The 144,179-nt window shown below is 45.1% G+C and overlaps 1 protein-coding gene across 1 annotated transcript; it reads left to right on the top strand.

The window, feature by feature from the left end:
• The first annotated feature begins 54,309 nt into the window (after positions 1-54,309).
• On the top strand, positions 54,310-116,118 carry eda2r (ectodysplasin A2 receptor). The gene is made up of 10 exons (XM_078411898.1): positions 54,310-54,327; positions 63,611-63,685; positions 77,201-77,311; positions 81,466-81,644; positions 84,282-84,367; positions 93,544-93,708; positions 94,475-94,615; positions 101,009-101,108; positions 106,989-107,446; positions 115,122-116,118. The coding sequence occupies exons 2-10, from the start codon at positions 63,647-63,649 to the stop codon at positions 115,133-115,135; spliced, it is 1,293 nt and encodes a 430-aa protein (XP_078268024.1). The 5' UTR covers positions 54,310-54,327; positions 63,611-63,646; the 3' UTR covers positions 115,136-116,118.
• Positions 116,119-144,179: the final 28,061 nt, after the last annotated feature.

The following is a 144,179-nucleotide window of genomic DNA, read 5'->3' as shown; positions in this document are numbered from 1 at the left end:
TTGCTTTTAGTGTCATTTCAAAAATAGATTTGAATGAAATTGTCGTTATCATGCAGTTATAAACAATAAAGAGCACAAGACACACAATTACATAGGTTTAACACAGACAACCATCACAGTGATTCCTCCAGGCACCCCCTCACTGTGATGGAAGGTAAAGAAAAGTCTTATCTCCTCCTCTGTTCTTCTCCCACGGTCAGGCAGTCAGACTGCTGCTTCGAGGCGATCGAGGCTCCCGACTTTTGAAGCCCCCGCCGGGTGATGGAAGGTCCCAGGCCGAGCCGAGCCGAGCAGGCCGATGAAGGTCCTAAGCCCCCACCGGGCGATGGAAGGTGCCACGGCCGAGCCACGCAGGGCGATGAAGGTCCTGCGAACGGGTCGATCGAGCCTCGCGGTTCGGGGCGGTCGAAGCTGCCGCGGCTGGAGCTCCCGAAAGCCGGTCGCAAGCCAGGGACCTGTGAGTTCCTGATGTTGCGATCTACAGGGCCCACGGCCGAAGCCTCCGAGATGGTAAGTCCAGGCCCTGCGACCGGAGCCTTCAAGGTCGATCCCAGCTGGAGACCTCCAACTCCACGGCGTTAGGCCGTAGCGCGAACGGAGATACGACATGGAAAAAGGTCGCATCTCCGTTGAGGAGGAGATTTTTAAAAAAGGTTTCCTCCACCCCCCCCCCTACCACCCCCCACATATACACGGCTCAAAATAGGTCATTACATACATCTAAACGCTAACAATAGACAAAGAAAGAAAAAAAAAAGACAGACAGATTGCCGGTGAGCCACAGCTGCAAGGCACAGCCACTTCAGAATCATGAACAGGATGCAATTCTGTAAACAGCTATTGTCTTAACAGGTCCGAAAATTCAAGACATTTCTCCCGTTGACATAATTTCATCCCCAACAAGAGCCGTAAATAATTGCCCACTCTGCAAAGGCACTTTAAATGGATTACTACTCCAGAGGTAACCTAAATCCAATGCATCTGGAACCATTTAAAATGGATCACAGATATCCCTGCTTCAAACAATGATGTTATCAGGATAAAAGAAGATAGCTTGCCAAGTAAAGTCTTTTACTGCTTGTTCCATAAGGTTCTCTGAAATTAATGGGGCATTGTGAATTATACAACCCAAGTGTCTAACTATCAACTGATAAATGATGTTCCTGGTAAGGAAAGCAATGCCCAGGAAATCTCATTTGGCTAATAATCACCACATTAAAAGCAGCTCATTCCTGTATAATTAATTCAAAAGGTGACATGACCCTACTAATTTAGTTAAAGGAAAACAACATATCTGAGAAATCTCAAATGAAAGCAGAAAATCCTGGAGATTCACAACAGGCATTTAAAAGGGAGAGATAAATTAATATGTTAAGTGTGATTTTTAATACAATACAATACAATATATCTTTATTGTTATTGTACAGGGGTACAACGAGATTGGGAATGCGCCTCCCATACGATGCAATAATTTAATTAGCTCGTCAGTATTAATTTAAACAACCCAATGAAACAAATTGTAACAGTTTTAAAACAGAATAAAGTGCAAGTAGGTCTGTGCCGGATCACTTTGCGATGTGACCATCAGGCTCAGCAGGACCGGTTCAGAGCAGCTATGGCCCTGGGGATGTATCTGTTCCTGAGTCTGGGGGTGCGGGCGTAGAAGGCCTTGTATCGTCTGCCCGATGGAAGGAGTTCGAACAGACTGTTGCAGGGGTGTGAAGAGTCTTTGTGGATGCTGGTGGCTTTTCTGAGGCATCGTGTGTTGTAGGTGCCCTCCAAGGCTGGTAGCTGTGTTCTGATTATCTGCAGACTAATCTGCTCTGATATACTCTGGTTGGAGGAATATGTTTATTCTGCAGGATGGGCAAATCAGGATATGCCCAAAATCTGAGCTCAGGTACATCCCCCAACCTCTAAATGAATTTTTTTGCAAAGTGGAGAAGCAGTGTGATGATAGAATGTGGAACCATACAGCACACCAACAGGCCCTTCGGCCCACAATGTCTGTGTCGAACATTGATGCCAAGATCAAGGCTTACCTCCCTCAACCACCACCCCTGGCAATGCGTTCCAGGCTCTCACCCTCTGTGTAAAAAAACTCATCCCGCACATCTCCTTTAAATTGTGCCCCCCTCATCTTCAAGCTAAGCCCCCTAGTGTTTGATTTATCCATCCTTGGATAAAGGTTCTGACTGTCTACCACATCTATGCCTTGCGTAGTTTTATATACTTCTGTCGGGTGTGCCCACAGACACTAGTGTTCTGGAGAAAACAATCTAAGTCTGTCCAACCTTCCCCCTAATCAAGATATTAATCGGTAGCTGTGATTTCTAGTAGTTTTCTAGTTTTTGCACTGGCTCCCTCATTATTTTGAAGATAGGCACAAAATGCTGGAGTAACTCAGCGGGACAGGCAGCATCTCTAGAGAGAAGGAATGAGTGACATTTCAGGTCGAGACCCTTCTTCAGACTAGAGTCAGGGGAAAGGGAAACAAGAGAAATAGATGGTGATGTAGAGAGATATAGAACAAATGAATGAAAGGTATGCAAAAAGTAACGATGTTAGCTGTTTACTAGGTGCGAAGGAGAAGCTGGTGCGACTTGTGTGGGTGAGGGATGGAGAGAGAGGGAATGCAGGGGTTACTTGAAGTTAGAGAAATCAATATTCATACCTGAAGAAGGGTCGCGACCCGAAACGTCACCCATTCCTTCTCCAGAACAATGTAACATCTCATGGAACTAGGAAAATTGACAGGGGAGAGCCAGTGGATGTGGTGTACCTCGACTTTCAGAAAGCCTTCAACAAGGTCCCACATAGGAGATTAGTGGGTAAAATTAGAGCACATGGTATTGGGGGTAGGGTACTGCCATCGATAGAAAATTGGTTGGCAGACAGAAAGCAAAGAGTGGGGATAAATGGGTCCCTTTCAGAATGGCAGGCAGTGACTAGTGGGATACCGCAAGGCTCGGTGCTGGGACCGCAGCTATTTACAATATACATTAATGACTTGGATGAAGGGATTAAAAGTACCATTAGCAAATTTGCAGATGATAAAAAGCGGGGTAGTAGTGTGAACTGTGAGGAAGATGCTATGAGGTTGCAGGGTGACTTGGACAGGTTGTGTGAGTGGGCGGATGCATGGCAGATGCAGTTTAATGTGGATAAGTGTGAGGTTATCCACTTTGGTGATAAGAATAGGAAAGCAGATTATTATCTGAATGGTGTCAAGTTAGGAACAGGGGACATACAATGAGATATGGGTGGCCTAGTGCATCAGTCACTGAAAGGAAGCATGCAGGTACAGCAGGCAGTGAAGAAAGCCAATCGAATGTTGGCCTTCGTAACAAGAGTTGAGTATAGGAGCAAAGAGGTCCTTCTGCAGTTGTACAGGGCCCTAGTGAGACCGCACCTGGTGTACTGTGGGCAGTTTTGGTCTCCAAATTTGAGGAAGGATATTCTTGCTATTGAGGGTGTGCAGCGTAGGTTTACTAGGTTAATTGCCGGAATGGCGGGACTGTCATATGTTGAAAGATTGGAGCGACTAGGCTTGTAAACACTGGAATTTAGAAGGATAAGAGGGGATCTTATCGAAACATATACGATTATTAAGGGGTTGGACACGTTAGAGGCAGGAAACATGTTCCCAATGTTGGGGGAGTCCAGAACCAGGGGCCACATTTTAAGAATAAGGGGTAGGCCATTTAGAACGGAGATGAGGAAAAACCTTTTCAGTCAGAGAGTTGTAAATCTGTGGCCAATTCTCTGATTGCATTCAAGAGGGAGCTAGATAGAGCTCTTAAGGATAGCGGAGTCAGGGGGTATGGGGAGAAGGCAGGAACAGGGCACTGATTGAGAATGATCAGCCATGATCGCATTGAATGGTGGTGCTGGCTCGAAGAGCCGAATGGCCTACTCCTGCACCTATTGTCTATTGTCTATTGTCCAGAGATGCTGCCAGTCCCGCTGAGTTACTCCAGCATTTTGTGTCTACCGTCAATATTCATACCACTGGGTTGTAAGCTGTCTAAGGATAATATGAAATGCTGTTCTTCCAATTTGTGTTTTGCCTCACTCTGACAATAAAGGTGGCCTAGGACAGAAAGGTCAGTGTGGGAATGGGAAGGGGAATTAAAGTGTTTGGTAACTGGGAGATCAGGTAGGTCCAGGCGGACTGAGCGAAGGTGTTCAGCTAAATGATCGCCCAGTCTATGTTTGGTCTCGCTGATGTATAAGAGACAATATCTTGCACAGTGGGTAGAGTAGATGAGGTTAGAGGAGGTGCAAGTGAACCTCTGCCTAACCTGAAAGGACAGTCGGGGTTCCTTGACATAGTCGAGGGAGGAGGTACAGTTTCGGGACAGGTATTCCTTCTCCTGCAGTTGCAGGGGAAGGTACCTGGGGAGGGGGTGGTTTGGGTGAGAAGAGATGAGTTAATCAGGAGGTTGCGGAGGGAATGGTCTCTGCGGAAGGCGGAAAGGGGTGGAGATGGGAAGATGTGACTAGTGGTGGGTTCCCGTTGAAGGTGGCAAAAATGTCAGAGGATTATGTGTTGTATGTGATGTCTGATGGACTAGGGGACTAGGGGAACTCTGTCTCTGTTGCGTCTAGGGGGAGGGGGAGCAAGGGCGGAGCTGCGGGGTACTGAGGAGAAATGAGTGAGGGCCTCATCTATGATGGAAGAGGGAAACCCCCGTTCCCAAGAGAATGAGGATATCTCAGATGTCCTGCTATGGAACATCTCATCTTGGGCGCAGATGCGGCGTAGACGGAGGAATTGGGAGATGGGGATAGAGTCTTTGCAGGAGGCAGGGTGGGAAGAAGTGTAGTTGAGATAGTTGTGGGAGTCAGAGGGTTTGTAATAGATGTCAGTCGATAGTCAACCCTCTGTGATGGAGACGAGAGCAAGAAAGGGGAGGGAGGTGGCGGAGATGGTCCAAGTGAATATGAGTGCAGGGTGGAAATTGGTGGTAAAGTTAATGGAGTCCATGAGTTCTGCATAGGTACAGGAAGTAGCGCCGATGATGTCAATGTAATGGAGATAAAGTTCGAGGATAGGGCCAGTGTACGCCTAGAATAGGGATTGTTCAACGTATCCTACAAAGAGCCGGGCATACCTGGGACCCGTGCACGTGCCCAAAGCTACGCCCTTGTTTTGGAGGAAGTTGGAGGAGTTGTGTTTGTTTTTGGCTTCTCGCACAGAAAATATTTTGTACAGTCCTAATTTGATTCAGACCTCACCTACAAATCTGGGCATTATTGCTAGTATTCCTTGTCTGATGTTTTGGGACATGTTTACTGGGGTATACGATCATAATGCTAAAATTACTAGACTGGTACCCAGGGACCCACCCATATTATTGTTCAATAGATATAAGTTCCAATCCCACAATGGCATCTGAGGAATTTCAATCGATGTACTTAATTTGATCGGGAATTGAAAAAAAAACTTTTATGGGAAACTAAATGGGAAGTAATGAAAACCACTCTGAAAAGTATGACTAGTTCACTAATGCCCTTTCGGAAAGTAATTTCTCACAAAGTCATGCAATGTAAAAGTCGCTTTTGAAATTGTAGGTGTTCTGCTGATCATCTTTCAAAGATCTATAGGTCCTGGGGTTGTTTCTGTTGAGTGCAGGCCAGCAAATGTAACCTTATTGTTATAGAAAGGAGGGAGAGCGTCATGGAGTCACACAGTGATACAGTGTGGAAGCAGGCCCTTCTGCCCAACTTGCCCATGCCAGCCAACATGTCCCAGCTACACTGGTCCCACCTGCCAGCGTTTGGTCCATATCCCTCCAAACCTGTCCCATCCATGTATCTGGAGAACTGTTTCTTAAAAGTTGGGATAGTCCCTGCCTCTACTACCTCTTCTGGCAGCTTGTTGCATACACCCACCACCCTTTGTGTGAAAATGGAGAACTCTAATAGCCTGATGCTAATGGTGACAAAAATGCTGGAATCTCAAAGAAATAATTATTGATACCTTATTGAATGCATTAGGAAAATCCAAAGATAAAAATTCACTGGTCTTGACGGCCAGTTACCTCTTCAAAAAAACAGCAGCAGATTTAGACAAAAAAAAAATCAAGTTTCCTTTCATAAATCTGTGTGGGTTCTGCTCTTGCTTGGATTTGCCACTGTTCTTTTCAACGTGTTCTGTTATAAATTCTTATCCAGACAAGTTTCAGGATAAGCCATGGGCTGTTGAGGACTAATTTGAGGAGACATTTATTTTAGGCAGAAGATGATCAAGCCTTGGAATTTTCTACCTCAGAGGTGCTGTGTTCTTTCAAAATTCAGGTTGATAGATTTATGGATGTTAAAGGAATCAAGGGATATGGGGTTAGTACTGAAAAAAGAGCAATGATTCTAGAATATCAAATATGGTTTTTAATAAATGGTGGAGCAGGATTGAGGAAAGGAATGTCCTACTCCTGATCCTATCTCTTATATTCCAGAACAATCCATATGGTTGACTTTTAACTAGCCTTTAAAGTGGCTCAGGGAACAATTAGTGCAACACACATTGTACTAATATAAAGTATCTCACTAATATATATTGGTATATAACGGACACCAATAGTATACATGTTGGCAGAGTTATTGATAGACACAAAATGCTGGAGTAACTCAGCGGGACAGGCGGCATCTCTGGAGAGAAGGAATGGGTGACGTTTCGTGCCGAGACCCTACTTCAGACCCTTCTCGACCCGAAACGTCACCCCAATCCTTCACTCCAGAGATGCTGCCCGTCCCGCTGAATTACTCCAGCATTTGCTGTTTCTTCCTACAGGGCAGGAAGAAACTGCAATGGATGTTTCTTCCTACATCCATCTCTTCGAAAGAAAGATTTCCCTCTATGTTAGCTGATGAAATTAGTATTGTGATTTCACTTTATCCAGAGGTTATAATTTGACATTAATATTGTGTGTTAACGTATTTCTAATGTCTGGCGATTATTATGCTAGATTAGATCTTTGTGAAAATTAATTTGGATTGAATTGAAAGATACAGCATGGAAACAAGCCATTTGGCCCTCCAGCTCCACATCGACCATCGATCACCCGGTGGTCATGCTAGTTCTACGTTATCCTACTTTTGTATCCTCTCCCTACACACTAGGGGCAACCTCCAGAGGCCAATTTACCCACAAACCCGCACTTCTTTGGGATAGGGGGGAAACCGGACCACCCGGAGGAAACCTATACAGTCACAAGAGAAATGTGCAAACTCCACACAGACAGCAGCCAAGGCCAGGATTGAACCTGGGATTCTGACGCTGTGTGACAGTGACCCTGCCAGCTGTGAGACAGTGACCCTGCCAGCTGTGCCCACTGTGCTGCCTCGCTGTTGGAGACAACCAAAAATAGCGAAGAAGGCCGATTTGTCTAAATCTCTTCCAAGTCTCTGGAGATAAATTCTCCTCTATTCCGGTGACTGGACAAATACAGCAAGGATAGACACAAAAGGCTGGAGTAACTCAGCGGGACAGGCAGCATCTCTGGAGAGAAGGAATGGGTGACGTTTCGGGTCGTGACTGAAGAAGGGTCTCGACCCAAGACGTCACCCGTTCCTTCTCTCCAGAGATGCTGCCTGACCCGCTGAGTTACCCCAGTATTCTGTGTCTATCTTCGGTTTAAACTAGCATCTGCAGTCCCTTATTACACATATACAGTAAAGGGAGATGCTTATGCACAGAATGAGGTTTATATGCTCCAATAAATATTGGCTGCCTTCACCTGTTTAAATCAAATTAAATGAGCACTTTAGCACATGTTAAATGAGCGCTATAATTTGATGTTGAGTTTCACTGCTTGAGTTGAGTAGAAATGCATCAGTGACCTTCCACTGAGTTTATGAGGGATCCTAATCAGAGTGCTGTGCTTTTAGAAAGCTATTTTGTTTCAAAGGAAAATATTTCTTTCCTACAGCTGGTCACAGAAGGAATGGGAAGTAAATAAGGTTACATCTTGAAATCTAAGCAGGCAAGGGAAGAGTGACCAACCAGGTATCCCAATGAGAAATAATGGGTCAGGTTCTACAATTAATATGACTGCCCAGGAAAAGGTGTTCAGAAATTACATTTTCTACTGGTTGAAGAAATATAACGTTGAATATTTGTAAGAGTTCTAGTTTTGAACTCACTTGCCATGGAGAGGTTTTAGTGGTTCCAACATGAAAACTGGAAATATCAAGTAGATGTCACTTATTTTGTCTCCCCTGCCTCGTTTAGTTCAGTTTAGAGATAAACAGGCCCTTCGGCCCGCTGAGTCTGAGTCGATCAGCGATCCCCGCACACTGGTTCTATCCTACACTCGAGGGACAAATTTATAGACGCCAATCAACCTACAAACCTGTACGTCTTTGGAGTGTGGGAGGAAACCGGAGCTCCGGGAGAAAATCCATGCAGTCACATGGAGAACGTACAAACTCCGTACAAACAGCACCCGTAGTCAGGATCGAACCCGGGTCTCTGGCGCTGTAAATATAACAACTCTACCATTGTGCCCCCATCTCCAGTTTCTCCAGCTCATCTCCAGTTTCTGTGTGGTCCAAAACTGCGGTTTTTAGTTCACCAAGTCTATAATGCTCGAGTATTCCTTGCATCGTCAAATGCACATGTTGACTGTTGCCGTAAATCCTTGCCCATCACTCATCTTTCTAATTTCCTCCACCCATTTCTCCCCCCCCTCGCCAACACCGCCCCATTCTCTTTACACCTCAAAGATCATTCTAATATTGTCTTATCTCCTGACAACAACCCTCAGCCCCTGTATACACTGACTGAAGCCCTTATCCCATCCCGCAGCACAGTTGGCCATCTAGCCCTCTGCCATCAAACACAGAGGCACGGTGGCTCAGCGGTAAAGTTGCTGCCTGACTGTGCCGGAGACTCAGGTTCGATCCTGACTACGGGCGCTGTCTATAGTTTGTACGTTCTCCCCGCGACCTGCGTGGGTTTTCTCCGAGATCTTCGGTTTCCTCCCACATTCCAAAGACGTACAGGTTTGTAGGTTAATTGGCTTGGTAAATGTTAAAAATTGTCCCTAGTAGGATAGTGTTAATGTGCGGGGATCGCTGGGCGGCGCGGACCCGGTGGGCCGAAGGGCCTGTTTCCGCGCTGTACCTCTAAACAAAAAAAAACTAAAAACCAGGTTTGACGGCCTCCGACAGCTTTCCTCTCGACCTCACTTGTTATCATCTGCGGATGGTTGTAAATGCTGCCTCTTTATGAAGTCTTCCCCCCCAACCTTCTTCTCACTGGCGTGACCTGGAAGTGGCCGTGAGGCTGTGCGGGGCCGGTGATGGCATCAGCTGCCCAGCCTGGTGGTGAATGCCGGTCCACTATAAACGAAACCTGTTATAAAGAGGGTTTAGTTTAGTTTAGAGATACAGCGCAGAAACAGGCCCTTCGGCCCACCGGGTCCACGCTGACCAGCGATCCCCGCACATTAACACTATCCTATACCCACTAGGGACAATCTTTACATTTACCAAGCCAATTAACCTACAAACCTGTTCGTCTTTGGAGTGTGGGAGGAAACCGAAGATCTCGGAGAAAACCCACGCAGGCCACGGGGAGAATGTACAAACTCCGTACAGACAGCGCCCGTAGTCGGGATCGAACCCGGGTCTCCGGCGCTGCATTCGCTGTAAGGCAGCAACTCTACTGCTGCGCCACCATGACCGACCGCGTTCTAACAAGGGTTAACTGTGTGATATATAGAAACAGCCTTCAATGTTGCATCAGTGAGAGGGCAGTGAAAGAATTAACAATAAGGGATGAGCATAAAATATCTTATTACATCCTCAGAATGATTACTTCCTCCCAAGTATTCACAAGAGAGTGAAAGCTGGTCTCTCCAAAAAATATATTAAAATAAAAATCAATTGCACTTCAAATGGCATGGAAAACACAAACAGCTGAAAGGACTCAAAATAAGATTGTCAGACATAAATGGCTTTTATTGCTATTGTTGAGAGAGCCCAGGGAGAGATGCTGTGAAAAGCTTACAATGATTATGAATGAGTGAACAGACTCTGGACAGCTACCACTAGACTGCTGGCAAGTTAAATGATAAAAGTGTCACAAAACTGAAAAAAACAAAATGATAAACCCATTAGTCTAAATTCCACTCGATATAAAAATTAATGGAATTGATTATCGGAGTAAATCTAATCATATTAACGAAGTAGTATCTTAGATAATCGTATTCGGAAGAATAACTTGTTGACAAATTCCTCCTCTCATGGACTATTGGAATCATTTCCCTGGCATGAACTTAATGGGCCGAATGGCCTCCTTCTGCTCTGATATGAGCAAATGAAACGGAATCTTGGAAGGTTATGGTGCAAGGAATCGCCATCCCCACACATTGAGGAACTAATGAGGAGATTAACATGTAGAAGCTTATACTTGGGATTTAGGAAGCTTGAATGTCTTGTTCACAAATAGTGCTTACCTAAGTGCATGAGAATAATATTTTAGGAGGGCGGTGGGAACAAGCTACCAGAAGAGATAGTTGAGGCAGTACAATAACGACACTTTAGGGACACTTCGACATAGGAAAGGTTTAGAGTGATATGGACCAAATGCAAGCAAATGGTACTAGGTTAGATGGGACATCCTGATCTTGAAAATTGGACTGAGCTTAAATGAATGAAGCAATAATTTTACCCACTAACTATTACCCATACATTTCATCCACTGGATCCCCAACACAACTGATCCATCCGCCCTTCATCTCTCCATTATCTCCTTCTCTACTTCACCTTCCAGCAGCTGTTTCCATCTCCACTCTTCTCTACCTCCCTCTGGTTCCATCTGCCCCTTTTGATCCTTGTCTGCTTCCACCTCTGTCTCCCCACGTCACACCACCCCCACTGGCTCCACCTGGCCCTCACCCTTCACCCCTCCTTGGCCCATCTATCACCTACTGGCCCCTGCCTCACCCCTCTCCTTCTCCTCGTTGCACTGGCTGTCTTCCCTGTCTTCCCGAGCGGCACGGTGGCGCAGCGGTAGAGTTGCTGCCTTACAGCGAATACAGCGCCGTAGACTCAAGTTCGATCCTGACTACGGGTGCTGTACTGTACGGAGTTTGTACGTTCTCCCCGTGACCTGCGTGGGTTTTCTCTGAGATCTTCGGTTTCCTCCCATACTCCAAAGCCGTACAGGTTTGTAGGTTAATTGGCTGGGCAAATGTTAAAAAAAATTGTCCCTAGTGGGTGTAGGATAGTGTTAATGTGCAGGGATCGCTAGGTGGGCCGAAGGGCCTGTTTCTGTGCTGTATCTCTAAATCTAAAATCTAAAATCTAAAATCCCCACTCTCATCCCTGGTGCAGGCTCTTGACCTGAAACTTCAACAATACCTTCCTCCTCCCCCTCCCACCTCCACCCCACAGACGCTGACAGACCCACTGAATTCCTCCAGCAGTTCGTTCTTTGTTCCATTTTCCAGCATTTGCAATCCTTTGCGCCTCTAGGAATTGTGTTGAACTAGCAATGTTCCAAACTGCAATGTTCCAAACTTGGAGTTTATAACTGGGAATCTACCAATTACAGTCAAATAATTAAAATGTTTCTTTGTATCAATTATGATGTTATGTATTTGTGCTGGAATGGGACTCAGAATAAAACTCGGAACACACACGTATTTAAACGTGCTGTTGTCATGTTATCGCCATCTTGAGTCTCCCCCACGCATGCCTACAATCGCGCACGTCATTCAATATGCATATCATATTCTTATACACAACACTCCTCCCCTTTTAACTTGGAGGCAGGTAACACAATGTCATCTTCACTGTATATGATCTTTTACACAAATCCATACTCTCTGACACCAAAACGTATGAGATTTCCTTTCCAAAAGTTAGCTTGTACAAGTGACTTCGTTGCCTACTAAATCAACTAACCTCAGTTTACAACTTTAAACCGGTCTTGGATATATTCTTTAGTGAGAGTATTCCTCGTCTCTTACGTATAATAAATGTAATGTAACTCACAAAACAACGTGATCTGTGATCCCAGGTGCAATGTGTAAAACCGCAATGTGTATATAATTGAACAATACACTGTTCTCCAAATAGTATAATGAAAATCGTCTTACAATTAGATTCATCATAACACCATATATCAAAACCTGTAATATTACCAATGGATTTTCTTTAAATCAACTACACACATACCCATGTCTAAAGTCACATAATATCAAACAATAGACCAGCATATCGTAACTAAAATGTGTGACAAACAAAATCCATGACACATTGCTTTGTGTATATGTAGGTTAGACAATAGACAATAGACAATAGACAATAGGTGCAGGAGTAGGCCATTCAGCCCTTCGAGCCAGCACCGCCATTCAATGCGATCATGGCTGATCACTCTCAATCAGTACCCCGTTCCTGCCTTCTCCCCATACCCCCTCACTCCGCTATCCTTAAGAGCTCTATCCAGCTCTCTCTTGAAAGCATCCAACGAACTGGCCTCCACTGCCTTCTGAGGCAGAGAATTCCACACCTTCACCACTCTCTGACTGAAAAAGTTCTTCCTCATCTCCGTTCTAAATGGCCTACCCCTTATTCTTAAACTGTGGCCCCTTGTTCTGGACTCCCCCAACATTGGGAACATGTTTCCTGCCTCTAATGTGTCCAATCCCCTAATTATCTTATATGTTTCAATAAGATCCCCCCTCATCCTTCTAAATTCCAGTGTATACAAGCCTAATTGCTCCAGCCTTTCAACATACGACAGTCCCGCCATTCCGGGAATTAACCTAGTGAACCTACGCTGCACGCCCTCAATAGCAAGAATATCCTTCCTCAAATTTGGAGACCAAAACTGCACACTGGTGCGGTCTCACCAGGGCCCGGTACAACTGTAGAAGGACCTCTTTGCTCCTATACTCAACTCCTCTTGTTACGAAGGCCAACATTCCATTGGCTTTCTTCACTGCCTGCTGTACCTGCATGCTTCCTTTCAGTGACTGATGCACTAGGACACCCAGATCTCGTTGAACATCCCCTCTTCCTAACTTGACACCATTCAGATAATAATCTGCCTTTCTATTCTTACTTCCAAAGTGAATAACCTCACACTTATCTACATTAAACTGCATCTGCCATGTATCCGCCCACTCACACAACCTGTCCAAGTCACCCTGCAGCCTTATTGCATCTTCCTCACAATTCACACTACCCCCCAGTTCACTTATAAAGAACAAAATCATCAAATCTTTTAGTGTTCTTGTAGTTCTATTAGACATGCGTCTATCTGTCTGTGTTGGATTTTTCATGTGATCTGAAATATCAGGCTCTGGTTATGATGTTGTGTTATCACTGTGGATGAAAGGTTCGTTACTCTGTGAAGTGCTTTCACGATCTACACCATCTGGGGTGCCTTCAGGATCTACACCGACGGTTGGGGCTGGCAGAACTATCAGTGGCTCCTCGCTTAGTTGAACCACTTCTCTTTGTTGGAAGTTGGTGTGTTCGTCACCTTTTGGCAAGTACGCTCGCATTTGATCGACATGACGACGAATGACTCTTCCCTCACTCAACTTTACATTGTACAGGACTTCACTGATGACTTCTGCTATCATTCCATAAAGCCAAGTGAGACCTGATGTAAAGTTCTTGACCATGAGGAGTGAAGAGGTTCTTCTGCAGTTGTATCGGGCCCTGGTAGGACCACATCTGGAGTATTGTGTACAGTTTTGGTCTCCTAATTTGAGGAAGGACATCCTTGTAATTGAGGCAAAGCAGTGTAGGTTCACGAGATTGATCCCTGGGATGGCGGGACTGACATATGAGCAAAGATTGAAAAGACTAGGCTTGTATTCACTGGAGTTTAGAAGGATGAGAGGGGATCTTATAGAAACATTTAAAGTTATAATAGGACTGGACAAGCTAGATGCAGGAAAAATGTTCTCAATGTTGGGCGAGTCCAGAGCCAGGGGCCACAGTCATAGAATAAAGGGGAGGCCATTTAAAACTGAGGTGAGGAAAAACTTTTTCACCCAGAGAGTTGTGAATTTGTGGAATTCTCTGCCACAGAGGGCAGTGGAGGCCAAATCACTGGATGGATTTAAGAGAGTTAGATAGAGCTCTAGGGGCTAGTGGAAACAAGGGGTACGGGGAGAAGGCCGGCACGGGTTACTGATTGGGGACGATCAGCCATGATCACAATGAATGGCGGTGCTGGCTCGAAGGGCCGAATGGCCTCCTCCTGCACCTATTTTCTATGTTTCTATGTTTCTATGACATGATCATTCACATCAAAGACTGGCTTCTTGCTTCCTCCACCTGCTGCCTGTTTCATTGAGGCTTGCTTCCTTCGAACAGTTTTGCTGAGATCGGGTCTCAGACTGTCAAGTTTAGTGCGGATCTTTCGTCTGAACATCAGTACACTGGGTGACTTTCCAGTCGTTCCTTGAGGCGTTTCTCGCTACGTCAGCAAGAACTTCTGGATCTTTAGTTCCAGGTCTGTTCCTTTTCCTTTCTCCACACCTGCTTTCACCGTCTGTACCCCTCTTTCTGCTAGTCCGTTGCTGGACGGGTGCTTGGGTGATGTTTGAATGTGGCAGATGTTGTTGCTGCTGAGGAACTTGGCAAATTCTTCAGACACAAACTGCGTACCGTTGTCTGTGACCACTCTTTCTGGTAAACCATGAGTTGCAAACAACTGCCTCAGGGCAATCACTGTTGTTGCTGCTGTTGCGTGTTCGACCCGAATGGCTTCAATCCATTTGCTGTGAGCATCGATCACAATCAGCACATTCCCATTGTCGATGCTGGCATAGTCACAGTGAATTCTACTCCACGGTCTCTCAGGGAACTACCATGGATGGATTGGAGCTGCAACAGGACTATGCTGACTCTGCTGACAGCTTGGACAACTTCTCACTTGTTGTTCCAACTCGTTGTTGATTCCTGGCCACCATACGTATGATCTTGCCAATGCCTTCATTTTCACAATGCCAGGGTGCGTGCTATGAAGTTCTTCAAGGATTCTAGTCCTCATCTCCAGATTATCTTGGATGACCACTCGTGGTCCCCACAGGATTATGTCATCCTCAACTGACAGCTCTTCCTTCTTGCTGGCAAAGGGCTTTACTTCTTCTGGAAGATTCCTTGCACTTGGCCGCCCTTCCATGATGTGGTTCTTCACCTTGGAGAGAACTCTGTCCATCTTGGTGGCTCTCTTCACTTCCTGTGCATCAACAGGGCGTGTGTCCAGATCGGTGAGCATGTTGATGCGTGTCTCTGGTGCTTCATCAAGCTCGGCGAGCTCCGGATGATTCCATTAAGAGTCCTCTTCGTGGATCGGCAAGCGCGACAACACATCTGCATTCTGGTGTTTCTTGCCTTCTCGATGGACTACCTGGTAACTGTGGGCAGACAGAATCATACGCCATCTTGCTACGCGAGCAGAGGCCATCGGGCTGGCCGGCCTTGTGGTCTCCAAAGAGTCCCATCAGCGGCTTGTGATCAGTCACAATGGTGTAAGACCTTCCATGTAACTGCTTGTGGAACTTCTTCAGTCCGAAGATTATGGATAAACCCTCCTTTTCATATTGTGCGTAGTTCACTTCGCTGGGTTTGAGAGTGCGTGAAGTGAAAGCTATCGGGCGTTCTTGTCCATCTGACTCAACATGGCTTATCACAGCACCTGAGCCATAGGGGCTTGCATCCGTTTGGAGCAGGATGGGTTTGGCTGGATCGTAATGTGTCAGCACACTGTCACTCTGAAGAAGACGCTTGGATCTCGGGAAAGCCTGCTCTTGTTCCTTTCCCCATTTGAACTTGAAATCAGGCTTGCTGCTTCTCCTCCCACTCTTTGAATCTGCTGATCTGTACTCTGCCTTCAGCATCTGAGTCAATGGTGCAATCTCCTGTGACAGGTTGGGTATAAACTTCCATTAATACCCCAGTAAGCCGAGGTATGCCTGGAGTTGGCTTTGGTTCCCAGGCCGCTTTGCTTCCCGCACCGCATCAACTTTGTCTTGAAGGGGACGAAGACCATTCTTGTTCAGTCGATGTCCGAGTTAGTCGACTGACTCTTGCATCAGTGTACACTTCTCCTTCTTCAAACGTAACCCATTGGTCTCTAGTCTTGACAGGAACGCTTCCAGGTTCCTGAGGTGCTCTTCGTCAGTCTTTCCGCTGATGATGATATCATCAGGGTATGGCTTGCACATGGGAATATTGGCTAGCAGACTCTCCATTGTTCTCTGGACCATGGCTGGTGCGCTGGATATCCCAAAGGGCAGTCTGGTATACTCGAAGAGACCTTTATGTGTGTTAATCGTGGTGAACTTTCGAGCTCCAGGGTCTAACTCTATCTGATGATAGGCATGGGAGAGGTCTAGTTTAGAGAGCCTTTCTCCTCCTTCTAGTTCCTGCAGTCGATCCCCAAAGTTGGAAGGGGATACTGTTCGACTTTCAGCACCTTATTTGCTGTGAGCTTGTAGTTGCCGCAGACTCTCATTCTCCCATCTGGTTTCGGAACAGCTATGATCGGGCATGCGGAATCTGCTGTCTTCACAGGCTTGATAATGCCATCCTGCACCAAGTCATCCAATGTGGCATCAATCTGCTTTCTAGCAGCGTATGAAACAGGAGCTGCCTTGTACAACTGTGCTCCACTGTTTTCGTCTTGTGGATATACCTTGGCTTGATATCCCTTCAGTCCTCCATGGCTGCTGTTATCAAACAGTTGGGCGTGTTTGTTGAGTACTGTGCCCATGGCATCTTGCAAACTGTGCATACTACTCGGTGGATTTAATCTCTGATCTGGCGTGTTCTGGCTGGCTAGATTTGACAACAATCCAGGGTACTTCCTTAACCAGTCTCTTCCCATTAGGCTTGCACCTTTCTTTACTACCACTAGGATCAGCGTTTCTGGCTTACTGTGAGGTTCGAGCTGTACCTGTACCGCTGCTTGTCCATTGATGTCAATCTTCTCTCCAGTGTAGGATTTCAGCTTGATGCTACTGGGATCTAGTCTAGGGTCTTAACCGAGTTTGCTGAAGACTTCTTCTGGTACGATCGTCCATGGACTTCCAGTGTCAACCTCTAGTTGTACCTCACTGCCGTTCACTATCAAAGTGGATGTATACAAGTCAAAGTTTGTCAACTTGTTGATCGATTCATCGTCCAAGTGGCTCATGGGTGGTGGGGGTGGCAGAGGTGGCGGGGGGGGTGGGGGAAACCTTTCTCTTTAGGTCTCTTCCTCACGGCGCGGGGTGCAGCTCGGCCGCTGGACTTTACATCGCCCGGTGCGGCTCGGCCGCTGGACTTAACAGTGCCGGTGCGGCTCGGCCGCGGGACTTTTCATCGCCCGGTGTGGCTCGGCCGCGGGACTTTACATCGCTGGTGCGGCTCGGCCGCTGGACTTAACAGTGCCCGGTGCGGCTCGGCCGCGGGGCCTAACATCGCCCGGTGTGGCTCAGCCGCGGGGCTTTACATCGCTGGTGCGGCTCGGCCGCGGGACTTTTCATCGCTGGTGTGGCTCGGCCGTGGGACTTAACATCGCCCGGTGCGGCTCGGCTGCGGGGCTTTACATCGCTGGTGCGGCTCGGCCGCTGGACTTAACATCGCCCGGTGCGGCTCGGCCATGGGACTTAGCTGCGCAAGGCTCGGTCGCGGGGCCTTCCATCGCCCGGCTCGTCCGCGAGATGTTTCAGCGCCCGGTGCGACTCGGCCGCGGGGACTTCCACCCCCTTGCGGGGACTGTGCGGGTCGGTCGGGGACGAGCTGTCTGTCCGTGGGCGTGGGGAAGAGAGTGGAAGTTTTGTTGCCTCCATCACAGTGAGGGGGTGTTTGGAGTCACTGTGATGGACGTTTGTGTTGGGGTCATGTGTCTTGTGTTCTTTTTTGTGTGACTGCTATGTAGTTTCGTTCGGTACCTTGGTACCGAATGACAAATAAAGCTCTGTTGAACTGTTGAACTGTTGAAAAACATTTAAGTGTCTTCTATTAAATTCAAACATTACATTGCATTTTTCATGTGTTACTGCTTTGGTGAGTTTACAATTAACTTAGGGTATAGATCTGTTTAAGAATTAGTTAACTGCTTTAGTGGCATGGTTGAGCTTTCGGGCTTAGTCTGACTGGATAGAATTATTAGGACACGGAATGGAAATGATGCACTTTGTTTCTGATAAGCCTCCAGCTTGACTCAAAGTGAGTTAGTTTAGTTCAGTTGAGAGATCCTCGTGCTTGAGTCCCTGTCTGTATACTGGCAGGAACGGCACTGGCACAGGATCAGAATGGGCGAAATGAAGCCAATCTATGGAGCAAAAGGCAGACTTGCTGGTGGTGTAGCAGTAGTGTGGACTATTAACACCCCATGTTGGGGTGAAGACATTTCAAGAGCCATGCACAGGAGAAGTGCAAAAGACGTATTTTCTCAATGAATTAACAGATGCCGAACAGTCCAAGAAATGACACGTAACTGAACTGGAAAGCCCCCGGCAAATGTTATGATAAAGCTTTGCCTGTGTTGGCCATGAATTTAAGTACAGCTTTGTTTCTTTTTTTATGTGTCTCAGAAAATCTGTTTGAACATATATATGAGCCTGGGGAATTGTACAAGTGTTGATCTTATGGGGTTTACATGGCAGTCAGGTTAACTCCACTTCCAGTCTTCCTGGGGCTCCAAGGAGAAAATGTGATTTTCATTTTCTCCATCCTATTAAAGGCTGGGAATGTTTTCAAGATCTGAACATGCCAAGTCCACATGGTAAACATTTTAACACAAATGGGTCAAAGTAAGTTGGAACAAATGCTGATAAACACTCAAGTAGATTCCCCATCTGTTTCTCTGCATTTTGAAAGGAAAAAACTGGCTTTTAAATTATAGTCATGGGTCACCAGATAGGACAGTTAATGGTGATGTCTTGCGTTCAGTCATGTATTATGGTCGAGGAGGTGCTGGACATCCTTAGACGCATAGATCAGCGGCACGGTGGCGCAGCGGTAGAGTTACTGCCTTACAGCGAATGCAGCGCCGGAACTCAGGTTCGATCCTGACTACGGGCGCCGTCTGTACGGAGTTTGTACGTTCTCCCCGTGACCTGCGTGGGTTTTCTCCGAGATCTTCGGTTTCCTCCCACACTCCAAAGACGTACAAGTATGTAGGTTAATTGACTTTGGTAAAAAAAAAAAATTAATTGTCCCTAGTGTGTGTGGGACAGTGTTAATGTGCGGGGATCGCTGGGCGGCGCAGACTCAGTGGGCCGAAGGGCCTGTTTCCGCGCTGTATCTCTAAATCTACATCTAAATCTAAAAAAATTGAAATCTAAATTGCCCGGGCCTGATCAGATATATCTGAGGATGCTGTGGGAAGCTTGAGAAGAAATTGTGGGGAGGCCTGACGGAGATATATGAATCATCCTTAGAAACAGATAAGGGGCAGATTACCGGAGGGTAGATAATGTTGAGTCTCTATTCAAGAAGGGTTGCAAGGAAAAGCCTGGGAATTATGGACCAGTGAGCTTAACATCTGTGGCAGGTAGTTTACTCTAGAGGATTCTGAGAGATATGATATATCTGCATTTGGATAGACAGAGGCCGATTAGGGGTAGTCTACATGGTTTTGTACGTAGGAGATCGTTTCTCACAAATTTGATTGTGTTGTTTGAAGAAGTAACCCAGAAGGTTGACCAGGGTGAGGCTGTAGAGTTGTACATATGGGCTTCAACAAGGCATTTGATAAGGTTCTGCATGACAGGTTTCTCTGGAAGATTAGATGGCATGGCATCTAGGGAGAGCTAGTTGCCTGGATGCAGAATTGGCTTCAGGGAAGGAAGCAGTGGGTGGTAGTGGAAGGTTGTTTTTTGGACTGAAGGCTTGTAACTAGTGATGAGCCTCAGGGAATAATGCTGGGCCCATTGTTGTCTGGGGTTTATATCAATTATGGGATGATTGGTAAGTTCATAGGTGGTATCATAGACAGTGAAGAGAGTTATGAAAAATTACAGCAGGATCTTGATCATCTGGGCAAATGGGCTGAAAAAATGGCTGATGGAGTTCAATGCAGTTAAGGGTGAGGTGTTGCATTTTGAGAAGTTAAACCAGGGCAGGACCTACACGGTGAATGGCAGGGCCCTGGGGCATGTTGTATAGCAGAGGAGGGTAGGAAGGTAGGAGTTGAGATGCACAGCTGCTTGAAAGTGACAAGTAGATAGGATGGCAAAGAAGGCTTTTGGTGCATTGGCCTTCATCAGTCAGGGTACTGAGTATAAACGTTATGTTACACATGCGGCACGGTGGTGCAGCAGTAGAGTTGCCGCCTTACAGCGAATGCAGCGCCGGAGACTCAGGTTCGATCCTGACTACGGGCGCCGTCTGTACGGAGTTTGTACGTTCTCCCAGTGACCTGCGTGGGTTTTCTCCGAGATCTTCGGTTTCCTCCCACACTCCAAAGACGTACAGGTATGTAGGTTAATTGACTGGGTAATATGTGAAAATTGTCCCTTGTGTGTGTAGGATAGTGTTAATGTGCGGGGATCGCTGGGCGGCGCGGACACGGTGGGCCGAAGGGTCTGTTTCCGCGCTGTATCTCTAAAATCTAAATACAGTTGTACAAGAGGTTAGTTTTGGTCACCATGCTATAGGAAGGATGTCATTAAGCTGGAAAGAGAACAAAGAAGATCTACGAGGAGTTGAGGGCCCAAGCTATAGACTCAGATTGGGCAAGCTGGGACCTTACTCCTTGGAGCGCTGGAGGCCAAAGGGTGATTACAGAGAGGTGTAGAGTATAATGAGGGAAAAGGATAGAGTGAATGCACAGTCTTTTTCCCAGGGTAGGGCGATCAAGAACCAGAGGACATGGGTTAAAAGTGAGAGTGGAAAGATTTAATAGGAACCCAAGGGGCAGATTTTTAACTCAGGATGGTGGGTATATGGAATGAGCTGCTAGAGGATGGTAGTTGAGGCAGGTTCTACAATGACATTTAAACAAAAGAACACTTGGACAGGTACATGGATAGGAAAGGTTTAGAGGGATATAGACCAAATGCAGGCAAATGGGACCAGCTTAGATGGGGCATCTTGGTAGGCATAGACATGGGCTCTCTGATTCTATGACCTAAATAAAGTACTCTCAAAGAACCAGAAAGATGGAAGACAGTGATCCAGGGGTAGCCATAAGTGCCAGGCAAACATAGGCAGAGTGTCTGAAGAAGGGTCTCGACCAAAAATGTCACCTATTCCACTTCTCCACAGATGCTGCCTGTCCCACTGAGTTGCTCCAGCTTTTTGTGTCCATCTTCAGTTTAAACCAGCATCTGCAGTTCCATCCTACACAGTCTATCTGTCACTTGAGCATGTTATTCCCTTCTGCACAGATTCTAGCTTCAAGATGCGAAGTCAAATCTTTTACCAGCAAGCATTCAGCTTCCAAGTGTCATCCTAACTCTTGTTCCATTCTGCTTCCTCGATGTCCAGTTTTGTGTGCAAAACTGTGCAAAACTGTGTGCAGTTTTGGTCTCCAAATTTGAGGAAGGTCATTCTTTCTATTGAGGGAATGCAGCGTAGGTTCACTAGGTTAATTCCCGGAATGGTGGGACTGTCGTATGTTGAAAGACTGGAGCGACTGGGCTTGTATACACAGGAATTTAGAAGGATGAGAGGGGATCTTATTGAAACATATAAGATTATTAAAGGATTGGACACGCTAGAGGCAGGAAACATGTTCCCAATGTTGGGGGAGTCCAGAAGCAGGGGCCACAGTTTAAGAATAAGGGGTAGGCCATTTAGAACGGAGATGAGGAAAAACTTTTTCACTCAGAGAGTTGTAAATCTGTGGAATTTTCTGCCTCCGAGGCCAATTCTCTGGATGCATTCAAGAGAGAGCTAGATAGAGCTCTTAATGATAGCAGAGTCAGGGGGTATGGGGAGAGGGCAGGAATGGGGTACTGATTGTGGATGATCAGCCATGATCACATTGAATGGCGGTGCTGGCTCGAAGGGCCGAATGGCCTACTCCTGCACCTATTGTCTATTGTCCGTTGTCTATTGTCCTAATCAGCATCAAATGCCTTTTGCAAAAGTCATGCGGAGGAGCAAAATCACCTTGTATTCAAGTACTGTGACATTTACAAAGTTGTACAGAGGCTAAAAATGAGGTTGAAAAGAACGGCCGCTAAGGTTTCTAACACAGAAAACCCTCATTATAACAGACCATAGGGTGGCCGCTATAACCGAGTAAGTTATTATCATTGTATGTACTAGAAACAAAAAACTGCAGGTGATGGTTAATACACTTAAAGATACTCAGTGCTAGAGTAATTCAACGGGTCGGGCAGCATCTCTGGAGAACGTGGATAAATGACGTTGGGACATTTCTTCAGACTGATTCTGTCTGCTGAGTTCCTCCACCACTTTGTGTCGTTTCACCCTAGGACTAGGCACCGATGTCACTGGTCTGCACCAGCGAGCCCTTCTTCATCAGCTGCCACATGGTCTGGTTGGCGCGGCAGTTGTTGCGGCTCACGTTGTAGCCCCTGGGGACGACGCTTTCCTCAGGCCGCTGCCAACAACAGGACGCACCCGGTCACCGTGGGCTCCCTCCCCTCTCTCCTGCCGCCGCTTCCAAGGTGGAGTATGTCGGCGCCTCAGGGCGAGAAAGAGGAGGAGGAGGTGGCAGAGGGGGTGGGGAAGCGGGAGGGAGGGGCCGATTGGACCGAGCGACGGGAGGAAGACACAGCAGTGGTCGAGCGGGGAGTGGACAAAGCAACGGCCAACAGGAAGAAGCACCAACAGGTGGGAGGGGAGGGAGCCCCGCCATGATGAACAAACGCGTCCTGTCAGTGGCAGCGGCCTGAAGAAAGCTCTGTCCCCAGGGGCTACAACGTGAGCCACAACAACTGGACCATGGGGTGAGTGCAGAAAAGCTCGCTGGTGCGCCTCATGAGTCAGGCATGGCATTGGAATCTGGGGGTCGACGTTTACAGGGGCAGGCACGCTATAACGTTTAGGTCTGTCCACTGCAAACAAAAGTTATGAAGGGGTCCAATTTAAAAAAAAGTTTACTGTGCAATCAAAATATTAATTTTAATTCCACAAAGAAAGAAGGCAGTTCGAGCGGTGAATTTGTAGGAACCAGAGTATGGTCTGTAGTCAGCGACTATTTCCATCCACTGCCTGCACCAGCTGAGATACTTGGGTTAAACAATGAGGCAGAGGAGCAGAAGGTGCAGCAACCAATGTAGGTCATCAATGGTGGACACCAATGCCCGGGTACATGCCAGGAAACAACACAGCGGAGGCACTTTGGACCAAGTCAGAGAGGAGTGCTTCTGAGAACCCAACAGTTGGCTTCACGCAAGCAAGTATTGGAAGGAAGATTTGCCAAAAAAATTGAGACCCTATCAAAAAATAAACTACATTGCCCAATGTGGCACAGCAGCAGGGCAGATTCTGAGTGTTGGCATTTTAAATCACTTGTGTTGACCCCTTTGCTGCTAGGCAAAGCCATACAGCACAGAAACGGGTCCTTTGGCCCACCACGTACATGCCAACCAACAAGTACAGGTACGCCACTGTCTTTAGATTTTAGATTTAGATTTAGAGATACTGCGCAGAAACAGGCCCTTCGACCCACCGAGTCCGCGCCGCCCAGCGATCCCCGCACATTAACACTATCCTACACACACTAGGGACAATTTTTACAATTACCCAGTCAATTAACCTACATACCTGTACGTCTTTGGAGTGTGGGAGGAAACCGAAGATCTCGGAGAAAACCCGCGCAAGTCACGGGGAGAACGTACAAACTCCGTACAGACGGCGCCCATAGTCAGGATGGAACCTGAGTCTCCGGCGCTGCATTCGCTGTAAGGCAGCAACTCTACCGCTGCGCCACCGTGCCGCCCTTCCAGTACCCTTGGTTCCAGAGCCCTGCCCGATTATCTGTTTTGCCAAACCAACATAGTTCACATAAAAATGATACAACAATATACCTTTGACACACGAATTACACCCTTCCCATGTCTCTAAAGCACTATGAACTGCTAGAAACATAAATAAAACAAATATTATATATAAATTAAATGCAAATTAAATGATTGATGAAATACATTAGTACAGGTATAAATGATACAGGTTTATTCGTACAGTATAAATGAAAAGGATTTACTGTACTTAGTTTATAGTTGACTGTTTCATCAAGGATTTGTAATTCAGCAGTAGGTAGTTACATGGATTGCATGAAGAGGCTCATCTCAGTAAAACTATCCATAAAAGTATTGAATTGTCATAAACATGTGACCTATACTTCAGCGATGTAATTTGTTGCAAGCAGCCTGTTTAGCCTGGGCTACATGTGACTCCAGAAACATGTTTGCAATTAACCGCCTTTTGAATCCCGAGGCAAGCTGGGATGACAACAAATGCTGGCAGTGCCTGGCTGGTCCTCTACCCCAGAACAGATAAATAGTCTAAAATGCTGGATCTCAGAGATTGTTTCAGAATTACTTGACTGCACCCATTCTGTAATGGGGTGACCAGGACTGCCCACATAATGCGGCTTAACCAGAGTCATATAAAACTGTAATATGACTTCATGACTCTTACACTCAACTGATGAAGGCAAGCATGCCATATGCTTTCTTCACCACTGTATCCACTTGCGTTGCCATTTTCAGGGAGTTATGGACTTGATCCTCAAGATCTCTCTGTACATCAATGCTGACCAGGGTCTTGCCATTAAGTGTATATTTCCCCCTTACATTTGCCCTGCCAAAGTACTTCGTCGGCACTTGAGTATTAATCTAGAAGATGTTTTGGCACATTTAAAGTATGGTTCACTTGTGATGAAATAGCAGGTCATCAGATTGAATCCTTGAATCTTTTTCCTGGTCTGTTATGTGCCAGCCTTCAATTGCCAGAAATGGAGCTCACGAGAAGCCAACATTGGTTGAGAGCTTGTAAACAAAGGAGAACGTGACCTCCACTGCACCAGATGCTGGGAGGAGAAAACAATGGGTGGATGGGGCCAAAAATCAAAAGTGCTGGAGTAACTCTGCAGGGCAGGCAGCATCTGTGGAGGGTGGACTCAAAATGCTGGAGTAACTCAGCGGGACAGGCAGCATCTCTGGAGAGAAGGAATGGGTGACTTCCCATTCGACTTCGAGATGTCTGAAGATGGGTCTCGACCCGAAATGTCACCCATTCCTTCTCTCCAGAGACGCTGCCTGTCCTGCTGAGTTACTCCAGCATTTTGTGTCTATCTTTTTGGTTTAACCCAGCATCTGCAGTCCCTTCCTACACACAGCATCTGTGGAGGGAATGGAGAGATGACATTTTTGGGTTGGGACCGTTCTTCAGACCGATGGTGATAAGTGTGGTGAGACCTGGAATAGAGGTGTGGGAAAGACAAGGCTTGGCAAGTGATGGGTGGATACAGGTGATGGTGGATAGATTGGTAGATGGGACCACTATGCTGATTCAATGTTAAGAGACAAAATATAACGTTATCCCCATGGCTCCTAATTAAGTCTGCACATTTTGTACTGTTTTTGGAGCCTAGCTGTGGCTTGATCAATATTAAATGGTAAAGAGCAGTTAGATTTCAGGATTAATTACAATTTCCATCAGCAACTGTTGCATACTATATTTCAAATAAGACTGACAACAAGGAGATAGATGTTTACTTGGAATAGAAACAGAAAATACTGGAAATACTTGGAAGCTTGGGCTGCATCTGTGAGAAGGGAAACAGAATTAATATTTCAGGTCAAAGACCCTTCATCAAAGTTTTATCTGCTTTTATTTTAGATTTCATACATCTGCAATGTGTTTTAATTTTTACCTCACTGTTTACTTGGAAAGTTATTCCCAGTCAGCAAAGCTAAATGTTTTATAAAGTACGGCTGTACTCTGGAATGAATTTCAGAATCTAAGTGCAATGAAATGAAGCTGCCTAATGTGTTTAGTTTTATTGTCCTGGGATAAACTTTGAGGCAAACGTCTTTCTAATGCGCTGAAAAAAAAAGGCAAGCAATAATGTCCAGACCAGTATCATTTAGAGCCACTTGCCAAACCACTCCTGCAACTCTGCAACACCAGACTTGTACATGTGTTTATTTCACTGTCTAAACAACATGTCAAATGAAAGAAATTTGAAACATTATCCCATGAAAGTACTGAGAAGATCATAATATTTATTCCGAAAGCAAATACTTAAGTGAGCTGACATAATCACGAAATTAGCCTATTAGGAATTTTGGGGAGAGTGCTTTAAATATTTGTGTGTTTATTTTTGCACAAGGCTTGTTGATATCCAAGTCTGTCCTGATCAGCCCCCAAAGAAAGTTAAAGGTTATATTTTTGTAGGTGTTCCCCCATTAACTTCAACATTTGAGCTAAGGAAACCTCAAAGACCTGCTGCAAAAGGCAATGCTGCCATTTGCTGGTGTTTCCCCTCTCCTTGTCTAAAGATCTGGTGAACAAGTTTGGTGGCATGGTGACACAGCAGTAGAGTTGCTGCCTTGGAGCGCATGAGCGCCGGGTTCGATCCGGACTAAGGGTGCAGTGTGTACAAGAGTTTGTTCTCCCCGTGACCTGCACGGGTTTTCTCCGGGATATCCGGTTTTCACCCACACTCCAAAGACATACAGGTTTGTAGGGTAAGTGGCTTGTTAAAATTGTAAATTGTCCCTAGTGTGTGTGTGCAGGATAGTGTTAGTGTGTGGGGATCACTTTTCGCGTGGACTCGGTGGGCCTGTTTCCGCGCTGTATCTCTAAACTAAACTAACGTTGGAGCTCCTTCACAGAAATTCACCCTTTCACTCTCCATTCACTTCCCAGTCATTATTCTCCTTTATGTTGAAAGCGTGGCTAAGAATGTGGCTTTACATCTACCCTTTCTACAACTCTATTTCCAATGATAGTCTTGCCTTTAGATGTGTAGGAGTAAGTGAATTGGTGTGGGCTGATACAGTGTGCCAAAAAGACCATACAATCAGTACAAATCAGTTAAGGCTGCAATGTTGCTGACATGAAGTTTGAGACTGGACCGGCTGATCAATATTTTCAGATCCTTCCTGCCTCTTCAACCTTATTGCAGGTTGGTTCTGTGGGTCCTGACAAACTTACCTGGGTTTGTCCATTTTTTTTATGATCAATAGTTTATGGCACAGACGTGTAAGAAAGAAAACTGCAGATGCTGGTTTAAATTGAAGGTAGACACAAGATTCTGGAGTAACTCAGCGGGTCAGGCAGCATCTCTGGAGAGAAGGAATGGGTGACGTTTCGGGTCGAGGCCCTTCTTCAGTCTGAAGAAGGGCCTCGACCCGATACATCACCCATTCCTTCTCTTCAGAGATGTTGCCTGACCCGCTGAGTTACTCCAGCATCTTGTGTCTACCTTTATGGCACAGACACAGGATGTTTAGCCGATCAAGTCTAATACATTTGGCCCATTGACAGCAATTCAATCCCATTAGCCCAGCAAATTATTTCATTTTTTAAAGTCAGGACTGACTGTTTCCATAGTCTTTGCAAGCAATGAGTTCCAGAGAGGAGTAGGGAAAAAAACTGCAGATGCTTATTAAAATCAAAGGTGGACACAAAATGCTAGAGTAACTCAGCAGGTCAGGCAGCATCTCTTGAGAGAAGGAATGGGTGACAATGTGGGTCGAGACCCTTCTCCAGACTGAAGAAGGATCTCGACCCGAGACGTCACCCAATTCCAGAGAGGACTCAAGAGTATATGGACAGGCTAACGGAAGGAAGAGAACATGGTTGATGAAAATAATATAGAAAAATATGAGGTCAACCACATTGGTGGAAAAACGTAGACAAAATTAAGTATTTTTTAAATGGAGAGCAATTGAAACATCTTAGTGTTCAGGGAAAGCTGGTTCATTGTACACAGATCACTGAAAGATAATGGGAAGGTGTAGGAATTAGGAAGGCGAACAAAGTGCTCACCATTAATGCAAGAGGTTATTCGTTTTATAGTTTATTATTGTCATGTGTACAAAGATACAACGAAACACGTTGTTTTGCTTGCTATCCACAACTACCACAGGTAGTGCAAAGAGAAAAATCACCAGTACAGAATATAGTGCTATAGTGTTACAGTCTTACAGCTACAGAGAAAGTGCAGGTAAAAATAAGTGAAAGGGCTGCAATGAGGTAGGTTGGGAGATAAACACACTCAGTTTCTAAAATTCAGTAGTCTGCTAACACTGGGGAAGAAGCTGAATCTGGTGGTACGTGCTTTCAAGCTTTTTTATCTTCTGCCCGACAGGAGAGAGGATAAGAGAGAATGACTAGGGTGTGAATCATCCTTGAATATATTGGCTGCTTTTCTGATCCAGTCTCGATGGTTTGTGTACTGGACTGGGCTGCATCCACAGCTCTCTGCAACTTCTTGGGGTCTCAGCAAGGTACCGCATTAAATTGTTGCAAGTATTAATTGCCGAGATCAATAGTTGTTGAGATAGCAAGGGATTCGATAGATCTGCGATTTGTGCAGGAAAGTGGCGCTGAGCTGGAAGATCAGGGCTGATTTTATTCAATGAGGAAGCAGGAGCTTTGCCTGAAACTGCTTCTTTATCTTAGGTTCTGAGATGTGCACTGGTCCATCAATGACCTGTCAATGGGAATTCTTCCCTCCAATTTCCCTCTCTAAAACTATGAAGATCTCACCCATCTCTACCATACCCGCTCTCCACTTCCATTGCTCCAAGAAGAACTGCCTCAGCTTCTACGTTTAACCCAGCAGCTGAAGTCCCTCACATAGACCCCATACTCAGCAGTCAACATTGCTCGAAGCTGGAGACACAAGGAACTGCAGATGGTGTTTCACAAAATAAAAAGTGCTGGAGTAACTCAGAGGGCGGCATAGTTGGGCAGGGTTGGGTTGGTTCTTTACAGCGTCAGAGACCCGGGTTCGATCCTGACTACAGGTGCTGTCTGTACAGAGTTTGTATGCTCTCCCCGTGACTGCGTGGGCTTTCTGCAGGTGCTCTGGTTTCCTCCCACACTCCAAAGACGTACAAGGTTGTAACTTAATTGGCTTCAGCAAAAAAAAAAGGTAAATTGTCCCTTGTGGGCTGAATGGCCTGTTTCCGAGCTGTACCTCTAAAGTCCAAAGGGTCAGGCAGCATCTCTGGAGAACATGAATAGGTGACGTTTCGGTTTGGGACCCTCGGGTTTGACGAAGGGTCCCGACCTGAAACGTCTCATCACCTATTCACTGTTATAAGCTACGATGGTTTAATGATTATTCTTTCATGCTGAGCGTTTTCAAATGCTATACAATGTTGTCAAATATTACCCTGATTTCAATGGCATGAAAACTGAGCAGATTGCCTATCATAGGCATTCTGCCCTTTTAGTGCTACTCATTTTAATTCATTCCTTTGATGCATTAACAACGGAACACATGCCTCTGCAGTCTAAAGAGCTTCAATCTGAAGCTCAGCATCATTATGATTCAGCTCATTCTGTTCACCAACCTTTACTGCCCAATCTGACATCACCAACAATAAAGTAAAATGTCCCTGGGCACCACTTTGCTCTTACCAGACAAAACCTACCTTCCAGCCACGTAGAATAAATGACGGCAGGTGATCATAAGCTAAATAAAAGAGTCATAGTGTCATACAGCATGTAAACAGGCCCCACGGCCCAATATCCATGCCAACTAAGATGCCCCATCTAAACTAGCTCCACTTGTGTACTTTTGGCTCATATCACTCTAAATCCTTCTGATTTTTAGATTTTTTAGAGATACAGCGCGGAAACAGGCCCTTCGGCCCACCGACTCCACGCAGCCCAGCGATCCCCGCACACTAACACTATCCTACACCCTAGGGACAATTTTTACATTTACCCAGTCAATTAACCTACATACCTGTACGTCTTTGGAGTGTGGGAGGAAACCGAAGATCTCGGAGACAACCCACGCAGGTCACGGGGAGAACGTACAAACTCCGTACAGACGGCGCCCGTAGTCAGGATCGAACCTGAGTCTCCGGCGCTGCATTCGCTGTAAGGCAGCAACTCTACCGCTGCGCCACCATCTACGAACCTGTCCAAGCGTCTTTTAAATGCTGCTATAATCCCTGCTTCAACTACCTCCTCCGGTAGCTCATTCCATATATTCTTCTCCCCCTGAGTGAAAAAGTTGCCCCTCAGTTTTGTGTTAAATCTTGCCCCTCTCAACTGAAACATATCTCCTCCTGTTTTTTTCTCTCACTCCCTGGGTCAAAGACTCCGTGCATTCACCCTGTCAGTTCCCATCGTGATGTTATACACCTCTATAAGATCACTACTCCCTCAGCCTCCTGCACTCCAAGGAATAACGTTCTAGCCTGCGCATGCTCACCCACCTCAAATTTTGGTAACATCCCCATAAATCTTCTCTGTATTCTTCACAATTTAATGATATCCTTCCTATAATAGTGTCCAAAACTGAACACAATACCCCAAATAAGGCCTCATCAACATCTTCTATAACTGTAACATTTGTCCCAAGCTCTATACTCAATACCCTGACTGATGAAAGGCATTGAACCAAAAGTCTTCTTTACTACCCTCCCATCCTGTGACTCGACTTTCAAAGAGACTCTGCTCCACAACGCTCCCCAGAGCCCTGACATTAACTGGGAAGGTCCTGCCCTGGTTTGACTTGCACAAATGTAACACCTTGCACTTACTTACCTGCATAAGACAGGTAATTCATTTCATCTGCATTTCATCGAGTGATACAGCATGGAAACCGGCCCTTTGGCCACTGAGTCCAAACTAACCATCAACCACCGGTAGAGTTGCTGCCTTACAGCGAATGCAGCGCCGGAGACTCAGGTTCGATCCTGACTACGGGCGCCGTCTGTACGGAGTTTGTACGTTCTCCCCGTGACCTGCGTGGGTTTTCTCCGAGATTTTCGGTTTCCTCCCACACTCCAAAGACGTACAGGTATGTAGGTTAATTGGCTGGGCAAATGTAAAAATTGTCCCTAGTGGGGTGTAGGATAGTGTTAGTGTGCGGGGATCGCTGGGCGGCGCGGACTCAGTGGGCCGAAGGGCCTGTTTCTGCGCTGTATCTCTAAATCTAAATCTAAATCTAAATCTAAATCACCCAATTTACACTAATCCGACATTTTTATTCTCCCCACATTCTCATGAAATCGCTGCAAGATTCTTCCACTCACCTACATATGAGGGGTAACACACACACTGGTAAGAATCATTAAGAATCATCATTCGTAGGGCGTCACAGTGGCACAATTGTAAGCTGCTGCCTCAATGCGCCAGAGACCCGGGTTCGATCCTGACCTCGGGTGCTGTCTGTGTGGGGTTTTGCACATACGCTCTGTGGCAGGGCAGGATCCCTCCAGGTGCTTCCGTTTCCTCCCACATCCCAAAGACGTGCAGGTTTGTAGGTTAATTAAATAAAAAGAATTGCTCCTAGTATATAGGAAACGAGATAAATTGAACTCGTGTGAATGGGTGATCGATGGTTGGCATGGACTAGGTGGGCTGAAGGGCATGTTTCCATGCTGTATCCCTAAACTAATCCAAACTAGACACTAGACCTTGTTCCATAATCTCAAGATCACTTCTTGGCGAAGGTAGATATCTATCTATCTATCTATATCTATATAATACTAAAACTCTGCGTTCGTATGTAGGGATGTATGTGTGTATGTACGGAAGTTAACTTACAAACCCTACTCCTCCAAGACGGTACACCAAAGCGCTACGATTTTTGTAACCTGGGCAACTATTGTAAGTACTTTCGTTCAAATTGAAGCTACCTTTTTAAAGCTAGAGAGATATTAAAGTTTAAATTTTCATTTCTAACCCTTTTCTTCAAGGGGCTACATTTGTTTCAAAAAGTTTACAGAAAATCATTTAGTTTTCAGCAAGGATTTAGTTTTCAGCTTGTGACGGCTACATTGTTTCGAAAAGCTTCCAAGAAGTCTTTTTTGTTATTGCAAGTCAAGTCAAGTCAAGTCAAGTCAATTTTATTTGTATAGCACATTTAAAAACAACCCACGTTGACCAAAGTACTGCACATCTGATTAGGAAAAAAAAACAAAACATCTGATTAGGAAAAAAAAAAAAACGGGCACACTTGGAGAGTAAGAGTGGGGCTGGGGAAGGAGAGAATGGGGGGTGTGGGGACGGGCCCAACGGGCCCTCCCCAACGGGCACACTTGGAGAGTAAGAGTGGGGCTGGGGGAGGAGAGAATGGGGGGTGTGGGGACGGGCCCAACGGGCCCTCTTTTCTAGTTTATTATAAAATTCACCCCTGCTTTTAATGCATCAGTTGAGAAACAGGGTCCTTGGAGATCACGACTTCAGACCTGGCGCTAAAACTTATGGTCTGCCTCTCTGTCCTCCTGTAAGCTTCTGAGACCTTGGCTACCTAAGGCATACCAATTACTAGGCACTTATCCGATAGGTCTTTAAATTACCACAGTCCATTTGCTGTGCTAAATATAAGCTGATCTTAAACTTATGAAAAATATTATCAGCCATCAACATACTAGAGAAGATGCATTACTTTGTTTTGGAAGAACAACAAATCATACCAATAATTGTTCCAAAGAAGTGTACACCGTCTTTCCTCATAACTCTAATTCTCCAAGCCTGGTAGAGCCTTGATAAATTGTGCCCTCTCCTGTGCTGCATGGCCCCGTGGTGCAACATAGTGACCACCACGCTTCACAGTGCACTGGTTGAGGCCGGACTAATGCCTGACAAACATCGGAGATCTGTGTTCCATCATGCTGGTTATCATCAGTACACAATGGCTGCCTTTATTCTAAGAGGCTGTATGATTGCAGCTTCTACTCCTATCAGATGTTTGGTGTAAGCACGTGAGCACAAGATGACCATTGATCTTGCTTTAACTCCCTGGTCCACTCGTCCCTTCCTACCCAAACCAGCCCATCCCCGGGCACTTTCCCCTGCAACCGCAGGAGAAGCAACACCTGTCCCTTTACCTCCCCCCTCAACTCCATCCAAGGACCCAAACAGTCTTTCTAGGTGAGACAGAGGTTCACCTGCACCACCTCCAACCTCAACTATTGCATCCGCTGCTCTAGATGTCAACTTATTTACATCGGCAAAACCAAACGCAGGCTCGGCAATCGTTTCGCTCAACACCTTCGCTCAGTCCGCCTTAACCAACCTGATCTCCCGGTGGCTGAGCACTTCTACTCCCTCTCCCATTCCCAGTCTGACCTTTCTGTCATGGGCCTCCTCCAGTGCCATAGTGAGGCCCACCGGAAATTGGAGGAACAGCACCTCATATATCGCTTGGGCAGCTTGCAGCCCAGCGGTATGAACATTGACTTCTCCAACTTTAGATAGTTCCTCTGTCCCTCTCTTCCCCTCCCCTTCCCAGATCTCCCTCTATCTTCCTGTCTCCACCTATATCCTTCCTTTGTCCCGCCCCCCTGACATCAGTCTGAAGAAGGGTCTCGACCCGAAACATCACCCATTCCTTCTCTCCTGAGATGCTGCCTGACCTGCTGAGTTACTCCAGCATTTTGTGAATAAATACCTTCGATTTGTACCAGCATCTGCAGTTATTTTCTTACATTGATCTTGCTTTGAGCCGTTTCCTACTGTGAAGGCCATTTGGTTTTTGACGGAGTAAGTAGTGGTAGACTCTGAGGTTGGGTGAGGGGGGGGGGGGGGGGGGGGGGGTGGGGAGACAAATTGATGGGAATGTGGAGAGGATAAAACAGGTGTAGTGTGAATGGGTGCTTGATGCTCAGCATGGACTTTACAGGAGGATATGTTCAGGCTAGCTGAGAGGGGGGTGAAAGACCGATTCCCCCTTTATGGACAGAATACCACCTGACGTAATAGTTTAGACTTTAGACATACAGCGCGGAAACAGCTGTGTCTACCTTCGATTTACTCATCCATCTCTCAAGCTATTCACCAACAACATGGCTACAATGTTGAAAAAAAAATCACCGACCCAACTGGTACTCTTTAACAGATAGTGTTCACTTAGCTGTATCAATTACATTGAAGAGGTGAAAGGATGAACGAGGCATAGTTAGGGTGAATGTACACAATTATTTCCCAGGGCTGGACGTTCAAGGTGATGCGGTGATACATTTTGATGGCCAAAGGGGATGTTGCTGTGCTGAATGACCCCATGAATCTATAACTCTATATGGCTGTGTAGCGAAGCCTCATTCTGCATCATTACTCTGTTACAGATGGCTTTACAGTACTTAACGGGCATTATGAAGAGCTTTACTCCACGTCTAATATGCATGAGAGTGTCTGATGATGACAGCAGCCTAGAAATTACAATCCATTTGTTAACTGAATGTTGCTTAAGCATCAAGCTCATTAATCAATCATTTTGTCATTTATAGAAGTGCAGTAAAACTTGTGCTTTTAATGTCACTCAGCAAACATCCAGTGAAAAAGCTCATTTAATGGGCTGGATTTTTACTTGCGCTCTGCCGTGTAAATAAGAGGTAGCTGCCTGGACCTTAATTCATGTGTGTTTGGTTGGCCATTAAAACTGGCAGGACGTCTGACCATTGTTCCTAGACTGGCTGGGCACACCCAAAGACACATTACAACCCAGAGGTTAAGCTTATCCATTTAGATTTAATGTAAATTAAATCCCATTCCTTCTCTCCCGAGATGCTGCCTGGCCTGCTGAGTTACTCCAGCATTTTGTGAATAAATAGATTTAATGTAAAGTATAGCATTCGTTGTAATCTGCCTAATTTAATGCTTTTATTGTTGGACTGTGGGTGACTGAATTTCGTCCAAAAAAATCGTTTTTTTGGATGACAAATAAAGCTATCTTGAATCTCTTGAATCTTAACAGGTTTTTCACTTAGTTGTAGAGATGCTGCATGGAAACAGGGCCTTTGGCTCATCGAGTCAGCGCCGACCAGCGATCACCCATTCATACCAAGTCAGAGGAAGGTGTGATGTATATGTAATGTAAATGCCAGTGCCCCCTTGAGGCCAAGAGCAGAAGCTGGCCAATGGGCTTGTGCCTTGTGACTGAGGTCAGATGACCTTCTACGGCCAATGGGCTTGTGCCTTGTGACTGAGGTCAGGTGACCTTCTAGAAGTTTCCTGGTGAAGGATCAGTAATAAAATCTTCTTACAAGATGTCGGGCATATATTCATTGTGCTAGCCACAACAGGGTCTTACAAAAGACATTACAGAAGGGTCCCGACCCGAAACGTCATGTGTCCATTTTCTCCAGAGATGCTGCCTGACCTGCTGAGTTACTTCAGCATTTTGTGTCTGTCACATTAATTGCGGAAACCGGCCCTTCACCCCACCGAGTTCGCTGTACACTAGCACTATCTTACACACTTGGGACAATTTACAATCTTTACTGAAGCCAATTAACCTACAAACCTGTACGTCCTTGGAGTGTGGGAGGAATCCAGAGGCACCCGGAGAAAACCCACACTGTCGCGGGGAGAACGTACAAACTCCAAACAGACAGCATCCGTAGTCAGGATCGAACCAGGGTCTCTGGCGCTGTAAGGCAGCATCTCTACTGCTGCACCACCATGCCTCCCTGTCCTGCAATTACTGCTCTGAAGTGCATTTTCTTGCCTCGTACCCATACCGACTATTGCAACCTTGACTCGTCCACAGTTTGTTATCTTTATTGTAGAAAAAGTCCAAAGTATCTGATGTTCCTTTCACATTTTTAGAAGGGTATACCATGAAAGTGTGGCGGTGAGTTGCAGAGAGCTAGTGACACCCCAGCCCCTAACTGAGGCACATGTGTATCCCACGCCACAATGTCTTAAATAGAGCTTCCATACACATCTCGAGGACTTCCAAATGCAAGAAAACCTACTGACTTTGTTTCATGGGTTGTTCAATTGATAAAAAGGAAAGCATAAATTCAAGATAAATTGCAAGATGCATTAGGAATGATTTGAAGACATTTTGTTTTGGTGCAGAATGGGATCCAGACAAAGAATCATACAGTAGTTATGGTTAGGAAAGAGGTCATTCTGCCCATAGATAATAGACAATAGACAATAGGTGCAGGAGTAGGCCATTCAGCCCTTCGAGCCAGCACCGCCATTCAATGCAATCATGGCTGATCACTCTCAATCAGTACCCCGTTCCTGCCTTCTCCCCATACCCCCTCACTCCGCTATCCTTAAGAGCTCTATCCAGCTCTCTCTTGAAAGCATCCAGCGAACTGGCCTCCACTGCCTTCTGAGGCAGAGAATTCCACACCTTCACCACTCTCTGACTGAAAAAGTTCTTCCTCATCTCCGTTCTAAATGGCCTACCCCTTATTCTTAAACTGTGGCCCCTTGTTCTGGACTCCCCCAACATTGGGAACATGTTTCCTGCCTCTAATGTGTCCAATCCCCTAATTATCTTATATGTTTCAATAAGATCCCCCCTCATCCTTCTAAATTCCAGTGTATACAAGCCCAATCGCTCCAGCCTTTCAACATACGACAGTCTCGCCATTCCGGGAATTAACCTAGTGAACCTACGCTGCACGCCCTCCATAGCAAGAATATCCTTCCTCAAATTTGGAGACCAAAACTGCACACAGTACTCCAGGTGCGGTCTCACCAGGGCCCGGTACAACTGTAGAAGGACCTCTTTGCTCCTATACTCAACTCCTCTTGTTATGAAGGCCAACATTCCATTGGCTTTCTTCACTGCCTGCTGTACCTGCATGCTTCCTTTCATTGACTGATGCACTAGGACACCCAGATCTCGTTGAACTCCCCCTCCTCCTAACTTGACACCATTCAGATAATAATCTGCCTTTCTATTCTTACTTCCAAAGTGAATAACCTCACACTTATCTACATTAAACTGCATCTGCCATGTATCCACCCACTCACACAACCTGTCCAAGTCACCCTGCAGCCTTATTGCATCTTCCTCACAATTCACACTACCCCCCAGCTTAGTATCATCTGCAAATTTGCTAATGGTACTTTTAATCCCTTCGTCTAAGTCCCTCGACTCTTTCCCTGCATTGTTTCCCCTCAAGCTGTGCACTTTCTCAATTCTTGGTTGACTGTATTTTTACCAGCGGAACAAGCAGTGAAATTTAGGTGACAACTATTCTCAGTGTAAAACAGTGTAAGTTTTCTTCACAGCAGTCAGTCCCCAACTTCATCTCTTTTGCTCCTTACTTAACATCTATGCCCCATTTCTCTTCAACCTATCTGCCGGTGGGAATAGAGTGTCTCTACCAACCCCTTTCTAAACGGCTTTCGGGTGCTGTCTGTATGGAGTTTATGTGTTCTCCCCATGACCACGTGGGGTTTCTCCAGGTGTTCCGGTTTCCTCCCACACTCCAAAGATGTACAGGTTTGTAGGTCAATTGGCTTCGGTAAAAATTGTAAAATGTCCCTATTGTGCGTTGAATAGTGTTAGCATGCGGGGATCGCTGGTCGGCAAGGTCTAGGTGGGCCGAAGGGCCTGTTTCCGCGATGTATCTCTAAACTAAACTGTAAATGCTCTCTTAGGTACAGCCGGTGAAAACTTGTGGGTTCCTTATTATGTTATCTGCCATTCTCTTAACCATCTCTTTCTTTGCATGACTTATTTTCTTCAAATTTATTCTCATCCTCCAGATTCAGTTTGATCCCCATTTGATTGTGTTGGGTGTTCATTTGTTGGGATCTGACTGGTGGAGAAGGCCACCATTTAGTGCCTTTCCATTCCTAATTTCCGTCTGAGGAGGGCACGGTGAACCATCTGCTCGATCCACTGCAGTCCCACGGGGATGGGAGTTCCAGGAGTTAGATCCAGCAACAATGAACCTCTGGTGATTTGTTTGCAGGTCACGATGCTTCATGGCCTGGAGGAGATCCTGTAGGTGCTGGTGTTCCCATCCACCTGAAGCCCTGGTCCTTCCTGTTGGCAGTAGTCATGGGTAGCCTCGACTTAGGGTGCAAGTTAAATCAGGAGATAAAATTGGCGTGTCAAAAATGTAATGCTACGGTGGTTATGGGAGATTTCAACATGCAGGTAGACTGGGAAAATCAGGTTGGAAATGGACCCCAGGAAAGAGAGTTTGTAGAGTGCCTTCGAGATGGATTCTTAGAACAGCTTGTACTGGAGCCTACCAGGGAGAAGGCAATTCTGGATTTAGTGTTGTGTAATGATCCTGATCTGATAAGGGGACTAGAGGTAAAAGAGCCATTAGGAGGCAGTGATCACAACATGATAAGTTTTACTCTGCAAATGGAAAGGCAGAAGGGAAAATCGGAAGTGTCGGTATTACAGTATAGCAAAGGGGATTACAGAGGCATGAGGCGGGAGCTGGCCAAAATTGATTGGAAGGAGGCCCTAGCAGGGAAGACGGTAGAACAGCAATGGCAGGTATTCCTGGGAATAATGCAGAGGTTGCAGGATCAATTTATTCCAAAGAGGTGGAAAGACTCTAAGGGGAGTAAGAGACACCTGTGGCTGACAAGGGAAGTCAGGGACAGCATAAAAATTAAGGAGAGGAAGTATAACATAGCAAAGAAGAGTGGGAAGACAGAGGATTGGGACTCTTTTAAAGAGCAACAAAAGTTAACTAAAAAGGCAATACGAGGAGAAAAGATGAGGTACGAGGGTAAACTAGCCAATAATATAAAGGAGGATAGCAAAAGTTTTTTTAGGTACGTGAAGAGGAAAAAAATAGTCAAGGCAAATGTGGGTCCCTTGAAGACAGAAGCAGGGGAATTTATTATGGGGAACAAAGAAATGGCAGACGAGTTAAACCGTTACTTTGGATCTGTCTTCACTGAGGAAGATACACACAATCTCCCAAATGTTCTAGGGGCTGGAGAACCTAGGGTGATGGAGGAACTGAAGGAAATCCACGTTAGGCAGGAAATGGTTTTGGGTAGACTGATGGGACTGAAGGCTGATAAATCCCCAGGGCCTGATGGTCTGCATCCCAGAGTACTTAAGGAGGTGGCTCTAGAAATAGTGGAAGCATTGGAGATCATTTTTCAATGTTCTATAGATTCAGGATCAGTTCCTGTGGATTGGAGAATAGCAAATGTTATCCCACTTTTTAAGAAAGGAGGGAGAGAGAAAACGGGTAATTATAGACCAGTTAGTCTGACATCAGTGGTGGGGAAAATGCTGGAGTCAATTATAAAAGACGAAATTGCTGAGCATTTGGATAGCAGTAACGGGATCGTTCCGAGTCAGCATGGATTTACGAAGGGGAAATCATGCTTGACAAATCTACTGGAATTTTTTGAGGATGTAACTAGGAAAATTGACAAGGGAGAGTCAGTGGATGTGGTGTACCTCGACTTTCAGAAAGCCTTCGACAAGGTCCCACATAGGAGATTAGTGGGCAAAATTAGGGCACATGGTATTGGGGGTAGGGTACTGACATGGATAGAAAATTGGTTAACAGACAGAAAGCAAAGAGTGGGGATAAATGGGTCCCTTTCGGAATGGCAGGCAGTGACCAGTGGGGTACCGCAAGGTTCGGTGCTGGGACCCCAGCTATTTACGATATACATTAATGACTTAGACGAAGGGATTAAAAGTACCATTAGCAAATTTGCAGATGATACTAAGTTGGGGGGTAGTGTGAATTGTGAGGAAGATGCAATAAGGCTGCAGGGTGACCTGGACAGGTTGTGTGAGTGGGCGGATACATGGCAGATGCAGTTTAATGTAGATAAGTGTGAGGTTATTCACTTTGGAAGTAAGAATAGAAAGGCAGATTATTATCTGAATGGTGTCAAGTTAGGAGGAGGGGGAGTTCAACGAGATCTGGGTGTCCTAGTGCATCAGTCAATGAAAGGAAGCATGCAGGTTCAGCAGGCAGTGAAGAAAGCCAATGGAATGTTGGCCTTCGTAACAAGAGGAGTTGAGTATAGGAGCAAAGAGGTACTTCTACAGTTGTACCGGGCCCTGGTGAGACCGCACCTGGAGTACTGTGTGCAGTTTTGGTCTCCAAATTTGAGGAAGGATATTCTTGCTATGGAGGGCGTGCAGCGTAGGTTCACTAGATTAATTCCCGGAATGGCGGGACTGTCGTATGTTGAAAGGCTGGAGCGATTGGGCTTGTATACACTGGAATTTAGAAGGATGAGGGGGGATCTTATTGAAACATATAAGATAATTATGGGATTGGACACATTAGAGGCAGATAACATGTTCCCAATGTTGGGGGAGTCCAGAACAAGGGGCCACAGTTTGAGAATAAGGGGTAGGCCATTTAGAACGGAGATGAGGAAGAACTTTTTCAGTCAGAGGGTGGTGAAGGTGTGGAATTCTCTGCCTCAGAAGGCAGTGGAGGCCAGTTCGTTGGATGCTTTCAAGAGAGAGCTGGATAGAGCTCTTAAGGATAGCGGAGTGAGGGGGTATGGGGAGAAGGCAGGAATGGGGTACTGATTGATAGTGATCAGCCATGATCGCATTGAATGGCGGTGCTGGCTCGAAGGGCTGAATGGCCTACTCCTGCACCTATTGTCTATTGTCTATTGTCTATTGTCTATTGTCTATTGTTTGGCCAGCCTACCTAGGTGAGTAACTGTGGTGCATTTTGCCGATGATGAAACTTGTAGCTACTGTGCATTGGTACAAGTGGTGTTCTTGTATCTCAGTTTGCATAAGCATACCACGTTAGTCATTGCCTTGGCCTCTGGGATCTCCTCTCTATCTCACCCAGGTTGAAAGATTGCAAGGATTGTGGTAGTCCAACTGTACCATTAATCAGTGGGAGGAGACTTGAGCAGTCGCCATCGGATTATAACCTTTAGATCAATAAAGGACAGGAACGAGGAAAAATCTGAAATCGAACTTCATTAATGGATGAGTTGAGACGGGATAAATTGGAACCACAAATTGGTAAAACTGTAATTGGACTATGGGTGACCTTTAAAGAGGTGATGTTTTAAGTCTAGCTTAATATACATCCCTGAAAGAGGCAAAGGTAAGAAACCGAAGGCAGGGCTTTAGGAAGGATATAATGGGGTTCTAGATAAGGCGCACAAAAGATACAGGCTTTCAGTGACAGGAAACTGGGCTGGTTGTCCTTGGAGCAATGAAGGCTGAGAGTGGTTCTGATCGATGTGCGCAGGATGTGCACATCCTTATTGCTTTGATGTGGTTATGCTTTATTCTTAATTGTTAACTGTATGTTTGTGTTGTCATTTGTGAGCGGAGCTCCAAGGCACATTCCTTGTATATGCACATACTTGGCCAATAAACTTATTTATTCATTCATTCATTCATTCATTCATTCATTCATTCAAGATCATGCTCGGTTTAATTTAGTTTAGTTTGGGGATACAGTGCGGAAATAGGCCCTTCAGCCACTGAGTCCACCGCAATCATTGATCAACGAGGCCTATCCTGCACACTGGGGCTCCCGGAGAAAACCCACGCAGGTCATGGGGAGAACGTACAAAATCCGTACAGACAGCATCCCGTAGTCAAGATTGAATCCCGGTGCGACAACTCCACCACTGTGCCACCGGTGTAGGCCGCATGGTGTAGGAAGTAGTACAGTAAGAGGAAGAGGCGTGGTCAATTGGAGAACAAGAAGTTGGTTATATGACATGACTTAAATATGAAATGAATATTCTCTCCGGGTCTTTACTCAGAACAGCAAACTGTTAAAATCTTAATAGGGGAAATAATAGAGAACATGGCTGGATTGAAAATTAGAAAGGAATAAGATCTGAAAATACTGGTTATGTTCAATATTAACGAGACACTTCATCGAGAAGGGATGCACCTCAGGTCACTGACAAACTGGGGGTTGAGAAGGCAGGAAAACTGACTATAATCTTTCGGTGACTCCGGACTTTGAGGAAGGTGCCAGAGCCTACAGAATGAGTACTTTTATACCTTTGCTCAAAAGGAGGTATAAGGACATACATACCTGACATCCTGCAGTTAGACCTTTATCTTCAGCGCTGCTGAAGCTCTGAGAAAGAAAAATCATGGAAAGAAGAAGCACTTTAGTTTGGAGATACAGCGTGGAAACAGGCCCTTTCAGCCCACCAGGTCCACGCTGACCAGCGATCCACGCACATTAACACTATCCTATACCCACTAGGGACAATTTTACATTTACCAAGCCAATTAACCTACAAACCTGTACGTCTTTGGAGTGTGGGAGGAAACCGAAGATCTCGGAAAAAACCCACGCAGGTCACGGGGAGAACGTGCAAACTCGTACAGACAGCACCCATAGTTGGGATCGAACCCGGGTCTCCGGCGCTGCATTCGCTGTAAAGGTAGCAACTCTACCGCTGCGCCACCGGGCCACCCTAGAGGTGAAGTTTAATAAAGGAGAGCTTCTAAGGAAATGAGGGATACAATAATCAGAATGCACCCGTGCTACTGTACAAAGTCAGCAACATATTCAACCTGTTGGGTTTATGTTCCACCTGATCTTCCACACTTTTAGCTTTGATGGGGATGTAGGTGACCAAGGGACCCTGTCTGGTTTGTGCTGTAACCCAATAGACAATAGACAATAGGTGCAGGAGTAGGCCATTCGGCCCTTCGAGCCAGCACCGCCATTCAATGTGATCATGGCTGATCATTCTCAATCAGTACCCCGTTCCTGCCTTCACCCCATACCCCCTGACTCCGCTATCCTTAAGAGCTCTATCTAGCTCTCTCTTGAATGCATTCAGAGAATTGGCCTCCACTGCCTTCTGAGGCAGAGAATTCCACAGATTTACAACTCTCTGACTGAAAACGTTTTTCCTCATCTCAGTTCTAAATGGCCTACCCCTTATTCTTAAACTGTGGCCCCTGGTTCTGGACTTCCCACAACATTGGGAACATGTTTCCTGCCTCTAACTTGTCCAACCCCTTAATAATCTTATATGTTTCGATAAGATCCCCTCTCATCCTTCCAAATTCCAGTGTATACAAGCCCAGTCGCTCCAGTCTTTCAACATACGACAGTCCCGCCATTCCGCCACTCATGGTGAATTATGACCCCTCAGTGAAACGGAACCAGTAAAAGCTATTTTTAAAAGAGATTTTGAAAAGAATGACAGTAACAAATTTCTTAAAGAAAAGATTAATTGGGATCTGTGAGGGAATTTTTTCTCCACACAGAATGCTTGGAATCTGGAATGTGCTGGGCAAGGAAATGGAGGAAGCAGACTTTTAAGAAGCATCTAAACAAGTACTTGAATTGCAAAGGCATAGAAACCTAAAGGACAAATGCTGGTAAATGGGACAAGTACAATACTATCTGCTGTTGGGTCAGGTTGTGGAGGGACAGGGACAGACAATGTTTCGGGTCGAGACCCTTCTTCATTCTGTCTATTTCCCTCCACCGAAGCTGCCTGACCCGCTGAGTTCCTCCAACGATTTGCTTTTTACTCAAGATTTCAGCATCTGTAGTCTCTTGGTTTTCACCAGATAAGTACATCGTTCAGTCTGAACATGGTGGGCCATTTCTACAGTGCATGGACCACCAGAGAAAACTGAATGCAGAGCACATTTTCATTTAAATCTGTTGAAAAGTGTTTTCAACCACTTGGGTCTAATTTGTAGCAGTGTTGAGCAATCTACACACCTGTTTGGAAGATGCAGAGCAAACTTCGCCCTGAATATAATCTGTGCGACCTGGGTATATCTGAACTAAGAGTAATTATTATGTCTTTTATTTCAGTTGGAGTAAAATAAGTCTTGGGGGCAGAGACTGAACCTTATACATTACTACCAGGACCCTTGCATCTCGCTGCCAGACTTTCATCCCATGAAGTCTGCAGTCTGGTCCCAGTGGTTTCAATGTTCCCTGAAACCAGATTAAAAAGCACTGCTGTAGAGCTTCACAAGTCTGTGCCAGCCTGTTACTGAATAAAACAAATAGGCTGATGGGGAAAGATGCACGACTCAAAGAAAGGAAATTTACCCCCTTATTTAAGCAGCACATCTTGCAAGTGCTGTCGAAGGAGCGATATGGTAAAAATCATTCAACGTGTAAACACTGAGCACCAAAGAGACCGATGTTAGATCACTGGATCAAAGCCAAGAGGACAAAGTGAGGGGGACGTTGCACATTACAATGTGCTCAGACGCCATATGAATGTCAAATAGTTTGGATATACCTGTATGTCTTGTGTGTGCATAAACTTTCCTTTAGAAACTACCCGGGAACCATAGACCGGTGAGCTGAACATCTGTAATTGGAAAGTTACTGGAGAGTATTCTGAGGGGTAAGTTATACAGGTATTTGGGTGGGCAAGGGCTGATTAGTGATAGTCAGCATGGTCTGTTCGTGGGAGGTCGTGCCTCACAAATCTGATTGATATTTTTGAAGACGTGACTAAAAAGGTGATGAGGGCAGAGCTGTAGATGTTGTGAGCATGGATTTCAGTAAGGCATTCGACAAGGTTCCGCATGGTGGACTGCTCAGGAAGGTTGATTGCAAGGGATCCAAGGAGAGATAGCTGAATGGATAGCAAATTGGCTTCATGGAAGAAACCAGAGGATGATGTTGGAAGGTTGCTTCTCGGACTAGTAGTGTGCCTCAGAGTTCAGTGCTGGGCCCGCGATTGTTTGTCATCTACATCAATGATTTGGATGAGATGATACAGGGCAAGATTAACAAGTTTGCTGATGATACAAAAGTGGGTGGTTTTGCAGATAGTGAAGATGGTTGTGAAAGATTGCAGCAGGATCTTGATTGATTGGCCAGGTTGGCTGAGAAATGGTTGGTGGAATTTAATAGGGAGAAATATAAGGTGTTGCATTTTGGGACGTCTAACAAAGGCAGGACCTACGTAGTGAATGGTAGGCCTCTGGGGAGTGTCGTAGAGCAGAGGGATCTAGGACATGCAGGTGCATGGTTCCTTGAAGGTCGAGTCGCAGGTAGATAAGGTGGTCAAAAAGTATTTTGGCACATTGGCCTTCATCAGTCAGAGTATTGAGTATAGAAGGTGGGAGGTCATGTTGCAGTTGTATAAGACGTTGGTGAGACTGCATTTAGAGTGTTGTGTTTAGTTCTATGCACCATGTTATAGGAAAGATATTGTCAAGCTTGAAAGGGTTCAGAGAAGATTTACGAGGATGTTGCCAGGACTGGAGGGTGTGAGCTATAGGGAGAGGTTGAGTAGGCTGGGTCTCTATTCCTTGGAGTGCAGGAGGATGAGGGGTGATCTTATAGAGGTGTATAAAATCATGAGAGGAATAGATCGGGTCGCTGCACAGAATCTCTTGCCTGGAGTAGGGGAATCGAGGACCACAGGACATAGGTTCAAGGTGAAGGGAAAAAGATTTAATAGGAATCTGAGGAGTACCTTTTCCACACAAAGGTTGGAGGGTGTGTGGAACAAGTTGCCAGAGGAGGTAGTTGAGGCTGGGACTATCCCATCGTTTAAGAAACAGTTAGACAGATACATGGATAGGTCAGGTTTGGAGGGATATGGATCAAGCGCAGGCAGGTGGGACTAGTGTAGCTGGGACATGTTGGTCGGTGTGGGCAAGTTGGGCCGAAGGGCCTGTTTTCACACTATATCACTCTATAACTCTACTCTACTCACAAATTTGGGACTTATTGGGACCTGACCCTATAAGAACTCATCCTTAGTTATTTCATATTTTTATTTCACAAAATGCTGGAGTAACTCAGCAGGTCAGGCAGCATCTCAGGAGAGATGCTTCTCTCCTGAGATGGTGCCTGACCTGCTGAGTTACTCCAGCATTTTGTGAAATAAATACCTTCGATTTGTACCAGCATCTGCAGTTATTTTCTTACACTTGGTTATTTCATGTCTGCTTGCCTGCCTGCATAAACAGGTAGCATTGATCTGTAAAATTATATTTTGCTATATAATAAAAATGGATTTCACACACTTAAAATGAACAGTGCTCTAATGCAGATTTCATGGCAGTTTCAGAAGTGCACATCTCCCACAATAAGCACATCTTCTGTTAAGTTTAGTTTAGGGATGCAGCATGGAAGTTGGCCCGCCAAGTCCACGCCAACCATGGACCACCTGTTCACAATAGTCCTAGTAAACCCATTTCACATCCACTCATCTATATACGAGGGGCAATTTACAGAGACCATTTAACTTACAAAGCCACATGTATTTGGGACGTTGGAGGGAAAAGGAGCACATGGAGGAAAGATCCACGCGGTTACAGGGAGAAAGTACAAGCTCCACATGGACAGCACCAGAGGTCAGGATTGAACTTGGGTCTCTGGTGCTGTGAGGCAAATGACAAGCTGCTAAATGATGAGCCATCTTATCATTGCAGTGCGACATTGAAGTCCCACTCTCTGTTTATTCACCATTAGGTAAGGTAAAGGTGCATCCTCAACATTCTATCATGAACTCAAATACTCCCCAAAACAGTGAGACATGCTGAAAAACAAAAGGCAGAAAGAAAGGAATGAGAGACAGAGGGAAGTTTGGAGGGCATATGCGCTGGAACCTTGAAAATTATTACACGCGATATTACAATTGGTATAAATGATCCTCTCCATTTTAATGATTGATGTGTGTTAAAACATTCAATGAAAAAAATAGAATATTAACCCAGAATTTTCCAGACAAGCAAGATTGTAACAAAGCTAAAGCAAAAAAAAAAGATAAAGTCCAAAGTAAATGAAAATCCAGAATAACCTATAGTTGCTGGAAATCTGAACCAAATATGGAAAATATATTTAGGCAGCATCTTTCAAGGTCTTCAAAGTGATTTGTAACCTTTTGATTCTCTTTCCATGGATGCTGCCTGATCTGCTAAATGTTTCCAGCAACGATACCTTCATTACAAGGCTCGAATAAATGAAAGTAAGGCAGAAATGAGATGGAGATGGAGATATATTCTGTGCAAGCACCTGACAAGAGATGAGAGTCACGGGGGAGAAGAAAATCTTCAGGCATATTTTCATGCACTGTGTTTGTTGCTGTCCTCATCAGTGACACAGTTTCCAAATGTTTATTTGATCCCTGAGTATAAATGCATAAGATTTGCAAGAGGCCTTGATATAAAAAAATAATTAGAAGGTTGATGCATGATCTTGACTTGAAATATCGACAATTCCTTTCCCCCCACAGATGCGTTCGAGCTGCTGAGCACCTCCAGCAGTTTGTTCCTCGTGTTCATGTTCCAGGAGCAGAATAAGGCCATTCGGCCCTTCAAGTCTATGCCGCCATTCAACCCTGATTTTACCCCATCAAAGAGATTACCATCCTCACCTTCCTGCAGGTGCTTATTTTGGTGCTTTCCCAGTTCTCACAAAGCATCTTCAACCTGAAAAGTTAACCCTGTCCTTCTTCCCATGGCTGCAGACTGAACTGCTGAATATTTCCAGTATTTTCTGTTTTTATTTTAGAATTAGATGTCCAGCATCTGCAGTTTTTGTTGATTTTTAAAAGTGGGCTCGTGTAGCCTAGGCCCCTCTCATTTAGTTGTAAACTTACAAAATTCTTAAGGGGTTGGACAGGCTAGATGCAGGAAGATTTTTCTCGGTGTTAGGGAAGTCCAGAACAAGGGGTCACAGTTTAAGGATAAGGGGGAAGTCTTTTAGGACCGAGATGAGAAAGTTTTTTTTCACACAGAGTGTGGTGAATCTGTGGAATTCTCTGCCACAGAGGGTAGTTGAGGCCAGTTCATTGGCTATATTTAAGAGGGAGTTAGATGTGGCCCTTGTGGCTAAAGGGGTCAGGGGGTATGGAGAGAAGGCAGGTACAGGATACTGAGTTGGATGATCAGCCATGATCATATTGAATGGCGGTGCAGGCTCGAAGGGCCGAATGGCCTACTCCTGCACCTATTTTCTATGTTTCTATGTTTCTATATTCATTCTCCCTTCTTCCCCTTCAAAGGAAATTAAACAACAAATCTTTGATTTAAACCTGCCATATTTTATGCAGAAACAAGAAATTGCAGATGCTGGTTTACAAAAAAGACCCGAAGCGCTGGAGTAACTCAGTGAGCCAGTGCCTTTGGAGAACATGGATTGGTGACGTTTCCGGTTGGAACTCCTCTTCAGATTGATTGTAGGTGGGCATAACCCGAACATTTGTGTTCAGTCCACCAAGACCTACTGGATCTCACAGCTGGTCATCATTTTAACTCCTCTTCCCTTTCTGAGCATGCTGGCCTGGGCTTCCTCCATTGCCAAAGTGAGGCCACACTCAAACTAGAGGAACAACACCTCGTATTCCACTCGGGTAGTTTACAACCCAAAGGTTTAGTTTAGTTTAGGGACACAGTGCAGAAACATGCCCTTCAGCCCACCGAGTTTGAACTGACCAGCGATCACCCCGTACACCAACACTATCCTACACACACTAGGGACAGTTTTCAATTTTACCAATCCAATTAGCCTACAAACCTGTACATCTTTGGAGTGTGTGAGGAAACCGGAGCACCCAGAGAAAACTCACACAGGTCACGGGGAGAACGTACAAACTCCGTGCGGACAGCACCGTGCCAGGATCAAACCCGGGTCTCTGGCGCTGTAAGGTAGCAACTCTACCGATGTGCCACCGTGCCGTTGGTATGAGCATTGTATTTTCCAATGTTAGGTAACAAAAACCCCTCACTTTCTTCCCCCTCTCCTCTCCACCCTCTCTTTCCTCTTCCCCATCAGGACTTTTAGATTTAGATTTAGAGATACAGCGCGGAAACAGGCCCTTCGGCCCACCGAGTCCGCGCCGCCCAGCGATCCCCGCACGTTAACACTATCCTACACACTAGGGAAAATTTTTACATTTACCCAGTCAATTCACCTACATACCTGTACGTCTTTGGAGTGTGGGAGGAAACCGAAGATCTCGGAGAAAACCCACGCAGGTCACGGGGAGAACGTACAAACTCCGTACAGACGGCGCCCGTAGTCAGGATGGAACCTGAGTCTCCGGCGCTGCATTCACTGTATGGCAGCAACTCTACCGCTGCGCCACCATGCCAACTTGCAACTATTTCACCCCCACCTCCTCCCCTTCCACCTACATTCCTTCCTCTAACTTCACAATTTGCAATTTTTCAATCTTTTTGTCACAACTCCTGCCTTTTCATCTCTAGCCTTTGTTCAACCATCTGCCTGTCAAAAACCCTCTTCACACATGCATCTACCCATTACCTGCCAGGCTTTGGCCTACCCTTTCTCTCTTCCAGCTTTCTCCCCCCATCCCCTACAATCAATCTGAAGAAGTGTCCCGACCCGAAGCATCATCTATTCACATTCTCCAGAGACGCTGCCTGACCACTGAGTTAATCCAGCACTTTGGTTTTTTCTGCCATATTTTCTATCAATTCCTGGAAATGCATGCTTCACTAGCAAGACCAACAGTTAAATGGAAAATGCTGATAACATTATTGCAGAATATTCCTCTTGAGTCATTCCTTCTTCTCCTCTCTTCCTTACCCACCCACCATGTTGGTGGGTCTGAAGTCATAGATAGCTCAGGTCATGTAAGAACAGAGATATGCTCCCTTGAAGGACCTCAGTGAAGGAGATAGGTTTTTGCAACAAGCCACTGTTACTGAGACTAGTTTTATTTGGTTTCTTCATGTTTTGTCCCAGTTACTTCAACTTAAATCTCAAGCACGTCAATGAGAGTTGGACTTAGGTCTTTGAATCAATGGCCCAGGACTGTGCTTGCTTGTCTAACAGCTGAAGGAGGGGACATAGGTTCAACACCAGAGGTGAATTTCCACCTGTGGACCACCAGATTAGACAAGAAGGGAGACAGCGAGTTTTGGAGGCCAGATCTAGGTGTCCCTTCCCATAACATTGTAAAGCAGCTGGTGAAAGGGGCTGGAAATGATTACAAGTCCCATCTCTGGAGGCTCCAGTGGAGTGTTGGCCATGGAAACAGTGTTGTTCGGAAGAGAAAAGGAAAGCATTATTCACTTCACCACTCAGACATGCGATTTCTCTCAATTTGGCAAATTCTGAGAAGACCTGGTTTACTTCAACACCATTAAAAATGTCTCCATGAAAGAAACAGGAAACCAGTGAAGCATTTATTGGAAACATGCTGAACACTTTGAAATGAACGGGGGAAAATCAGTACACAACTCGGAGTTTGAGTCCATGAGGCTCTGTGAGTGATACATATTTACAGCAGTCTGTGATATAATATGTGCCAGGGCTTTTTGTAAATAGTGTGAAAGAGTGTTGTATCATCAGTATCTTGGTAAACAACTCCACAAATATTTATTCCTCTGTTACTGTACAGTAAAGATCGGCGGGTGGCAAAAATAACTCAGACGTTTTCTCGTTCATGTCCATAAACCTTAAGCCAAGGTAAAAATATGCTGAACTGAACTCGAAGGAAAAAACTATTTTCCTTCCAGCTTTGCTCTAACGTCCCACGCACGCTGAATACAAGGGAAAGCTTGCCCTTATACAAGGAGCTGAGACATCCCAAGTTCGTTAGCCACCAATGAAGTACTCTGCAAGTGTGGTCATCATTAAAATGCAGTCGCCATGGCGCACAACTGTCCCACAAACAGCCACGTGATTAAAATGTGGATTAAACCTTATCGGGATGTGAGTTACGGGAGACAGATGTCAGGGGTTATGGGGAGAAGGCAGGCGAATGGAGTTAGGAGGGAGAGATAGATCAGCCATGATTGAATGGCAGAGTAGAATTGATGGGCTGAATGGCCTAATTCTACTCCTATTCCTTCTGATAAATATGTGTCAAAACACCCAGGATTAAACCTCAATCCATCTGAAGAAGGGTCTCGACCCGAAACATCACTCATTCCTTCTCTCCAGATATGCTGCCAGTCCAGCTGAGTTATTCCAGCATTTTGTGTCTATCCATTATATACCAATATATATTAGTGAGATACTTTATATTAGTACAATGTGTATTGTACTCATCCTTCCCTGATTTAAACCAGCATTTGCAGTTCCTTCCTACACATTCCTTTCCACACACAGGAAGGATATTCTTGCTATTGAGGGCGTGCAGCGTAGGTTTACTTGGGTTAATTCCCGGAATGACGGGGCTGTCATATGTTGAAAGACTGGAGCGACTAGGCTTGTATACACTGGAATTTAGAAGGATGAGAGGGGATCTTATCGAAACGTATAAGATTATTAAGGGGTTGGTCACGTTAGAGGCAGGAAACATGTTCCCAATGTTGGGGGAGTCCAGAACAAGGGGCCACAGTTTACGAATAAGGGGTAGGCCATTTAGAACTGAGATGAGGAAAAACTTTTTCAGTCAGAGAGTTGTAAATCTATGGAATTCTCTGCCTTAGAAGGCAGTGGAGGCCAATTCTCTGAGTGCTTTCAAGAGAGAGCTCGATAGGGCTCATAAAAATAGCGGAGTCAGGGGGTATGGGGAGAGGGTAGGAACGGGGTACTGATTGAGAATGATCAGCCATGATCACATTGACTAGTGGTGCTGGCTCAAAGGGCCGAATGGCCTACTCCTGCACCTATTGTCTATTGTCTATTGTCCACCTGTCCTGACTCACTTTCGTTTCACAAAAAGCCTCACAGTACTTGATATGAATTAAGAGTGGAGATACGAACCAGCTTATCTCCAGCAATTCACATATTCATTTCTAGGCATAATTCCGGTCAGCTAATTCAGCAAAGAGCAGACACTGCATTTTGCCCGCATGACTCAGTTGCGCACTGAGAAGTGTGTTTAGCAATTGAACAATCAAGAAAGAGCTATTAGCATCTAGTTTGGCAACAGATGGTTATTTTTATATTGAACCATTCTGAACAACCTGTCTGCAAAAGGCCTTCAGAAGTTAATGGACAGCAACTAATTCACTTCACCACCCTGACCTTTTACTTGTTATCTGCTAAAGTTTATTGTAAAAGCAATTCGTGGTTCCTGCGCTTGTTTTCACTGAGAAGACACTGACAGGGAATTGGAAAGTAATTTATAAGAAGTACATTGAATAGGATGGCACAGATTGTGGAGAAAATGATATGATGCTGATTATGAATCTGGAAGACCTTTCCAGACCAGGAAGAATCTGCAAGGATTATGATGTTATCACTGCTGCAATCTGCGCTGGGTTGACGTGCCAACATTTTTACAGTTTTATTAACCGAACAGTGTACAATTTTTGTGATAAAGTGCTCAACACATGTTGTATTTTTTTGCAAGCACACAATGTATTGACACAAATCACATCAAAGTGAACAATAGACAATAGACAGCAGGCCATTCGGCCCTTCGAGCCAGCACCACCATTCAATGTGATCATGGCTGATCATTCTCAATCAGTACCCCGTTCCTGCCTTCTCCCCATACCCCCTGACTCTGTTATCCTTAAGAGCTCTATCTAGCTCTCTCTTGAATGCATTCAGAGAATTAGCCTCCACTGCCTTCTGAGGGAGAGAATTCCACAGATTTACAACTCTCTGACTGAAAAAGTTTTTCCTCATCTCCATTCTAAATGGCCGTTTTTCCTCACCTCCATTCTAAATTCTTAACGTTTGGCCTCCCCCTACATTGGGAACATGTTTCCTGCCTCTAACGTGTCCAACCCCTTAATAATCTTATATCAGCATCATGTCGCATGTATTTAACCAGTGCTAGTCTCCCAGCCCCCTTCCATATCACTGCTAATACTGTAAATAGGTAATGCATCAATCCTAATGCCCCAATCACCCTATTCCTTTCCCATTTCTCTTTGCTCCACTCCTCCTGTTCCTTTCTACCCTCATTGCTTTACATTTCATTCCTCCCCTTCTCTCCTTATCTGATATTCTTTTGTTTCCTTTTCACCTCTGTCACTTACTCCACCCATCCACTAATCATCCCCCCAGCTGCACTCAATGTATCCACCTATTGCTTGCCAGGCTTTGTCCTGTAGTATCTTGAGCTGGCATGGTAGTGCAGCTGGTGGAGTTTGCACGTTCTCCCTGTGACCGGTGGGTTTCCTCCCACATCTGAAAGATGTGTTGTTTGTAGGTGTATTGGCTTCTGTAAAATTGTCCCTGGTGTGGAGGGAGTGGATGAAAAATTGGGATAACATATAACTAGTGTGAATAAATCATTGATGGGTGGGGTGGACTGCATGGGTCACAGGGCCTGTTTCCATGTGTTGTCTCTAAACTAGACTAAATTTCTGATGAAAAGTGTTGAGGACCTGAAATATTAACATTTTCTTTTACCACTGATCTCCTGAGTGTTTCCAGCATTTTCTGTTTTTGTTTCAGATTTTCTTCAGCTTTTTTTAAATGATTTTCATTTTTAATCTGCAACGTCATATCTACCTGTTGTTTCTCCTGGTCTCATAATCCAGTTTGGGTCTCCTAATCTGAGGAAAGACATTCTAGCCTTAGAGGGAGTACAGAGAAGGTTCACCAGATTGATCCCTGGGATGGCAGGACTTTCATATGAAGAAAGACTGGATAGACTCGGCTTGTACTCGCTGGAATTTAGAAGGCTGAGGGGGGATCTTATTGAAACATATAAAATTCTTAAGGGGTTGGAGAGGCTAGATGCGGGAAGATTGTTCCCGATGTTGGGGAAGTCCAGAACCAGGGGTCACAGCTTAAGGATAAGGGGGAAGTCTTTTAGGACCGAGATGAGAAAACATTTCTTCACACAGAGAGTGGTGAGTCTGTGGAATTCTCTGCCACAGAAGGTAGTTGAGGCTAGTTCATTGGCTATATTTAAGAGGGAGTTAGATGTGGCCCTTGTGGCTAAAGGGATCAGGGGGTATGGAGAGAAGGCAGGTACAGGTTACTGAGCTGGATGATCAGCCATGATCATATTGAATGGCGGTGCAGGCTCGAAGGGCCGAATGGCCTACTCCTGCACCTATTTTCTATGTCTCTATTCTAAGTCCTTTAGAACTAATTTTATGATGATCACGCCTCATCTTTCCAGATCCTGAAACCTCTGGCAAAAATTGCTTTTATTTACTCTGGCAAATTTAATCATTTTACACATCAGAAATAACTCACGTTCTACCTTATAAAATAGCACCTGCTTTCAACGTTGTACTTACTGCCAGAGTCCTGACAATAGTTACCCAACATGGGAAAATGCGTGGTGCTGAATCTGTTTAAGTCTGTGCGGTCATCAAAGAGTTAAAGGGGGGGTTTCGCACTGGTCAGGCAGGAGAAGGGGCGGGGAGAATTACATGCAAGCAGGAATAACAGAAATCCGGGCTCCTGGAGTGAATGACTACACTATTCTGCAAACTGCAAGGTAAATGAAAACTAGGAGCTGATGCACACCTCACTGCCGAATGAAAGGAACAAGTGATTCAGTGCAAATATTATATATGGTTAAATATTTCACTTGTTACCTGGCAGGGAGGTTGAACAAGCAAACACGCAACAACAACAACAAAAAACCAACTAAGAAAGACCCTCTTTTGATCAAAGTTTAGCACAGGTATATAAATATTATTTCTTAAGGTTACGAATTTTTATTTTTGTGAAGTAATTTCGAGGTACCGGCCTGGATGGACAAGCCCAGGCATGTTGGCTGTGGTGAAAGTTAACTTCAATTATCCCTGATGATGCACTTTAGCAAATGTCCAGCAGCATAGTCTGCAGTGTCTATATAACAAAAAATATGTAACTTACCATTAATCTCTCGCTGTTTTATATATATATATATATATATATATATATATCCGTGTGGTTTGTTAAATTACATAGGAGGTGTGGGTTTAATTCCTCCCCCTTTCACTTTTCGACGAGTGGAGTTCAGTGCGGTGAACAAGTCGGGACATGTACCAAGACAGAGAGGGCAAAGCTCGTCGCTCATCCCACTGCTGGCGTCAGGCGCTGAGGTGCAATTGATGTGTCGCGTTGTGGCTGGGTGGTTTCAATATTACTGAAAACTTGGGTCCAGCCACTGAATGCATGGAGAAGAGTGGAGGAGGAGATTCTCCTTGACACATAGCTCCTTCCAGTAAAGTGTGCATGTAGCCCCTTTCATTGAGCCACACAGCATCCTTGCACAACATTTGGCAAGTGGTGTTTTTTTTGCCCAGTTTGGTCTTTAAGATGATGTGGCTTTCCCCTCTGCTCAAGTGTTGCAAATCTGTTTTTCATTTGTATAACAGCTCGCAATTATGTGGCATCTGTAACCTGGTGAAAGGTTTGGAGGCTCTTAACAGCAGCTTTGGCAGGCAAAGTTTGGTGCCAAAATGCATTGAGGTTCGCGAAACATAGAAACATAGAAAGTAGGTGCAGGAGTAGGCCATTCAGCCACTCGAGCCTGCACCGCCATTCCATATGATCATGGCTGATCATCCAACTCAGTATCCTGTACCTGCCTTCTCTCCATACCCCCTGATTCCTTTAGCCACAAGGGCCACATCTAACTCCCTCTTAAATATAGCCGATGAACTGGCCTCAACTACCTTCTGTGGCAGAGAATTCCACAGATTCACCACTCTCTGTGTGCAAAAAAACGTTCTCATCTCGGTCCTAAAATACATCCCCCTTATCCTTAAACTGTGACCCCTTGTTCTGGACTTCCCCAACATCGGGAACAATCTTCCTGCATCTAGCCTGTCCAACCCTTTAAGAATTTTGTAAGTTTCTATAAGATCCTGAGGCGTACTGAGGTGATCAAGAGTCTGGCTAGAGAGGTGCATATTAAAGGAAGAACCAGGTGCCAAGATGGGGGGGGGGGGAGAGAGGGGGGGGGGGGAGAGAGGGGGGGGGGGGGGTGGGAGAGAGGGGGGGGAGAGAGGGGGGGGCTAGGGTTAGAGGGGACATTTCACAGATTTTCAGGCTGATGTGAATCAGGTAAATAATTCCTCCATTTCACATCACAACAGTAACTCCATCCCTGGAGACACAAGGAATTGCAGATGCTGGACAGGGTGAAGTTTCAGGTTGGGACTGATTGTGGTGGGGTGGGGTGGGGTGGGTGGGGGGGGGGGGGAAGAAAGTTGGAAGAGAGGTCGGGCAGGACAAAGCCTGGTGAGTGATGGGTGGAAACAGGTGAAGTATGTTTTTGAGAGATGGTTGAATGACAGCCAAAGATGGAAAGGGCCAAAAGACAGTAGTGGAGGCAAGTGCTGAGGAAGCACACGTGGTAGTGAGTGGGTCAGAACATGGGCGTTGACCAGGAGAGTAGCAGGTATCACCGGGGGGGTCTCAGAATGCCCACCAGAGTGGAGAACTTTGACGAGAACTCTTTTTGTCAACCAGCACCTGCAGTTCCTTGCGTCTGCTTTTCACTGCTTCTGCAATTCCTTGCATCTATGCTTTGCTGCTCCACTGCAAAATCTCCTCCGGCTACGCCTACTTTGGAGTTGGCGTACCTTGAGCAGATTTTGCAGTGGAGCAGACAAGCATAGATGCAAGGAATTGTAGATGCTGTTTGACAAAAGAAAAAAGACCCAAAATACTGGAGTAACTCAGCGGGTCTGTCAGGACCTCTGGAGAACATGGATGGGGTTTTGTCTGCCTTTCAACCCCCTCCCTTCCTCCGTCACCTGTAGTTACTCCCAACGCTTTGTGACTTGTTTTCCATCTGTGGAGATCCTGTCTCCCAGTCAAACCTGACAAGGAGGTGCAGTGGGTGAGTGGGAGCAGTATTTCGGGATGCAGGAGCCTGCAGCCGTGATCCCAAGGGAACTGTTGCTGGGATTCTCAAGTACTGACGTACTAACTGGTGATTAGCAGGAAACTTTGCTGTGATGTCCTGTGGGATCCGGGGGAGTAACATTACTGCTCATAACTTGGGAGGAACCCCGGAAAAAAAATAAAAATATTTTCTTGGCTTTCTTGATTGTTATCTGACTGTCAACTAGTCAGAGGTTGACACGGAATGCTGGAGTAACTCAGCGGGTCAGGCAGCATCTATGGAGAGAAGGAATGGGTGACGAAGGGTCTGAAGAAGGGTCTCGACCTGAAACGTCACCCATTCCTTCTCTCCAGAGATACTGCCTGTCCCGCTGAGTTACTCCAGCATTTTGTGTCTACCTTTGATTTAAACCAGCATCTGCAGTTTTCTTTCCTATCCACTAGTCAGACATTGTTGTGATTGTGAGTTAAAATAGCATGTGGGCTCTAGACCATGATTTAGGAGTATTTGAAGGAACCAAGCCAGGCTGTGATTAGCCTCCACAAAAGGTGGGGTTAAGATGAAGGGAGGCAGGCACGGGTCAAATCACATCAGGCAGTATATAGCTACGATTTTAGTTTGGAGATGGAAGGAACTGCAGATGCTGGAATCTTACGTAAGGCACAAAGTGCTGGAGTAAATCAGTTGATCTGCAGAAGGGTCCTGACCCCAAACCTTGCCTAAGCATGTCCCCCAGAGATGCTGCCTGATGATGTGCTCTGAGTTACTCCAGCGCTTTGTGTCCCATGATTTTGATTTCTTGCTCTGTCACATCAGGCAGGAAGGGTTACAATTGACCAGTCTGACAGAGGAAAGGAACATTGGTTGGAATGCAACGATGCTTGTTATTAAATTGCATTGAAGACCATAATCCGTGAAATAGCTAAGCCAAGAAAACACAACCGGTTTCTGTAGAAAATGTGCAACAAAACAAATTCAAATGATGCAATGGTTTGAAACCTCTTTTTAGACTTTATTTATTTTGGCTTCATTTCTAAGTGTATGTAGTGCTAGTTAACTGAAGCAAGTTCTCATATTTAATACAATGGTGTAGCGACCATAGAGAATGGTCCGGGTCGTCGAACCCTCAGATTGGCCAGCGAGGTCACGTGTGAACGCGACCATGGGGATTGGTCCAGAGAGCGACATCGCTGATTGGCCAGCGTGGTCATGTGCGCTTTTGGCGCCCGAAATGTTCAGTTCGGCGAAGTCTTCGAAGAAGACAGTAAGTTTTTGATGGTTGTCCTTTACCTTGTTGTTTAACTCTGTATTCGAATATTGCGGCTGCAATAAACTTCTTCTACAACCAACAAGTTTTCGGACTCGCCATAATGGGATTGTTTCCACTGGAGCAGTCGAGAGTGTAATGAGCATTAACATTCTTTTTGGGTACATCCAAGTCTTGATATGTTTTGTTTTGCATTTTCAATTACTCCAGGTGTGTGTTTTAATATTTGGAAAATTATTTCAAACATTTCGTTCAAATTGCACCAATTTTCAATCTCATGAAAGCTCGACTAGATCAAAATAGGTAATAACAATGATTGCAGGCTTAAATGTGATGTGGTGCTTAAATGGCTGGATCTGTAAATGAAAAATTTGCATTTGCAGTACAGAGTCGAGTTGAAATCCCATCAGAGCAGATGTGGAATTTAAATTGGGTTTATAATCTGGAATCGAAAAACAAAAGTAGTTAATAGTAATGACAATCAGAAAACGACAAAAGGTTCGAAAGAACCCCCTTTCAAGAATGGAAATTGGCCATCATTCCTTAGCCCTTCTTAAATGGAGGCACAACTTTAGTCATCCGCCACATCACCGTTATTGACAATATGGAAAAAAAATTATGAGCAAAACAATTTTCTAGGTTGGCCTTTGGGTGAAATGATTCAGCTTTTATTGGTTTAGAGCAAACATTTCAGGCCCTTGGTGTTTGTGGAGGTAAATGATATATTTTTTAGACTGATTAGGTGATGACAGATTATCAATTCAATATTTTCATTGAGTGCAAGGGAATGTTTTAGGAGGAATTTCCTTAAACAGCAGGTTGTTGAGGCGAGGGATTACTTTGCTACACAGTGTGGTTAAGCCTGTGTGAACCGCTTCTTAAGGGAAAATTAGATAAATATTGAAAACGGGATCAAACAGCAATGGAAAAGAGTCCAAGGTGCAAGTAAGTTTTGGAATGCTCTGGTTCTGTGTGAGAACTGACCAATGGATTAAAGGGCTTTTCCTTAGGAAATTCTTTACAACCTCAATGTTTGTAAAACTAAAACCACGCTATGGGCTAAATATAAATGATCTGAGGAAATGTACAGTTAGGGGGAATCAGTGACAAATAATGTTTTTAAAGAATGGAATGGGAAGAGATCATTTTAGTTAAGTTGGAAGTACTTTTTGTTTGCTAACCATGGTTGGCACAGTGGCTCAGTTGGTAGAGCTGTTGTCACACAGCACAAGAGACCCGGTTTCAAACCAGATCTTGGGTGGTGCTGTCTGTGTGGAGTTTGCATGTTCCCTCCCGCATCGCTAGGAGGTGCGGGTTTGTAGGTTAATTGGCCACCGTAACTTGCCCCCAGGGGGTGGTTAAAAAAAGTGCTATAATGCGGAACAATAGTGGGAACAATATGAGTGGGAGATCAATGGTCAGCATGGATTTAGTGAGCCATTTCGAAGGGCCTGTTTCCATGCAGTATCTCCAAACTGCACCATATTGTATGTACTGCATTTAATTCAATCGGCAGCCATGTTCACCTGTAACAAACCTGCACAGAAAATGTGCTTGAGTTTTCCTTTTGTCATGGGATTGAGTACTGTGGGTTAAATTCTTCAAGTGATGAATCTCTTTAGACAGACCCAAAGCAATGAAGTTTGCTTTCAGAACGTGTGATTTGCAAAAGTGTTGTGTTTCCTTGTAGCCCTTCAATCTATGCCATCATCCATCGTCCACCCTATCGCAAATGTTGTGTTCTCCACCCTCTCCCCTGCTCTGCAAATTTAACCACGCTTCTTTTCCAGTTCTGAAGAATGGTCTTTGAGCCGGAACGTTAACTCTAGATGCTGCCTGGCGCACAGATTGATTGTTTCCAGCATTTTCATTTCTTTTTATCAGCTGCGGTTCTTATTGTTTTTTTGATTGTATTATCTGTTCTTGTCAGAGTGGCTCGGGTGGTCCTGAGTTCACCTCTGAATCAGTAAGTGAAGTATCTGTTCCCTATTGCAGAGGCTTGTGCACAAAAATCCCAACAAAAACTCATGTGGAGTTCTGAAGGAATGTTGCCCCCCCCCCCCCCGGTCAGAGGTGATGAAAACCTCCATTCTCTGTCCTCTCTTTATCTTTCAGCCATGTTGAGTTCTTGACTAACAACCAGAATAGAAATCTGTCTAGGAATCAAGAACTGCAGGACATTGGTTTAAAGTTAGAGGGGAAAGGTTTAATGGGAACCCGAAGGGCAATGTATTTTACACAAAGGATTGGGGCTATATGGAACGAGCTGCCGATGTAGTTGAGGTAGGTACTATCATCTATATACTAAAACTCTCGTTTGTTATCTTGTTTGTGACTGAACTTCAGCCAAAACGGTACACGATAGCGCAACAATTTTAGGCCCACCTTACTCACCATTGTCACTTTAGTGATAATGCAAGTAGTTTTATTGAAATCGGTGTTATATTTTTTAAGTTATTCACATTTTAAAGTTTAAAAGGAAGGGGGAGTGGGGGAGAAGGGAGAGGGGAGGTTGAGGAGAGAGGGGAGGGGAGGGGAGGGGAGGGGGGGGAAGGACAGGGTGCTGCACCAATGCAGGAGAGGTTTGGGCCCAACGGGTCCACTTTGTCTAGTAACATTTAAAAAGCATTTGGATAGGATAGATTTAGAGGGATATGGGCCAAATGCAGGCAGGTGGAACTAGCATAGATGGGGCATGTTGATCAGCATAGGCAAGTTGGGCCGAAGGGCCTGTTTCCATGGTGTATGACTCTAAGCTAAACTTTCTTTTCTTGTGATCTTTTTATTCAACTCATTCCGAGGGCACCAAATTTTCTCTGTGGGAACGAGCCTCAAATAACCTCCATGATGGATTCCCGATGCTTACACATTAATTTGTGCTGGAGCAGGTGTTCCCAGTCTACCCAGCCAGGCAAGGGTTTCCTTGCAACAATTTGGAAGCTTTAGCTATTTCATCTGTCCTTTTCCAAAATTAACCTCAACTGTGCGATACTAACTGAATTATAATCACGACCAGAAAGGTATTCTCCCACTGATATTCCTTTTAGTAGCCCTGATTCATTTGAAGATACTGAATGCAGAATTCCCCACTCACTTTCTTGATCCACCCATCTGTGGAATTCATTGCCTCAGAGGGCAGTGGAGGCCAACTCTCTGAATGCATTCAAGAGAGAGCTAGATAGAGCTCTTAAGGATAGCGGAGTCAGGGGGTATGGGGAGAAGGCAGGAACGGGGTACTGATTGAGAATGATCAGCTATGATCACATTGAATGGCGGTGCTGGCTCGAAGGGCCGAATGGCCTATTCCTGCACCTATTGTCTATTGTCATTTAACTGCATAGAATATAAAGTGCAGGATGGATTCAGTGAGTGAAGTAGCAGCTGTGGGGGGGAATGGAAGTTTTGGGATGTCGGGTCCCTTCTTCGTACCCTGTTGGAATTCTCTGCCATCTATGTACTTTACATCGGTTAATATGAATGTAATTGAAACATCCCCACTCAGATAGACACCTGGATACGCAGGGAAAGGAGGGATATGGATCATATGCAGGCAGAGGTGATTAGTCTAACTTGCCATCATTTTTGACATGGTCTAGTGGGCCAAAGGGCCTGTTCTGTTTTATGCACTGTTTTATGTTCTATATTGCACTGTTGTGTATAGGGGATTTATCCAGAGTTTTGCTCTTTTTTTCTCCTGTTCAGAGGCTTGCAGTAAAGTCGCTTCAGTGTCACAGACCGTCTTTTTTTTCTTCTATTCAATCCATAAAGCGTCGCACTTCACTGAATGACCCTTCTGACTACCATTTCGTGCAGCAGCTCTAATACTTTTTAGCCAATACTTTGCCTTTTAGTCCCCTTTTGCCTGAAAACGCTGTAATCAGGCTTGTTGTGTTGCTCGTCCTTCCCCACTTGAAATCATTATTCCATGAAGATTATGAAATCTCCTTGTAACTTGTCTGACAGTGCCTTCAGCACATCTTCCTAATACACTATCCACTTTGCACAGGCTCTAGTTTTCAACGTTTGTTTGATTTGTTTCACAAAATCGTAGGGCAGCAAAGGTTTTTTCCATTGAATCTCTTTCCCAAATCCCTAAAGTTTGCCTGAAGATCCTCATCCATTTTTCACTCTGCATCCTGGGTACTGATATGGACTATGACCTCTGGCTGTTGACTCTTTCATGTAGATTATAACGAAATAAGGGCGGGGGGGGTGTAACTCATGGGATTGATCCGAGAGCTGGCATAGACGTGATAGGCTGAATATCATGATAACCTCACAATAAAGTTCTATACCATGAGAAAATGGGAGAATAATATGAGAAGAATATTCTGCAACTGCTCAGTGATAAGTTCATAAGACAGGAGTAGGATTTGGCCATTCAGCCCATCAAGTCTACTCCACCATTCAATCATGCCTGGTCTATCTTTCCCTCTCAACCTCATTCTCCTGCCTTCTCCACAAAACCTTTGAAATCTTCATTATTCAAGAACCTGCCAATTTCCGCTTTAAAAATACCCAATGACTTGGGCAAATAAGAAGTACTGGAGGAGCTCAGAAGGTCAGGTAGCATCTATGGAGGGATTGGACAGGTGACCCAAATACCTAACGATCTCCTTGACTCTGGCACTATGGAGGCAGCAAGCCATCCTAGAATCACGCCAGCTGCTGCGGAAATGCCCGTCGTTTGCCCAATCGTTGTCTTGCCCTTGATCTTTCTTTTCCTGTCCTTCACAGCTGAGTTATCCTTGGTCCTTGAGTCTTGGCTTTGACTTTGGCCTCTTTTCGTACTTTAGGATCAGCAACCAAGAACCACTGGAGGAGTGGGCTCCCCTGAGAGCCTGCCTCCAACACCTGCCTTTCCTCTTTCTATCAAGATTTCACAAGTGAATTGAATAGGTACATGAGAGAATGTAACTGAATGGATAACTCTGCAATGAAAATAATAGGACTCAATGCACTGGACACCCTTTTGTGCTGTGATGATTACAATGCTATTTGTAGGCACTGTATGTGCACGCAATTGGCTTCCATATTTCCTAAATTACAGCAAAACTCCTAAAGTACCTTATTGGCCATAAAGCAGTGTGGGAGATTCTTAAGTTGAAAATGTTGCAATATAAATGCAAATCCCTCTTTCCCAATTGCCTTCAGGAATTCAACGAAAGAATCTTCTCTTACCTTTTAAGATAAAACTTTTCATGATGAACCTGCTCTATGTTCAATAATGACAAAAATTGTTTTTGAAGATTATAGAGTGGAGTCATGGTTTACACAGTACAGGTATTCAGACTTAACGTAACCATTCTGATCACTGATACTTGTGTGTGCCCAAGATGCCCTTGGTAGATTAATGCTTAGCTATTACTGTGTGTGTGTGTGTGTGTGTGTGTGTGTGTGTGTGTGTGTGTGTGTGTGTGTGTGTGTGTGTGTGTGTGTGTGTGTGTCTCTGTGTGTGTGTGTGTGTCGTGTGTGTGTCGTTGTGTGTGTCGTGTGTGTGTCTGCGCGTGTGTGTCTGCGCGTGTGTGTCTGCGCGTGTGTGTCTGTGCGTGTGTGTCTGCGTGTGTGTCTGCGTGTGTGTCTGTGCGTGTGTGTCTGTGCGTGTGTGTCTGCGCGTGTGTCTGTGCGTGTGTGTCTGTGCGTGTGTGTGTGTACACGTATGTACAAAAAAGTTCAATAACTCAGTGAGGGAGGGAAATAATGTAATCAAGCTCAAAATAATTGCACCAAGGCGTCAAAGTTCTCCAATCATACATGAATGAAAAAATACCTGCTTAATACCAGGGTGCATTAGAATGCTTTGGTCTATTTGCTTTATTTCCAATTCCAGATAAAACAAAAATTGTGCTTGATTTGCAGGTTGAAAGTCATAGATATCAGGACGGAGAGTTGGAAATGGGCCTGCTGTTCGAACTCCTTGTTTTCCTCAGTCTGGTACGTATTTGTAGTGTGCATAAATCTAGAGCAACCTTCACTAACATTGGGTACCAGATAAATGTTTGTGATGGAAGATGGTGAATCACATGGGTGCAGATCGCTGGTTAATGAGTTGCAACAATCATGGACAGTTCTGAGTGATGAAAGAATGGGTCGACTGGGCTTGTATTCACTGGAAGTTAGAAGGATGAGAGGGGATCTTATAGAGACATATACAATTCTTAAGGGATTAGACAGGTTAGATGCAGGAAAAATGGACCTGTTGTTGGGAGAGTCCAGAACCAGGGAGTCACAGTTAAAGAATAAGGGGTAGACTATTTAGGACTGAGATGAGGAAAAACTTTTTCACCCAGAGAGTTGAGAATCTGTGGAATTCTCTGCCACAGAAGGCAGTGGAGGCCAATTCACTGGAAGTTTTCAAGAGAGAGCTAGATTTATCTCTTCGGGCTCACGGAATCAAGGGATATGGGAGAAAAAGCAGGAACGGGGTACTGATTTCAGATGCTCAGCCATGATCATATTGAATGGCGGTGCTGGCTCGAAAGGCCGACTCCTGCACCTATTTTCTATGTTTCTATGATTCCATTGGTAAATTGCGAAATCATGCAAGTTGATGTGCACATTCCTGGTGTAGTCTCCTGCAATGCATTAGACGACCGATACAGATGCCACTGCCATTGTCCTTCAATATGCTCCCTGCTGGAGAAACCCCGTAGACTGGGCAGTGCCCAGACCCTGTCAGTCTCAGTGTCAAGGGTTCGGCCAAGGAGTGGCCTAGCTCCCAGGCATCGCCACGACAGTGGCTAATCATCTGCACAGTCTTCTGGCACGGAGCAAGCTCCCCTTCTCCACCTTATATGGTATGGAGTTTGCATTTGGCTGGGAGTTTGCTGTCACATTGTCAGGTGGACCCGGATTGCTCCAAGTTGCAGATGGAGCTTGAAGAGCTGTGCAAATTGGAATGGAAAGGGATCTTGGTCATGCTCCAAAATGATTGACCAAATCCATTGGTTATGGTCCCAGAAACATACAGTCCAAGAGAGAGAGAAGTGTGATTAAATAGGGAGAACGATTAGCTCGAAGAAAAAGCTGACAGCATTATCAGTTGCCCAAATTAGATTTACTTGCAGACTTGGCAAATAAATTTGACAGTTCAGCAAACTATCTGTGATTAATTCCCACGCACTGAGACTCAGGACTACCAGACTATGAATACGTACATGGCATTGTATGCTCTACACCAAGTCAGAAAGTCAGCCCTGGAGATGGGCTGGCACTTTGAGCGGTAGAGTTGCTGCCTCAAAACGCCATAGACCCAGGTTTGATCCTGACAATGGGGGCTGTCTGTGTGGAGTTTGTGCGTTTCCTCCTGTGACCGTGTGGGTTTTCTCAGAGTTCTCGGGTACCCTACATTCCAAACACTTGCTGGTTTCTAGGTAAATTAGCTCTGGTGCGTAGGATAGAATTAGTGGATGTTGGTCGGTGTGCACTCGGATAGCCAGTCTCCACATTGTATCTCTTAACTAAACTAAAAGATCTTTACGTCCTTATCGAGAAAATTACTTTTGAGTAAAGGTGTCTCCACACTCAAGCTGATGCCTTTTTCAACAAAGAGACCATACAGGAATATATTGGGAGATCACTCAGTAGGTTACAGAGCACAATACATAGCTGAAATGGAAAGTCCGTACATTTATGCAGCTCATTGTTGTCTATCTGGGATTCATATCTAGTCAAAGACTTCTCTATTACAGGGAAAGGTCTACTAATATCTAACCTATCGATGCGCCTCATCCTTTTGTACACCCCTATAATTTTCCCCTCGACTCTCTCTGCTCCATAGAAATGCTCTGCTCCACGGTGGCGCAACGGTAGAGTTGCTGCCTTACAGCGAATGCAGCGCCGGAGACTCAGGTTCAATCCTGACTACGGGCGCCGTCTGTACGGAGTTTGTACGTTCTCCACGTGACCTGCATGGGTTTTCTCCGAGATCTTTGGTTTCCTCCCACACTCCAAAGACGTACAGGTTTGTAGGTTAATTGGCTGAGCAAATGTAAAAATTGTCCCTAGTGGGTGTAGGATAGTGTTGGTGTGCGGGGATCGCTGGGCGGCACGGACCCGGTGGGCCGAAGGGCCTGTTTCTGCGCTGTATCTCTAAATCTAAAAATCAAACCCAGTCTATTCTGTATCTGCTCGTAGCCAAACACTCCACCTCAGCAACTGGTGAATCCCCTCTGCACCTTCTCCAGAACTTTTGAGCATGATGATCATAATTGGGCACTGTTTTCCAGATGCGGCTTCACCAATGATTTATAAAATTGCACCGTAACTATACAGCTCATATTCGTAGGGAAGAACTGCAGATGCTGGTTTAAATCGAAGGTAGGCAGAGGTAGACACAAAATGCTGGAGTAACTCAGCGGGTCAGGCAGCATCTGTGGAGAGAAAGAATGGGTGACGTTTCAGGTCGAGACCCTTCTTCAGACTGATCAATCTGAAGAAGGGTCTCAACCCAAAAAGTCATCCATTCCTTCTCTCCACAGATGCTGCCTGACCCGCTGAGTTACTTCAGCATTTTGTGTCTACCTGCTCGTTGTATTCAATGCCTCGTCTAATGAAAGTCATTATCCCATATGACTACCACTGGTTCTGCCACCTTTGGGCGTCTTAAGGCATGACCAGCTTGTCTACTGAAGGATGTATATGGTGGAGATTGTTTAAAAGAGATATGGTTCGGAGGGTGTCCATTGATCAGTCAAGATGTTTTGATATGTGGTGGAGTCCTCATTGGTGAGCCAGTGCTCCTGGCCCGGGCTGCCCATGGTTGGAGGTGACCAGCTCGTCCGTCTACCTGGTGAGTGTTACCTTCTGTTGGGAATAGACCTCTTTCCCCTGCGGATTGATAGCCATTCGGCGTAATAGGAGAGGGTTAAGAGGGGAAGAGGCACAGGTGGTAGAGCTGCTGCCTCACAGCACCAGAGAAGCGAGCTCCATCCTGACCTCGGGTACTGTCTGTGTGGAGTTTGCATATTCTCTCTGTGGTCAGATGGGTTTCCTCCGGATGCTCTGGTTTCCTGCCACATCCCAAAGATGTGCTGGTCTGTAGGTTAATTGGCTGTGGACAAATTGCACCCAGTGTATAGGGGGTGGATGAGAAAGGGGGATAGTACAAAACTAGTGTAAACAGGTGGTCGGTGGTTGACGTGGCCTTGGTGTGCTGCAAGGCCTATCTCCATGCTGTATCTCTAAAATTGGGCAAGTCCTAAATGGGACTTGTACGGGAGTTGGTAACCCCGCCCCCACCATGTCTCCACTGTCTTGTGTGCATGCCACATGTACAGTCGGCAAGTCGTTGGTTCCAGCGGCTTTAGGGCTTGTCCACCGAGCATGTGGCAGCACGGTGGCGCAGCGGTAGAGTTGCTGCCTTACAGCAAATGCAGCGCCGGAGACTCAGGTTCGATCCTGACTACGGGCGCCGTCTGTACGGAGTTTGTACGTTCTCCCCGTGACCTGCGTGAGTTTTCTCCGAGATCTTCGGTTTCCTCCCACACTCCAAAGACGTGCAGATATGTAGGTTAATTGACTGGGTAACATTTAAAAATTGTCCCTAGTGTGTGTAGGATAGTGTTAGTGTGCGGGGATCGCTGGGCGGCGCGGACTCGGTGGGCCGAAGGGCCTGTTTCCGTGCTGTATCTCTAAATCAAAAAAAAATCTAAGTGAAGCCTGGGTTCGGCGGATTGCGCGGAGGAAACCTCCAGAAGGTTAAATGGGCAGAAAGACGATCCCAGCAAAGCGCCGTGGAGTGCAAACAGGGCAGAGTGAGATACGTCGGACACTTCTGACCATCCACTGCATCCTGACCTGTCCCCAGCCGTCTCGACTACGTCTTGCTGCTGGAACCTGATAGGCCAGGACGAGAGAGTGAGGCCGACGATCTGTGCAACTCCCCCTCACTTAAATCCAAGTCAAGCGCAAGTCATGACTTCAACCTTGGCCAGCATACATACCGCGGCTGGCGGCGATCCCAATCAGCAGTCGAAAAGTGAAGTCATGGTCATCTTCGAACCCGAATGATGAACATCATCTCTAAAATTTATAACTAAGGTGTTGTCATTTGGGTCAAGCAGCCATACTGAGTGGATAGAACACAGAATAGCACAGGTAGACACAAAACGCTGGAGTAACTCAGCGGGACAGGCAGCATCTCTGGAGAGAAGGTGACGTTTCAAGTCGAGACTCTTCATCAGACTGAATAGCACAACACAGGAGCAGGCCCTCCAGCCCACAACGTCCAGGCTGAATTAGATGCTAACTTAAACTAATCTCTGTCTGCATGTGATTCACATCTCTCCAGTTGCTGCATATCCATGTGCCTATCTAAAAAGCTCAAGCCATTATCGTATCTACCACCATCTGCCCCGTGCCTTCTAAGTAGCCACCTTGTGTTTAAGAAACAAACGTACCCGCAGATCTCATGGAGTCATAGAGTCTTACAGCGTGGAAACAGGCCCTTCAGCCCAACTTGCCCACACCAGCCAACATGTCCCACCTACCCAAGTCCCACCTGCCTGCATTTGGCCCATTTCTCTCTAAGCCTGTCCTATCCATGTATCGGTCTAAATGTTTTTTAAACTTTGCGATGGTACCTGTCTCAACAGCCTCCTCCGGCAGCTCGTTCTGCACACGTGCCACCTACGTGGAAAAATTACCCCTCTGGTTCCTATCAAATCTTTCCCCCCTCACAAACCTATGGTTTTCGATTTCCACTACTCTGGGCAAGAGACTCTGTGCATCTACCCGATCTGTTCCTCTCATGATTTTGTGCATCTCTACAAGATCACCCCTCATCCTCCTGCACTCCAAGGAATAGAGTCCTAGACTTCCCAACCTCTCCCTATAGCTTAGGCCCTCGAGTCCTGGCAACATCGTTGTAAATCTTCTCTGCACCCTTTCCACCTTGACAACATTTTCCCCATAATATGGTGCCCAGAACTGAACACATTACTCTAAATATGGCCTCACCAACGTCTCACACAACTGCAACATGACCTCCCAACTTCTACAGTCAAAGCCTTTTTGACCACCTATCAACCTGTGATGCTTCTTTCAATGAACTGTGGACCTGTGCTCCTAGATCCCTGTGCTCTACAACACTCCTCAGTGCCCTACCATTCACTGTGTAGATTCTGCCCATGTTAGACTTCCCAAACTGCAACACTGCCACATTTCTGTGTATTAGATCCCATCAACTCTTCCTCAGCTCACCTGTCCAACCGATCAAGATCCTGCTGCAATTTTTGACAGCCATCTTCATTATCTACAATACTGCCCAACATACCACTCCTTTAAACTTTGCCCCTCTCACCTTAAAGTTATATCCTCTAGTCCGGGACACTTTCTCCATGGGGAAATGGTTCTGACTGTATACCCTATCTATGCCTCTCATAATTTTAGATACTTCCATCCCATCTCCCCTCCGCCTCTTACATTCCATAGGAAAAATATATATATTTGTCCAACCAGTGCATGTAGATAACAGCCCCTAATCCAGGCAGCACCACTTCCTCGCCAAAGCGTCCATATCCTTCCTGTAATGGGGCAACCAGAACTGCACGCTATGGATTATAAATGCTGTGTGGTCAGCTTCCTCAACCCTTGAGTAAGTGATTCTCGAGTGCTCCTCAACTCAGGAGACACAGTTTGTCATATTCCTGTATTCCAACACTTTTACACCCCACACACTATCGAGTGTCTCATGGGAAGGTTGAATGATTGGTCCATGTGGTGAAATGGCAATCTCTGGCTCTGGTAACTGGTGCTCTACAATGCTGCACTGTATTCTGCATTCTGTATCTCCCCCTTTGCTTAATCCTTTGTACTTGAGTTTGACTTGTTTGTATTTATGTTTAATATCGGATCGGATAGCTTGCAAAGCAAAGCTTTTCACTGTACCTTGGCACACATGACTAAAATAAACCTAAACCTAAATATAACACCAGTACCACTTGATTTGGGCTGAGAATACAAAGTGCTACAGTGACTCAGTGGGTCAAGCAGCATCTCTAGAGGACATGGATTGGCAACTTTTTGGATATCCGTGTTCTCCAGAGATGCTGCCTGAGCCGCTGAGTTATATTAGCACTTTGTGTTCCCCAGATTCCAGCATCTTCAGTTTCTTGTATCTCTTGGTAGGGGATGGCAATCCAAGTATTCCCCAGCCATGTTACACCCAGGCCTCATTTTATTTATACCTGTACTATATCGTACTACTGACAAGGTTTAGCAATGGAACACAATCCACAACGTTTAAATATAGACAAGGACTGGCCCCAGCATCTGTGACAAGTGCGCTGGATGACCCCAAAGATCCAGGATTTAAAATGGGGAGAACAGATGGGTTGTAAGCTCACAATCCCCAGGAGTAAAATCAGACTGTAAGCACTAAAAGAGAAGACGTTCCATCAAGCATAAAACTGCGAAGAGCGCAAAAGATGGGATACTGAGTGCCAATTCTTCTTAGTAAATCATCAGTAAAGTTCGCTCAAAATTTTACAGTGGCGTGAAGCAAAAATAACTTTGAACAACTGCCCCGGTAACAGCTGGAGCCAATCTTTGTCTACATCTAAACTTTGGGGATTGTATTCCATTGCTAAGCCATAGAACTGGTAGGATATAGTGCAGGTAAGACAAATGTGACCTGGGTGTAAATTGGCTGGGGAATACCTGAAAACACACACCTCCAGATTCAGGGACAGTTTCTTCCCAGCTGTTATCAGGTATCTGATCCACCCTCCCAACAATGAGACGGTAGTCCTGAACTACTATCTACCTCATTGAGGATCCTCAGAGTATTTTCGATCGGACTTTACTGGACTTTATCTTGCACCAAACATCATTTAAGTTATTCCCACTCTCATGTATCTGCACACTTTGGGTAGCTTGATTGTAATCATGTATTGTCTTTCCGCTGACCGGTTAGCACGCAACAAAGACTTTTCACTGTGCCTCGGTACACGTGACAATAAACTAAAGTAAAACTAAAAGCTAACATTAGTATTTGCAGAGACGGCGCCTGTCAGTGTATGAGCTGAATGATCACCCTTCCAGCCCACTACAATACAGTCAATAGCATGAACTAGTCTTTGTAGAACGATCCTGCAGTGTCTGTAAGCCTATTCATGTTGTTGCTTGCAAAGACAAATAACAAACGGAGAGCTAGCAATGGAACATTCTTCATTGATGGTAGTAACTCTCAACCAAGCAGCGGTGTCTAATACAACAATGCATCGTGCCAAAGGTAAACACAAAAAGCTGGAGTAACTCGGTGGATCAGGCAGCATCTCTGGAGTAAAGGAACAGGTGATGTTTTGGGCCAAGACCCTTCTTCAGACTTAGAGTCAGGGGAGTGGGAACCGAGAGATATGAAAAGGTACATAAAACAAATTAATGACATGCGAAAAGATGGATAAAAGCCAGCAACAATGATCAAGGAGAGGTGGAGCCCACAGTGGTCTATTGTTGGCTGTGGGGAAAGGTGATAGCGAGTAACACAAACAGTGAAACTCAGCAGGATGACAGTGAAACTAGTCTGACGACCAGGGTGGGCAAGGGTTACTTGAAGCTAGAGAATTTAATATTCATACCGCTGGGCTGGAAGCTGCCCAAGCTAAATATGAGGTGCTGTTCCTCCAATTTGTATTTGGCCTCACTCTTGACAGTGGAGAAGGCCCAGGACAGAAAGGTCAATGTGGGAACGTGAGGGGGAGTTAAAGTGTTTGGCGACTGGGAGATCGCGTAGGCCGTGGTACATGGTAGACATGGCTCTTCAAAGTACCCATATATCCTTCAATGCTTCCATTTTAGAAAAAAACAAACCCACTCAAAGCATAAATAATTTCAACCAGTACAAATATTTAACATATTGTATAACATCTCCTGTATACACAGTTGAAATTGTTTTCTTCTAAGATTTACTCAACCACAATGGTGGACGATTTATCCCCCGCATTCACTCCGGAAGCTTTCAATTCTGGGACATCACCTCCTCTTGTAGGCTGTGATCTACTCAGTGAGGGTTCCCAACCAGCTCAGTGGCTCCCACCCAGCAACAACTGTATATCAGGACCAATGGTACAAAGTAAATAGACACAAAAAGCTGGAGTAACTCAGTGGATCAGGCAGCATCTCTGGAGTAAAGGAACAGGTGATGTTTTGGGTCAAGACCCTTCTTCAGACTGAGAGTCAGGGGAGTGGGAACCTAGAGATATGGAACAAATTAATGACATGCAAAAAGATGGATAAAAGCCAGCAACAATGATCAAGGAGAGGTGGAGCCCACAGTGGTCTATTGTTGGCTGTGGGGAAAGGTGATAGCGAGTAACACAAACTCAGCAGGTCAGGCAGAATCTTTGGAGAAAAGGAATAGATGACGTTTCGGGTCGAGACCCTTCTTCAGCAAATTCTGTTCTTCCAGAACATGTTCTTGATTACCATCTTCTTGAGAATCATGTACACCAGTTGAGAGGTCATGTTGCAGTTGTACAAGACATTGGTGAGGCCACATTTAGAGTATTGTTCAATCTTAGTCACCCTGTTATAGGAAAGATGTTGTTAAGCTGGAAGGGGTGCAGAGAAGATTTACGAGGATGTTGCCAGGACTCGAGGGCCTGAGCTGTACTGAGAGGTTGAGCAGGCTAGGACTTTATTCCTTGGAGTGCAGGAGGATGATGGGTGACCTTCTAGCGTTGTGTAAGATCACAAGAGGAATAGATTGGGTAAATGGACAATCTTTTTCCCAGAGTAGGGAAATCAAGAACCAGAGGATATATGTTTAAGGTGAGGAGGAGGAAGATTTAATAGGAACCCGAGGGGCAACCTTTCTACACAAAGGGGGATAGGTATATGGAACAAGCTGCCAGAGGAGTTGTTGAGGCAAGTACCACTAGTGTCGATGGGGCATGCTGGTCAATGCGGGAAGTTGGGCCAAAGGGCCTGTTTCTGTGCGGTATGACTGACTCTTGAGTTAAATGGTCCACATAAACCTTTTTGCTTCTGTTGCCCCAACTCATAATGTAGTTCCCAGCGCCCAGTTCTTCTACAATAGCTCCACGCTGCCATGCTGATGGTGCTGCATACTGAGGTGATGAGAGCACCACTCACAGTGTCTCCCCATCATCACCATCTTTCCCAGCCCGGTGACCTGAGCCACCTCTTCTGACTTCTTTTCATAGAAACATAGAAAATAGGTGCAGGAGTAGGCCATTCGGCCCTTCGAGCCTGCACCGCCATTCAATATGATCATGGCTGATCATCCAGCTCAGTAACCTGTACCTGCCTTCTCTCCATACCCCCTGATCCCTTTAGCCACAAGGGCCACATCTAACTCCCTCTTAAATATAGCCAATGAACTGGCCTCAACTACCTTCTGTGGCAGAGAATTCCACAGATTGACCACTCTCTGTGTGAAGAAATGTTTTCTCATCTCGGTCCTAAAAGACTTCCCCCTTATCCTTAAGCTGTGACCCCCTGGTTCTGGACTTCCCCAACATCGGGAACAATCTTCCCGCATCTAGCCTGTCCAACCCCTTAAGAATTTTATATGTTTCAATAAGATCCCCCCTCAGTCTTCTAAATTCCAGCGAGTATGGATTCCTTCTGCAATCCTTCTATATTGGACCAAACCAAGCATTGCCTACTCACAGGCATCAACCCAGCTGCCATACTGTAGGGGCAAATTCTGCAGTGAAGTTTGATCTCGTGCATTAGCAATGCCACAGACAATTTGGACCCCTTTAGGTTTATTATTGCCATGTGTACCGAGGCACAATGAAAGGCCTTGCTTTGCCGGCTATCCAAACGGATCAGCTGTGCCACCGTTGCTGCCAGTAAACCTGGTCCTGGGCCCAATCTACGGAAAGAAATGCCTCCTGTTACTTTAGTGCCCCACACAATCGTTAGGTTTAGGTTTTTTACTTGTATGCGTCCAGTCTTGGGTAGAGCAGTTCCCAAACCAAGCTGTGATGCAACAATAGACAATAGGTGCAGGAGGAGGCCATTCGGCCCTTCGAGCCAGCACCGCCATTCAATGTGATCATGGCTGATCATTCACAATCAGTACCCCGTTCCTGCCTTCTCCCCATACCCCCTGACTCCGCTATCCTTAAGAGCTCTATCTAGCTCTCTCTTGAATGTATTCAGAGAATTGGCGCCCACTGCCCTCTGAGGCAGAGAATTCCACAGACCTGTCAGTATGCCGACTGTGGTCCATTTGTGCAGAGGTTTGCAAGCGGTGGTGGAGGCATGCCGATGGTCCTCAGTCTCCCAAGGAAGTAGAGGTGTCGGTCTGCCTTCCCGGCTGTTGCATCATCGCGGTTTGTCCACGACAGATTGTTAATATTGATGCCGAGGAACTTGAAACTTTCAACCATCTCCACTCCAGCACCATTGATGCAGCCTGGGGCATGTACTCCATCATGCTTGAAATCAGTAACTAGCTCCTTCATCTTGCTGATACTGATGGAGTAGTTATTGTCCTGACACTGTCATACTAGTTTTCTTTCTCTCTCTCTCTCTTTTTCTCTCTCTCTCTCTCTCTCTCTCTCTCTCTCTCTCTCTCTCTCTCTCTCTCTCTTTTTTTTTTCTCTTTCTCTCTTTCTCTTTTTCTGTTTCTCTTTTTCTCTTTCCCTTTTTCTCTTTTTCTGTTTCTCTTTCTGTCTCTCTCTCTCTCTCTCTCTCTCTCTCTCTCTCTCTCTCTCTCTCTCTCTCTCTCTCTCTCTCTCTCTCTCTCTATCTATCTCTCTTTCTCTCTCTTTCTCTCTCTCTCTCTCTCTCTTTCTCTCTCTTTCTCTCTCTCTCTATCTCTTTCCCTCTTTCTCTCTCTCTTTCTCTCTCTCTTTCTCTCTCTCTTTATCTCTCTCTTTATCTCTCTCATTCTCCTTGTCATTCTTCGTGATCTGGTCCACCACAGTGTTGTCGTTTGCAAACTTGTAGATGGACTCAGAGCCAAATTGGGCCGTGTGGTTGTGAATGTAAAAGGAAAATAGTAGGGGACTGAGAACACAGCCTTGTGGGGCATTGGCATTGGGGATTATTGTGGAGGAGGTTTTATCACCTAGCCTCACTGCCTGTGTTCTGTGGGTCAGAAAGTTGAGGATCCATTGGCTGAGGGACGTGCTGGGTCCCATGTCCAGGAGTTTAGGGATGGGTTTGGATGCGATTGTGCAAGATAACGCTGGAGCATGATGACTCTCTGTATGGTCTTCCCAAAGAAGGATCTGCTAAAATGTTATCTCCAGCATATTGCTCATTTCTTTCTCATGCCCATGATAGGGATTATTGCAACCTAGCTGGAATTGAGTTGGGAGTAATGGGCAGTAGATCCCTAAATGTATATGGTTAAGTGTGGGACACGATCATTCTAAATCTATAATGTGTTGGCTGTGCGTTGAACCGGTGAATCACAAAATCAATGCCTGAAACAACTTCTCCCATGTGTTGAGGTCAGTTATTACCTTCAGAGGAAACTGTATCTGCTGAATTAAAGTGCAAAAAAATCTCTGACCCATAACTCTCCAAATGTAAACTGACATTTACAAAGGAAGGAACAAGCACAATGTTATTGATTCCTTTGATGACTTATGGGAGAGGACTTCAAAGTATTGTCCATCTCTCGGCCCCTCTGAGCTGAGGAGGCTGATTAAGAGTTACGCATATCGGTGGGACTGGATCACAGGTCTGGCTTGGGAAGGAAAGCAGATTTCCTTTCCTGAAGGACAAGATGGATTTTAGTGCCAACCCAGTGCGTCCATGCTTTGCAATACATGCACTCCCCACCTTACGTAATAGGTGACTTGTGCAAACGTGCACTTGTGTAGGGCAATTAGTTTAGTTTAGAGATACAGCGCGGAAACAGGCCCTTCGGCCCACTGAGTCCGCACTGACCGGCGATCGCCGCACTGTCCACACGCACACGGGGGACAATTTACATTTACACCAAACCAATTGACCTACAAACCTGCACATCTTTGGAGTGTGGGAGGAAACCGCAGACCTTGGAGAAAACCCACGCGGTCACGGGGAGAACGTACAGACGACCGTAGTCAGGATGGAACGCAGTTCTCCGGTGCTGGAGTTGCACATCCCAGCAGTCTCGATAACCGTCTCGTACGCAGCCGTTTCCGCAGGCCAGACCGCTGTCCGTGTGCGAGCTCCCACGTGGTTTCCGCATCAGAGGTCCCATGTGGTCTGCAAACTTCACTACTTGAATTGAATTCCCTCCGGTGCCATTGGAGGGACACGCAGTCCTTTATCTGGATCAATGGTCTGGAACTTGGCTGTCAGTCCATTAACTGCCCCTCTGTGTTATAAATGGAGCTGTCATCGCTGGTCTTGACTTGTGATTGAACGTGGCAGGGTTGGGGCAGGGGGTTGTTGTTTCGTGATGACAGAGACACATCGACATCTGGTTGTCATTTTGATCTTCCTGGTGCATAGAGTTCCTGTTAAGCACATAAATTTAAAATTGGATCATAAGTTTCATTTGAATTCTCAACCTTGCCAAAATATCCTATTGGAGCTGGAAATGTATGCATCACGATAGGCCCAGGCCTGAATTGTTATATTTCCCTAAATTGATCGATAGGACAGCTATATTTGAGTCCGTCCCCTCTCCTAATTTGAGGAAGGACATCCTTGTAATTGAGGCAGTGCAACGTAGGTTCACGAGATTGATCCCTGGGATGGCGGGACTGTCATATGAGGAAAGATTGAAAAGACCAGGCTTGTATTCAATGGAGTTTAGAAGATGAGAGGGGATCTCATAGAAACATATAAAATCATAAAAGGACTGGACAAGCTAGAGGCAGGAAAAATGTTCCCAATGTTGGGCAAGTCCAGAACCAGGGGCCACAGACTTAGAATAAAGGGGAGGCCATTTAAAACTGAGGTGAGAAGGAACATTTTCACCCAGAGAGTTGTGAATTTGTGGAATTCTCTGCGACAGAGGGCAGTGGAGGCCAAATCACTGGATGGATTTAAGGGGGAGTTAGATAGAGCTCTAGGGGCTAGTGGAATCAAGGAATATGGGGAGAAGGCAGGCACGGGTTACTGATTGGGGACGATCAGCCATGATCACAATGAATGGTGGTGCTGGCTCGAAGGGCCGAATGGCCTCCTCCTGCACCTATTTTCTCTGTTTCTATTTAGTTAGACTTTTAGTTAACGAGCCTTATTCCGTTGAGGTCTTGTCAATATTGCTTATATTTTCCACACAGTATCAAAGCTGCCAGTATTTCTCCATATTTTTCTAATTGGAGCTGTCGTCTGCTCAAAGAATTTTTCCAATTTTATTTAATATACAGTTCCGGTGTAAAGTGTTAAAACAACATTGTTTCTTTGGGTTTAAAAAAAAATCAGACTCTTGCCTCAGGAGTTCTGGCTGTGTGCCAAGGAAGTACCTATATAACTGTGGAAAGTCATGCATCCACAATTGATCTTTTCTGACTTCTCCTCCAGCGACCCAATGTCTTTGCCAGCGCGGGCAATTGTCGGGAGAATGAGTTTCTGGACGTCGATGGAAACTGCAAACTCTGCAAAGAGTGCGGACCTGGACTGGAACTGACAAAGGTATGCAACTGTGTGGAGGGAGCCAGCAGTCAGTCAGTCCACTCTGCACGGGACGCAAACAAACACTGCAGAAACTGGAAGTCTAAAACAAAGAATAGAAAATGCCCGCAATGCTCACAGGGTCAGACTGCAAGTGGAGAGAGAGAGATAAGCAGTGAAAAAAATTCAGGTCAATCATTTCAAATGTTTGCTGTTATCAATTCTGGTAAAAGGTCATTGGCTTGAACTGCTAACTCTATTTCTGTCTCTGAAGCCTGAACGATGGATACTGAGAGAATCCCCTGGAGTAAATCATCTGTCTTTTAGTGCTTTGAGCTGAAGGATTCGAAAGCTTTTCTAAGAGCCTATAATATAATTTGGTGACACAAGGAACTTCAGATGCTGGTTTAGGAAAAAAAAGGCACAAAGTGATGGTGTAACTCAGTGGGTCAGATGGCATCATGTCCTCTGACCCAATATAAACAGGTGCCATGGCAGAATATCCTTGAAGTGGCTGGAGGTTTGCCTACGTTATGGAGGTGCTGCAATAAGAACTTCCTTGATGTATTTTGGTGCCTGGCCATATTATAGAGATGCCGGGTGAACATTTCCTTGAGGACTTGGAGGGCCGAAAAGGCCTGTTTCCGGCTGTATATATATGATATGATGATATGAAATGAAGCACAGACTTGACCTGTGAGATCATGCATGTAGCCCAGACCATCACGCAAACCAACCCCCCTTGCATTGACTCCATCTACGCCTCACGCTGCCTCTGCAAGGTCCCCAGCACAATCAAGGGCCAGTCTCACCCCAGTCACTCCTTCTATTAATTTAGTTTAGTGATACAGCGCGGAAACAGGCCCTTCGGCCCACCGGGTCGGCGCCGACCAGCGATCCCCACACATTAACACTATCCTACACCCACTAGGGACAATTTTTACATTTATACCAAGACAATTAACCTACAAACCTGTAAGTCTTTGGAGTGTGGGAGGAAACCGAAGATCTCGGAGAAAACCCGCGCAGGCCATGGGGAGAACGTACAAACTCCGTACGAACAGCAACAATAGTCGGGATCGAACCCGGGTCTCCGGCGCTGCATTCGCTGTAAGGCAGCAACTCTACCGCTGCGCCACCATGACCACCCTATGCATGTTCTCCCCTCTCCCAACATGCAAGATCTACAAAAGTTTGAAAAAGCAAACCTCCAAGTTCAGGGATGGTTTCTTCTCAGCGGCCAGGTGCTTGCTGTGTTACGGAGGTGCTGCAATGAGAATTTTCTTGAAGTATTTTGGTGTGTGGCCATGTTGCACAGATGCTGGCTCCTCCGTGGATTGTCACCTTGTCGTGGTGGAGAAGCTTGTGTGGTCCTGAGAGCGATGCCGTCTGGAGCTACGCTCCTGGTAGGGTCACCCATGGCGGTAAGGTCGAGGGGGAGGTCCCTGACAAAGAGCAATCCAACCAAGACCTCAACGGTGGAACAGGCGGAGGATGACGGCTGACTCCAGTGGAGCGTCACAACGGCTGGGAAGGTAGATGGATGAAGGCTGCAGCAGAAAAGGGTCCCCGGTCGTCTTGGTCTCCATGCCACTGGATCCTGACTCAGATCTGTCAAGGACCGTGTGGTGGCTGTCTGTGCACCCGTCTCCCCACGTTAAACAAAGTCACGCACGGGCGTCCTCCCAAGAGGACAGTCATAGTCGCTTCGAGTGATCGCCGATGATGAGGGATGCTGGATGAACATCTCCTTGAGGAGAGGAAGCACTGACTTGACCAGTGAGATCATGTGAAGCAGGGGCCACCTGATTGTAGATCCTCACAGAGAGTTGTTGCTGACTTTGCAGCTGTTGAATCTGTGCACTGTGTGGACGTTTTGGTGCATTGCATGTATTGAGCACTTGCTTCTGTTTTACAACAGTGCAAATGGCCTGATGGTGTTTCCAGCACATTTGGAAGGACTATGGCTTGAGCACCAAAGGATTGCTTCTGTGTTTCAGTTGGTGTTTCAATTGGGATGGCGCTTATTGAGAGCCTGGGCCCAGGAAGAAAGGGCCTTCCGTTCTCTCTATGTTGATGTGCAGTGAATACAAAATACGTACAATCATCCTAGAAGGATGGACTCCACCCAGAAGTCTGCTTCTAATCAACACTTCTTCAATTGCTGCCTTCTCTGTGAGAGTGTGGATTCCCTCAAGTTCCAGATCTTCTGATTTGCTTACCAAGTTTACTTTAGGAAAAACCTTTTCTTTAGGGCGTCACAGTGGCACAGCGGTAGAGTTGCTGCCTTACAGCGCCAAAGACCTGGCTTTGATCCTGACCTCGGGTGCTGTCTGTGTGGAGTTTGTACGTTCTCTCTGTGACCGTGTGGGTTTTCTTCAGGTGCTCTGTTTCCTCCCACACTACAAAGATGTGTAGGTTTGTAGGGTTAATTGACTTTGGTAAATATAGTATTTGTCCCTAGTGTGTCCGGCGCGGCCTGGAACGTGGCAACTTCAACAGCCTGACCGCGGGAGAAGACGGCAGGGGAAGAGAAAAGACATTCTGGCCTTCCATCACAGTGAGGAGGTGACTGGAGGAGACTCACTGTGATGGATGTTTCTTTTTTTTTTTTGTGTGTGTTGGTTTGTGGTTGTGTGTGTAACTGCTTATTTTATTGCTCTTACTGTTGGACTTTGGGTGACGAAATCTCGTCCAAAAGACTTGTTTTTTTTGGATGCCAATAAAGGTTATTCTGATTCTGATTGTGCTAGTGTACAAGGTGATCGATGATCGATGTGGACTCGGTGGATCAAAAGGCCTATTTCTACTCTGTATATCTAAACTAAATGCTCAGAGGCCTCAGAGAAGGTGCAGAAAAGATTTATTAGAATTATTCCAGGGTGGAAGGACTTATTCATGTAGTTAGATTGGAAAAAGTTGGGTTTTTCTCCTTGGAACAGAGGAGGTAGGAAGGAGATCCAACCAAGGTATTTAAAGTTATGAAGAGTCAAGGGAGAGCGGATTAGGAGAAAACAGAAGGATCAAAAACCAGAGGACACAGAATGAATGCAATCGGCAAAGGAACCATAAAAGATATGAGATTAAACGTTTTTGATGCAATCAGCAGTTAGATATGGAAGGAAGTAACTCAGCGGGTCAAGCAGCATCCCCAGAGAACATGGGATTGGTGACATTTTGTGTCAGGACCCCTCGTCAGGCTAGTCTGAATAAGATTCTTAAACTGAAACATCACCTATCCATGCTCTCCAGGGATGCTGCCTGACCTGCTGAGTTAACTCCAGTATTTAGTGTCTTTCAAGCATCTGCAGTTCCATGTTTCCTAGGATATGGAAGACACTGGGAGGGGGTGTAGGGGAGCTGATGCATTTCTGGATTTCAAAAATGGACAATTCTTGCTATTGATGGCGTGCAGCGTAGATTTACTAGGTTAATTCCCGGAATGGCGGGACTGTCGTATGTTGAAAGACGGGAGCGACTAGGCTTGTATACACTGGAATTTAGAAGGATGAGAGGAGATCTTATCGAAACGTATAAGATTATTAAGGGGTTGGACACGTTAGAGGCAGGAAACATGTTCCCAATGTTGGGGGAGTCCAGAACAAGGGGCCACAGTTTGAGAATAAGGAGTAGGCCATTTAGAACTGAGGAAAAACTTTTTCAGTCAGAGAGTTGTAAATCTGTGGAATTCTCTGCCTCAGAAGGCAGTGGAGGCCAATTCTCTGAATGCATTCAAGAGAGAGCTAGATAGAGCTCTTAAGGATAGCGGAGTCAGGGGGTATGGGGAGAAGGCAGGAACGGGGTACTGATTGAGAATGATCAGCCACATTGAATGGCGGTGCTGGCTCGAAGGCCTGAATGGCCTCCTCCTGCACCTATTGTCTATTGTCTATTGACAAGATTTGAAAAGAGAAAAAAAAATTGCAGAGTTGCGAGGCGAGTGTGGGGGGTTGGACAAGCGCAGATCCTCCACGGGTCAATGGGCTGAATGACCATAAGACCATCGGTTAGGAAAGGTTTTGAGGGATATGGGGCAAACACGGATAGATGGGGCTAGCTTAAGTTGGGCATCTTGGTCTGCATGAGTCAACAAGTTGAGGGATGGCCCTGTTAACGTGCTCGATGACCTTAACCCATGTTATTACCGTTCCACGACTGTCGACCTATTGTTGCAGGACTGCGGCTTTGGAGTTGGGGCTGATGCTGAGTGCGTGCCCTGCAGACCCAACAGGTACAAGGATGCTTGGGGGCCACAGAAATGCAAGCGGTGTCTCGCTTGCCCCCTGGTGAACCGGTTTCTGGAAATGAATTGCACCGTGTCTCGCAATGCCGTGTGCGGGAAATGCTTGCCAGGGTAAGTGTGGGCACAGAGGCCATCTAGCACACCATTCCTTGAACTTCATGTTGCCTGGGTCACTAACGTTGGCCAAAACAGTTGTCAAAAGTAGATGGTAAGAGTTCAAGACCAGCATGTTCCAGTAAGGGTTTCTCATGCTTGGGGCTTCATCAATTCTTATGCAAACCAACACTGACCTGCTCCAGATTATTCATCTGGCCAACCTGAACTCACCATCTACCATGTGCTTCTCCGTGATGAATAGAGATAAGGAAGTATCCATTTTGGACCTTGTCCACACTAACTCCACACATAGATTATTCATTTGGTGTCTAAGGAGACCTAGTCATTTCCCTGGTTACCCTCTTGTTCCTGATTTTCCTTAATCTTACCTACTAAGGACATTTTGAGTCTCCTCTTTGCCCTTAAATTCTTTAAGTTCTCTATTACACTCTGCTTTCCGCAAAAGATTCCCAGAATCCTCGTTGGCTTTGTGTGCCGTGCAATTATATTTTCTTCCTGAGAACCTTCAACATCCATTATCGTTCAAGGTTTTCTGACCCTACCAGCTTTGCCTTCCACCCTTACTCAAACATGTATGATGGTAGATGTGGAGATGTTTCCATGAACAACGGGTCATTGCTACGAACTAAGCAGCCGGTCATTTAAAACTGAGGTGCAGGGAAGTTTTCTCTCCCTGAAATATTCTGTCCTGGAGAGTGGCAGAGGCTGGATCATTAGATATATTTGAGGTGGAAATAGATAGACATTTAAAGGATTGAGGAATTGTGAAAATGTAACTGAAGATGAGTTGAGGCCAGCATAGATTGAGGCCTTAGAGATGCAGCGTGGAAACAGGCCTTTCGGCCCACTGAACCCGTGCTGACCCTATGCGCTAGCGCTATCCTACACACGAGGGACAATTTACAACGTTACCAAAGCCAGTTAACCTACAAACCTGTATGCCTTTGGATTGTGGGAGGTAACCGGAACACCTGGAGAAAACTCACGTGGTCACAGGGAGAACGTTCAAACTCCGTACAGACAGCACCCATAGTCAGGATTGAACCTGGGTCTCTGGCGCTGTAAGACAGCAAATCTAGAGGTGTGCCGCCATATTAAAGGGCAGGACGGGCTTGAAGGGCAAGAGTGGCCCAGTCCTGCTCCTATATACTGATGCCCTTGTGTTTTCCCTGAAGTGTAGGAGGCTGAGGGCTGACCTGGCAGAGGTAAACAACATCATAATAGTCATAGAGTGGGTAGATAATCAGAATTTTTTCTCATGCTTGTGATATCAAAAACAAGAGGGGGTAGGTGTAATGTAAGAGAAACAAGTTTTAAAGGGGATGCGAGGAGATTAATTTCAACATAGATGAATTGATAACTGGATCTTACTACAGGAAGGGGCAGTGGGGTCAGATACAATCACTACATTTAAGAGGTGTTTACATACCATCTGAGTGGGCAATGTATAGAAGGATAAGGACAAAAGGGATTACTGAAGATTAGAGCACATGGTATTGGGAGTAGGATATTGACATTGATAGAAAACTAGTTGACAGACAGGAAGCAAAGAGGAGGAATTAATGGGTCCTTTTCAGAATGGCAGGCAGTGATCAGTGGGGTGCCGCAAGGCTCGGTGCTGGGACCCCAGGTATTTACAATATATATTAACGATTTAGACAAGGGAATTAAATGTGACATCTCCAAGTTTGTGGATGACACAAAGCTGGGTGGCAGTGTGAGCTGCGAGGAGGATGCTATGAGGCTGCAGGGTGATTTGGATAGGTTGGGTGAGTGGGCAGATGCACGGCAGATGCAGTATAATGTGGATAAATGTGAGGTTGTCCACTTTGGTGGCTAGAACAGGAAGACAGATTATTATCTGAATGGTGTCAGATTAGGAAAAGGGGAGGTGCGACGAAACCTGGGTGTGCTTATACATCAGTCACTGAAAGTAAGCATGCAGGTACAGCAGGCAGTGAAGAAAGCTAATGGCATGTTGGCCTTCATTGTGAGAGGATTGGCGTTTAGCAGCAAGCAGATCTACTGCAGTTGTACAGGGCCCTGGTGAGACCGCACCTGGAGTATTGTGTGCAATTTTGGTCTCCTAATTTGAGGAAGGATATTATTGCTATTGTGGAAGTACAGTGTAGGTTCACCAGGTTAATTCCCGGGATGGCGGGACTGACATATGATGAAAGAATGGGTTGACTGGGCTTGTATTCACTGGAAATTAGGAGGAGAGAAGATCTTATAGAAACACATAAAATTCTTAAAGAATTGGACAGGCTAGATGCAGGAAAAATGTTCCCGATATTGGGGGAGTCCAGAACCAGGGGTCACGGTTTAAGAATAAGGGGTAGGCCATTTAGGACTGAGATGAGGAAAAACCTTTTCACCCAGAGAGTTGTGAATCTGTGGAATTCTCTGCTGCAGAAGGCAGCGGAGGCCAATTCACTGGATGTTTTCAAGAGGGAGTTAGATTTAGCTCTTACGGCTAAAGGAATCAAGGGATATGGGGATAAAGCGAGAACGGGGTACTGATTTTGGAAGATCATCCATGATCATATTGAATGGTGGTGCTGGCTCGAAGGGGCCAACTGCCTACTCCTGCGCCAATTTTTCTATGTTTCTATGTCTTTTTTCTTGCAGATTCTACAGGAAGACCCGACTTGGAGGAATACTGGACATGGAGTGTATTCCCTGCAGTGATCCAGTGGGTCCCAATCAACCCCAGTGTAAGTGCCCACTCCTCCCCACATTCTATACAGAGTTGAGAATGTGCACAGTCCTTAGTGTTAAGTTTAGTTTTGTTTTGTGATATAGCATGGAAACAGGCCCTGGGTCCATGTCACCAAAGTTTTGTTTAGTTCAGTTTAGTTTAGAGATGCAGCGCGGAAGCAGGCCCTTATCATATATATACAGCCGGAAACAGGCCTTTTCGGCCCTCCAAGTCCGTGCCGCCCAGTGATCCCCGTACATTAACACTATCCTACACCCACTAGGGACAATTTTTACATTTACCCAGCCAATTAACCTACATACCTGTACGTCTTTGGAGTGTGGGAGGAAACCGAAGATCTCGGAGAAAACCCACGCAGGTCACGGGGAGAACGTACAAACTCCTTACAGTGCAGCACCCGCAGTCAGGATCGAACCTGAGTCTCCGGCGCTGCATTCGCTGTAAAGCAGCAACTCTACCGCTGCTCTACCCACCAAGCTCAAACCGACCAACGATCCCCGCACACTAGGGACAATTTTGCATTTATTCCAAGCCAATTTACCTACAAACCTGTACGCACTTGGAGTGTGGGAGAAACCGAAGATCTCGGAGAAATTCCAGGCAGGTCACGGGGAGAACGTACGAACTCCGCACAGACGTAGTCAGGATTGAACCCAGGTCTCTGTCTCTGTCAGGCAGTAGCTCTACCACTGCACCACCACGCTGCCCTGGATCACCGGTTCATATTAGTTCTATGTTATTCTGCTTTCACATCCTCTCCTTTCACACTACAGACAATTTACAGTGGCCAATTAACCTACAAACCTGCACGTCTTTGGGATGTGGAGGAAACCAGAGCACCTGGGAGAAACCCATACAGTCACAAGGAGAACATGCAAACTCCACACACACAGTGCTGACAAAATCAGGCAACTCTTTGTGTGCTGGTGCCAGAAATGAATCTGCCATCAGTCACTATAATTGCTCCACCCTTTTCAACCTGTATTTCCCTTTATCCTATGTCTGAACATGGTGGACGGCTTGACTTTAAAGTATTTTTGCTGACTGGGTAGCACGCTACAAAAAAGCTTTTCACTGTGCCTTGACAATAATAAACTAGGCTAGACAGCACCCGAAGTCAGGATCGAACCAGGGTCTCTGATGTATGAAGCAGCAGCACTGCCAGCTGCGCTACTGGGCCGCACTTATAAAGGATTAAGCAAGTGGTTGGCACCTGGTATTTCCAGGAAATCTCCCATCCAGGTAATGAGCAAACCTGAGCCTGCTTAACTTCTGTTATTATGTTATGAAGCAATGCATTGTCCTTGATAGAGGCCAGAGGAGTAATTGGTTGGCAGCCCTAACAGTAGATATATCTGTGCTTTCAATTCACCTGCACATTTTGTCATCATTGCTCATTCAACAATCCCATACTAAATGAGTTGTTATCTGATCTCCAATATTTTCGTACCTTATGAGTGGCTGGTGGACCTGCTGCCTCACAGTGCCAGAGACTCGGGTTCGAGCGTGACTCGGGTGCTGTCTGTGTGGAGTTTGCACGTTCTCCCTGTTTCCACATCCGTTTCCTTCCACAACCCAAAGACGTGCGGAGTTGTAGATTAACAGACCTCTGTAAGCTGCCCCTCACATGTCGGGAGTGGATGAGAAAGTGGGATAACATAGAACTAGTGAGAGCAGGTGGTTGGCGTGGGCTCAGTGGTCTGAAGGGCTTATTTCCATGGTGTATCTTTATGCTAAACTCTTGTTTTGGAATTGGTATTTGTGTATTATTGTTAGGTGTGCTGCGATACAGTGAAAAACCTTGTGTGCTGTTCAGGCAGATATGCTGTACATGAGTCTGACCAAGTCATATACACGTAGAACTGGTAGCGCAGAGAGTGCAATATCAGACTGCAGAATTAGAGTCAAGAGTCAAGAATGTTTTATTGTCATAGGTCCCAGGTAAAACAATGAAATTCTTATTGCAGCAGCACAACAGAATATGTAATCATAGAACACTATAAGCAATATAATAATGAGAGAGAAAAAAAGTTCAGTGTGTGTATATATATACACATACTCACAAATGCATATATATAACTTTTTTTGTGTATGTGTATGTATATATATATATATATATATATATGTGTGTGTGTGTGTGTGTGTGTGTGAGTATATAATATATATACACACACACATACATACACATACGTACACACAAAAAAACATTTTTTTCTATAAAGTGCTGATAAGAAAAGGTGCAAAGTCCACAATGAGGTAGGTTGGAATATCGGGACTGCATAAATTGTCAAAGAAAGTGGAGGAAAGGAAATAAAAGGAATGAATGAGCCCCTGTGTGGCTGGCCGTGATATCATGGCGAATTCATCTTGGAACACTTGGAGACTTCAGCCGAGACTTGGCAGCCATGCCCAGTGGCATCATGTGCTGGGAGACATAGTCTGGGTCGTAGAACAGTGGAACATGGGATCTGGGTCTACAGTTGCCCCCTGCCCATCTGCCTTCTGATCTCAGTACTTATTTTCGGGGAGTGTGAAGCACAGGTCAGGTCGTAACCCTTCGGGCTGGAGCTGAAAAACCACTGTCATATGTTTCACCAATGACTATTAATAGAAAGGTATTGGCAGCAGCCTGGGAACAGGTTGTACAGTCACTCTCCCAGCCAGAGATAATATGTGACAGTGGAAGAGAAAATATATATATATATGTAAAGCAGATAATACCCAGACAGACAGCAAATATTTAAGGCTGTTATCATTGAGGATCATTTTTACCAAAATTGACGCTTGGGATCATGTTGATTCTGAACCATGTTCTCTCGGTGCAGAAATTCCAGTGCACTGTCAGGGTTGGAGTGGAAGGGCTTGACGTGATGGGATAATGACCAGTTGTGTCATGGAGAGAGGACAGTTTTGCTTGGGAAGGTGTGCAGTTTTGATTCTCCCCGCCCAGTCGTACGTTGTGTTGAGAGGGTGAGGCTGGCGTAGCACCGACTATAGATGATAAGATCAGGGGGTGGAGCAGTGGGATCGGAGGCTGCGCCTGTTGGTGGGAGGAACAAGGCCGATCTGGGGAGGCACGGTGGCGCAGAGGTAGAGTTGCTGCCCTCACCGCGCCAGAGACCCGTGCTCAATCCCGACTCCACGTGTTGTCTGTACGGCGTTTGTACGTTCTCCCCGTGACCCGCGTGGGTTTTCTCCGAGATCTTTGGTTTCCTCCCACACTCCAACGACGTACAGGTTTGTAGGTTAATTGGCTTGGTACAAATGTAAATTGTCCCTGGTGTGTGTAGGATAGTGTTAATGTGCAGGGATCACTGGTCAGTGCGGACTCGTTGGGCCGAAGGGAGATGGGAGATGCCTGGCCATGAGGCATGAGGGTACGGAGTGGGCATTGGGCAGTGGTTACCCGCCTTTCAATGGCTCTTTATTATTACATGTACAGATAGATCTACAGTGATTTTTTTTTTTTTTGCGTACAGTATTGCCATTCCTAAGCACATCCCCGATTAATACAAAGTGTACACAAACACACTTTTGTACTAATGCAAGCGTTAGGGGCTTAGGAGCCATTTTCAAAGTCTAGTCCGCATGCTCGGCCTTCTGGAGCGGGGCCCGATCCAGGCGAGCCCCAGGATGCTGCAGGGCCTCCACCTACGTCCAGATTATCCAGTGAATGGCCGTCCCTCTCCTCGCCCAGCCACCTTCACACCGTATCCCTGGGGCGCCGTTCGCAGCCGACATTGAGGGCGTGGAAAGTAAGCCCCCGATCACTCTTGCTAGCCCTTGATCTTGCGCCTGCTGTTGCTGGCTCCCTCCATCCTCCTCTCCGGTTCTCTGGTCCTTGGGGACGAGCAGGGGCTGGTCATTCCCTTCCACCAGCGCAGTCCACCGGTCCTTCTGTCCGAGCCTATCAATCCAGCATGGTCCAAGTGAACCCGGAGTGTGACATGGAGAATGGATGGTGGCCTGGACCTCGCTGGCCGTGAACTGTCCAGTTTACACTCGTCTCACCTCTCCCAGATGCCTCGGCAAACCATCCTCCTGCACTATTTCATTTTCCCCATTCCTTCTGCCTCTGTTCCCTCTACAACGTGATGCTGAGACTAGCCCAGAGATGTCTACCTATTGAGGTTCTTATCTCCTAACTGCTGATGGTTCAGCTTGCAGGATTGCATCCCACCTTTCTCCTGCATGGTTGGTACCACCATGTATCATGACCATGGGCATTTAACCTTCCCTTCCACAATGTCCAGCAACTGCAACATGCCGTTCTTTCCTCAGTGCCAGAAAGTGAACACGCTGTCCCAGAGGCAGGGCTGGAGCTGGAGAAGCACTTAAATGGTTCCCTTTAGGCTGGAGTCTCCTTTCACTGTGACACTCCCACTCCTCTTCATCCCCACCCGTGGTGCTACAGACTTGGCTCCTGGTCCACTCTCCTCAGAGGCCATCTCCCTCAATAAGGCCGAGAACAGAATATCTATTTGAGAGGGGGAATGTGCTATGGTCCTTTATTTGTCACTTGTACTGAGGTAGAGTGAAATTCATTTTTGCACACAGTTCAGTACAAGAAACAATATACCTATAAGCACTCAGATACATTTTCGATAAGCATCCCAACTACAGTACATGTGTGTGGCAGTAGTACACTGAGACAGTGTACAGAGTCACTAGTTTGGCGCCATTTTCAAGTCCCAGTTGTTGTAACTGCAGGGTTCTTGGTGTGACCATGAAGGCCCGTAGTCCTGTCTGTGCGTAGTCGTTGGTGTCCTCCGCTACTCCATGGGATGTCCTACACTCTCTGCTGATGTCTGCTCTGCCCTGCGGTCTCCTGTTCCAGGTCATGAGTGATGGGAGTAGAATTAGGCCATTCGGCCCATCAAGTCTACTCCGCCAATCTATCTTGTCTGATCTATCTCTCCCATCTAACCCCATTCTCCTGCCTTCTCCCCATTACCTCTGACACCCGTACTGATCAAGGAGCAGGTGGGAGAGGCTCCCTTTCTCCCTGGACAGTCTCAACTACCTCTCCAGAGGTGACATCCTTGAAGACCTCCGCAGCACCGATGCCTTTGATCATTGACTCCAGCTCTAGAGCACAGACTCTGTAACTGCAGCCGAAAGCTTCCTGCATTCATGTTGACCCTGGACATTAGTAGCATCCCAGGCTTACTGTGTTGCACAGAGAGAATTCAGGACTGTGCCTTTCACAGTAACTTCCCTTTCACCTCTTCCTTTTCTCTAAATTAAAGTGTACTCTTTACACTCTGGCAGTACTTCCATCAATCAAATAGTATAAGAAAATAACTGCAGATGCTGGTACGAATCGAAGGTATTTATTCACAAAATGCTGGAGTAACTCAGCAGGTCAGGCAGCATCTCGGGAGAGAAGGATTGGGTGATGTTTCATGTCGAGACCCTTCTTCAGATCAATCAAACATCTTTTAACTATCAAGCCTTTGTAATGTTAGAGATACTTATCTGATGCTGTTTACCAACCAAGCTGCCTGCCTTTCTACTTATAATTATTTGCAGCCTGGCACCCTCCCTGGATCTCCACTTGCAGACACGGGCAAGGTTTTAGTTGAATTTAAAGATAGACAATAGACAATAAGTGCAGGAGGAGGCCATTCGGTCCTTCGAGCCAGCACCACCATTCACCGTGATCATGGCTGATTATCCACAAATCAGTACCTCGTTCCTGCCTTCTCCCCATACCCCCTGACTCCGCTATCATTAAGAGCTCTATCTAACTCTCTCTTGAATGCATCCAGGGAATTTGCCTCCACTGCCTTCTGAGGCAGAGAATTCCACAGCTTCACAACTCTCTGAGTGAAAAAGTTTTTCCTCATCTCCGTTCTAAATGGCCGACCCCTTATTCTTAAACTGTGGCTCCTGGTTCTGGACTCCCCCAACATCGGGAATGTGTTTCCTGCCTCTAGCGTGTCCAATCCATTAATAATCTTATGTTTCAATAAGATCCCCTTTCATCCTTCTAAATTCCAGTGTATACAAGCCCAGTCGCTCCAGTCTTTCAACATACGACAGTCCCGCCATCCCGGGAATTAACCTCGTGAACCTGCGCTGCACTCCCTCAATGGACACAACATGGAAACAGGCCCTTCAGCCCACCGAGTCCACACCGCCCATTGGTCACCCATTCACACCAGCTCTATTAGTCCAATTTCTCATCCACTCCCTGCACACCAGAAGCAATTTACAGAAGCAAATTAACCTACAAACCCGCCTGTCCTTGGGATGTGAGGGGGAAACCGGAGCACCCGGACGAAAACCACATGGTCACAGGGAGCAGGTGTAAACTCCTCACAGACAGCACCCGAGGTCAGGATCGAACCTGGATCTCTGTCGCTGTGAGACAGTGGCTCTGGCAGCTGTGCCATCTGTGTTGCTCGTCTGATGTGCAGATTCTTTGAACACTCCCTGTGCTTTATCATCCCACCACCATCTTCCTCACTTCCCATCTCCCACACTCGGTGCAAAGTTACAGCGAGCTGCTGTCTCCACTGTTTTTAAATGCTTGTAAATGTAAATTGGTTATTATTGTCCGGTTGACCAACTTCCCTCACTAGACTCCCGTCTCCAGCGGACCCTCACTAGAACTTTTCATCTCCAACTGCCGGCGTGACATTAACCGCCTCAAATTCTCCACTCCCCTGATTCACTCTAACCTCTCCCCTCCTGAACATGCAGCCCTCCACTCACTCTGCAACAACCCTGACTTAGTCATCAAACCCGCTGACAAGGGAGGTGCTGTGGTAGTCTGGCGTGCTGACATCTCCACCTATATCCTTCCTTTGTCCCGCCCCCCTGACATCAGTCTGAAGAAGGGTCTCGACCCGAAACGTCGCCCATTCCTTCTCTCCCGAGATGCTGCCTGACCCGCTGAGTTACTCCAGCATTTTGTGAATAAATACCTTCGATTTGTACCAGCATCTGCAGTTATTTTCTTACAATACAATGTAAAACATTTAGGGCCTCTGGTCTGAATTTTCCATGTAGCACGATAGGAAAATGTCAGCGCACGGAAAATGGGAAATTTGTTGTTTTCAATCACTCGACCACAAGAAAAAAAAATGCATTGTGCGAACGAATTCTTAACCAATAGCAATTCATGCCTTGGCATATCATATCATATCATATCATATATATACAGCCGGAAACAGGCCTTTTCGGCCCTCCAAGTCCGCGCCGCCCAGTGATCCCCGCACATTAACACTATCCTACACCCACTAGGGACAATTTTTTACATTTACCCAGCCAATTAACCTACATTCCTGTACGTCTTTGGAGTGTGGGAGGAAACCGAAGATCTCGGAGAAAACCCACGCAGGTCACGGGGAGAACGTACAAACTCCTTACAGTGCAGCACCCGTAGTCAGGATCGAACCTGAGTCTCCGGCGCTGCATTCGCTGTAAAGCAGCAACTCTACCGCTGCGCTACCGTGCGCATTGGCCAGTGAGCCTCTGTAACCATGAAAGACTAAAATAATCCGCTTCCCTGCGTTTATGATACGAAGCCCATCAAGTGGTACTTGCAGGTGTATCTTAACTGCGAAGAGAGACTCTGCCTCCAAGTCCCCATTAATCCTTGAACAAAAATGTGTTCTTTCTAATCCTTTAAGGAGAAAGAATGGTGTCAAAACTTGAGTGAGATTATAGAAAGCACAATGCATTAGATTCACTATTAGCAGGTCTGTCGAGGATGATTTGTGGTGTGTTGTGCTGGCCCCACCTGTAAATGATGATCAAATCATAATAAAGGTTAGTTCACTGCATAATCATGCACTGTGTTCTACCTTGCTGCTGTTTACTGAAGCATACCAGTTCCTAACGAAAACAGAAAACACTTCGGACTTGTAGCTTCTGTGGGTTTGGTTTTTTCTTTTTGCTTTTCGCTCCAGAACTTGGTTGTGTGACTCAGACTGTCAGGAAGAATATTCATGTGACCTCGCGTATGTTTACATGATGTTTCCAGGATGAAAATGTGTGCATAGTGAGAGCTCTGCTGTTCTTGGACTATAGTATCAATTACAGTTCTTTTTACATGTTGCCAGCTGTAGTTCATTTGCTCTCGCATTCGCTCAAGGTTCTGGCTTTGAGATTTGAGCATAAAGATTCCAGGTTCACACTCGGGGAATGCTGCATAAGATCATAAGTGATAGGAGCGGAATTAGGCCATTCGGCCCGTCAAGTCTACTCCGCCATTCAATCACGGCTGATCTGTCTCCCCCCCTCCTAACCCCATTCTCCTGCCTTCTCCCCATAACCTCTGACATCCGCACTAATCAAGAACCTATCGATCTCTGCCTTAAATATATCCACTGCCTTGGCCTCCACAGCCTTCTGTGGCAAAGAATTCCACAAGTAAGGTAGGACATCTTTATGGTGGGTGGGGGAGGTTAGCTGATAAACTGATTCCTTGTCAGTTCTCTCTGGTAAAAGTAAAGTAGCCTAGTGTTATTTCTAAGAACGAATGTTGTTGTCTAAGTGTTGAGGCCAATATTTAACTCCTCAATCGGGAGTTAAGGGCCGCCCAGTGGCGCAGTGGTAGTGATGCTACCTACAGCGCCAGAGACCTGGTTTCAACCCTGATTACGGGTGCTGTCAGTCAGCATGGAGTTTGTATGTTCTCCTGGTGTATACATAGGTTTTCTTTGGGTTCTCTGATTTCCTCCCACACTCCAGAGATGTGGAGGTTTCACAGGTTAATTGGCCTCGAAAATCACCCCTCGTGTGTAGGAAGCGGAAGTGGGATAACATAGAACTTGTGCGAGGGTGATCGATGGTTAGCGTGTAAATTGGCCGTAGTGTAGGGTCGAGCTAGTGTATGGGGATCGTTGGTCGGCGCAGACTCGCAGGGGGAAATGGTTCCTGTTTCTCTGAACTAATCTAATAAAACTAAACTAAACACTGTCATTTCTGTGCCTCATAATTCAGTTGCAAAAGCTCCAGTCTTGTGAACTTCACCCATGTACCACTCGACATCCTAAAACGGTCCAGTTTGTTAGGAGTACACCCATGAGCAAGGTAGTGACGAGCTGGTGAACTGCTCGCTAGCTGTGCTGAGATGGATCTCCACCCAGGAATAAAATGCCTGCAGTGGATATTCCTTTCTCCGTCTTACAATTTCCTCTTATTCTGTTTGCTTCACAGGTATCTCCAGAAGTAATATGGTGCATGTTTTGAGCTCTGACACTCCTGCAGTCGGCACTGCACTTGTAGCCGTGATGTGCAGTGCCTTGACAACAATCCTATTGGCCGTCTTTCTTCTCTGCTTCATCTACTGCAGACGGCTGATTGCGGAAAAGCAGAGCAATGGTAACGCAGGATAGTTTGCTTGTGCTGCTAGTTATCTGATCTGGCATTAGCTGCTTGCATCTTGCTGCTGCATCCATCTCGGGAACAGTAGTGTATGCCACCAGCCTGCCCCACCACTCAATATCATCACGGCCGATCTACGCTGACCTCCACTCCTCTTCCCTGCCTGTCCTAGCCGCCCTCAATTCCTCAATCTTTTATCTATCTCCGCCACGTATATGTCTGCTCTCCACCCCCACAAGTCACAAAAAATTCCAGAGGTTTACCTCCCGCTGAGAGAACAAATTTCTCCGCGTCCCAGTTTCACATCTGATGGGTTCCCTCATTGCAGAGTGGGCTCTCTGCTGATGTCCATTTATAATGTACGCCTCCCTCAGACAGAGAAGCAGCCAATCCTTCTTCCCACCATCTACAATGTAGAGTCTGTTCAAAGCCAGCCCCACACTACTCATTGTTTGTACATTTAATCTTGCTTTCGGCGACCTCGAATGTTATATGGGCAGGGCAGCCTCTACATTTCAAAGATGTCTTATTACAAGTAAAGCAATAGGACTGTCAGGTGTGGCGTAGGCATTTTATATATGGGGTTGTCTTTTCTCCTTTAAAAAACATTGAACCTCTTCACTTAAGCTTCTTAAAGTCACTGCAAAAGTAATAAAATAAAAAACTTTCCCTTTCAGTTTGTGCATATTAGAGTTTCCATTGGATGCATCTTAGCAATGTCCCTCCTGAAACAGATTTCATTCATTCTGACTTCTCCTTCTAGGACTCCAGGGGCCTCCAGTGAACGAGAGAGTCAGAGTGGACTCTTCATCTTCAGAGGGGCAGATGGGTGACACAAGCACAGAAGCTTTGATGAAGTGCAGCCGGAATATCAACGTTGTGAATAATTCAGCACAGCCTTCAGGTAAGAGGGACTTGAATGGAAAAACATGACTGCAATGGTACAAGAAAGTGACCTACACCACCTTAAGGGGGTGGGAAAGAGAGGAACAATAAATGCGGGTTTTTCCAACATTGCTCAAATCCACCTTGACCTGCGCCAAAATGTGAATTTTAAAATATTTTTTTAAAGCTACAAAAAGTTTAAAAGTTATGACTTTTCCAGCCTGAAATCATGGATGATGACCGTGTCCAATTTTCTGCCCCTTTCCCAGATCTCTTTATCCACAAGGTTAATCTCTGCTTTGAATAAACTCAATGACAGAGAATGAGAATTGTATTGTGGAGAATTCTAAAGCTTCACCACGACATAGGTGTAGAAATGTTTCTTCAAGCCCTGGTCATGTAACGCTGCGCCAAGGTTTTTGCCTTTCCAGCAAAGAAACAACTTCTTGGCATTTACAGTGTCAAGCCTTTTTAGAATCTTGTACGATGAAATCATTTATTGATATAAATGTATTTTTGCACAAGATGAATGGGGATTTATTCTCAATGAGGCACAATAGCATTCTGTATGGTTATTATGCTTGAGCTATCACTGGAGATGTACATATATTTCAAATAACATGCAAACAGAAGAAATAATTGAGCATTTATCCAAACTAGGTTGCATACATTTCTCAACTGCTGGCCTGCACGCAAACAGATACTGCGGTTAAACTGTGGGCGTGGTTGTCCTAATTAATAGAAAATTAGACGAATGGTCAGTTAACTCCTCTTTACTTGCTTTGCTTTAGTGTGAAAACAGGCCCATTGGCCTACCAAGTCCGCACCGACCAGTCATCTAGCACTATCCTACACACGAGGGACAATTTACAATTTTGCAGAAGCCAATTAACCTACAAACCTGCACGTCTTTGGAATGTGGGATGAAACCGGAGCACCCGGTGAAAACCCACTCGGTCACGGGGAGAACGTACAATCTCCGTACAGTCTGCGCCCATAGTCAGGATCGAACCCCGGTCGGTCTCTGGCGCTGTACGGCAGCAACACGACTGCTGCGTCACTGTGCTGCCCTTAATCTGTTCTTGAAGGAAGGAGGATTTGATTAGTACTTGAGAAATTCCCACTGTCGTCAAGTAACATCATGGGGTCTCAATATTGCTTGGAAGCTTAATTGAACGTTTCATTCTATGGCTGGCACCTCCAAACTTCCCTCAAAGCAACAGCATGGTATTAGATAGGAAAATGATGCTGGTGAGTTACCCCAGCACTTTGTGATTGGCTCAGGATTCCAGCATCTGCAATTCCACGGGTCCTTAGTAAATGGATGCTGGCCTTTATTGTAAGGACCTGGAGAATGAAACTTGAGATCTTTTGCTGTGACCGTCTTGGGCTGAGGTGAAAACAAACCCAGAGTGCTGTGTGTTGCTTTGGGTTTGTTATTCAAGGGAGGTTGCAGGTGACTTGGAGGCTCAGCAGAAGAGACTCACTGCATGATTTCTTTGAAAAGGCCAACTTTGAGGGTACGAGAGAAGGTCTCACTCATGCTGACTGGAGCAGGTTATTAGAGGGGAAAGGAACATCGGCCAATTGGGATGTTTTTAAAAGTGTACCGAAGAAAGCTCAGGATATGTACGTCCCCGTTAGAGTGAAGGGCAAAGCAGGCAAATGTAAGGAAGCTTGGCTGATGAGGGAAATTGAGGCATTGGTCAAAAACAAGAAGGATGCATGGGACAGGTATAGGCAGCTGGGATCAAGTGCATCCCTGGAGGAGTTTCGGAAAATAAGGAGTAAACTAAAAAAGGAGATCAGAAGGGCGAAAAGGGGCCAGGCGATAGCTCTGGCGGGTAGCATTAAGGACAATCCCAAAAGATTCTATAAGGACATAAGGGGGGAAAGGGTAACTAGAGAGAGAGTGGGACCTCTCAGGAATCAAAGCGGTCACCTCTGTGTGGAGCCACAGGAGATGGGCAAGGTCCCAAATGAGTATTTCTCCTCTGTATTTACCGAGGAGAAAGACAGTAGGACGGAGGAAATTGGAGCAGTCACTGGACGTTTTGAGAGCAGTCAGTGTTACTGTCAAAGAAGTATTGAAGGCACTGTCGTGTTTTAAGATAGACAAATCTCCAGGGCCTGATCAGATATATCCGAGGACATTGTGGGAAACTAGAGAGGAGATTGTGGGAGCCCTGGTTGAAATTTACGAGTCGTCCTTAAATACAGGAGAGGTGCCGGAATACTGGAGGGTTGCAAATGTTGTGCCTCTTTTCAAGAAGGGCTGCAGGGAAAATGCTGGGAACTATAGGCCGGTGAGCTTAACATCTGTAGTTGGTAAGTTACTGGAGAGTATTCTGAGGGATGGATATACAGGCATTTGGATGGGTAACGGCTGATTAGGGATAGTCAGCATGGCTTTGTACGTGGGAGGTCGTGTCTCACAAATCTGATTTTTTTGAAGACGTGACCAAAAAGGTTGATGAGGGCAGAGCTGTAGATGCTGTTTACAAGGACTTCAGTAAGGCAATCGACAAGGTTCCGCATGGTAGGTTGCTCTGGAAGGTTAGATCGCATGGGATCCAAAGAGAGATAGCTGGATGGAAGGAAGCAAAGGGTAATGGTGGAAGGTTGCTTCTCAGACTGGATACCGATGACTAGTGGTGTGCCTCAGGGTTCAGTGCTGGGCCCGTTACTGTTTGTCATCTACATCAATTTGGATGAGAATATACAGGGCAAGATTAGCAAGTTTGCTGATGATGCAAAAGTGGGTGGTTTTACAGATAGTGAAGATGGTTGTGAACGATTGCAGCAGGATCTGGATCGATTGGCCAGGTGGGCGGAGGAATAGTTGATGGAATTTAAAACAGAGAAGTGTGAGGTGGTGCATTTTGGGACATCGAACAAGGGCAGGACAGACACAGTGAATGGTAGGCCTCTGGGTAGTGTTGTAGGGCAGAGGGATCTAGGTTTACAGGTGCATGGTTCCTTGAAGGTTGAGTTGCAGGTAGATAAGGCGGTCAAAAAGGTTTTTGGCACTTTGACCTTCATCAGTCGGGATATTGAATATGGAAGTTGGGAAGCCATGTTGCAGTTGTAAAAGATGTTCTTGAGACCGCATTTAGAATATTGTCTTCAGTTCTGGGCACCATGTGGTAGGAAAGATATTGTCAAATGTGAATGGGTTCAGAAAAGATTTACGAGGATTTTGGCAGGACTAGAGGATGTGAGCTACAGGGAGAGGTTGAGTAGGCTGGGTCTCTATTCCATGGAGCGCAGGAGGATGAAGGGAGATCTTATAGAGGTGTACAAAATCACGAGAGGAATAGATCAGGTAGATGCACAGAGTCTTTTGCTCAGAATAGGGGAATCGAGGACCAAATGACATAGGTTCAAGGTGAAGGGGAAAAGATTTAATAGGAATCTGAGAGGTAACTTTTTCACATAGAGCGTGGTTGGTGTATGGAATAAGCTGCCAGAGGAGGTAGTTGAGGCTAGGACTATCCCATCTTTCAAGAAACAGTTAGACAGGTACATGGAAAGGACAGGTTTGGAGAAATATGGACCAAGCGCAGGCGTGGGACTAGGGTAGCTGGGACATTGTTGGCCGGTGTGGGGTGAGTTGGGCCTAAGGGCCTGTTTCCACACTGTATCACTCCATGACTCTCAGGGTTGTCGTCTGAGGAAAGACTAAGGAAATTAATCTAAACATAGCACAAAAAGTAAGGAAATTTGTGTTTGGTAGATTATTTCTTTGTTGTAACAATGCTTCTTGGCAATAAATCTTATACCGTTGGAAAGCCTGTTTATTTCCCTTTTAAATGGTGCCACATTTGTAAGGAACATGCATTTGTGGGATGAGCAGCAGAGCTGAGTATATGGGTTGCGCCCATGAAAAATTTGCCAAATCTTCTCTGCCAATGCCAAACAGCTTATTCTGCCATTGACTCTTGTTCGGTGTTGTTTGGTGGATTGGATGATTGAAGTCTGAAGAAACAAGACATATTGGCAATTTAACAATTTATTCATTTAATAAACAGGAGCCACAGTAGCGTGTGGAAGAACCATACACAGCCATAACAGCCTGGCACCTCCTCCTCATGCTGGTCACCAGCCTGGTCACACACTGTTGTGGGATGGCATCCCATTCTTGTCAGCACCTGGGGGTACCAGAAGCTCAAAACAAGAGTCAATAGCAACAGCAGAATAAGCTGTTTGGCATTGGCAGAGAAGATTTGGCAAATTTTTCATGGGCGCAACCCATATACTCAGCTCTGCTGCTCATCCCACAAATGCATGTTCCTTACAAATGTGGCACCATTTAAAAGGGAAATAAACAGGCTTTCCAACGGTATAAGATTTATTGCCAAGAAGCATTGTTACAACAAAGAAATAATCTACCAAACACAAATTTCCTTACTTTTTGTGCTATGTTTTATGATCTCTCAAATTTAGAAGAATGAAAGGTGACCTCATTAAAATAAGATTTTGGCAATGTCAGAGCAGGATGGAATCTGTGTGGAAGTTTCCACTTCATGTAGGAGTGTCCATCATGGGGACATTTCTGGATAAATGAACAGTTGTTTAAGACTGAGATGAAGTGGAAATTTTTTGTGGTTGTAAATCTTTGAAATTCTCTTGCCTGGAGAGCTTAGGATACCGAGCGATTGAGGTATATCAATGTTGATTATAGATTTTAGTCTTCAGGGGAGTTCACAAGTTATAGGAGTAGAATTAAGCCATTCGGCCCATCGGGTCTCACTCTGCCTTCCAATCATGGTTGATTTCTGCCTCCTAATCCCATTTTCCTGCCTTCTCCCCATAACCTTTGACACCCGTTCTAATCAAGAATTTGTCTCTCTCTGCCTGACTTGGCCTCCACAACCCTCTGTAGCAATGAGTTCAACAGATTAACTACCCTCTGACTAAAGAAGTTCCTCCTCATCTCCTTTCCAAAAGAGCGCCCTTTAATTCTGAGGCTGTGACCTCTGGTCTTACACTTTCCCACCTGTGCAAACATCCTTTCCACATCCACTCTATCTAAGCCTTTCATTATTCTGTAAGTTTCAATGGGGTCCCCCCTCAACCTTCTAAACTCCAGCGAGTACAGGCCCAGTGCTGTCAAGTTGGGGTGAACAGGAAAGTAGAACTGACACCAAACATGAGACTGGGCGGCATGGTGGTGCAGTGGTGGAGCTGCTGTCTTGCAGCGCCAGAGACCCAGATTCCATCCTGATGACTGGTTCTATCTGTACGGAGTGTGTACGTTCTCCCCGTGACCTGCGTGGGTTTTCTCCAAGATCTTCGGTTTCCTCCCACACTCCAAAGACATACAAGCATGTAGGGTTAATTGGCTGGGGATAAATGTAAGTGTCTCTAGTGTGTGTAGGGTTGTGTTGGTGTGCGGTGATCGCTGGTCGCTGGTCAGTGCAGACTCAGTGGGCCGAAGGGCCTCTTTCTGCGCTGTATCTCTAAACAAAACAAAAAATCTTAATTGATTACAGAATGGGATTGAGGGGCAAGAGAGGCTGCTTCTATTCCTTATGTTCTGTGGTAGAAATGTTCTTGCATGTAAATTCATGCTTTGGACCAGTGCTGTCCTCAACAAGTTTCTTGCAAAGCTCTGGGCAAAATGATATTTTAATGCATATAATGCATGATGCGTTATGAATACTAAAATTATGAGTTGGGACCTTCTGTGTGAAACCGTGCTTGCAGAACATTTGCAGCATCTTGTCTCGCTGTGGTGCGAGATCGTAAAGTGCACTGTAGCAGTTTCCTTTGAAATCAACACTTAAAATGAGTGGTGCTTCTTTGGTACAGATTTGGCTCCATGTGGTAGATTGGAATGGAAAAGGGCAGCAGGCTAGTGGGGTGTTGGTTATCAGGAGAAGCTGAATCACCTCTTTGTACCAGGAGTTGGAATGTCCAACCAGGAGTTGAAGTAGTGCAGGAAAAGCCCTTAGTCATCTAGATGACGTATCCTTGCGTAGTCATGGGCCACGCCAGTCTTTAAGTGCTTTTATGCGGTATCATTTCACAATAGCAATGCAATGCAGGACACACTGATCAATATTGTTCAAATAAACTTGGTGGCCACCACATATTACTGGATTGTACCTACAGGGAGCAGTTGTCATCTTTTCCAAAGCACTTTTTGCCAAATGGAGTTTCCAATCGCACTCAGTAAACCGTTTCCAGATTAAAGTCCATTGTGACATGATTGAAAATATAGCACTATACTATAAAAATTCTAATTGGGATAATGTTAGAGTAGGAAATTTTCAGGGGGGAATGAAAAAAGGTTACTTTCTTCTGAAAATAAACAAAAATAAATTGTGTCAATGGTTACCAGAAGCAGATAATACCACAGACGGTCATTTCACCTTCACGAGCCCTTGTGTTCTGTTCTTGCATTTAGGTTCAACAGATGTGGTTCAGCCTAAAGAAGCACTATTTACATTAAGATCTTGTTTTGCAACCTATCTGTGTCCCTCAGGATCTGATGACCAGGACAGAAGGTAAGCTTGGGAAAGTTCCTTTGCCTTTTAATAGGTATCAGAGTGGTCACATTATATGTGTGGGGATCGGGAATCAGGGATCAGTGGCAGTGTTGTGAACCAAAGTGGCTGGTGGAATATCATCTTATTCCATTCAAGAAGCTAGGCGGTGAGAAATGACATTTCAAAAGCCTTGTTTGCCCAGCCAGACAAGTGGCATGATTAAATTTCTAAAAAAAAAATGTTCAGGTTATTGCAATGCTAATCTTCCAGTGTTGCTCTTATTATAAGTCATTCTATCAATAAATAGCTGGTTTAGTGATAATTACTTTGTGACGCATCTCATTGCATGCATGCTGGCACGTGATGTACTCTGACTGTGTGGTTTGGTATCGCTATGGTATAGTTGTCTTCTACCAGAAACTCTGGTGAGCTACTGATGGAGAACGGGAGGAAACCTCTTTACAACAGACCATCCCCCCCCCCCCCCCACCTCTCTTTCAGGATTTCACTAATGTGCCTTGTAAGTGACAGAGTCATGTATCTTCAGGTTGTGTATGTTCAAGGGGAAAGCTGGTTCGGCAGCTCCCAGTGACTGGCACTCCCACCTCAGCACTTCATGGCATGTTCGCGGAAGATAGACACAAAGTGCTGGAGTAACTCAACGTGTCAGTCTTCTTCAGGCTGGGGAAGCGTACCGACCCGAAACGTCAGCCGTCCTCTTTGTCGAGAGAGAGATGCCCCCTGACCCACTGAGTTACTCTAGCATTCTGTGTCTATCTTTGGTGTAAAGCAACGTCTGCAGTTCCTTCCTACACATGTTCATGGAGGCTGTTGTGTGTAGAGAAGGGAGATACATACCAGCCTCGCAGTGCAACTTCTGGATGAAGCCATTTCTGTTGTAGAACTGCAGATGAGGATGAGGATTCAGAAGGGATACCCTCTTCTGAGGGCAGATGGAGGTTGAGGTTTACACTACAAGGTCACAATCACATTGATCACACCAGCCATGATCACATTGAATGGCGGTGCTGGTTTGAAGGGCCGAATGGCCTACTTCTGCACCTATTGTCTATTGTCACTGTGTGTGTATTGTCCCACCGATTGTAATCTGGTGTTTTCACACTGACCACTGATTACGCTGAGTGTAACACTGGAAGGTAACCATGTGAGCCGTCTCCGTTATTGTTAAGATCAGGTTCTGAAGAGGTCTGCCTCCCATATTTTAGGTCAATGTTCATCACCAAGTTCTGTTTCTTTCTGAAGGCACTAACTCACTTTGGGATCAGGGTTCTATTGATCAGTCATCCTCCAGCATTAGAGGTGAACTTGAATATCAAAACGCGAGTGAGCTTGGCTTAGATTATTGATTGTCATCAACAGTGGAATTCCCTATAGCCTTCCCCCTCGACTGGGTCCGTGGACCCCGACAGTATTTTCAGGTGAGGCAGAGGTTCACTTGCACCTCATCCAACCTCATGTACTGTATCCACTGTTCCAGGTGTGGACTATATATCGGCGAGACCAAACGCAGGCTCGGTGATCGTTTCGCTGAACACCTTCGCTCAATCCGCCTAATCCTACCTGATCTCCCGGTTGCTAAATACTTTAACTCCCCCTCCCATTCCCACACTGACCATTTTGTCCTGGCCTCCTCCATTGTCAGAGTGAAGCCCAGCGCAAATTGGAGGAACAATACCTCGTATGTCGCTTGGACTGCTTCCACCCCAGCAGTATGAATATTGACTTCTCTAGCTTCAAATAACCCTTGCCTTCCCTCTCTCTCCATCCCTCCCCCCTTCTCAGTTCTCCGACTAGTTTGACTGTCCCCATTTTATCTCTGTTTGCTTTGTTGTTACCTTCTCCCAGCTAACAAAGATCTCTTCTACATTTTCCTTGATCTCCACCCCCTTTGTCTCGTTTTCACACCTTACACTTCCTTATCTCCCTCTCTCCCGACAGTCTGAAGAAGGGTCTTGACCCGAAACATTCAAGAGAGAACTAGATAGAGCTCTTAAGGATAGCGGAGTCAGGGGGTATGGGGAGAAGGCAGGAGCGGGGTACTGATTGAGAATGATCAGCCATGATCACATTGAATGGTGGTGCTGGCTCGAATGGCCTACTCCTGCATCTATTGTCTATTGAAACGTCACCCATTCCTGCTATCCAGAGATGCTGCCTGTCCCGCTGAGTTACTCCAGCATTTTGCGTCTTATCTTCAGTGAAATTCTTGATCTGCATGCTACCCGGTGAAAATATTGTACCCAAAACGGTTGCAATAGATCCTCTTCGGAAGCACATGCAGACAGCCACCATATTCAGGCGCCATCTTGCAACTTCAGAGTCTCTAAAATGTCCAGTCTCGGCGCAAAGAAATATGCGATTTCTTTCATTCATACTTCTAGATCCGGTGTCCTGTTGACATTGGAGCGATGAAAGTAGGGGGCATCATAGCTGAATACAATGGCTTCTCAGCTGCTGACCCACGTCACAGAGTCCATCAGGAACAAGTTACACAGTCCTTTCACATGGTCATTGTAACCATTTTCCCACTTAGCCAGCCCCCCCCCCCCCATTATTTTAACCTCTTAGAATAGAAAGAATGGATTGACTGGGCTTGTATTTTACTGGAATTTAGAATGAGAGGGGATCTTATAGAAACATATAAAATTCTTAAGGGATTGGACAGGCTAGATGCAGGAATAATGTTCCCAATGTTGGGGGAGTCCAGAACCAGGGGGTCACAGTTTAAGAATAAGGGGTAGGCCATTTAGGACTGAAGAAAAACTTTTTGTGAATTGTGGAATTCTCTGCCACAGAAGGCAGTGGAGGCCAATTCACTGGATGTTATCAAGAGAACGTTAGATGTAGCTCTTAGAGTGAATGGAATCAAAGGATATGGGGAAAAAGCAGGAACAGGGTACTGATTCTGGATGATCAGCCATATTCATATTGAATGGCAGTGTTGGCTCAAAGGGCCGAATGGCCAATTCCTGCACCTACTTTCTATGTTTCTGTTTCTAAAGCTGGGAAGAGTTCCTTCAGCAATCATAGGGTTTGTGGAACTCCCGGTGTAGGTATAGGTCATCAGGGCAAACCAGGAAGAAGAGATTTTTCTATTAAAGAGGCATAAGTGGAGTCGCACAGCATTGTAACAGGCCCTTCTGCCCACCTTTTCATGCTAACCATCAAGTGCCCATATACTAACCCCATTTATCAACACTAAGTCCCTAGTCCTCTGTGTCTTGGTGACTCTTCATTAGAAACAAGAATAAAGTTGACTTCTGGACTTGTTTTCAGGTATGTCACAAAAGCCACGAAGAACTAACAGGTGGAATTTACCTTTTGATTAACTTCAATCAAACAGACACTGGCAATAAATATTCAGGTTGCTTCATCAGACGGAATGAAACTATTGTTGACCTTTGGTTGCCCTGGTTTAAATGTTATTCAACAACAGATTAACTGGTCTGAGCATGTGGTTAATAGAATGTTGCTTTTGTGCGTAACCTGGTGATACTTAATACAGATACGATGTGAACCTTTTGGAATGTCCAGCCCCTTGGGTTCTGGCCATCTTCTTAGAAGCTGTTCTCATCTAAAATAATATTTTCGTAGCAGTCTGTCTAATGCTGTACTGCAATACAGAAAGCAAATGCTTAGTGTCAGCTCTAATGAGCAATCTATGACGCCACCATTGTTTTTGATGGTATTACAGTATCATAACTCCGCAACTATATATTTCCGAGCTTAAGGTTCATTGTCTTAAATACTCCTTGCGTCACTTTAGTGGGACCAAGATTGTTTTTCCAGCTCTCCTTTGGAATCTTAAAATGGCGGGTCTCCATTTGTGTTCCAGGCAGCGTGCATACCATTTGGAGGCCAATTCACTGGATGAATTTAAAATAGAGGTAGATAGAGCTCTCGGGGCTAGTGGAATCAAGGGATATGGGGAGAAGGCAGGCACGGGTTACTGATTGTGGATGATCAGCCATGATCACAATGAATGGCGGTGCTGGCTCGAAGGGCCAAATGGCCTCCTCCTGCACCTATTTTCTGTGATTCTATGTTTCTATAGTTTTGAAAGAATAGAGGTGTTTTTAACCAACTGATTTTATGGCCCAACCCATTCCCCACCTCCCCAGTGTCCCAACATTTTCTTTCAAATGTAGGATCAACGGAAGGGAAACTTAACCTGGGTAACCCCCACATTGTGAGGATGATCAGATATTCCATTTTCTGGACGTTGGTTGAAGGATCAACATTGGCCAGGATAAATCTGCTGTTGCTCTTTAAAACACATCTGTCAGTCTTGGAGATGAAGCCTTCTCCATGATGCCTTTAGTTTAGAGATACAGCATGGAAATGGGTCCTTCGGCTCAATGGGTCCATGCTGACCATTGATCGCCCATGCACTAGTTCTGTGTTATCTCACTTACGCAACCTACACACGAGGGACAACTTGCAGAAGCCAATTAGCCTTCAAACCGGAACGTTTTTGGAATGAGGGAGGAAACTGGAGCCCCAGGAGGAAACCCATGTGTCACAGAGAGAACGTACAAACTCCACACAGGCAGCATCCGTAGTCAGGATTGAACCCAGGTCTCTGTCACTGTGAGGCGGCACCTCTACCACTGTGCCATCACCAGATGGAACTTCCCATTTGAAAGATGTTACCTCAGATTTCCTCAGTCCTGTACTTAATCTCTTGCAAAGGTTCTTCACTCTACAGCCTCCTGTTTCAGGGGCAAATGCACTGCCACTAAGCCACACCTGATACCTGCACATGGTCAAGTTGGGAAGGATTCATTGATTTATGCCACTATCTTCATTTTTTATCAACGTTGATGCATTTTGCAGTCTTGGCAGTTCCCTGTAGATATCTGGTCACTGAACTTCCAACTGAAGATCAGATTCAATGCCAAACACGAGTATGTCAACGTAGAGTCAAATTTCCATTGCTTGATTGTGACAGGTAACTCGGTTAAACTTCGGAATGGTTTTAGTAGAAGATTTTAGGTAGGTTCATTGATTAGTAAGGGTGTCAGGGTTAATGGGGAGAAGGCAGGAGAATGGGGTTGGGAGGGAAAGATAGATCAGCCTTGATTGAATGGCGGAGTAGACTTGATGGGCCGAATGGCCCAATTCTGCTCCAGAAACTTACGAATTTACAAACAAGTGATTTTTTTTCCTTGCTCCTGTGCAGTATTTTTCCCATCAGGTAGAAGAAAATCTCAATTGGAGTGCAGCAGTAAATTGATCTTCAATTGCTTAATTAGTAAATTGCTTAACGTTGACATAAATATGATCTAAAAATAACATACTGTATTACAAATTATGTTCATCATTTTCCAAAGAAAAATCACCTAAGATTAGACATGGGTGTCTGAACTTCTAGCTTCTGAAGTATGAAATATTTTAGGTTGGAGAGGTTGGGCAGACTTGAATTTTCTTCTCTGGAATGCCGGAGGATGAGGGAAGAACTGACCGAAATACATAAAATTATAAGAGGCACAGATAAGTTGGACAGTCAAACTCTTATATACCGGGATAGAAATATCAAATAGTGGAGGGCATAGCCTGAAGGTGAGAGGGGCTTAGTTTAAAGGAGAGGTGAGGGACAAGTTTTTTGGAGAGGGTTGCGTTGCCAGGTGTGGTGATGGAGGTAGATGCAATAGTAGCAGTTAAGAACCTGTTGGATAGCACAGTGATTTGGAGGGATGTGGATTATGTGCGGGCAGATGATAGTTGGTCTTGGTATCTTGTTGGGCACAGACATTGTGGGCTGAAGGGCTCGTTCCTGTGCTGCAATGTGCTATGTTTTATGAAGTGGTGCTTGATCTACAATTTTGGAAGTAATTATTTACTAATTGTAATAAATTCTGTTTGTTTTTTTCCCAGCATTGCCCGTCCTGCATTCTCCAGCTCCCTTCCACGCGGCTCCACTGAATGCCAGCCACTGGTTCAAGCAATTGGCTGCAGTGATTGGCCAACTCCGAGTTCTTCGGAGGGTGGAATGGGGGGCAAGCTCCTCGGAGGTTGTGGCCAACGTGCCCGTGCCCTGCCAGGGGGAGATCCCTGCAAGACCGCCACGGCGCACTGCGCCTCGGGGTGCCAGTGCAGACCGCAGCACGCTCCTATTGAATGCACCGAGCTGGATCTGGAAGGGTATCTGTCGGACGTGCCTTCTGACTGCGTGGTCATGGCCCAGGAGACGGCCGCACACTACCAACCCTCAAGACCACAAGAAAGGCCACCTCTAACGGCCGGTAGCGTTGGACCTGATCCTTGTGCAAAGCAGCCATGGATGAGGGAGCGTGTCGGGGGCAGATCACAGGAATGCCAGTGCATTAGATGTGGTAACGCTCAACTTTACAATCGACCCACTGTGAATCAGCGGGCAAACAATTGCTTCCATTAAAATGAAAATGATGTGCTGTTTGATGTCTCAAGCACATTTGGAAATAATTGGAAACTTGTTTCTTTTGGTTCTTTTATCTTCCCTTTTAACAGGCATCATTCTACGAAGAGAAATTGGTACATTGTATTTAGTTCTCATAGCCATGGGGGTGGGAGTTCAGACAAAAAGACCTCACTGGTGCCATTAAGTTCCCCTCCGATGTGGCCAGTACAAATAAAAACAAATATGCCATGTTCAAAAAGCATTAATATGCATTAATAGCACATTAAAACATTCTAAAAAACCTCAAAGGAAAAAGGGGCACTTGTTGATTAGCATTTTGGCATTCTTAACAGCAAATTACCACTATAAAATACAAAATTTGATTAGCTGGAGACAAGACAATATGTTGTGGATGTTGATATAAGACGGCATGGGATGTACATGTAGGAATAAATCTGCATGCATTCCCGCAGTTGTATTTATAATGGAATGGCTAAATGCTTCAGAAAACTATCTGAGATGGAGTATGAGTCCAACTCTTCCAAGTGCTTGGATCAACAGATAACGAAGTGGCAGCAACAAAAACCGAGTGTAATTGCCATCTATGTTTGGAAAGTTTCATTTACTGTGAGTTCCTCTTTTCTCCAATGAAGCATCTTCCTCGCCCCCTCGCGCACCCCTCCCCCGTTACTATGACCAGAGTGAGTCTGCTCTTCATTGACCAGGTTTCCACACTCGTGTTTCTGCACTTGCTCAGGCATGTGGAGGACCTGGCACATTGATCTCAGACAAATTTATCATGCAATGGAATATTAATTTGTTGGCTTAGCAATCCTACCACACCGTTCCACCCGTGGCCCTTATCTTCACCAGAGGAGGATCTCTTCCTATGGAAAGATCTTTACTCAAAGTCAAGCTGATGGTGGAGCAATCAACTCCTTTAATAAGGAGTTACTCCAGTACTTGATGTCTTCTTTTGTCAACCAGCCTCTGCAGTTCCTTGTGACTCCAGTTATTTATAACTAAGGCCATTGGTTGATGGTTAATTCAAAGAAACTTTTAAGTTTATAGAAAGTGGCACCTATTAGGACGATTTAATATGGAGAGGCTATTTTTAAGGGGACAAAGAAGATCCACTCCTTGGGAAATAACTTTTCCCGATTCCAGTTATTTATAATAAGACACAAAGTGCTGGAGTAAATCAGTGGGTCAAGCAGCATCTCCAGAGAACGTGGATAGGTGACTTTTCAGATCCTGACTTGAAACGTTGCCTATCCATGTTCTCCAGTGATGCTATTTCGCCCGCTGAGTTACTCCTGTACTATGTGTCTTTTGTAAACCAGCATCTGCAGTTCCTTGTGTCTTCAGTTATTTATAACTAAGGACTTTGGTTAATGGTTAATTCGAAGATTTAACACGAAGAAACTTTTGAGTTTATAGTAATTCTTGTTTTGAAGAATACTTGCTGTGACTCTGTAATTTTTGTTCCCTCTGGAAGGGCTGTATCTCAATTGGCTTTGAGAATATCAATTAAGTATAGAGCTCAGTTTATTCCTATTTTATTTGGAACATTAAAGCAACATTTGAAGTGTTCAATGGAACAGAATCAAGTAGTGTTACTTAAAGACCCTTGAGTATAATGCTCTATTGCTTAAGATTAATTCTGAGTTTTCTTTTCTTGGCTTGGTTACCTGAAGTGAGATAGCCAATGACAACCCACAACTCTTGGAAAGAATGGTTCAATTGAAAGACAATTTCTTTGTTTTTTTTAAATACTTTGTTCTTGGATATTGCACCCAGTATATGATGTTTCCTTTCGCATAGCCCTTTGTCCTTGCCGTGCTCTGAGTCATGCTACCATGAAACTTGGTTGTCAGCCCAAACTTGTTACATTAGGAAACTGTTGATCGGGAGATTTATGTTCAGTTGGGGCGGTACCCATTCCAAGTATATGGAGCTTCTAAGTATATGGAGCTGCATTTGTTGTTGGCAGTGAGTGACCTGAGCAAAAATAAGACAAACTGGCTTTGTGTGTGATATATGGGGGATCTGCAAAAGTCATGCCCTTATAGGCGTCAGGTTGACTAGACATCGCCAAACATCATCGAGTGGGAAAACATACAAGCAAAAACCTGTTAATTGAGAGTTCTCTCACCTCTGACTAGCAATTTTTTTTTCTTTCATTATTTCCTTTTTATTTTCACTATGTTTTATTTATCTGACTGTGCTACGCTCATTGGTGCTCTGATTTTAGTTTGTGTTTCTCATAGCTTTGCTACTGGAGGGCCGGGACATTTTGAGCCTTCTGATTGTTACTTCTAGTCAATAGACAGACAACAGACAATAGGTGCAGGAGGAGGCCATTCGGCCCTTCGAGCCAGCACCGCCATTCAATGTGATCATGGCTGATCATTCTCAATCAGTACCCCGTTCCTGCCTTCTCCCCATACCCCCTGACTCTGCTATCCTTAAGAGCTCTATCTAACTCTCTCTTGAATGCATTCAGAGAATTGGCCTCCACTGCCTTCTGAGGCAGAGAATTCCACAGATTCACAACTCTCTGACTGAAAATGTTTTTCCTCATCTCAGTTCTATATGGGCTACCCCTTATTCTTAAACTGTGCCCCCTTGTTCTAGACTCCCCCAACATTGGGAACGTGTTTCCTGCCTCTAACGTGTCCAACCCCTTAATAATCTTATACGTTTCGATAAGATCTCCTCTAGTCCACAGTAGTTGTGGCACGGTTTTCTCTTATGTTCCTTAATGTGGACTCTACACCTCGGCAAGGCCACCAGCATAATCGACGAGTCTCACCCCAGTCATTCCCACTTCTCTCCTCTCCTACAAGTGAGAAAACCACACCTCCAGATTCAGGGACAGATTCATCGCAGCAATTATCAGGCAACTGAGCCATCCTACCACCAACTACAGAGCAGTCCTGAGCGACAGTGTACTTCATTGAGGACCCTTGGGCTATCTTTGATCAGACTTTACAGAACTTTATCTTGCACTAAACATTATTCACATGATTCCCTTTTTGTATCTGTACAATGTAAATGGCTCAATTGTAATCATGTATTGTCATTCCGCTGATTGGTTTGCACACTACAAAGGTTTTATCACTGTACCTCGGTACACGTGACAATAAACTAAACTAAACTGGGCTAAAATGTGGCTCAGACAGGCCCTATCCAGGAATATCCCACCATCCCCAAGCTCACCATTCTGACAGGCAGCCTTTCCATTCCAACAGCTGATGAGAATTATTGCAGATGTCCAGCTTGGTAACCATTGACTTCATCAATTTATGCTCCCACCGAGTCAGTGAGGTTTTTTTTCCATAAACACCGCCTGATTGTTAATTATTTCTTTGCGGCATTGTTTTCGCTATTTGTTTCAACATCAGTGCAGTAACAAACTTGTTTTATTTTTCCCAATTAGTCACTTCCGCAGAATTTCAAAGTCTTTGCACGAGAATCTGTCACTTTATCTTCTGGAGTATATCATTTTGTATTGCTTTTGCTTCTAGTTTCTCGGGTCTCCTGTTTTCAGCCACTAGTTGTTGATGTTGAAAGAGATTGTTGTTCTTTTGACACCGGGGGATGCTAAAGTGCTTTTTAAGCATCTCTGAAGTGTAGACACTCTGGGAGCAAGGTAGCTAAATGTTCACAGCAAGGCTCCACAAATAAAAAGGTGTTAATCACCAGGCGGGCTGTTATTTAAGGTTATTTCAACATTAACTATCAGCCTGGATGCTGAACAGAATGTCCCTATTAGTAATAAAGTGTGAATATATTGCTCCCAATGGATCTACTGACTTTAATGGAACCAAATGTTTGGAGCTGGATGAACCTACAAACAAAATCTGGGCAAGCGTTCAGTGCTGGAAACCAGAAAGGATTTTTATTTCTCAACAGTGAAGCTCACAGATAGAATTGCAAATCTTCCTGAACTCTTATATTCTGCACTCTGTATCTTCCCCTTTCTTCTACTCATTGTACTCTAATTTGACTTAATTTGTATTTATGTATAGTATTACCTGATATGATTAGCATGCAAAAACAAAGCTTTTCACTGTACTTCAGTGCATACGACAATAATAAACCTAAACCAAATGATTGAGTTAGGCACTTGAGGATATTAATTCATCTGCTTTCTGTTAAACCACAAGGTAACATTTATTTTCTTAGATTAGGCCCAGAACCAAGGCGATGCACAAAGATCTCGGGTATACCAGCCTCATCTTCTGCTGTTTCCCGGGCATTACCAGCTAGTTTGGAGCTCAGATTAATGTGTTGCTTTAGGAATCCATTCTTCTGCTCAGCCACCACCTTGGCTGAAGGGAGAATCACCTTGTGCTGCCCACTTGCGGCTCCAGAATCTTTCAGGATGTCGGGGCAGAGCAGCGGTGCAGCGGTAGAGTCGCTGTCTTACAGTGGCAGAGACCCGGGTTCGATTCTAACTGCGGGTGCTGTCTGTACAGAGTTTGCACGTGACCGCGTGGGTGCTCCAGCTTCCTCCCACGCTCAAAAGACGTACAGGTTTGTCAGTTAATTGGCTTTGGCGAAATTGCAAATTGTCTCAAGTGTGCAGGATAGTATTGGTGTGCGGGATGAGCGCTGGGCGGTGAGGACCAAGGTGGGCCGAAGGGCCTGTTTCTGCTCAGCATCTCTAAATTTCGATTGTGCATGTGCATCCTTTTGTCAGCAATTGCCATCTGATTAGTGCATGGAGCTGGATGAACCTACATTCTAAGCTAATTTACATCTTTCTGTATCAGATTCCTGAGTTGAAAAAACCTGGTCACAGAAGCCTGTGAATCAACTCGAGGTTAGTGTCTTCTCCATCCCCATTCCCCCACCACCACTTTTGACCTCTTTCCTTCTCTTGGGCGGATTCCTTTCTAAACCGATAGTTTTGTAAGTCGACAGAGGGAACTATTTTCTTAGAGACTGCTGCCTGCATTAAAAACAACTGTGCATTGGCCTTTTACTACCGATGAACTATGTTAAGCCCCTGGTATGGTCGATGCTGTCGCATTTAATTGAGGTCAGATGTTTAATCTCCTCTTCGTGGCCCTTCATTTCTCCCGCGCCCATGAAAATAATGACCACCATTTCACTGGCAGGAAGAGCAGACGTGAGCCACAAGCCACTGTGAGGCAGCCGTTTGCTGTGCTGCTACTGAAGGTCGATATTGCTTTACCTGAATTATCATCCCCTCTACCTAATTACTGGAAGCACGCCACTTCATCCCCCATCACAACATTCTTGCCCTCGCACAAAAATCTCGTCCGCCTCTTTGTCCCGAGTTTTCAGACTGAACCGGAATCTTCGCGATCGACTTTCTGACCTTTTATCCGAGCTGGGTTGACCTTTGCTCACTTTCACCAACCTAACAATGCCTCGCTATGCCCATAACTCGGCCTGTCTAGACCTGAAAACTTTAATCCAGACTTTTTGTTTGTTCTAGAAGTAAATGACGTCAACAATCTCCTGGCCAGGCACCCATCCATCCTCAGTCCAAAGTAAACTTCACTCCATTTAAAATGCTACTGGTTGTGTCTTGCATCACACAATCCCCACATCCATCATTCCTGTCATTACTCGTCCACATTGATCTCTGTCACCAATATCTCCAGAATACTTTTCTTTATGTTTAAAATTCCTCACAGATACTGTTTAACCTCCATCTTATTCTGGATGTAGTTTTCAACTCTCTGACAACATAATCTATACTCCCTTCTCCAGACTGCTTTGTGTTTCCACTTGCCTTTGTTCCATTGCGACATTTCTTAAAACCACCACATCTCCTAACTTTTGATCTATTGTCTTTCATCCTTAAATGAAAGCTACTTTTATTAAATCAAGAGGCATGCAATGTGTGCAGTATTCATGCAGAACTCCTCCTTATGTGAGCAATGAGAGTTTTCAGTAAGATTTATTGTTGCTTGGTGATATATATATATATCACACAAAACCTAATAGGGTATTTCCAATTGCTCCTGACTTTTGTGTTGAAACACCGTATCATTTAAATGTCTGATGAGTAGCCAAGAGATAATTCATCAGTTGATTTGTGTGTAGATTTAGGGAGAATTATTGGTTTAGAATCAAATAATTTCATATTAATTTCTACATGAACCAGTGAAACAGGATTGTTTTAAGAAAATAACTGGAGATGCTGGTACAAATCGAAGGTATTTATTTCACAAAATGCTGGAGTAACTCAGCAGGTCAGGCAGCATCTCAGGAGAGAAGGAATGGGTGACGTTTCGGGTCGAGACCCTTCTTCAGGATTGTTTCAAAGTATTTTCTGCAAAACTGAACTTCCCAGTTCTGTGTTGGAATGTCAATCTAATTTGAGTTCAAATCCTGAAAGGGATATCAATTTCATATTTAGAATTGTGGTAACGTTTTGGTGAGCTGTGCCCTAGAACTGACAGCACACCCAGGAAATATGTCAAGGCATATTGGCTGGAATCTCCCAAACCACTTTGGCTGGAGATTCGGGCCAGTTTAATGAGGCCTCCAAGAGATATACTCCATTGCAGATGAAGTACATGGTACCATGCACCAAATGTAGGCTTTGCACTACCTATCACACATGATACCTTGCATTTCATTTAATTTAGTTCAGTTTAGTTTATTGTCACGTGTACCGAGGTACAGTGAAAAGTCTTCGTATGAAATGCATGTTCCACTTGACTCATGCCATCAAACTTCATTACCTGTGCTCAACAACCTCCCTGTATGTTGTATGAAAGAAAATAACTGCAGATGCTGGTACAAATCAAAGGTATTTATTCATAAAATGCTGGAGTAACTCAGCAGGTCAGGCAGCATCTCAGGATAGAAGGAATGGGTGAAGTTTCGGGTCGAGACCCTTCTTCAGTCTGAAGAAGGGTCTCGACCCGAAACGTCACCCATTCCTTCTCTCCTGAGATGCTGCCTGACCTGCTAAGTTACTCCAGCATTTTGTGAATGTATGTTGTATGAATATATTTTAAAAACATTCCATTGATTAGCACACTGATTCATTGCCCAATGGCAAACGTCTGCTCCTAGCAGAGTCAAATTGATCTACTTGTAAAATATTTCTAAATCTAGCTCCACTGACACCCACATCGTGATCTTTTCCAGAAGCAGCTCTGGGTCAGTCGATCGTACATGAGTGATAATGGGCAAGTGGTTTGACACGAAAAGATCCCTGGGGGGCTTTCACAATGGTAGTTATTAGAGCTGGTGCAGGAGATGGAAGGATGGGAACAGTGGTAGGCAGAGGCAGAATGTATGTGGTTGAAGGCCACCTCTGTTAATGTGGGAGTGACCAAATGAGAAGTCGTCAATGAAACAAAAATAAAGTAATACGAAGGAACTGCAGATGCTGGTTTACACCAAAGATGGATGCAAAGCGCTGGAGTAACTCAGCTGGTCAGGCAGCATCTCTGGAGAACATGGTCATGGTTTCGGGTCAGGAAGGATGGTTGCCACATTCCAGTTTCAGGACAACAAGATCAGATTGCATCAGATGATATTGCTTTATGTTCCTCTGTTTATTATTGTTTTTTATTTTTGAATCTCCATCCCTAGTCGTGCTGCAAAATTATCACCATTTTCTGTTGTTGCAGGTGTGCACATTTAGCTCCTGCAGACCCGGTGGGAAACTTGGAAAACAGATTTGGATTTCTCCACATTGAACATGCAGGGAAAGAGGCAATTAGAAAATGTTGTAGGAAAATAACTGCAGATGCTGGTATAAATCGAAGGTATCACAAAATGCTGGAGTAACTCAGCGGGTCAGGCAGCATCTCTGGAGAGATGGAATGCATGACGTTTCGGGTCCAGACCCTTCTTCAGACAATTAGAAAATGGGAGTTGCGCATTAAGATGGAGGATGACAGAAACATTTGAAACTACCTTGGCCTATGTACCTTAACATTGGTGCAAACAATCTTGGAGACCCTTCAGCCAGTGTGGTGATTTGATGTCTTGAGTCATCTTGGAATTTCCATCATACTAAATCTAGTCGAATTAATGCGTGATGGACATTGATACAAACAATTAATCTATAACATTCAGGGCTTGAGTTAAACTATTCTCTGGTATGTTCGGGTAATGGGTTTTGGGGCCAATTGATGCTAAGGGATTGAAAAACTTGTCGCTGTCTTAAATTACAAGGGTCATGCTGACCATTTAAGTAATCTGATTTTGTTACTGAGGAACATATTTTGTCTGTTCTATTCCTGTGATACTTTTCAGTAATGAGTTTCCCCTCTGGATGATGCGGAACTTCAGTTCTCTGCATAATGCTGATACCCATTATCAATAGCTCAGTAGTATTACATGATGTGTGTCTGTTATAGCAGGAGCCAAGCAAGGGCTCAAGAAACAATCAAAATGCCACCAGAATACTATTATTCCCACTAGCCTGAAGGTGACAATGCAAAATGAGATATCTTCTGGGGAAAATTGTGAAGAACATTATCCATTAATGCAGATATCTGAAATATCTGGCAGTGCATTCAGGCAGAAGTGAGCTTAATACTGTGATTTTAAACCTGTGGAATTTTATATTCTGTCATTTTCTGCCACAAATTTCTTGAGTTCAATTGTGCTTTACTCTGTTTTTGGGATAGATTTGTTAGCATTGAATGTTTGTAAATTATTTTTGTAACTTTATGCTAACATTTAAGATTTTAAAAATCTCATTTGGTTGTTTAATTCAGCATTTTAAATAAAACTATAGTTGGTGATGACTCCAAGAGTAAGATATTTTATGTTTTTTTAATTTTCTTGTAAGCGAAGAAAAGGGAGGCTGAAAAATCAGCCACCAGGAAGAACCAACTGCTTATTAAATTATTCTGCACATAATATCATGGTTCTGAAAAGTGTGAAAAGTCTAAAGAGATTTGGCACATCAAGGAATACTCAAACAAATTTCCTGTAGAAAGTAGACACAAGGAACTGCAGATGCTGATTTACAAAAGAAAAACTGCTGGAATAACTCAGCAGGTCAGGCAACATCTCTGGAGAACATGTATAGGCGACGTTACGGGCTGGGATCTAAAACATCACCTATCCATGTTCTCAAGCGATGCTGCCTGACCTGCTGAGTTACTCCATTAACTGAGTTACTCCAGTTACTGAGTTACTGTGTGTCTTTGTTCACTGTAGTAAGTATCCTGGCTGCTCACATCATGGCTAAGACCTGGATCATTGGAACCAGTAAACATTTTTGAATTGCAGTGTAATGACTGGAATATTAAAATCTAAGTGAATCTGATTTTTAAAAAAATAAAGATCACGGTCATTGAATGGCAACTGTGAAATGAAACAAAGTGAAAGGCCTGGATAGAGTGAATGTGGAGAGGATGTTCCCATTAGTGGGAGAGTCTAGGACCCAGAGGCCTTACCCTCAGAATAAAAGGATGTACCTTTAGAAAGGAGATGAGGAATTTATTTAGTCAGAGGGTGGTGAATCTGTGGAATTCATTGCTTTGGAGGCCTTCAATGGATATTTTTTAATGCGGAGATTGAAAAATTCTTGATTATTATGGGTGTCGGGGCTTATGGGGAGAAGGCAGGAGAACAGGGTTGAGAGGGAAATTTAGATCAGCAAAGATTGAATGGTGGAGTAGACTTGATGGGCTGAATGGCCTAATTCTGCTCCTAGAACCTATGAACATGACCAGAAAATAAATGACTCCAGTGCTGCCATTGACAAGTCAAGTCAAGTTTATTTGTCACATGCACATACACGATGTGCAGTGAAATGAAAGTGGCAATGCCTGCGGATTGTGCACAAAAAAGAATTACAGTTACAGCATATAAATAAAGTTAATAATATTAATATAGAGAAGACAAAATTTAGTCCCTGGAGTTATAAAAGTTAACAGTCCTGATGGCCTGTGGGAAGAAACTCCGTCTCATCCTCTCCGTTTTCACAGCGTGACAGCGGAGGCGTTTGCCTGACCGTAGCATCTGGAACAGTCCGTTGCTGAGGTGGCAGTGGTCTCTCATATATATATATTTTTCATATATTTTGTTTTCTTCATATTTCAGATACAGCGCGGAAACAGGCCTTTTTTCGGCCCACCAAGTCCGCACCTCCCAGTGATCCCCGCACATTAACACTATCCTACACACACTAGGGACAATTTTTACATATACCCAGTCAATTAACCTACATACCTGTACGTCATGATCTTGCTTGCTCTGGATCTGCACCTCCTGATGTATAGGTCCTGCAGGGGGGCGAGTGTAGTTCCCATGGTACGTTCTGCCGAACGCACTACTCTCTGCAGGGCCTTCCTGTCCTGGGCAGAGCTGTTCCCAAACCAGACTAATGTTGCCAGACAGGATGCTCTCTACAGCCCCGGAGTAGAAGCAATGAAGGATCCTCAGAGACACTCTGTAGCCTGATTGGAGTCTCTGCAGTCATTTATTTACACCAATTTCACAGTTTCCATTCACTGATGTGACCTTTATTTTGAAAATAAAAATCAGAATCAGATTTCAGGAATGGGCTACGGATGTTGGTATTGACAGCATTACCCACATCCCTTTAATAAGTACATTAAAAAAAATATCATTCAAAAGGAAAATAGCTGTTTCTCATCAGTAAGCTTGGATGGCGTGAGAGGAGAGATATTAGTTCAGTAATTAAACATCCGTCGAAATGAACCCAATCCTCTTCTCGACTAATATCCGCACAGATGTAGTTCCATATGCTGCACAGTTTCAAGAGGGTATCCTGCTTAATGTTTCCACTTCTGGTACTTAGCCCAATAAATGCTCAGCCAAACCCGAGATCAAATCCGAACACTGGCGTGCTGCTGAACAAAATGGTCTAATTTTCCATTGTGACATTTGTAGGCATATGTGAAGACCAAAGTGGTTTCCTGCAATTGGTGGATATTTAAAAAAAATTGTCAACCCTAACCCTGATGTAAATTATGGGCACCTTGAAATTGGCAGATAAATAGATAGGATTTCCTAGATAGGATCAAACTAAAATTTTAACTGTTATTTCTCTTGTAATCGCTTCTCAATTTTGTTCGTGTAAGAAAATAACTGCAGATGCTGGTACAAATCGAAGGTATTTATTCACAAAATGCTGGAGTAACTCAGCAGGTCAGGCAGCATCTCAGGAGAGATGGAATGGGCGACGTTTCGAGTCGAGACCCGAAACGTCGCCCATTCCTTCTCCTCTCAATTTTGTTCACTTTGTAAGCCTTTATAATCCAATATGGTCCTGAAAATATTAATAACACTCCGAACATTTGACAGCACCATAAAACGTTATGAATTCATTGTACACTCTTGACACTTGATTACACATTTTAGTAAGTCAACTGCTTGGTCTCCTGCTCACAAACAAATAAATAAATAAATAAGCATCCTCGGGATGTTTTATAGTTGTAAGATTTTGCAAATTCTTTAGGCGTGCTTTCAAAGGACGATGGGATCCTGAACTCACAAGTTCACAAGTTATTGGAGTAGAATCAGGCCATTCGGCCCATCGAGTGCACTACGCCGTTCAATCACGGCTGATCTCTGCCTCCTCATCCCATTTTCCTGCCTTCTCCCCATAACCCTTGGCACCCGTTCTAATTGAGAATTGGCAACAAACTTTTATTTCCAGAGGTTATTCTCCGAAGGCAATTGTCTGCAGTCGTCTCGGTCTGTAAGAAGGAGTGGCCTGGTTGAATTTTGCCATGTGGACCATGCCTCGGGTACAAACCAAGAGTTTGGAGGATAAAGTAAGTTGGTTGATAATGGAAAGCATCTTAGATCAGCCAGAATTCGCCCCCGCCTGGCTGATTCTATTTCATTCCTTGAGTGATGAAACGTATTATTGCACATCAATTGTCTCTGGAACTGATAACTGTTAATCCAGGTCCTCACTGAAATAGCTTAAGGCACAACAGTTGTTTGATCTTCACAACGAGTTCTGCAGCAGATTTTCACCATCTCCCATTCCTGAGTTTTCACTTAATTACCTTCTGATGAGGACTTAATTCTATCTGATCAGCATTCTAAGTTGTTTTGCAGTTAAACCAATTTCTCCTTGGAATTAAAGCTCCTGAAACTCACAGCTGTCTTAAAACCATTGGACTAATGCTATTCTGTGAAACTTTGCTTGACCAATTTATAAAACAAAACTCTGGAAATGCTTAGCAGGTCAGGAGGAAGCTGTGAAGGATTAGTGTTTCAGCACTAAATGTTACCTTAGTTAGTCTCTCCACAGATGCTGTCTGGCCTTTTGAGAATTTCCAGCAAACCACAGATTACTAGCGTTTCTAAGTATTGCTTCTGCTGCCTATTTGCTCCATCAAAGGTCTGGTTGCATTGGGTATAATGAATCCATGCTCAAATTAAACGAGTGTCAGGATGTACCTGGATGATTGGATTACCGTTTTTCTCTACAGATCGGTTAGATTAACATGTGTCATGAGGAAAAAGCCAGAAATTGTTAATCAAGACTTTGTAATGTATCACTTAGGAAAAGTCAAGCTATACGGGCAAAGTCAACATGGTTTAGGGAAAATGGTGTCAATAGACAATAGACAAATAGGTGCAGGAGTAGGCCATTCGGCCCTTCGAGCCAGCAACACCATTCAATGTGATCATGGCTGATCATTCTCAATCAGTACCCCGTTCCTGCCCTCTCCCCATACCATACCGTATCATTTTAAAATAATTTATTGGCAATCTTTGAAGCAATACCGTGCTTGTAGATAAATAGTGTAAGAAAATAACTGCAGATGCTGGTACAAATCGAAGGTATTTATTTCACAAAATGCTGGAGTAACTCAGCAGGTCAGGCAGCATCTCAGGAGAGAAGGAATGGGTGACATTTCGGGTCGAGGCCCTTCTTCAGACTGATGTCAGGGGGGCGGGACGAAGGAAGGATATAGGTGGAGACAGGAAGATGGAGGGAGAACTGGGAAGGGGGAGGGGAAGAGAAGGACAGAGGAACTATCTAAAGTTGGAGAAGTCAATGTTCATACCGCTGGGCTGCAAGCTGCCCAAGCGAAATATGAGGTGCTGTTCCTCCAATTTCCAGTGGGCCTCACTATGGCACTGGAGGAGGCCCATGACAGAAAGGTCAGACTGGGAGTGGGAGGGGGAGTTGAAGTGCTCAGCCACCGGGAGATCAGGTTGGTTAAGGCGGACTGAGCGAAACGATCGCCGAGCCTGCGTTTGGTTTCGCCGATGTAAAGAAGTTGACATCTGGAGCAGCGGATACAATAGATGAGGTAGATAAAGGTGAACTGGTGTGTACACTACATTTAGATAACCAGAAAGTCTTTGAAAGGTGTTACATCAAAGCTTGCTGTAGAAAACAAAAGGGTGTGATACAAGGGGTGACACATGTTGGTGTGCATAGATGATTATTTGTCCGACAGGAATCGGAGAGCGGGCATAATTGGTTCATTTTAGGGTTGTTGCAATGTTAGCAGAGGTGAGATGTAGGAATGAATGTTTGCACCTCCACATTTTAAAAAGTGTCTACATAATTACCTATATGAAGCACTGAAGATATGATTGCTAAATTAGTTGGTGATGATATGTTAGAAAGCATGCCATGAAGAGATTACAAGGAGGCAACAAGGGAAGATGGTTAGGCTACGTGTTAATGGGACTAAAGTGATGGGTGTCATGGTCGGCATGGATAAGTGAGATCAACGGATCTATATAACTCTATGTTAAAGTTAGTGGACAAAGATGTGTGAAATTGAGTCAAATGTGGAAACAATTTAAGTGGTTTGGAAGGGGAAAAATGGGAAAAAATCAAATGATCTAAATAATGAGACAATGTAGAGTTTTGAGATACAGGAGGCTCTAAGTATCATAGTCTGTGATTTTCAAAAGGTTAGTACACAGGAAGGGGAAGTGAATAAGAAAAGGGAGGGGTTGGGAGAGTGAACCGTGTCAGTCTCTGTTGGCATGGAGCTCCGTTCATGAGCTGGAAGCGGTTTAGAGAAGGTTTACCAGCTCGGTATCAGGAATGTTATATGACGATAGACAATATGAAAATAGATTTGTCTCAGCCGGTGTCTAGAGGAATGAGAGTGGATTTGATTGCGTATAGACTGAGAGATGTCAGAGTACACGCGCTTGATTCCCTTAAAGTGACAGATTAGTGAAGAAGATGTTTGGCACCCTTGTCTTCGTTGGCAACTATATTGAGTACATAAGTTGGGACATCATAACAATACAAGTCATTGATGAGAACACATTTGGAGTACTGTGTGCAATTCTGATCACCCAACTTGACCTGAGACTTTACTTTAGAGTTTAGAGACACAGCGCGGAAACGGTACGTCTTTGGAGCCCCCGGGGAAAACCCACGCGGTCACAGAGAGAACGAGACATTGGCCAAGAAAGCACAACATTGCCTCCATTTCCTGAGAAGGCTTAGGAAGTTCGATATGCCCCCAACAACCGTCATCAATTTCTGCAAACGTGCCTTAGAAAGCATTTTAATCAGGATGATTCATGGCATGGTTTGGGAACAGCTCCATCCAAGACCGCAAGAAATTGCAGAGAATTGTGGACACAGCCCAGACCATCGCACAAACTATCCTCCCTCCCATTGACTCCATTTACACCACGCTGCCTCAGCAAGGCCACCAGCATAATCAGGGATGAGTCTTACCCCGGTCACTCACTCTTCTCCCCTCTCCCGTAAGGCAAGAGGGACAGTGTGTGAAAACGCACACCTGCAGATTCAGGGACAGATGTTTTCCCAGCTGTTATCAGGCAACTGAACCATCCCATTAAGAGAGCAGTCCTGAGCTCATTTCTACCTCACTGGAGACCCTTACACCATATTTAATCAGACTTCACTGGACTTTCTCTTGCTCTAAACGTTATTCCCTTTATCATGTGTCTGTACACTGTGGACGGCTTTGATTGCAATCATGTATAGTTTTTCCGCTGACTGATTAGCAGCAACAAAAGCTTTTCACTGTACCTCGGGACACGTGACACTAAACTAAACTAAATATACTAACTCTGTAGTGACAACACTCATAGTCAGGATCGAACCCAGGTCTCTGGCGCTGTAAGGCAACAACTCTACCGCTGTGGCACAGTGCCACTATGGGAAAGATGTCATTAAATTGGGAAGGGTTGAGAAGAGATCACCTTGCTGTTTTCTGGGTTGCGTTGTAGGGAGGCACTGGATACGCTGCACTTTTTTCTTTGGAGAGTTAGAGGCCGATGGTTGATCTTTGGATGTGCACAAAATCATGAGGCGCTTGGATAAAGTCAACACTCAGTCTTTTCCCCAGAATGGAGGATTCTTAAACTCGAAGCCATGGGCTTAAAGTGAAAGGGGTGAGATTTAAGTGGGACCTCAGGGGCAACTTTTCACTCAGAGGGTAGTCTGTATCTGGAACAGGCTAACAGAGGAATCCTGAGAAGCGGATACAATTACAACTTTCGAAAGTAATTTGGACAGATACATGGATAGGAAGGGATTAGAGGGAAATGGGCCAAATGCAAGCAAATGGGACTAGCCCACAATGCTAACTTGGTCAGCATAGGCAAGTTGGACCGAAGGGCCTATTTCTATGTTGTATGGCTTTAACTATAATAATAATAATAATAAGCATTTATTTTATATAGCGCTTTACCAGGTGCTCAAAGCGCTTTACAAAAACAGTCATAACATAAAAACAAACAGACAAACTATCCTGACGGAGAAGCGGCGAACAAATAGCGCCAGCGTCCTCTCACGTCAGGGTCCGGCAGTAGACAACAATAAAGCACAGGACACACAGATACAATTTTAACACAAACAGCCATCACTATGACTGTATAACGTGTGACATTGTTTTCTCCCAGCGGGGTTGTTGGCTTTTGGTACATTCCACCTCAAAGAATGGCAAAAATAGGATCTTTGGACATTATTACGAGAGGTAGACAGATTCTTGAAATGCAAGTGGTGAAAGTTTACCACAGTTTGCAAGGAATTGAACTTTGGTTTTGATCAGAGCAGACATGATTTGATTAAACGGTGAATTAGACCCGAGGGGCACGTGGCTTATTGCTGCTTCTAATTCCGATGCGTGTGTGCTCGAGTATTGCTTATGCTAACAAAAAACATGGATTGTGGCAAAAGCCTTTCCACCTGTCAGTCCCATCCATGATCCCAGGAGCCAAGAGTCATTACATTCTACTTAACATTTGATATCTACACTTGTTCTTGTAAACCTCAGTCCAGCCCCAACCAGATATTCACCCTGGTCTATTTTTAAAGGTGCTAATTGACATAGATGTAACTAATTCAATGACTGTGGACAAAATCTGTTGCTTGAAACTTTAGAGTCCACTAATTCTGATCCTACCGACCAATCTGAGGTGAACAAATCAGTTTGTGCATATCTTTTAATTTTTTTTCCCAGTTAAAAAAAAATCAGGAAGAGGTTTTTTTTTCCCCCCATTAAAAATATGTTCAATTCTACAATTCTGTATTGTGATTATCAGTTTTAAGATATATGATTGTTTGCTCTGGGACCTTTTTCAGCACTTATAGTTTTTTTCTAGGAAAGCAGAGAAATACTGATGACTCTGGCTGGTAAAGTATGCGAGAGCTGGCTTGGTTTGCATTAATGAACTAATGTGTGCAGTAAAAAAAATGGGCACCAAATCGATTCTGACAATCTAACTTGTACTGTGGATAAATATGCATTAATTTAGGAAAGCAGTGAGTTTGTAGATAGGGTTTTCTTTTGTCCACAACGGTGCTGCCTATGTCTATCAGCCTTGAGGATAACATAGATGTCTTCAGATTCACTCTGAGAGACGCCAAACCGGAGAACAGGTTAGTATTTCTTTCATACGATACAATACGATATGATACAACTTTATTTATCCCAGAGAGAATTTGGTATGCCACCAGTCAAAAGATACAGTTACAAGGCATTGAAAGTGTCATGTGCATTATAATAATAATGACATTTAAGTGACCAGTTATTGCACAGCACATATGTAATATTGCACAGATATGAAGTTAAATTATTGAGTGGAAAAGACCAAGATGGGTGATGTACAAAGATGGGGGGGGGGACGGGGACGGAAGTCAGTATCCCATACGTCAGAGTGGGAGCAGTTGTACAGTTTGATAGCCACAGGGAAGAAGGATCTCCTGTGGCGTTCTGTACTCCATCTTGGTGGGACCAGTCTGTTGCTGAAGGTGCTCCCCAGGTTGTCCAGTGTGTCATGGAGGCGGTGAGCTGTATTGTCCAGGATGCTCCGCAGTTTGAGGAGCATCCTCCCCTCCAAGACCATATCCAATGAAGCTTTCATAGAGGCAAATTGCAGCACAAAAAGAGGACATTCAGCCCATTAGGTTTACGAGCAACCCTGAGTCCCATTTCCCTGGAGCTTCACCATTGCCCTGTAATTGTCTGTTAATTAAATCCTTCCTTCCATTTTGTTCAGTTTTCTAGTTAAGCTTATTGGCAAATGAGGTACAATGAAAATCGTGCAGCAGCATCACAGGCACATACACTCAGACAACACACAGAATACTGTACAATTCCTTCTGCAGTTGTACAGGGCCCTAGCGAGACCACACCTGGAGTGCAGTGTCCAGTTTTGGTCTCCAGGTTTGAGGAAGGGTATTCTTGCTATTGAGGGAGTGCAGCATAGGTTGATTCCTGGAATGGCTGGACTGTCGTATGTTGAAAGACTGGAGCGACTGGACTTGTATACTCTGGAATTTAGAAGGATGAGAGGGGGTCTTACTGAAACATATAAGATTATTAAGGGATTGGACACGCTAGAGGCAGGATATATGTTCCCAATGTTGGGGGAGTCCCGAACCAGGGGCCACAGTTTAAGAATAAGGGGTAGGCCATTTAGAACGGAGATGAGGAAAACCTTTTTTCACTCAGAGAGTTGTACCCCTGTACAATGACAATAAAGATATATTGTATTGTATTGTAAACTGTGGAACTCTCTGCCTCAGAAGGCAGTGGATGTCAATTCCCTGGATGCTTTCAAGAGAGAGTTAGATAGAGCTCTTAATGATAGCGGAGTGAAGGGATATGGGGAGAAGGCAGGAACAGAGTACTGATTGTGGATGACCAGCAATGATCGCATTGAATGGCGGTGCTGGCTCGAAGGGCCGAATGGCCTACTCCTGCACCTATTGTCTATAATTTATACATAAATTCTACAAGACTGTGCAAAAAGAAAGAGCACAAAAATACACAATTAGAAAACATATCCATGGTCGCGCAAGATGTGGTCTTCAGTGTTCCATTGCAGAGGTACGAGTAGGATTGTGCAGGTCAGGTCATCAATTTGATGGTTATAGGAAAATAACTGTTCCTGAACCTGGTAGTGTGGGACCTCAGGCATCTGTGACCCCTGTCGATGGTAGCAGTGAGAAGAAACATAGAAACATAGAAAATAGGTGCAGGAGGAGGCCATTCGGCCCTTCGAGCCAGCATCGCCATTCATTGTCATCATGGCTGATCATCCACAATCAGTAACCTGTAAGAGGGTACTGGCTGAGCGGTTCAATGGTGCTTTTGTACAGATGCACAGTGAAATTATTTTCTTACATACAGTCCAATACAGTATTCCCAAGCCTAAGCGCATCCTTGATTAGCAAGTGTTCAGGTATAGTGCACTGACCCTGAAGGCACGAGACGCCATGCTTTGGTGCCATTTTGGGGATGGTGGGGATCTTTGGTGTTTGATGCCATCTTCTTAAGGCAGAATCTCATGTAGATACCTGTGATGGTAGGGAGGACGATGCCAGCGATGGACCAAGGCTGAGTCCACCACTTTCTGCAGCCCCTAGCATTGGAATTGCCATACCAGGCCACGATGCAACCGATCATGATAATTTCTTCAGTGTAGATTTTTAGGTTTAGATTTAGATTTAGAGATACAACGCGGAAACAGGCCCTTCGGCCCACCGAGTCCGCGCCGCCCAGCGATCCCCGCGCATTAACACTATCCTACACACACTAGGGACAATTTTTACATTTACCCAGTCAATTAACCTACAAACCTGTACGTCTTTGGAGTGTGGGAGGAAACCGAAGATCTCGGAGAAAACCCACGCAGGTCACGGGGAGAACGTACAAACTCCGTACAGACGGCGCCCGTAGGCAGGATCGAACCTGAGTCTCTGACGGCGCTGCATTCGCTGTAAGGCAGCAACTCTACCGCTGCGCCACCGTGCCGCCCTATATCTGTGGAAGTTTGCTAGAGTATTCGGTGACATGCCAAATCTCTTTAAATCTTCTGAGAAAGTAAATGAAGTGTACCGCTGATTTGATCACTAATAATGGTTCCCAGCCAAGGGCGCAGCAGAGGGACACACAGTACACACAACAGATCTGCAAGTTGGATAGCAGCAAACTACAAGTGCCCATCCTGCAACTCTGCTGCCTGGAAGGACCAAGATAACAGGTCCACAGAGCCACCACCATATACCGCGCCGGGCAGAGCACTGCTCTCTGACTTGGCATTGCTTCTACATTGAACTGCAGACGCTGAACATCTGAAATGACAGCAGAGAGTGTCTGAAACACTCGACAGCTTGGGCAGGGGTATGACTCAAAAGCAAAGAAGGTGCCAGGTGAGAGGAGGTAAGGAGCATCTTAGATAGACACAAAATGCTGGAGTAACTCAGTAGGTCAGGCAGCATGTCTAGGGAAAATGGATAGGGGTCGGCACGGTGGCGCAGCGGTAGAGTTGTTTCCTTACAGTGAATGCAGCGCCGGAGACTCGGGTTCGATCCTGACTACGGGCGCCATCTGTACGGAGTTTGTACGTTCTCCCCGTGACCTGCGTGGGTTTTCTCCGAGATCATCAGTTTCCTCCCACACTCCAAAGACGTACAGGTCTGTAGGTTAATTGACTGGGTAAATGTAAAAATTGTCCCTAGTGGGTTTAGGATAGTGTTAGTGTGCGGGGATCGCTGGGCGGCACGGACCCGGTGGGCCGAAGGGCCTGTTTCCGCGCTGTATCTCTAAATCGAAAATCGAAAAAAATCTATAAATCTTCTTCAGACAGAAGAATGGTCCTAACCTGAAACATCACCTATCCACTTTGGTATAAACCAGCATCTGCAGTTTCTTGCTGTTATGTAAGGAGAAACGTATCTCCTCTCACCCAGAGCAGTGGTAAGGCTCCTCTTAACCTCACCTTCCACCAAACCAGCCTCCACATTCATTTTGCAATTTTCTTCAGCTTCAGTGAGAAGCCACGATCAGGTGTATCTTGCCCATCCAAATGGACCATTCCTTGTGTGACCGTCTCGTATACTCTTCATGTTGCCAGCATCCCACTGTAAGCCTGCAACTGTAGGAGATACAATGCCTACCTGTCCAGGAGCTCTCCCATTCCCACCACCCAGTGACCTAAGCGATCCTGCCACATGAAGGAATAATTTACCTGTTTGGTGTACTGCCCAACAATCCAAACAATCTGGTCTCCTCCACAATGGAGATAATAAAGTTTGATTGGGTGGGCTGTTTACTGTCTCCCTCTGTTCAACATGCAAGGGTGAACATGGACTTCCTGGGGCCCATCACCTACATTCTCCATCCCACACTCTGATCTCTCTGCCCTTGAGGTCTTACACTCTTCCAATGAAGAACAATGGAAGTCTGAGAAATGCGTCTTATCTTCCCCTCTGCTCTTTTGCTTTCATTCATCTCATTATGTTTACATCATAGAACATCGATATTTGACAATAGACAATAGACAATAGACAATAGGTGCAGGAGTAGGCCATTCAGCCCATCGAGCCAGCACCGCCATTCAATGCGATCATGGCTGATCACTCTCAATCAGTACCCCGTTCCTGCCTTCTCCCCATACCCCCTCACTCCGCTATCCTTAAGAGCTCTATCCAGCTCTCTCTTGAAAGCATCCAACGAACTGGCCTCCACTGCCTTCTGAGGCAGAGAATTCCACACCTTCACCACTCTCTGACTGAAAAGGTTCTTCCTCATCTCCGTTCTAAATGGCCTACCCCTTATTCTTAAACTGTGGCCCCTTGTTCTGGACTCCCCCAACATTGGGAACATGTTTCCTGCCTCTAATGTGTCCAATCCCCTAATTATCTTATATGTTTCAATAAGATCCCCCCTCATCCTTCTAAATTCCAGTGTATACAAGCCCAATCGCTCCAGCCTTTCAACATACGACAGTCCCGCCATTCCGGGAATTAACCTAGTGAACCTACGCTGCACGCCCTCCATAGTAAGAATATCCTTCCTCAAATTTGGAGACCAAAACTGCACACAGTACTCCAGGTGCGGTCTCACCAGGGCCCGGTACAACTGTAGAAGGACCTCTTTGCTCCTATACTCAACTCCTCTTGTTATGAAGGCCAACATTCCATTGGCTTTCTTCACTGCCTGCTGTACCTGCATGCTTCCTTTCATTGACTAATGCACTAGGACACCCAGATCTCGTTGAACTCCCCCTCCTCCTAACTTGACACCATTCAGATAATAATCTGCCTTTCTATTCTTACTTCCAAAGTGAATAACCTCACACTTATCTACATTAAACTGCATCTGCCATGTATCCGCCCACTCACACAACCTGTCCAAGTCACCCTGCAGCCTTATTGCATCTTCCTCACAATTCACACTACCCCCCAGCTTAGTATCATCTGCAAATTTGCTAATGGTACTTTTAATCCCTTCGTCTAAGTCATTAATGTATATCGTAAATAACTGGGGTCCCGGCACCGAACCTTGCGGTACCCCACTGGTCACTGCCTGCCATTCCGAAAGGGACCCATTTATCCCCACTCTTTGCTTTCTGTCTGTCAACCAATTTTCTATCCATGTCAGTACCCTACCCCAATACCATGTGCCCTAATTTTGCCCACTAATCTCCTATGTGGGACCTTGTCGAAGGCTTTCTGAAAGTCGAGGTACACCACATCCACTGACTCTCCCCTGTCAATTTTCCTAGTTACATCCTCAAAAAATTCCAGTAGATTTGTCAAGCATGATTTCCCCTTCGTAAATCCATGCTGACTCGGAATGATCCCGTTACTGCTATCCAAATGTTCAGCAATTTCGTCTTTTATAATTGACTCCAGCATCTTCCCCACCACTGATGTCAGACTAACTGGTCTATAATTACCCGTTTTCTCTCTCCCTCCTTTCTTAAAAAGTGGGATAACATTTGCTATCCTCCAATCCACAGGAACTGATCCTGAATCTATAGAACATTGAAAAATGATCTCCAATGCTTCCACTATTACTAGAGCCACCTCCTTAAGTACCCTGGGATGCAGACCATCAGGCCCTGGGGATTTATCAGCCTTCAGTCCCATCAGTCTACCCAAAACCATTTCCTGCCTAATGTGGATTTCCTTCAGTTCCTCCATCACCCTAGGTTCTCCGGCCCCTAGAACATTTGGGAGATTGTGTGTATCTTCCTCAGTGAAGACAGATCCAAAGTAACGGTTTAACTCGTCTGCCATTTCTTTGTTCCCCATAATAAATTCCCCTGCTTCTGTCTTCAAGGGACCCACATTTGCCTTGACTATTTTTTTCCTCTTCACGTACCTAAAAAAACTTTTGCTATCCTCCTTTATATTATTGGCTAGTTTACCCTCGTACCTCATCTTTTCTCCCCGTATTGCCTTTTTAGTTAACTTTTGTTGCTCTTTAAAAGAGTCCCAATCCTCTGTCTTCCCACTCTTCTTTGCTATGTTATACTTCCTCTCCTTAATTTTTATGCTGTCCCTGACTTCCCTTGTCAGCCACAGGTGTCTCTTACTCCCCTTAGAGTCTTTCCGCCTCTTTGGAATAAATTGATCCTGCAACCTCTGCATTATTCCCAGGAATACCTGCCATTGCTGTTCTACCGTCTTCCCTGCTAGGGCCTCCTTCCAGTCAATTTTGGCCAGCTCCTGCCTCATGCCTCTGTAATCCCCTTTGCTCTACTGTAATACCGACACTTCCGATTTTCCCTTCTGCCTTTCCATTTGCAGAGTAAAACTTATCATGTTGTGATCACTGCCTCCTAATGGCTCTTTTACCTCTAGTCCCCTTATCAGATGCAGGAGTTGGCCAATCAGCCCTTCAAACCTGTTCTGTCATTTGACAAGATTGCACCTGTCCTGACTGGAATTTTAACCCCACATTCTCATGCTATGTGGTTAAATTCCTTTGCAATAAATGCCGATGTTCTGTTAGCTTCCCCACTGATTTGCAGCACTGCATACTAACCTTGTGAGCCATGTGCTGGGTTCCCCCACAGCCTCTCAATCCTCAAACTCTGATCATTGACATAATATTCTGTTTTTTATGTTTCTCCCCAAAATAGATGATTTCACATTTGCCCACATTGTGCATTCCCTTGCTCCAGGTCTTTGCCCACTTGCCTACCTATCCGTGTCCCTCCATGCATCAGATGGGTCTGCGTGATGAACAAACCTTCAGTCCCCTTCCAGAGCTGACGCCAGACTCCACCAGCTCTTGTCTGGTTAAAATCTGCAGTCATCACCAGCCCATCACAGTTAATCCCTTTGTTCTCTCCAACCCAACCCACATCTGCAATTTAAAGTAACATTGATTTCTACCTTTTCTCAATCACGATTAAAGGTCTTCGGCACGGAACATCAATGCTATTTCCCAATTCACAGACGTTCTATGACCAGCTGAGTATTTGCAGTATTTTCTACTTTCATTTTAGTTTCCGTATATTTGCTGATCTCCCAATGCATCAACACTGCAGGTGTACCTTCACCACAAAGACAGGCTCGATGGACATCTGCCTCTTTGCTGACTCTGCCAGCCCACTAATGAATAAGTTAAACCAGTGTGGTTCCACGGGCAGTTGCCTGACCTGCTGAGTTACTCCAGCATTTTGTGAATAAATACCTTCGATTTGTACCAGCATCTGCAGTTATCTTCTTATACTTCCTGTCTCCAACTATATCCTTCCTTTGTCCCGCCCCCCTGACATCAGTCTGAAGAAGGGTCTCAACCCGAAACATCACCCATTCCTTCTCTCCCGAGATGCTGCCTGACCTGCTGAGTTACTCCAGCATTTTGTGAATAATTGCTCATATGAGTGCTGGAATGGTTAATCTTTCCTTAGTTAAAAGTTTGAAAATGCTGTGGAAGCCACTGTCTTAACCTTTGGTTTGCGTTTCAGCTTGTTCCAACTGTTGCCCCATTACACCCAGAGACTGCACACTGGTGTTGAATGAAGAAGTGCATATGCCAGCAGGCTTTCCAATAGTGAGCTGAAGTGATTGCCCTTTGTGTTTGCAAGTTTGCAAAGTGAGTGAAATGAAGTCACTTCACTGTGAATGCATTGCTGTGGACCCTGCAGTTGCTGTTTCTGACATCCTTATGCATTCCCGATAGCATTCAGATGTTGGGACTTACTCAAATGTAGACCTAATAAATTTAGTTGGTACCATCTTTCAGTTGGCATTAGTTAATCTAATCTAATCATGGACTTTTAGCAATCTCTACATGTGTGTGAGAACTGTATTAGCTAACTCATTGTTGAAGTTGATCATTTAACACTTTTTCAGGTTTTCTTTTTGTTAGCTGGGTCCACATTGGATGAGAGTGTAATTTTGCAAATGTACATTCTTTGCGGCACCTCATTATAAAGGAACTGAAGTGGCAACACTTAACAGGTCTTCCATCTGCCAGAAAGCGCTGGAACTAAGCTAACATAGGTCTGTTGCCAAGTACAATCCAGATGGAATTTCCATTGTAGAAGGTTACGATGTACAAACACTCTAATTTCATCCAATTTGATTATTAAATATTTTATTATTTCTCTTGAAAAAAAAATCACTCGGTAGGAAGGAGAATTTCACTTTCTCTCTGAAATATCCTGAGGACATTACTTCTTAGAGTGAAACAATGAAGCGATCGTTCGAAGAGGACTACTTGCAGTTGGATAATGGGTATTGTGTACATCAGAGCGTCGGCTAACGTACAATATAATTGCTGCTGTTCCTTGAGGGCTCAATGCTAAGTCTACTTGGCTACACTTGATGGACATCTCCAGACCAGATTTTTTTTGTCAGGTAATGGTTGGTGTTGTGAGGGTTTAGGGGTAAGTGAGGTTTTCTATCCCTAGGTCTTTTAGGGATGAGTTGTATTTTTTAAACTCTACTGGGTGGATAGTTGTTTAACCAACAAACTTGCTTCTAATTTCTTGGCTTCCACTGATTCCTATTATAACCTGGTGAGGTAAAGATGTCCTCTGGACCCTTCCTAACTTTGCTGGTCAGAGGCTCTTTGAAGGACCTGATTACAATTCTAACTTTGGACTGAGCAGACAAGAGAACCAAAAGGTTGCAGAGGTTGCTTAATGGGTTTATTACAGGGAGTGGAGGACTGCTTCTTCTGCACCAAAATAGAATGCTGACTATTCTTAAGATGGTCTACCTTTACCTTTCTACAAGACACTCCCAAGCCCCCTTCAAATGATCTTTTTGAAGGTTAATTTTCATGTGTCGGCCGGTTGGTGATCTCCCTCTGCCTAAATCACTCTCATCCACCAAGCATATACCTCTGCCCCTCCCTATTTATGCAGGAACTTAAGTGCCAGTAAGCAGATACTGTTAAAGAGTTAAATCTCCAGGTAAACCTTCACTCTTCTGTCTCCCACAATCAAATGTGATTGCTCCTTGATTTATTCCCTTGTCCATTTGAAAGACATTCCAACCCACAAGTCCATCCATTGGTTTTGTTTTCCTGGCAGAGAATTCTTACACATAACAAGCTAAATGCTAGCTTTGGTTCAATCTCAGTGCAATCAATATAAAAACTGGGAACGAGCGCTGCTGACTGAGTGATTGCATGCTTGTGGATGGACAAGATATATCATCCTTTAAAAAAAATTGCAGTCTCCATGTGGTAAGTGGCAAATTTAAATGTACTTCTCTGGCTCAAGAGTTGATTAACAAATCACAAGAATGCTCAAAGTGGCAAGTAAATACCAGCCTATGTTTCTCTAAAGAGGGAAAATGAAAGGTGACATGTCTAAAAGAAATGTCTTTTTCTGCTGGACATGATTTCCCGAAACACTGTGTAAATAAGGAGTGCAATGATGGGTGCAATGGCTGTACAACATATTTTATTGTGTTGACTTCATGCTACCTTCTATGATCCCTGAGGTACAGTGTTTTCTGTGTTTGAAGTGAATTTGATAAAAACCTACAGCTTTCTGATATCTGAGATAACATTAGAAATTTAATGTTTAGTGAATTTAGTAACTGGGAACTTTCAAAAGGGCGGCATGGTGGCGCAGCGGTAGAGTTGTTGCCTTACAGCGCTAAGGCTGCTGTCGGTACAGAGTTTGTACGTTCTCCCCGTGACCACGTGGGTTTTCCCTGGGTGCTCTGGTTTCCTCCCACACTCCAAAGACGTACATGTTTGTAGGTTAATTGGCTTCGGTAAAATTGTAAATTGTCCCTAGTGTGTGTAGGATGGTAGTAGCGTGTGGGGATCGCTGGGCGGCGCAGACTCGGTGGGCCGAAGGGCCTGTTTCTGCGCTGTATCTCTAAACTAAACTAAACTAAATTAAAATAAAATCTATACACGGTTTATATATATTTATTCTATGAGAATCTAAAGGATCAAATTTAGTATTATGAAAGCAGGTGGTTTCTTATTTGAGATCCTTCCAAGTAGTGTCTATAGGGTGGCACGGTGGCGCAGTGGTAGGGCCACTACCTCATAGCGCCAGAGACCCGGGTTCCATCCTGACTACGGGCGCCGTCTGTACGGAGTTTGTACCTTCTCCCCGTGACCTGCGTGGGTTTTCTCCGAGATCTTCGGTTTCCTCCCACACTCCAAAGACGTACAGGTAGGTAGGTTAATTGACTGGGTAAATGTAAAAATTGTCCCTAGTGTGTGTAGGATAGTGTTAGTGTGCGGGGATCGCTGGGCGGCGTGGACTCGGTGGGCCGAAGGGCCTGTTTCCAGAACAAGGGGCCACAGTTTAAGAATAAGGGGTAGGCCATTTAGAACTGAGATGAGGAAAAACTTTTTCAGTCAGAGAGTTGTGAATCTGTGGAATTCTCTGCCTCAGAAGGCAGTGGAGGCCAATTCTCTGAATGCATTCAAGAGAGAGCTGGATAGAGCTCTTAAGGATAGTGGAGTCAGGGGGTATGGGGAGAAGGCAGGAACGGGGTACTGATTGAGAATGATCAGCCATGATCACATTGAATGGCGGTGCTGGCTCGAAGGGCCGAATGGCCTCCTCCTGCACCTATTGTCTATTGTTTCCGCGCTGTATCTCTAAAATCTAAAAATCTAAAGTTAATTGGCTTGATATAAATGTAAAAAAGACTTGTCCCTTGTGTGAGTAGGGTAGTGTTAATGTGCGGGGATCGCTGGGCGGCGCGGACTCGGTGGGCCGAAGGTCCTGTTTCTGTGCTGTACCTCTAAACTAAACTAAACTAAACCAACGACCTTGAGATGTCTATGCATGAATGGTGTCCCTCAGTCCATTTATCAAGGATATTCCAATGTTCTCAGTGATATCTCAGTTTCTTCCTCACGTGAGTGCTCTGCACCCCCAGAAGGGTCTCAGTCAATAAAACATCTGTAGCCTGTGTGAAGTTTCTCAGTCAAATTGTCAGACCTTCCCCCTCCTATCTGCTGAGGTACAGTATGGTCTGTGAGAATTAGTTAATGGCTTCTTAAAGATAACATGACTCTTTCACTCAAAATTATTCCTGTATTTTCAATGTCACGATGATTGCCCCATCAGTCTAAAATGATCATTTGGAATGGAGGTGTCCCCATTCCTTTAGAAAATGCCATTCTTGCTAACTCGTTGAAATTGTTTCTTAATTAAATTTACTCATGCGAAAATTTAAATGTTCCGGCTACCTGTGGATAGGTTTTGTGGTGTATGTGTTTATGAGACAATTATTTCTGAGAATGGAAATGGGTGTTTTCGGAAGTCTTTGCGACATTCCACCTACCTTTTAAGATGAGGGAAGGAGAATAATTTAGCCTGGGGAAAACATTTTTGTGGCTCATTCCCTGGTAGTAAGAGGAACAGAGCTACATGTGGTGCTGAGGCAGAAGACTTTAGTTTAGGTTAGATTGGAGATACAGCGTGGAAACAGGCCCATCGGCCTCTGAGTCCATGCCGACCATCGACTAGCACTATCCTACCCACTAGGAACAATTTACAATTTTACCAAAGCCAAATAGCCTACAAGCTTGTACCTCTTTGGAGTGTGGGAAGAAACCGGACCACCCGTGCAGGTCATGGGGCGAGCGTACAAACTCAATACAGACAGCACCTAGGGTCAGGATAAACTGTGCCGCCCAATCATTTTCTATTCTCTATAACTTTCTATAATCTCGATGAATGACAGGGCAGGCTGGAAGGGCTGAATGGCCTATTATCGCTCCTATTTGTTGTGCGGGTTTTCAGGTATGTCCACTGTCTCTCTCGCTGGCACAGTGATGAGGACTGGACTCTTCTGTGGTGAAGAGGTAACGACTTGCCTGTAGTTCAAACTGACTGTTATGAGATGGTACATACTTCATGGTGCTACGCCAAGTTGTATGGAAGCATCCAACCTACTTGGCTCTGTAACCAATGGCGTCAAAGTGGTCTCCAATTGTGAAGGAATGTACCGTGCAGTATGTTCTAACTATTTGAAAAGTCTCAGTTTTAATTTAGTGCTAAATATGATACCATATTTTTTTTAATGCATGAGCTCTGTGTTGGTGGATCATACTACATAGGTGCTGCCAAGTTTTTAATGACTCACAGATATCCTGGAGAGTGCTGGATGAATCCCTGATCCATGAGGAGATTGATCTAGAAATCGGCAAGCGTTAACTTTGTGTAAGAACAAGGTCGACACTACTGGTCCATGGTGTCTAACATGAACTCGTGTTGAGCATTGGCACAGAGCAGTCAGAACCACTTTTGTTGACAACTTTACTGCTTGCCCAAGATTCAGTATGATGAAAGCCAATGGAAGTGAGATTTGGGTGGGGTGTACCACAGGTGATGAATGCAATAACATTTGACTTGCTTGACTCCAACCCTGCCTAACCAATCGTCAAGAGCTCGAAGGAGGATGCCTGGCCAGTTGTGGACTTTTGTGCAGGAAGGAACTGCAGGTGCTGGTTTACACCGAAGATCGACACAAAATGCTGGAGCACCTTTTGTTGCTGGAAGGTCGGAAAATAAATTCTAGGGAGAGAAGCCAAAGGCTTGAAGGTTTGAGATTTGCAGGTATTTGAGAAGTGCTTTTTTTTGTTGTTTGCTGTACATCTGGTGCGCTTCAAGTAGTAATGCATCATTACACTGCAAAAATGCTATACTGTTGCTATGGAGCAAGACTTTGTACTGCTTTTCTCATTACACTGCTGACGGAAGCAACGTTGGCGCCAGGAAAGTAAAGTATTTGTTTTCACAATGGGGAACGATACCTGATAAATTCTGGCAGTGAGGTTTGACCCAGAAGAGAAAAGTTCCATGCTGACAATGGCGTTGCATTCTCTCTGTGGGAATCTTGCTGGCCATGGTGGCTGGCCCATATATTGGTTGCAATTGCTCTGGAAGCGAGCTCAAGAGAAAATTCAAAGGCACTCCTTTCTCAGATCTGGTCCAATGAAGTGCCAAAGTAAATTAGCATTGTCTTGAGAAAGGTTGTTCAACTTCCCTGGTAACTGCTGCACTGGCACCACCCAGTGGAGACCAACAGGATGGGTGTGTGCGTGTGTGTGTGTGTGTGTGTGTGTGCATGTATGTATGTATGTATGTGCGTGTTTGTCTGCGCACGCCTGTGTGTGTGAGACTGTGTGCATGAACATAGAACACAGACCAGTACAGTGCAGGAACAGGCTCTCCGGCCCACCACTGCCCCAGCCAACCACAATGCCAGCCTAACTAATCCCATTTGCCGACACAATGCCCATATCCCTCGATTACCTGGAATAACTCCACGGGTCAGGTAACATCTCCGAAGAACAAGGTTTGGCGATGTTTTGGGTCGGTTCCATTAATCTGAAGAAGGTTCCCAACTGAAAACATTGCCTATCCATGATCTCCAGAGATGCTGCCTGTTTCGTTGAGTTACCCCGGCACTTTGTGTCTTTTTTTGTAAACCCGTATCTGTAGTTCCTGGTGCCTCCTGCTTTTACCTGCTTGTTCATTTGCCCAAATACCTTTTAAAGATCGGTAACACATATATTTCTTCCATCTCCCCATGCAACACTTTCTACCATTCTGTTAACAATCTTGCCTGCGCATTAATACCCCAGTTATTCCCTCTTCTCCTCCCTCCCAATGAGCAAAAGATACCAAAAGCTTGAAAGCAGGTACCAGCAGGAACAGATTCTTCCCAGCTGTTAGCAGACTATTAAATGGTCCTCTCATAAGCTAAGGGTGAAGTCCTGATCTCTCAATCTACCTTATTGCAGTCCTTGTAGGATTTTTTAACCTGCACTATCATTGCAACTGTAACACTATGACACTGTAACATGTAGTGTAAGAAAATAACTGCAGATGCTGGTGCAAATCGAAGGTATTTATTTCACAAAATGCTGGAGTAACTCAGCAGGTCAGGCAGCATCTCAGGAGAGAAGGAATGGGTGACCCTTCTGAAGAATGGTCTCGACCCGAAACGTCACCCTTTCCTTCTCTCCTGAGATGCTGCCTGATCTGCTGAGTTATTCCAGCATTTTGTGAAATAAATGACACTGTAACCTGGTAGGACCCTGTAAAGTGTTGTAGAGCAGAAGGATGTAAGAGTACAGGCACATAGTTCCCTGAAAGTAGTGTCACGGGTAGATTGAGTGGTAGAGAAGGCTTTTCATATATTGGCCCTTCATCAGTCAGGGTATTGGGTATAGAAGTTCAGATGTTATGTTACAGTTGTACAAGACATTGGTGATGCCACATTTGGAGTATTGTGTTCAGTTTTGGTCACCCTGATACAGGAAGGATGCTATTAAGCCAGAAAGAGTGCTGAGACGATTTACGAGGATGTTGCCAGGTCTTGAGGGGCTGAGCTATAGGGAGTGATTGGGCAGATTAGGACTGTATTCCTTGGAGCACAGGAGGCTGAGGGGTGATCTTTTAGAGGTGTATAAAATCATGAGGGAAATAGATAGGTTGAATGCACAGAATTTCTTATGCAAGGCCGTGGTATCATCAACCACAGGACAAAGGTTAGAGGGGCAAAATTTAATAGGAACCTGAGATGTAACTAATCTACCCAGAGGGTGGTGGGTATATGGAACAAACTGCCAGAGGAGGTAGTTGAGGCAGGGACTGTAACATTAGGCAGTTAAAAAATACATCAACAGGTAAATGGCTTGGAAAGGTCCAGAGGGATATGGGTGAAACATAGGCAAATAGGAAGAGCTTAACTGGGGCACCTTGGTCCCTGTAGGACCTATACATCAGGAGGTGCAGATCCAGAGCCAGCAACATTATGAGGGACCCCTACCACCCCAGCAACGGAGTGTTCCAGCTGCTACGGTCAGGCAAACGCCTCCGCTGTCACGCTGTGAAAACGGAGAGGATGAGACGGAGTTTCTTCCCACAGGCCATCAGGACTGTTAACTCTCATATCACCAAGGACTAATTTAATTTACTGCATTAATTTATTTTTTGTGTTAAAAAAATAAATAAATCTATTTTGTTTTGTAGTTTAACACAATCCGCAGGCGTTGCCACTTTCATTTCACTGCACATCTTGTGACAAATAAACTTGACTTGACTTGGTCAGCATAGACAATTTGATCCGAAGGACCTATTTCCATGCGGTAGGAGACTAACTGCGACTATATTCTGTACATTGGTATTTCTCTCTTTGCGCTATCTGTTGTACGTGTAATGGGTTGAATGTTCTCATTCACAGTCTGATTTGTCTGGATAGCATGCAGATTAGGTTTTGCACTTATCTTGGTACACATGACAATAATAGTCCAACATCAATACCGATACCAAGAACGATACGGGCGGTACGGTGGCGCAGCGGTAGAGTTGCTGCCTTACAGCGAATGCAGCGCCGGAGACCCATGTTCAATCCCCGACTACGGGTGCTGTCTGTACGGAGTTTGTACGTTCTCCCCGTGACCTGCGTGGGTTTTCTCCGAGATCTTCGGTTTCCTCCCACACTCCAAAGACGTACAGGTATGTAGGTTATTTGGCTTGGTAAATGTAAAAATTGTCCCCAGTGGGTATAGGATAGCGTTAGTGTGCGGGGATCGCTGGTCGGCGCGGACCTGGTGGGCCGAAGGGCCTGTTTCCGCACTGTATCTCTAAACTAAACTAAACTAAACTAAAAAACTAAACTAAACAGTAGCAATTCCAATCTGCCTTCAACATTCCTCCTCTCATCTTATGCTATTCCCTCCTGCTTTTGACATCTCCATACTGTAAAAAATACTCTGATTATCCACACTATCCATGTCTCTCATCATTTTATATACCTATATCACCTCTCAGCCTCCAACTCTCTAGAAACAAAAAACAATCCAAGTTTGCCACATACACACAAACACACAAACAAACACACACACACACACACACACACACACACACACACATACACACACACACACACACACACACACACACACCCACACACACACACACACACACACACACACACACACACACACACACACACACACACACAAACATACACACACACACACACACACACACACACACACAAACACACACACACACACACACACACACACACACACACACACACACACACACACACACACACACACACACACACACACACACACACACACACATACAATAATCTCCGTAGCCAATATAGCCAATAATCTCCAATTCAGGCAGCATCCCGGTGAACCACTTCTACACCTTCCCCATGGCCTTCCCGTTGTAATAGATGAGGAGGCCTTGCAGACGGTGTGTGCTTGTTTGTAAGTGTGTGTATGTGGCAAGTGTACAAAGAGGTTCTGCTTGGTGGTTCACTAACCTTTTGATTGATTAATACTTTATTATCACATCTGACATGTCACAGTGAAATTCTTTGTTGTATTTACCCTGCACAAGAGTCGTCACAAATAGGGAATAGGGAAAGTTACAAAATATTCAGTATAGTCCCCAATGGTCCCTCTTGATTTTGGTGACCCCCTGAACACAACAGTCCCTCTATAACAGGATGCGTTATCGTGAGTGAAGGTTAAGCTGGGAACTGGCAGCAAACGCATTTAGCGTTGGCTTTATACTATTACTAGACTTAGTGTCTTATATAGAACATCAAACACTGAACAGTACAGCACAGAAACTAGGCCTTCACCTCAATTGTTGATGCTGAACATGATGCCAAGATAACCTAATCTACTTTGCTTGGTCCATGTCCTGGTGCCTATCCAAGAGCCTCTTAAATGCCACCATCGATTTGCCTCCATCACTAACCCTGGCAGCACCCACCACTCTCTGTGTGAAAAACACTTGCCCCACACATCCCCTTTAGGCTTTCCCCCCTAAGGTGCCTAGAGGGCACCTTAAAATGATGCCCTCTAGTCTTTGACGTTTCCACTTTGGGGAAATGGATTATGGTGAGGAATGGGCTTTTCCAAAGATGTTGAAGAATGTCTAAGAGATGAAAAAGTAATTTTTGTTTTGCCCGAGAAATATTTATCAAAGCTCGATGTTAGTTATTGGAACATAATCCTGATGCAAAACTAGAGCAGAATGTTGAACTCTGAATCAAAGTTGTCTTTTTAAGGGCTGTCTGCTTGCTTTATGCTTGGCCCAGGATTAACCTAACCTGGGAAAAATCAACATCTGGAGTTATTTTCTCTGATCACAGAATATATCTGCAGTGTTTTTATGTTTTACAGTTGCAGCACATTTTTCATCTCTCCTCAGTTGTCAGTCAGTTTTTATTTACATTTTCTTCAGACTCGTTAGTGACTGTGAACAAGCTCCCACTTCTGTCTTTTAGCTAACATGACCTCCAACACAAAATGTGCTGGAGGAACTCAGCTGGTCAGGCAGCATCTGTGGAGGGAATAGACGGGCACATTTCAGTTTACAGATTCCTTCTTCAGAGTCTGTTGGTACAGTGACATAGGGGTAGAGTTGCTGCCTTACAGCGCCAGAGACCCGGGTTCGATCCTGACTACGGATGCTGTCTGTACGGAGTTTGTACGTTCTCCCTGTGATTGCGTGGGTTTACTCCGGGTGCTCCGGTTTTCTCCCACATTCCAAAGATGTAGGTTAATTGGCTTTGGTAAAATTGTCCTTAGTGTGTAGGATAATGTTAGTGTACGTGGTGATCACTGGTTGGCATGGACTCGGTGGACCGAAGGGCCTTTTTCTGCGATGTACTGTATCTCTAAAGTCTAAGGAAGCATCCCAACATGAAACTTCACCTGTCCATTCCCTCCACAGATACTGCCTGACCTGCTGAGTTCCTCCAGCAGTTTGTGTTCCAATTAAGATTCCAGCATCTGCAGTTTCTTGTGTCACCCTCTCCAAAGCTTTCTAACCTCTCGTGGTCCCTGTCCATCACATTCAGACCCTTTATTCATTCCACCCCACCTTCTCTGCGATTTAACTTTTCGAAGTTCGGATGAAAGACTGTTGCTCTGGAATGTTAACTATATTTCCCTTTCCGCTGCCTAATTCGTTAAATACTTCCGGAATTTTCTGTTGTTATTTCAAATTTAAAGCATGTGCCGTTTTTGGTTTGGAAAAAAATTCATCAATGTTTCCGGCTAACGCCACAGCCAGGACTACTTGTTGGATGCGTGCGTGTGAGTGGATGTTAAATGAGGACAACACCATGTGAGGTAGTGACCTTTTTATGTAACCTGACATTTATCTTCTCCTGATGGTGAAAACTCTGGCAATTTGACACTTGGAGGTGCACAGTTTTAGAAAATCTCCAATCAGGCTATTACCTTACACGGGACAGAGAGGAAGCAATTCAAAAGAAAAGTAGTATTCCCTCTGTTGTTCAGAAGAGTAAGTCTTCTTGATTTGCTATGGAAGGCCATTCCACCTCCATCATTCCTGACACGTCTCTCCATTTGGAATCCCAGTCAGAAGACGGCAGCGATTGTATTTCTCTGTGCTGGGCTCTGGCCATAATTAAATCCATCGGTTTTATATCTTTGAGTTTTGTTTGCTTCGTGGCGGAGAAGAGATTAGCTACCAGTGCTACTGATGCACAGGCTTCTTTACAGTCCAGTGCCAGGATATAAGATGAAGAGTTCAAGGCGTACACAAAAGCACTGGCGTTTGCAGAATGCAAGGGGAAAGGTGAAGCAACTCACATAGAGTAATGAGTAGTAGAAGAAAATAACTGCAGATGCTGGTACAAATCGAAGGTATTTATTCACAAAATGCTGGAGTAACTCAGCAGGTCAGGCAGCATCTCGGGAGAGAAGGAATGGGTGACATTTCGGGTCCAGCCGAAACATCACCCATTCCTTCTCTCCCGAGATGCTGCCTGACCTGCTGAGTTACTCCAGCATTTTGTGAATAAACACATAATGAAGCCATACCGAGTTTAGATTATAAAAATGTGTTTGTTTTTTTTTTAAACTGTGAGGAGTAAAGGCCTAAAAGTGAATAAACTAAAGATAGGTGCAGTGAAAACATCAGGATTTTGTAACGTAAGTCAAATTGAGTCCATTGTTAATTTCACAAGTAGGGTGAGGTACAGGTACAATGAACATCCTGCTCACAGCAGCACATAGATTTAAACAACACACAAAAACATAAATTACACGTAAACTCTGCAAGACACTGAAAAAAAAAGAATGCAATAGCAAAACATTAGTGCAAATATACACAAATAGAAAAGGATTCCATGGTGGTGCAAGAAGTGGGGCGTAGTGTTGCACTGACGAGCTAGGATTGGGATTGTGCAAGAAGTGGGGCGTAGTGTTGCACTGACGAGCTAGGATTGGGATTGTGCAAGAAGTGGGGCGTAGTGTTGCACTGACGAGCTAGGATTGGGATTGTGCAAGAAGTGGGGCGTAGTGTTGCACTGACGAGCTAGGATTGGGATTGTGCAAGAAGTGGGGCGTAGTGTTGCACTGACGAGCTAGGATTGGGATTGTGCAAGAAGTGGGGCGTAGTGTTGCACTGACGAGCTAGGATTGGGATTGTGCAAGAAGTGGGGCGTAGTGTTGCACTGACGAGCTAGGATTGGGATTGTGCAAGAAGTGGGGCGTAGTGTTGCACTGACGAGCTAGGATTGGGATTGTGCAAGAAGTGGGGCGTAGTGTTGCACTGACGAGCTAGGATTGGGATTGTGCAAGAAGTGGGGCGTAGTGTTGCACTGACGAGCTAGGATTGGGATTGTGCAAGAAGTGGGGCGTAGTGTTGCACTGACGAGCTAGGATTGGGATTGTGCAAGAAGTGGGGCGTAGTGTTGCACTGACGAGCTAGGATTGGGATTGTGCAAGAAGTGGGGCGTAGTGTTGCACTGACGAGCTAGGATTGGGATTGTGCAAGAAGTGGGGCGTAGTGTTGCACTGACGAGCTAGGATTGGGATTGTGCAAGAAGTGGGGCGTAGTGTTGCACTGACGAGCTAGGATTGGGATTGTGCAAGAAGTGGGGCGTAGTGTTGCACTGACGAGCTAGGATTGGGATTGTGCAAGAAGTGGGGCGTAGTGTTGCACTGACGAGCTAGGATTGGGATTGT

Source organism: Rhinoraja longicauda, chromosome 15 (genome assembly GCF_053455715.1).
Source record: "Rhinoraja longicauda isolate Sanriku21f chromosome 15, sRhiLon1.1, whole genome shotgun sequence".
NCBI classification, from domain to species: domain Eukaryota; kingdom Metazoa; phylum Chordata; class Chondrichthyes; order Rajiformes; family Arhynchobatidae; genus Rhinoraja; species Rhinoraja longicauda.
Note: the sequence above shows the minus strand (reverse complement) of the source record. Positions and strands in the feature narration are given on the sequence as shown.

What these genes read in the sequence shown, in the direction of transcription:
- eda2r (XM_078411898.1), top strand. Translation starts at nt 63,647, where the DNA reads ATGGGCCTGCTGTTCGAACTCCTTGTTTTCCTCAGTCTG. An exon ending in CTGGACTGGAACTGACAAAG is followed by an intron (nt 77,312 to 81,465) that starts GTATGCAACTGT and finishes CTATTGTTGCAG; the next exon opens with GACTGCGGCTTTGGAGTTGG. An exon ending in TCTGATGACCAGGACAGAAG is followed by an intron (nt 101,109 to 106,988) that starts GTAAGCTTGGGA and finishes TTTTTTTCCCAG; the next exon opens with CATTGCCCGTCCTGCATTCT.